Source organism: Patiria miniata, unplaced genomic scaffold, assembly GCF_015706575.1.
Source record: "Patiria miniata isolate m_02_andy unplaced genomic scaffold, ASM1570657v1 HiC_scaffold_5, whole genome shotgun sequence".
Lineage (NCBI taxonomy): Eukaryota > Metazoa > Echinodermata > Asteroidea > Valvatida > Asterinidae > Patiria > Patiria miniata.
Window position 1 is genome coordinate 37,005,733 of NW_024037072.1, and position 114,482 is coordinate 37,120,214.

The 114,482-nt window shown below is 41.2% G+C and overlaps 7 protein-coding genes across 8 annotated transcripts; 3 read left to right on the top strand and 4 right to left on the bottom strand.

Annotated features, from left to right (window-relative positions):
* Positions 1-10,611: 10,611 nt before the first annotated feature.
* On the bottom strand, positions 10,612-14,639 carry LOC119742154 (cystatin-C-like). Its single transcript, XM_038218195.1, has 3 exons — positions 14,320-14,639; positions 11,879-11,989; positions 10,612-10,978 (listed from the first exon to the last, which is right to left on the bottom strand). Exons 1-3 carry the CDS (start codon positions 14,524-14,526, stop codon positions 10,895-10,897), a joined length of 402 nt encoding a protein of 133 aa, XP_038074123.1. The 5' UTR covers positions 14,527-14,639; the 3' UTR covers positions 10,612-10,894.
* A 2,497-nt stretch (positions 14,640-17,136) lies between these two features.
* LOC119741584 (crossover junction endonuclease MUS81-like) lies at positions 17,137-38,441 on the bottom strand. Its single transcript, XM_038217394.1, has 17 exons — positions 38,254-38,441; positions 36,279-36,408; positions 34,908-35,050; positions 34,209-34,307; positions 33,657-33,737; positions 32,474-32,562; positions 31,188-31,355; positions 30,895-31,079; positions 29,961-30,134; positions 27,917-28,445; positions 25,331-25,571; positions 23,959-24,075; positions 22,083-22,178; positions 21,351-21,476; positions 19,931-20,034; positions 18,892-18,975; positions 17,137-18,041 (listed from the first exon to the last, which is right to left on the bottom strand). The coding sequence occupies exons 1-17, from the start codon at positions 38,392-38,394 to the stop codon at positions 17,975-17,977; spliced, it is 2,574 nt and encodes an 857-aa protein (XP_038073322.1). The 5' UTR covers positions 38,395-38,441; the 3' UTR covers positions 17,137-17,974.
* Positions 38,442-40,481: 2,040 nt separating this feature from the next.
* On the bottom strand, positions 40,482-45,809 carry LOC119741533. The gene is made up of 4 exons (XM_038217325.1): positions 45,444-45,809; positions 44,103-44,187; positions 42,560-42,695; positions 40,482-42,181 (listed from the first exon to the last, which is right to left on the bottom strand). The coding sequence occupies exons 1-4, from the start codon at positions 45,792-45,794 to the stop codon at positions 41,233-41,235; spliced, it is 1,521 nt and encodes a 506-aa protein (XP_038073253.1). The 5' UTR covers positions 45,795-45,809; the 3' UTR covers positions 40,482-41,232.
* Positions 45,810-48,855: 3,046 nt separating this feature from the next.
* LOC119742148 (synaptotagmin-10-like) lies at positions 48,856-61,885 on the top strand. Its single transcript, XM_038218188.1, has 11 exons — positions 48,856-49,460; positions 50,536-50,688; positions 51,813-52,340; positions 52,813-52,925; positions 54,717-54,852; positions 56,573-56,649; positions 57,386-57,514; positions 58,649-58,855; positions 59,506-59,620; positions 60,218-60,423; positions 61,375-61,885. The coding sequence occupies exons 1-11, from the start codon at positions 49,454-49,456 to the stop codon at positions 61,483-61,485; spliced, it is 1,782 nt and encodes a 593-aa protein (XP_038074116.1). The 5' UTR covers positions 48,856-49,453; the 3' UTR covers positions 61,486-61,885.
* Positions 61,886-68,086: 6,201 nt separating this feature from the next.
* On the top strand, positions 68,087-72,126 carry LOC119741862. The gene is made up of 2 exons (XM_038217783.1): positions 68,087-68,156; positions 70,735-72,126. Exon 2 carries the CDS (start codon positions 70,799-70,801, stop codon positions 71,828-71,830), a length of 1,032 nt encoding a protein of 343 aa, XP_038073711.1. The 5' UTR covers positions 68,087-68,156; positions 70,735-70,798; the 3' UTR covers positions 71,831-72,126.
* Positions 72,127-75,663: 3,537 nt separating this feature from the next.
* Positions 75,664-95,533, bottom strand: LOC119741909 (heterogeneous nuclear ribonucleoprotein U-like). Its single transcript, XM_038217854.1, has 15 exons — positions 95,390-95,533; positions 91,072-91,790; positions 90,563-90,698; positions 88,846-88,913; positions 88,534-88,673; positions 88,283-88,382; positions 87,569-87,681; positions 86,870-87,022; positions 85,963-86,070; positions 85,096-85,218; positions 83,084-83,212; positions 81,405-81,573; positions 80,828-81,181; positions 79,837-80,129; positions 75,664-78,751 (listed from the first exon to the last, which is right to left on the bottom strand). Exons 2-15 carry the CDS (start codon positions 91,745-91,747, stop codon positions 78,392-78,394), a joined length of 2,922 nt encoding a protein of 973 aa, XP_038073782.1. The 5' UTR covers positions 91,748-91,790; positions 95,390-95,533; the 3' UTR covers positions 75,664-78,391.
* LOC119741910 (trichohyalin-like) lies at positions 95,039-107,427 on the top strand. Of its 2 annotated transcripts, none has more exons than XM_038217856.1 (11): positions 95,039-95,242; positions 97,081-97,811; positions 99,185-99,333; positions 100,447-100,729; positions 100,921-101,047; positions 101,544-101,800; positions 102,508-102,660; positions 103,634-103,791; positions 104,419-104,607; positions 105,428-105,784; positions 106,976-107,427. In XM_038217856.1, the coding sequence occupies exons 2-11, from the start codon at positions 97,087-97,089 to the stop codon at positions 107,038-107,040; spliced, it is 2,463 nt and encodes an 820-aa protein (XP_038073784.1). In that variant the 5' UTR covers positions 95,039-95,242; positions 97,081-97,086; the 3' UTR covers positions 107,041-107,427. The 2 variants fall into 2 exon arrangements, with proteins under 2 accessions (XP_038073784.1, XP_038073783.1); XM_038217855.1 differs by lacking the exon at positions 95,039-95,242 and adding an exon at positions 95,780-96,060 and having other exon boundaries at positions 106,976-107,426.
* Positions 107,428-114,482: the final 7,055 nt, after the last annotated feature.

Here is a 114,482-nt window from a genome sequence, read left to right on the forward strand (position 1 = left end):
GACTCTAAAGTTTGGAGGGGCAATTAGGGGGCAAGGAAATATTTTGGGGGCAGTCAAAATCAAATCTGATGATATCCAAAATGTAAGGGGAAAGTAAGGAAATTGACGTTGGTTGCACACTATCTATGGCTGTATAAATGCATGTGTGGCGTGTTTTGTCTACCAACTTGTTTATAAAGCTTTCATTGGCCCAAAATGTGCCACAGAAAAGATGATTCACTCTATATCTTCAACTTGGTATGAATCTTAAAGCTATAGTCCATCATTTGTAATTAGTGAATTTTGTTCGTTTGAAGCAACAAAAGTGTTCAAAATCTAATGAAGGATACTGAACAACTTACTTGATGAAGTTTCAGCTCAGCTTCAGCTTCATATTCCGAGAAAAACAGCATTCTAGGATCTCAATTTAAAATCAAAAGTTGCTAAATCATGTTTCGAATTGTTTTGAATTGCAACTTTACGCGAGGTTGCGCACTGATCCAACGAATTGTAGCAACCGAGGGCGCCTGTGCGTCGTTCCCAATTTAAATTTTCCTACGGTGTGTATAAATAAGCACCGTTGGAAATGCCTTCTTTCGTTGATTTCTTCAAAATGAGAGCTTGCCAGAAAGGATAATTTCACAGGGAGTTTAGTCCCCTTACTATCTTTCAATCAGTATGTTTTTCAACAATAATTACACCGGTTACTTTTTTGAATAGCTGCAAATGATGGACTTGGGCTTTAACAGAGAAGAAAATAAATAAAAATAATTGATCTATTAGATAAAGTGTTATTTTTTTTAAGTATATTCAACACTGAGTATTAAAAAAGTATGGAGAAAAAAAATTGGGCGCACGCAAAGATTATCCGACTGAAGGTATTACGTAGTCTTGGCAACCAGTTCTTCAGATTAGAGATAAGAATGGGGAAAATATGATTCAATACAGGACAGTCGCATCCTCGATCCTGCAATCCTGCCCCGGGGCGGACTAAGGAGATTAGCGGTCACTTTATAAAGATCTACGACACCAGATGGAGGTACGGGAAGGAGGATTATGAGGCGTCCATTATGTGAGAGGATTGAATGGGGAGATTTGAGAGAAGTTTGACAGACGATCTTTTTGAGACTTGTGGGAACCAGTACGGTCACCTTGGCTTATGGAGTGAGGCAAATGATCAAGATGTATTTCATCAATACCTTTTATTCTATTGATGTTCAGAGCAAAGAGAAGCTCTCCGCGTTTACCTTTACTATACTTTTGTACCTGTTCATCTGAATTCCTTTTCAGGGGTTCATTACGTCAATTTTACACTGGATATATATCTTGTGCACACATCCATTTCTCTGACATTATATGCAGCATCTCTTAGTAGTAAAAATGTTGTAAGTCCTGCTTTTAATTAAATATGTTCTCAGGGGCGGATTCAGGGATTTTTGCGGGGGGGGGGGGGTCATCAGCAAATCAGTGGTGAAATGTAGACAGGGTTTTTTTTCTCCGGACACTTTGCCTCCATGAAATAAATAAGTGGGTGAGGAGGGGAGTCTCGTACCAAACTTTCAGTGGGGGCGCTGTTCGAATCCGACGATCATGCACACTCAAATAGTGTACAAAATTCCCCCTTACCACAGCTGGCTACGACTCTGGCCGTCTGACGGACATATAGGTAACTGTTATCAAGGGCGGATCCAGAACACAATTTGGGGGGGGGGGAGGCCAAAAAAAATGGGACCCCCGAAAAAGTGGGTCCAAAAAATTACGGCGTGGGGTTCGGGGCCCGCTTAAGGGCCCCGAGATTTTTTTTGATTCTAGATGCTCTGTGGTGCGATCTGAGGCAATTTCTGACCACTTTAACCAATTTCTTTTGAGGAAAAGATGGTGGTGTACTCATTGCCTGCCTTTATTGCGATGTCACATAAAACAAAAACTGGTTTCGTTTTTTTTGGGGGGGGGCATGGCCCCCTTTGCCCCCCCCCCCCCCCCGGATCCGCCCTTGATTGTTATCAGCATAATTGTCATAACTTTTTTGTCGTGTCAGAGCAGGGGTGGGGGTTACATTATTCTATACTTTAATTTCATTTTTGTTATTTAGTCAGAGCCGCGCCATTTCTGGATCCGCGCCATTTCCGTTTTGCTCCTGACAACTGGGGCGCTGTTGCAGTCCTTGAAGGCGAACACTCTAAGGTTTGGGGTTTTCTGTTCAAATGGGTGAACGTTTTTGCATAATTTTTGCTCATTACCTTACTGTCACGTACTGAAACGGCAATGAATTGCCAAGAATAGAAAAATCTGACAACTTTTGGAACTGAAGCAGCTAAAATACTGATGATTTTGCCTGGAATGACATCACTCTTTTGCTCATGAATTAAACTACGGCATTTCAAAAAAGCATAAAAAAGCACCAAAAACAACCTTAAATATGAAAATTGAAAATGAAGTTAAGTGGGAAACAAGTGTACAAGATTGCTGAAAAAAAGATAATTTTGCGCTTGTAGTTATGAAAAGACATAACTTCTCATTTGATATACATTTCATCGATACACGGAAGTAATAGTATTGAGAACAACCATTCAATTCAAACTCAGCGTGAATTTTAATGTGTATAATACAACAAAAATATAGCATACACTATTATTTCATCAAAGTGGCGTGTTTATAATACTGTGCTCCCCTAACCAAGACAATTTATCAAATATATGAAAATAAAATATCTAATCAAAATAAAATACTATATCTATGGAAACAATTATGTCTATTAACAAAACAATTTTTAAGTAAGTGTATCTAAAAATTCTGATGATAAAGAATTTGTAAACGAAAACATGCGGTCTTTCCTGAGGTGGATACTTCCGAGTGCTGCGCTAAGTAGTCTTCTTCTTTTTTTCATTATTTCAATCAGTTGATTATCAATTTTAGTAATTGCCTAAAACAGAAATATTTGTAAATAAATAGAACAGAAAACCGCGTTAATTTCCTCATGCACCATGCGTGTGGAGTGCCGTGACCAAGTGGTCTGGGGCATTGAATTCGTAGTCTGCGGGTAAGTCTGCAGGTTATGGGTTCGAGTCCAGCCTGGGGTCATATAGTGCCCTTGGGCAAGGCACTTTGTCATTCATTGCTTCTCTCCACACAGGGGTAAATAGGTCAAAGTAAGGGCAGAGATATGGTTATTGTGATGGATTTTAGCTGCTTTGCGCCGAAATGGCAGCAATGGTCTTTTGAATGTTTCATTGGCCCAATGAGCAGGGGTAATAATGATGTAGCGCCGTCAGGGGCATTGTACTGTTTAATGCTTAAAGGTATAGGAGCAACGCCATCTTGATCTCATGATATCCGAGTATTTATCAGTTTAAAAACAATTCTTATTATGTGCTGTACTCCATATTTCGGAAAAGCACTGATTTCAGTCTGTGATAATGTCAGCTTTTCAAATGCTTAGAGTGATAGGCCTACGGATAAATTTGTCCTACGATCTACTGCCATCATGTCAAATTTCACTTGATTGTACTGTAAGCACAATGGAGTCAATCCATGAGGAATCTACAAGCTCCATCGGGCCGAGTTTCTCTTTTTGATCTGTACATCCACCCTCTCCCCGAAGTCATACGAGTTACCATTTTGCCTGGCCCGCACTCTCTGCCTCTGCACCAGGCGGTGCTGGGCTCGGGCCAGGTCCTCGAAAACCTTGGGGTCCGTGCCGGCCGTCGGTATGGAATTGCGGCCCCGGTAGATTTTACAGGTGTGGTAGGACTGCATGGACTTGCTGATCACTCCCAGGTCGGTAGCGGTGACTGTGCTGAGTCTCCGCGTGGCGGTGACGACGGGGACTTTGCCGGTCGAATCGCGGCGCGACGAGAGGGCCTTGGAGCTCTTCCACGGACTTCCCGGCGTTGAGGGTTGCATTCGTGCGGAGGGAATTTCGTCTCTGTCCAGGTTGGATGGAGTGGATGGTACATCTTTTGATGTATTTCTGAGAAAGAAATGCGACTTGACGAGAGGTTGGTGTGGAGAAACAGGTGCAGTCTTGTTATTGTTGTTAATGGATACACTGTCCATCGCTGGCAATGCGTTGGTATCAGTGACGGTAATCTTTGGTGGATTCGCGGCGTTGTCACTCTGGCGAGTGCTTGCCTGTCCATCAGCGCCCTCGGACGATTCTGTGTTCTGTTGCTTTTCACTCTCAGCAAAAGGGAAAAACTCCACGGAAATATTCTCGCACCATCTCTGGATTCGTTTCCTTACGTCCGAGGTCCCCGTCTGCAGGTTTGCCAGCGTGGATATCGTCAGTGTCGGCCGGTCCACGTCGGGGTATTTGCCCTCCTCCGTGACCGTGTTCGATTTCCCAGTTTGGACTGGATTGATTGTAGGACAGTGAGCGTGGGGCGACAAACTCGGCACACTTGTTGAGTTTGCTGGAACATTCTTTGATGAAGGAGCTTTTATCAGCGGCAGTCGTCCGAGGTGTGAGCTGGACTCGGGGAATCTCCATACGGAGGTTTTACGCGTCCTCCCCTGCCCCTTGTTTTCAGATGTTAGTTTAGGGTTAGGATCGGGGATGACTTCCGGAACCTTCATGCCGCTATACACGGTTGCAACGTCGCTGCTATCATCGGAATCGTCACCATCGTCGCCGACCCACGCAAACGGATCGCGCAACGTAAAGTCCGGAAAGTGGTTGACCGGAGTGACGGGTTCAGACATCCGTCTAGCGGGCTCACTGTTCGGTTTGCGACTGATCATTGGAGAGGTCGGCCAGCCGGTACCACGTCCCCCACCGCGTCCCATGCTGTGCTTCCTGGTCCGGACGACTCGAGGGCCTAGCGGACCGCGTAGCTCCGCTAGAAAGTCGTGCAGCTCTATTTTCTCCCGGTGGTGTGCGAGGAGGCTGGTCTGGAGTTCCTTCTGAAGCTTCTCCGTCTTCCTCTTCAGGTCCGCCTCGGCCTTCAGGCTGGCTGAGACGCGAGACTCCACTTCCTGGAACGAGACGGAGTAAGGGTCCTTTGCGAATCGGGAAGTCATCTTGCACGGTGGCTCTCACGCACAAGCCAGCTCAAATCATGACTCCCAATTAGTACGCTCTTCCTTTACCACACTTGATCATCATAAAGTCATGATTTCACAAGTTTGGTTCTTGTGTTCGTCGAAATCACAGTCGATTATGCATCAAGCGGCATGGCATCGTCGAAACGTGTCTTAACAAAGTAAACACTCAGCACTACTACAGCGTATGATATCCAGTTATCTGCCTACTTTCACCAGAGTGCTAGGCTAGTCCACGTCGCTTACGGCTCGGCGAATTTTCTTTGTCCGTGCCGGCCATGTACACGATCCTCTAAACAAAATCTGGACCTGGCTTAGGTGAATGGAGATTATAATATAACGGGTTTTGGCAGGTGCCGTTATATCAGGATTAAGGGGACGGGACAGTTACGAAATAAAAGTTCTTGTTTCCCCATAAGTAAATGTTACCAAAGACCATGTAGCGGCGGCGAGGTTCTCACCGTACCATAGGGGCAAGTAAAGGCGGGGCTGGATGTTACAGTTTGGGGTGCCCAATTTCTGTTCAACCCGTTAACCATGGTCACTATAGGACTACCAAATTACCAGGGGGGGACTGATGGGCGACGATTGTTTTATGGGGGCGTGCGCCCCGCCCCCCACGGCCCCTCCCCCCTTGGCTACGCCGTTGTGTCAAATATCATTTCAAACTCAAAGCAATCAATACGAGCAGACGAATCTTTCCTCCAAATTAATCTGTTGAATGACGTTTCTAACTGGATAGCCAACTTAATGGTGTTCAAATTCATGAAACTTACAAAAAATACATCATTAATAAGAAAAAGTAAACCGATAACATTTTTTTATTTTACTACTGTCGGGAATGAAGACGGGAGCTCATCCTTATCCAACAGGGAACACGTGTTATCCTATGTAATCCTCTTGTAATCCCTGCCCAAGGCTAATCCATTCATTTTCCTTTCCCTTGAGAAGATTTGTGCCACTTCACGGTCGGTTAATGAGATTCGATTTGCATAGTCCTACTTTAAGCTCGTTTTCTTGCAGAAGTTGAAAGCAGCATACAACAGTATAGTGATATTACATCATTGCTGGAAAGCAGAAATGCCCCTGAAATGCATAATAGGATCATTTGCATGTATCCCAAAAGTAGCCTTCCGAATTACAAAAAGCTATACTTGGATTAAAGATCGTACTGGTACTATTAAAACCGTACTAAACATCCCATGAAATTATTCCGTCTGGCTTGCTGTCATTTTGAGCAAATCAAGAATGAAGGTGATTTCCATCGATCAGTCAATTTTTGGAATGATTTTCGGAAATAAAAGAGTGCCACATAGACGAAAACGTGTTTCGTGATCAAAAGGCTATATGCGTGGTTTTTCACTGTTTTCTGAAAAAAAGTGTAATATCCACTTAGCTGAATCTTCAACAGTTAATATGTTTCGATGATTATTCTTTGGCTCTTTAGTGGTGTTATTATTGGAAACAAACAAAATGCAAGAAAAGCGAATGATCTTATGCCTTTCAATATGCTTTCAACCCAGCGTTCTTTTATGGGGAGGCTTTCTTTCGTTTATCGTCCGAAAGTTTCCCTTGTCCCATGGTTCATCTGAGGACTTGGTGTGCTGAGCATGGGCGTCAATCCAGGGGGAGAACAGGAGGACATGTGTCCCCCCCCCCCCCACACTTTTTGAAGGATGGGGGACACAATATCAAATGTCCCCCCCCCCAGATTTTTGAACTCGTGTGTCTCATTTACAGGGCCCTTTTATGTACTACAATATCTTTTGCTATAAAGAAAATATTGGTTACAGTTGTCAGAAATTGCCTCAGATCGCACCACAGAGCATCTAGAATCCATCTTTTCTGCCATCAAGTGATGTTATTTACCTTAATACGCATACGTGAAACATATCACGTGATGGATATAATATTTTATGTGATTTGAGATAAATTTATTTAGATTAGATTCCGCATGATGGAGCGTCAATGCGGCGTTGTGGTGCACCCGGTGGCGAAATTGGAGTTCAAGTTTTGATTATAGGCCCTACATAAGCCTATACTGAGTGCCGGTGAATGCCCCCCCCCCCCCCCCCCCCCAGTGAATTTTCTTTCCATAGTTGTGTTTAATCAAGTCCTATAGTTATCAATGACAAAAGTCACTTCTTTCATATTTTTTCTGGAGACTTTTCAATCAGAGGGAAGCAGGCCTAAAGTCCGAGTACCATTCCGTTAACAACTGCTGAGTGAATGATCGTGGTGACAGCGCCCTCTATTTGATTTGATTTTTTTTTGCAATGAGCTAGCCGGATGCATGACCAACATCTTGTAGCAAAAGCGGTAATTTCTTGTCAACATGTATAAGTCTGCATATGATCAAACTGCGACACACATAGCGAAAAAAGACCTTCCAAAAACGCATCTGCCCAGAGTCTGCGCCACTCAGTCTTAGGATCAAAGTCATCCAGGGATTCGACTGAAGACAAGAAGGGCTTGCGGGACTTCAGGCGCATGTTGGGCAGGTTTTCCAAATCAGCATGAATGAGAAGCTACAATCCTGGCTAAATCTCGCTGGGCCCCCGCCCCCCGTTCAATGTTGTCTCTCATTGCGCGGTGTGTGCTCCATCAGCTGGAGAGAACAACATTGACCGGAAGAGCGGAGGAGTGGTTGACCGTTGCTAGGCTCAGGAAGTGTCCCAACCATTTTGGCCAGGATTGTAGGTCAGGGTTAGCCTCGATGTGTGTATGTTCTATGGTACATCCATACAGGATTTACAACGAGGTAACAAGAATCAAGGTCCTTGCATTCAATTCAGCCGCCTACAGTAAGGAACCAGCGCGATAACGTTGATATTCTACATTTAAATGCCTTTCCAACTAATATCTTTTCATAAATAACGTATTTTATACAGGAACTGGGCCCTTCCCTGGATGCTATGTCCCTTGAATAACTACTTTAAATATAATAATGCCCATTTCATTATTGTAATAATATCATCTTTATTGCAAAGCTATCAAAATAGCATACACATACATACATCCCTTTGAAAATAAATATCCTTATTTCTCAAGTTAATATCACCGCAGATATTCTTTAATGGGACTTTATACAAGTTATAGTTATAATACGATTTAAAAATGTCCTTTTTTTGCTGGAAATCACTTCTATTTTAAAATAGAAATTTAATTTCAAGTTTTGATTTTTGTAGTAAAATAAGTATACATGTGTGTTGTCCCTCATTGTATAACAAGTCTGCGTTCAAAAAGTCACTACATGTACATTATGTTGTGTCAGGATAATGTTTCTCATACCTGGTGGACATACAATTATATTCATAGAATCGCAGCTACAAAGAAAGCAAGAAACCAATTAAATAAGATAAATAAAACTTATACCAGATTTCCCTTGACAGAATGATTGCAGACCATCAGATTTTTTAATCAGATTGCCCAAGTGTCTCCAAAATAAAACTGGGGAACAAAAGCAAATTGAAAGAGAGCAATGACCACTTCAATAAGCTGGCATGTACAGAAATATGCCAAGTGTTATCAGTCGACTCTCGTTAGTGCAAACTCTGTTAATACAAAATCCTGGTTATAACAAACATTAAGCCTAGGTCCCGACTGTGCATTTATGTGCACAATGAATGGGACTGATGTTCCTCTTAATACAAAATTCTGATATAACAAACAATTTGGCTAGGTCCGAGCGAGTTTGTTATAACGAGACTCGACTGTATGCTAAAATTGGTGAACAAAAAAACGGGTTACTAACCAGAGAGTCATGCAATGAATATTGCTTGTCACTGATCGTCAAATGATTTTTTGTTGTTGTTGCAAACCACATTGGAAGCAGCATTCTACTGAGCATCCTCACGAAATAGGATCCAAATCATGATCTACAATTCAATGTCAATGGCTGCAATTAGCACAAGTCTCATTACTCAAATTCTGCTAAATGCACATCAAAAATCTGTCAGATTTATCAAAAATCTGCCAAATTTCCCAGAATTACTCGAAATACACTATAAACACTTAAAAATCACATGCAGATTGGTAGTATTACCTTAATTAAGATTCAGATTACATAATAAGCAATCTAGTCACATAAAGATGTTGTGAAATTATTGGTAAATTTCGGGCAAAACGCGGATCCGCACCGGCCACGACCAAGTCCGTTTCCCATTGAACCTCGGCATCTAGACCAGCCAACCTGTCCCATTATGCAAGGGTTTGTTTGAAAGGGTTGAAGCTTTTTAAAAACAAATGTACAATTGTTTTGTTCAACTTTGCTGTTTTTCTGTCAAATACCCATTTTTGAAGAATGCTGCCAAAAATCTGCAAAAAAATCCATTCTGTCAAATTTTCTGTCAAACTCGTTTTCTAAAAATAATTCTGTCAAAGTTAGCAGAAAATCGGCTAAAACGGTCACTCTGTATACAAGGGCGGATCCAGAACACAATTTTTTTGGGGGGGCCAAACATTTTTTGGTCCCCCCAAAAAAGTGGGTCAAAAAATTACGGCGTGGGGTTTGGGACCCGCTTAAGGGCCCCGAAAAATGTTTGGATTCTAGATGCTCTGTGGTGCGATCTGAGGCAATTTCTGACCACTTCAACCAATGTTTTTTTTAGGAAAAGATCGTGGCGTACTCATGCCTTTATTGCGACGTACCGGTAACATAAAAAAAAATTGGTTTCGTTGGGGGGGGGGGGGCATGTCCCCCTTTGGCCCCCCCCCCTGGATCCGCCCTTGTCTGTAATACATGTATGTGTATCATATTTGTGACCTTTAACATATACTGCATATGTCCCTTACAAATCTAAATTTTTTTTAATAATGTATTGCTATGGAATTCATGCAAAAAACCTCAACGGTAACAGAAGGAGGGAGAATAAGGCATGATTCTTGAATGCATTGCCATCAAAACAGGTTTTTCTTTACATTCAGAATTAAATAATTTGTGTTTACTTTGCGCTATTCGATCACAAATGTGCAAGCGCCCTCTACTGTTCTTGTATGGAGTCCATAGCAAGGTATGCTTTACACAATAAAAATTTGGGACATACTGCTCCAAATATAAAACTTTTGAGAAAACACTCTTTACAATTAAGTCTTTTTTTTTTTTTAAAGAATGTAGGGATTTATTTCCAAAATAGTTGGCACTTTTTATCAGCAAATTTTACCAAGTCTACCTTAAAAGGAATGTACAACATTTGCTTTTGCTGCAATTTTCAGAAATAAATGGATTTGGAGGATTAGTATGTTATAGCAAATATTGCTACACGGACTTGTTTCACATTTTTGGTTCATAGATGCTGCCAAAATCCAAGAAAACCAAACATATATTCTTGTAGTCTGGTTCCCAGACCCCACTTAAGATGAAACAGAGCAATTTGTAGACTTTGGGGAATTGTAAGGTCAAAGAATCAGTCTAGCAGGCTTGTACCTCTTCACAGGTGTGTAATCAATTGCAAAGAAAATGCAGACAAACTAAACATGAAAAAAATGAGCACTTTTTGAAAAAAAGCCAGTTTTCTCCAACGCTGGTCAGCCATTGGAAAAATACAGGTTTGTCAGCAAACCAGGAGCCATGGTTTTACAGGATGCTTTAGACTGCCAATCCCTAACAATCCAGTAAGGTATTTTGTGATATTTGACCATTTCATTTTTTGATGTTCGCAAATGTTGTATCTTCCCTTTAATATGGTAATTATTTCACTGCACAACTTTTGCACTGTAATAGCTATCCCTAACAGTCCTGAATCCTCCAATTTCAATATGATTTTGCATACCCCCTAGGGAGTTAGGGTTAAGTATATGTATTTTTTCTTTGTACTTTTTTGCATCCAAGTTTCTGATCTCCATCTCTCTTATGGATCCTGTTCCCTTCTCTGCCTCATTGGCAGGAGGAATCAAGGAGCTTTCTTGGGTTCTCTTTCATCCATAACTCCTCATTCACAACGACTTCGCAGATCTGCTTCTACAAGAATTGAAAAATAAAAAAAACAAACCGCACAATTTAATGTTTAAAAGGCCCTTGAAGTGTTTTCTTTTTACATATGTTCGAATGGAATCCCTGCATTAATTATCTCGGACTCTTATTTTAATTATTCTTTTAACTTTTATTTCTAGCATAAGAATATTGCCATTTCTGTTGATAAAATATATATAAAAAATATAAAATATATTTCATATTTAAAAAAATATGTAACACCAAAAAATAATAATGACTGGAAAGCCAATTTTATAAGCTACTTTTAGATTAAAAAAAACCCTGAAATTGCTCAGGCCATTCAAAGAATATCAACATTTAAACACAATGACCCTAAAAACTGTCTCGTCCAAAAACGGCAATTCATTGTGTGTTTTGACTGAGATTTTATCGCAGGTGATGTTTGAAAACAATTGCGACGACGATTCTTGAAATCACATTTTTTTGGACGAAACAGGTTTTAGGGTCATTGTGTTTAAATGGTGATATTTTCTGAACGGATTGACCAATTTCAGTCATTTTTTTCATCTAAAAGTACCGTATGAAATTTGGCTTTCCAGTCATTACTTTTTATTGTGCTACGTGTTTTTTTTAAACATGAAATATAATTTTAGGGGTTTGGTTTCCGCTTTTTTTTTTACTCACCCTGTAGACTGTAAATAACATAGCGACAAAACTGCACTTTTGAAATATCAGAAATTTGTTTTTTGTACAAAGACATGGATTTTCTCACAATGCTTTAGCGTGAAATTCATAGCACGGTCCTTTTCTGGTTAGACCTTAAGGTATGGTTTAGATTACCAGTTATTTAACATAAGACGATTTCATGTGATTCACTTAAAAAAAAAACCAAAAGAAAGATGTATCCTCCATTGTTTTCGTCTTTACCTTTGGTTTGTCCAAGAGTTCACAGGAGTCCAGATCATCAATGGGGCCTGTGTTTTTGCACTCGGTCTCAGTTGTTTCTATCGTCAGATAGTAGTTCATTCCTGACACAACCTGATGAACACAAACTGATTTGTATTAGTACTATTCCATGTCTCAAGAATTTATGAGATGAGTGTAGTTTGAATCTAGGCTTGCCTTTCAGCAACTTCAATGTTGTCAATCTCTCCCCCCCCCCCAATTTTTTTTTTCTTCTGATTATTAAACTAACGAGGTAGGTACATGTAGCTTGTATAGTGAATATGAAGTAAAAAACAAACTCTAGATTTGTTTTTGATGTCATTGAAAATTGCAATGTTGTTTCAAATGGAACACAATAGCAGCAAGACACGCTACACCTGTCTTGAAAGTTGGAATTCCTTTTATATTTGAGGTGGCATATTTGGAAGTAGCCCGACTGCGTCTGGCCGTACAGTACTATCGCAAGCTCTGTAGTACGGCCAGACGCTCAATGCTTCCCCACAGACTGAATTTTTTTCTCACTCTCATGTAGCGATTTTGCTACAGATTTTGATCGAGATTATCTTCTCGTCATGGACAGAAATATCCAAAGTTAAGAATCCTAGTCGTAGAGGAACTCATACCTTTTTGAAAAAACGTTCTTTGGTTCCAATATTTTCATCCATCTGGGCAAAAGACGAATTTCAGTCATCATCTTCCACAAATATCGTCCTGAAAATGTCCTCCATGCGATTTCAAAATGGCGGCCGCGTTGTAATGTATGCATTATGCGGGCGTGCTTGGGCAAGATAATGAATATGCATCATAGTTTATGACGTTTGTCGGGCGCGCGGTGCGGCTGGCCATACAAACACGAGGTCATGAACTAAATAATGCAGGCCGCCATTTTGAAATCGCATGGAGGATATTTTCGGGATGATATTTGTGGAAGATGATGACTGAAAGTCGTCTTTTGGCCAGATGGATGAAAATATTGAGACCAAAGAACGTTTTTTCGAAAAGGTATGACTATGAGTTGCTCTACGACTAAGAACCTTAACTTTGGAAATTTTTGTCCTGGATGAAAAGATGATCTCGATCAAAATCTGTAGCAAAATCGCTACATCAGAGTGAAAAAAAAATTCAGTCTGTGGGGAAGCATTGAGCGTCTGGCCGTACTACAGAGCTTGCGATAGTACTGTCATGACTGTAGGCCTACGGCCAGACGCAGTCGGGCTAGTCTGGAGCAAGTAAGATGACAGGTTTTCTTTTTAATTTTCTTTAAGTTTAGGCCTACTTCTGATTCAATGCACTTTCTCAAGGCAATTTCAATGCACTTTCAATGTGTAAGTTTTTTAATAATAGTATTGTCACGCCCCAACTATCGCATCGGTCCCAATTATAGTTGGGACTGTCCCAACTATAGTGCGGCAGTTGGGTCGGCCCAACTATAGTTAGGTCTGGAGTTGCGCCGGATGCTTCATGCTTGATAGATCTTGTTGGATTAAATGTTCCGCGGCGCTGGCACCGTGTATTCGTCGTGCATGCATGCCGCAAGGCTGGCCGGTCACGTGGTACTGCCTAGTTGGATGAGTTGTCCAGCTGCTGCTGGGTTTTATTGTACAGCAACATTTTGCAAAATTCAAAGATTGCCATGGCCGGCCAACTATAGATGGGCCCCACCCATAGCTAATGTCAAAGGTCCCAAGTAAAGTCGGACAGTATGTAAGAGCTGTAGGGAATGTTTTATAGTCGTACATCAATGTAAACTATAGTTGGGACCGCCAAATAAAAATATTGCGGTGGCCCAACTACAGATGGTCCCCACCCATAGATAATTTCATTGGTCCCAAGTAAAGTCAGATGTGTATTAGAGTTGTAGGGAATGTTTTATAATCGTACAGCAATGTACACTATAGTTGGGACCGCAAAATAAAAAGATTGGAGTGGCCCAACTATAGATTCGCCCCATCAATAACTAATTTCAGTTGTCCCCAGTAAAGTAAGACGTGTATCAGAGCTGTAGGGAACGTTTTACAGTTGTACATCAATGTCAACTATAGTTGGGACACCGCAAAATAAAAAGATCGGAGTGGCCCAACTATAGATGGGCCAGCCCAACAGTGGAACTTACAGTTGGGACAGGCCCAACTATAGTTGGGACAGGCCCAACTATAGTTGGGCCAGCCCAACTGTGGAACGACAGTTGGGACAGGCCCGACTATAGTTGGGACAGGCCCAACTATAGTTGGGACCAATGCGATAGTTGGGGCGTGACAGTATTATTAGATTACGCAAAGTGTGAAAATCAACGGCAGACAATGAGACAGCAGACTTATAATTTACGTATTAAAACTAGTATTATGCACAATCTGAGGAGTGTAGTTTTATTTGTTTTGTTTTTTTATTAATTGCAAACACAGTTTACACACAAATAAGCCTACCTGTTTCTGTGCGTTGATAATTTTGGTCATTTTACTTGCATACAAAGCGTTCGACTTCTTGTTTATTTGGCCCATCGCGAAATGGGCCGAGCGAAGGACTCCAGCTTCGTCAACTTTTGCCGGCTCTAACCCCCCAAGTCCACTTGAAGCTGATAAGGTGACTAAACTAACAAGGAATACTCCTGTCAGGAGTAGCAGGGAAGACATTTTAACCGCTTCTTTGAACCTTTGATTAACGATTTGAAGACTAGTTTTATACGAATGCAAAACTAGCTACTGCATACTGAATGTCATGTCAGCTCCATACGTACCGCGTATATAGGGTCCTACTAAAGCGCGTCAACAAGCGTCAACAAGCGTCAACAAGCGTCAACAAGATTTAGTAATCGTTAAGTGCGCGTCAACAAATTTTGTATAGGCCTTTGAACAATAAAAACAGCTTTGTATGGTAGAAAAAGCAATAATGAACATCTTCTGCATATCAATTAAAGTTAAAATTATTTTAAAACTTGGTTTTTTTGAACGCGAAATGTACGACGAATTTGTCGATAAAAGTTGGCCGCCATCTTGTTTATGTGTAGCTAGCCGTACTACGCATGCGTGAAGTGTAAAGAGCCATACTACGCATGCGTGAAGTCTACAGCGCCATCCAAACAAGATGGCGGCCTACTTTTATCGACAAATTCGTCGTACATTTCGCGTTCAAAAAACCAAGTTTTAAAATAATTTTAACTTTAATTGATATGCATAAGATGTTCATTATTGCTTTTCTACCATATCAAGCTGTTTTTATTGTTCAAAGGCCTATACAAAATTTGTTGACGCGCACTTAACGATTACTAAAACTTGTTGACGCTTGTTGACGCTTGTTGACGCTTGTTGACGCTTGTTGACGCGCTTTAGTAGGACCGCGTATATATTATCAGTACAGTTTCTAACATGCCCCCGTCTATATTTTTGTTGGTTCATATACCGGGCAACTGTTCTGGGTACCAGACGAATTGCATTTTGTGTTTACGTTGTAAAAGTTTGACGACCCGCGTGACGTCATTAGTATGTGCTGATGTTCAGGTCATTCCTAACAATTAGTACAAAAGATATCAAGGTCAAGGTACCGTGAATAGGGTTCATTTTAAATCAATATAGAGAGGAATTTTTAAATTTTGTGCTGTCTTTTGTTAAGACTAAGAGGATTAAAAAAAAAGGTCATGAATTCATACAATGGCTTAGCACTGAGAGCGATCGTTTTCAGTGCTCATTTTGGGCGCTGGTTCCCAAGGTTTTTCTGTTTTTGTGATATTCTGTATACATAGGCCTACCTATTTTGATAGGGTTAGGGGGAACTACGAAAAAAAATGAATTTACAAGCGTTCACAAATTCCATCAGTTAAAGGGGTGTGATGGGTGGGAGATGGGGAGGGGGGTGTCTACACATATATATTTTTTTTCAGTTAAAAGTGGTTAAATTCAGTTAAATTAACGTCAAAACTCTCTGCTTTCCCGTTTTCCTTTTCTCATTATCATATTTTGTGTTTGTTATTATTTACATACATTCATTTTGCTTTTTAGTTTGAGGGGGCGGGACAGGGGTGCATGAAGGTCAACCCCAATTTGATAATTTTATTCAGGCTATGACAGTGACACTCCAAAATACGTTTGATTTATTGAATTAAATCCCCTTTTGGGGATGTGAGATGAGGTTTGAACATGTTGAAGAGAAACGCGTTCTCAAACTAGCAGCTTAGCAATTTTGTAAATTTGTAATAGTGGGAGTGGAGGCCCCCCCCCCCCCTTCCCCTTTTTTAAATATACATGTACATTCTTAATAGTTGTTGCCTAAAATGAACAGACGCAAAGAAATACACATATTATAAACGAAAGGTTCAGTTCACTTTCTGTATTTCATTCCAATCTCCACAATAAATAAACAACATCAGTACTGTATCCAGTCTCTAGCACCACAGCACAATGATGGGCAAAAATAAGGCCACACAAACGAAAGCAATCCGAGATATGTACTTTTCTCAACAGCAGCTGGCTAAATGTTCACTTTCAGATTTTAGGGGCAACCAAATCTTACTCTGAAAGCATTTTTTTTCTTACTGATGTCAGTTGATCACAGTTTAGTTTAATCTGGACTAAAGACCATCCTTTTAGGCACTTTCAAAGTTTCAATAAGTTAATACACATGAATGATGCACATGTCTGAATTAAATGAATATAATGTGACCTGTCCCCACAAAAGAAGCTTAAAATTGGAAATTGTCATTTTGCAGTGCGGCGGGGCAAAGCCAAAATTTGAAGGGGTGGTCAAAAGTTTATTTTCGGGTGAACCTTAATCTGTAAGTCCTGTTTTACCATTTTACCATTAAAGGTCAAACATCTTCAAAATCCATTTTCATCCCGTTTTTATGAGTTGACTCTGCATCCACTGTAACGCAACTGCTGGATTTTATAAATGCCATTTTCTCAAGAATCCGTCTTACAACTTCAAGAAAGTTAGTGGTCATTATTTCCATTAGTGTACTTAGTATCCCTAAATGTTGTACAGAGTAGTTAAAAAAAAAGAAAGGACATCCACTTTTGACTGCAATTTTCACCTACGTAATGAACTTATTTTAATTTATTTTTTACACATAGTAGCAAAGTATAGGCCTTTAAACATGAATGTTGAAAAAAGCTTAGTAAAAGTCGCAAAAATAGTGATATTATGCTAATTTGAATACAAGTTACCAAAATCAGTCTTGTCCACTGGTTATTTTATGTAAATAGGACGTTTTCGTAGTTCATAAAAATTTAAAAACCTTCCCACCAAAATATAATTTGCCCTGGTAACTTTTATTGAAGCTGTCCAACTATTCATGTCGGTGTTAAGATCATCTACTCAATGAGCTGTTGGCTTAAGTTCATTGCTCCATAACATGACCTAACATAACTATCAAATGTCATGCCCTTTCAAATAAAGCTCCGATAGCTGAGCTAAGTCAAGCCAAGGGAATGTATACCTTCGTGGACAAACAGGTTTCGCACATGAAATGTTCAAATTAGCATAGCTCAACGACAAAATGTGCAAATGCAACGATTTTTTCGTCACATTTGCTTCAAGGTCAGTACTTTATTAGCTACTAATCAACAGTTTAAAATAATATTTAAAAATAGGTGAAAATTGCTGTCAAATGTGGGTGTCCTTTTTTTTTAACCACCCTGTATACCATTGGAAAGCTCTTGTTCTGCTGAACCCAGATATATAAATACTCAATTCTTAAAAAGTCAGACTTTAAGCTCATTTTGTGATGACACGTCACATATCTGTGCTGGACTGAGTGTTGCAATAAGCAGATTATTCTGGTTTGTTTCTAAAACTCATTTCTTGTTCTTATTTAAAACCCTGTAGGTAGTTGGACTCCAGGTTTTACTCTGTTATCAATTAAAAACTCTAAAATGTTCTCATCTCTTGAAGATAAAGTCAAAAGCTACTGATGCACAATGACAATTTCAGGAATGGGGTACAATTCTGGGATTGAGTAAAGCAAGCATGTGCCCAACAATACAGTTGTTTTATCCAATCGGAAGCCTGTATGCTGATGATATCACAATTTTTGCTAGGTGATGACCTGGGCACATCATTGAGTCTTGCTTTGTCCATTTTCTGAGATCACGACAGTGGTCGGTCGGTGCAATAGAACATGTGAATCAGCTTGCTGAGAACTGGGCCAACATTCCTACAACAGAAAAACAATCACAGTATAAACTAGAAAGCACTCAGAGAGCGCAAACCTCTGGCACGTTTGGCGTTGGGTTTCTTTAAGACCCCCCCAAAAATCTCCGGTTTCTGGTATGCGCGCGCATCGCCGTAGCCATGCGCATCGGCAAAATGAATTTTTTTCTTTCAATGTAAGATGATGTCTCAAAACCTCCAAACTCACTGGTTTGACTGGAATTCTGCTGCTGCACAATTTTAACGTGTTTTTAGATGGGATGATTACGATCGAGTATAAGCTTTATGTGGCCTCTCTGGACTCCCATATATTTTGCACTAAATTTAGTCTGGCACCATTTGCAGTCATCAGCCGACATTTGAAGCCAAAAAGAAAAAAGAAAAAAAGAAAGCCGCGTCGCCGCACCACTTTTGGGGCAAGCTCCATACCAGAAACCGGAGACTTTTTTTTTGTGGTCTAACAGGTACCCTTTTTTTTTTCAATCAGGTAACTGGTTCCTGTACTATCCATAAATGCACACCACTTTGATTGACTTTTTTTCACACAAAAATGTAAAAAGGTCATAGCACTCTCTGCAACAAAACAATCCCCCAAAGAGGAGATGAGGGGGCGGAAACCACCCCCCCCACCTTGGTTTTCTTCTTTAGCGCCTCTACCCCCCCCCCCCCCCCCCATGGTGTTTTAAGAATGCAGACCTGAATTGATCTCTGTTAAGTCCTCCATCCCCCTGCCCCCCACCACCAAACCCCCTATGATTTTCTGGATCAGCCTCTACAAACTTTTTTTATGTGCACTTTTCTTTTTCCCCGGAGAGATCAATCAAATACCAACAAGCACGGAAACATCAACTTACCTCTGTAGTTTTCCATATTTGATAAGAGACAGCAACTTTTCCCGGTCCTTGTCTATAGCACAAGTATCGTACGCATCAAGCAAACTGCGCAAACGAAAGAGGTGGGAAGGATTTTTAAAGTTAAAAAAAAACCCTGAAATACATATGCATTATTTTCTCCAACTTGTGAAAAAAAATGGAGGGCGAATTTCCCATCACTTCCCCTGCTATACTTTTAACACAGGCTAGTCACCAACAGTCAGATCGTATGTCAAGCAATTCAGTCAACAGACCATGAACAGACAAAGCAGGCAAGTTGTCGGCACAGCTGGCTTATCAATCACCCCCAGTCAAAGCAAAGCTGTATCAAGTTACATAAACAGTCACGGCCAGTCAATCCTGCTTTTATGTAGGCTGGGCATTCTTAACTGTTGAAAAGAGTCACTTGATTGATTTTGACTGAAAGGACAGCTTGGCACAGAATGTATATTTGCAGACGAGGGATAATATAACCAAATCTGGTTGGTTAGTGTGACGTCAGTTCAGTTGAAACCACACCCACTGGTCATTAAGTAGCATTGGAACCATTGGAACCGGAAGCTAACGCAACTTGAGTGTTTATCCAATGGGCGCTCGTAATCAGCGGTGCGCGCGCGTGTGTGACGTTTTCACAAACGAACCGGGTAAAGACTGGGACTAACTTCATGGAGCTGTTAAACACAGAAACTTGCTTAGCACGATAAGAACAGGTTACCAGCCAAAATCTCATCTGTTGTATACGGTTGTGACTGGCTCTCAGCTAAATCATGCTCAGCGCATAAATTTGTTGAGCAAAACTTTCTGCTCGACAGGTGCGTGAATGGAGCTGCTGCTGCTGAGCGGACATTTTCGAATAGCAGTTTCAGCTGCTAAGCGTGAAAAGGCTGAGAACCAGTTAAAAGCAACATACATTGCATGACATTTCGGCTGGTAAGCTGTTTTCACTGAGCAATTATTTTCTGGGCTCAGCAACTTTAGGCTCTGATCCAGCAAGCTAGAGGGAGATGGTCATGATTCTTACTGGGAGGGTGTTGGGTAGAGTCTCGTGATGGCCAAGGCTTTCTCGGCAGTCAGTCCACTGAACTGCAGGAGTTGCTTGGCAAATGTCTCTGTCACGGTTGTGTTCTGCGAGAAACAACAGGATTTTAGAACACGGACTTACAGAGGTAAAAAAACACCCCACCCCCCAAAAAAACCACCAAATACATTTGCAAATCCTTACTTACATTGGTGGCAAAGAAAACTAAAAGAGATATTTCACCACAATCAAAGCCGATAATGTAATTTTACACATCAACGCATAACCCCCAGTTTCTTTCTTTGTAGCCTGAAAACTGTAGCAGATTCCAACAAACCTGCTGTATCCACCAGAATCCAAAGGCATCAACAAGAGGCTGTTTAAAGTGACCATTCACTAACTACCCTCAACTAAAGGTTGGTTCAAACTCGGCAAACGTGAACACGAATTTGTGACGTCGATGGCAAGTATTCGCGCTGCGAATCCACAGAAGTTGAAACATTTCAGATTTGGAGAATTTTGCAGTGAATGTTTCATGACATCAAGTTTGCTTTGCATTTGCATGAAGTATATATGAACCGGCCTGAAAGCAACAAAATACTACCAGTAATTTGTAGCATGCAGTACTCTAGCCTATTAGTGTCCAGTACTTGTGGTAGTTTTTAAGCTTATGGTACTTCACCCCAACTTAATTCTGTGGGGGTTAGAATAATTAAATTACTATAAGTTGTAGGATTTTATACCATAAGGGATAAAGTAAAAATTCATCACAAAAAAACCCAGGAGATTTGCAAAGACAACGTTGTAATATAGGTTTCCCGGCCAATTTCCTGAAATGTTTATTCACTTCTACAAATCGATCATTCAGTTTCGTCTGAATTTGAATGCACGTCTTGAATCCCATTTCAATTCAACGACAGTTCAATCGTTTTCATTGTTCAGGCATTCGGTTTTAAGAAACAGACGGCCAATTACGATACCGGCGCATTCATTTACGCAAGCATACCTTTTCTAAATTGATTTCAGGCACAGCTAATTTGACTGACGGTTAATGAAAAAGAAACCCCTAATTGCATCTAGTGCCGATGGCATTAAATGAAAGTAAAATAGAATGATTAATATTTGAAATCTCTCTCTAAAAGCAAAAAAGAAGTCTTGTAAACGAATCTGAATGGACATAAACGAAAGGTGCTGCTCAATCACTTAATTGATTGAACTGAAATGGAATCGAATGCTCTGGTAGTGAAAATGAAACGCGTGTTCAGAGCGATTCTCAAATTCAGTCGAAAATGAATGACCAATTTTCAGAAGTGAATGAACATTTTAGGAAATTAGCCGGGAAAACCTATAAAAGGAAACCCAACATTAGCCACAGGACATTTCTACCACATTTTGGTGTCTTCAGATTTTCCACTGAACTCACTTTATTTTTCACAGATGAGTCATTGACTTCCGAGAACGTCATCAGTTTCTGCACCCTGTCCGTCAGGCTGGGGTTGCTAGGGAGCCTATCCAGGTCGTCACGGCGAAAAGCTTTCAGGGTCTTGTTCTACGACCAACAAATTTACAAATACTTTTCAAAGTTTCTAGATTGGTTTCAACTGCAGCTTATTTTATTCTCTCTCATTCTTACAAACACAAGTTCAAGTTTAGGTTTTGTGTTGTTTTTGTGACAAACGCAGGGTGATGGGGTAGTGGTGTGCATTTGCAGGTAGTACCGGAACCGGGTACCCTATTGAAGTAAAACACAGGTATCCAGGTGATCCTTGATGATGTCATCATGATGTCACAGTAATATCCACACCTCGGGATCAGGGTCGATGTTTGTTACAAGTTTATGCTGTGTACCGTTTGAAGAAAACTTGTGGAGAATTATTGTACGTAAAAAAAGCCAAAAAACCACAAACCCATCACCCAAAATTTGTAAAAACTTTACGTTAAAACTTTTTTTTTATATCAAGCCCTCTCTACCAATTTCATAGAGCTTCCAAGACAAGAAATCATGACGAAGTTTGACCGAAGTTGCCCGGATGGTGGTACCCTAATATTAAGTGGAAAGTCAGCTGTTGACTAACGGTCCTTAATCAAAATTTGCTCCATGTTTCAACTCCTCACACATTCTTGGTATATTCTGGCTCATCTGGTTCAAACGTACCGAGTAATGCCCATTGAGGTATCTGGTCATGATGGTCAGATAGGCGGCCGACTCTTTGATGTCGCGAGTGTGCTTCACAAAGAAACCATCGATGACCTGTACACATGGACAAATACAAAACGAATCATGTTTGTCATTAAAAATTACACAAAAGTGGACCAAAAAATGCAGAGATACAGTCTTATAACTCATTGCCTACGACGTGTCAGGTCGAAAAAGTGAGCTGATATCAATCTAATTAAAGCCGGAGTCCATCATTTGCAGCTATTCAAAAAAGTTACTCGAGTAATTATTGTTGAATAACATACTGGTTGAAAGATAGTAAGGGGACTAAACTCTCTGTGAAATTATCCTTTCTGGCAAGCTCTCATTTTGAAGAGATCAACGAAAGAAGGCATTTCCAACGGTGCGTCTTAAGAAGCACAGTAGGAAAATTTTAATTAGTAGTTCATTTTGTTATTCGATGCGTGCGCAGTTGCTATAATTCGTCGGATCAGTGCGCGACATCGCGTAAAGCTGCAATTCAAAACAATTCGAAACATGATTTAGCAACTTTTGATTTGAAATTGAGATCCTAGAATGCTGTTTTTCTCGGAATATAAAGCTGAAGCTGAGCTGAAACTTCATCAAGTAAGTTGTTCAGTATCCTTCATTAAATGTTGAACACTTTTGTTGCTTCAAACGAACAAAATGCACTAATTACAAATGATGGACTATAGCTTTAAGGTAATTATCCACAGTCAAAGATTGATATTTTGTCATATACTCTGAAAAATATTATGATCTCAAAAAGAAATTCACTTAAAGTTAGAGTACGAAGACTGTGTAAAGATGGTTTTATCATCACCACCAAAAGGAAAACTTCCAGTAAGTCTCTACCAGGAAAAAACCACACATGGCTCCGCATGCTCTCGCCTGAAACATATACAGACAGAACCTTTTTTGATGAAAAAAAGCATCAGAGCTAGGGTACACAATCCAACAGTTTCCCATATTTGTTTTCAAATAACAATGGATGTGTTTGGTCAAATGTTTGTACTGTAAGTGCATTAAAAGTCAGGGGACGAATTTGACACTTTGTGCGTGACAGCTCAAGATGAATCAAGCCTCAGCATATTTTTGTTTAAATAATTTCACCCTCTGCAATAGCGACGATGGTCGACTGAGATCAAAATGATGACAGTGATTGTGATGTGGAGCACTCTGTCAACATTTTCATTGCAAATGTTGATTCTGCTTCTGCTGGATACTATGCAAGCACCACCAGATGGTGGTTATAACGCATAGGTCAGTGTGGTGGAGGTGATTCAATTTTGTAATGAGCTTTTTTGACCAGCTCATCCATGTTTATTTGATCCAGTTTCTCTTTGAAAGATTTGATGTCAGGTCGAGCTCTAACGTCTGGTGGGAGGATGTTCCATTCGCGAGTTGTCCGGGGGTAGAATGAGTACTGGTAACAGTTTTTGTTGAATGGTGGGGTTTCTAAGATGTGAGTCCCGGTTTGCAGTCTGGTGGATTTTATGATGTTCTGGCGACAGTTGACGTTTGGTGCGCTGTCTTTGGAGAGGTTCCCATCGGAGGTTTGCCAGCATGTTTGTGACACTTGAGTTCCTGCTGTAGTCATTTTGAACAAAGCAAGCAGCTCGGCGTTGGATTTTCTCAAGAGATTCCTTGGTGTTGTTGTGATGAGGATCCCATATTGATGCACAGTACTCAAGCTTTGGTCTGATGAGGGTTTTGTAGGCTATTTCCTTGACTGATTTGCTGCACGAGTGGATGTTTCTCTTCAGGAGACCCAGGGCTTTATTTTATTACTAACAGCAATCTTAAACTTCGCTGCAACGGTTTGTTTTCAATGAAAGGCACAGTGACTGACCTGTGTGTTGATGGTTGCTTGTTTCAGCGTGGAGGCTGGAATACTCAGATGATCGATGGAACCAAAGTCCTCAATGAGATAGATCGGTTTACGTAGACCAGACTGCTTGAGACGAAACTGAATCAGAAAATGTCAAATACGGAAAAAATCTCTAGTTAACAAAAATCTATAGAAAGTAGATCAGTAAAGCTTTGATAATCTTAAAAGCAATATTACACAAATAGTAAGAAATTAAAAATGCTTTGAGAAGTCCACTGTTCCTTCATGACTTTTACTGTGCATGCTGCTTTTTGTCTTGATGAAAAGGTTTTTTAGTGACAAATTATTGGCAAAGCAGGACCATAAAGTTGAGGCCCAATTTGATCTTATGCAATGCTACAATTTTTACCAAAAAACTCTAAGCCTCTTGTTTATTTACACAATTTATTGAACAGCACTGTTGTATCTAGCTGTGCGTTGTTGGCTCTGTGCGTTTACAAGAGAGGGCTTTTTTTCCACTTTCGAGTGCCCATTGAATGGGACACATCAGGTGCACGCACTGGTTCGCGTGCGTATAGTGTGAAGTACGCACAACATTCATAAGATGGAATTTTGCGTCGGGGTGATGTAAATCAAATTAGGTTTTGCCCTTCACCGACGTATATAAACACTGTATACTCATATGAATAGTTAACGCGGTACCCCCTGCTATGTACATTAGATTCAAACCAGCCAACCGAACGAGCCAACCGATCCCATTAGCTCAGTGGTCGAGTGGTAAGACATCTGCACTAGAAAGCAGGAGGTCGTGGGTTCAAGTCCCACCCGAGTGATTTTTTCCAACTTTCACACGGGAGGAAACACACCGAGTATACAGTGTTTATATACGTCGGTGAAGGGCACTACCCACTTTGATTTACGCACAACATATTTTATTCCGAATGTGCAAAAAGCCATAGCATCGTGTGAGCGTTAGGCATCATCGGCAATGCGTTCAAATGTCTCTCCCAGTGGTCTCCCCCTACTCTCCCTTTCTTACCACTAAGGGGGTACTTGTGCAAATAAACTGAGAAAAATGCCTTCAAAATTTCAATTTTTTCGGTAGTTTGAAAATGAAAGACGCTAATTGTTTTTCAATAAAAAAAACGCTGCAATTCAATGATTTTTATACTGTTTCTTAAAAATATGCATTGAAGACAAATGTCAATACTCTAAATATTGAAGACAAAAATTAACCCAATTTCTTTTTGTCCACTATGGCCTGTGCCTAGTTCCGTGTCATTTTGCCAGAGCGCCTCACATATATTTACCATGTGCCAGCTGGCAAGATTTTCCTCACGCACTTCTAGCAACAAACAGACAGTTCCACTGGAAAGGAATGACAATCCCTCACCTTCTGCTCTTTGAAGCGACCGTCCGTGATGCTACCGCACAGGTCGTCCATTCTCTTCCTCTCCACCACGTAGTCTAGTGCCACTTCTCTGGCGGTGGGCATCTGTAGCATGCCGGGGACGGGCACCCGTTTCTCCCTGGCTATCCACAGGAAGTCGCCCACTTGGAGCTTGCGGACGTCCAACATCACGCCGTTCTTCTGGAGTTCCGGCAGGAGCAGTTGTTTTCTGCTTTTGGCTGAACTGCACAAGTCCAGCAAATTCAATTTGAAAACGAAATTCAATGAAAATGATATGCAAGTAGATTGATGTTCAAATGAACTTACACACAATGGACAATGTAACAATATGTCGGGTACACCACGAAGTAACGTATATCGTCTATGGACTTTGTGCACATCATATGTGGGTCATTCCATCGGGTTGGGAAGCAGTGCCTGTTACATCCATATATTTGGTTATATTATTAAAAGTATCAATGCATTCTAAACAATTGCTATAATAATATGTGTCTTAGGGTGTTTCAATACTTGAGAAAGTTTGAAATCATTTTGAAAGTACTTTGACAAGAATATGAGCAAAAATGTATTAATTCGGACGTAACATCGACACATGGCAATGTTACATGCAAGTATTCTTATTTTGCCTTTTTTTACACATATGTAAAATATTACCCAAACTGACATTGCATATTTACAACTGGACACCTAAGCACCAAGAAAAGCTTTTGATTTGGTATATTCAGGGTTCAAATATAGCAGAAATAATACCTCAAGTGTGGATGTAACGGTGTAAAACTCACTCAATGGAAGTGTGACATTTGGGTTTTACACCGTGTCAATGTTACATCCACACAACCAAGCTATCATTTCTGCTCCATTTGATACCCGACTACCGTAACAAAAGCTTTTCTTATTGTGTTGCATGTATAGTAAGAAGTACGTAAAGTGAATTTGGGTAATGTTTCACAGAAATTTTAAAAAAAAAAAGTACAAATGTCATATTTGGACGTAACACTTACACGGTGTCAAGTTACTTCCAAAATGACATTTTTTGCTAATATTTTTGGCAAACTACATGGAAATGATTTCAAAGTTTCTGCAGCAGTGAAACACCCAACAACAAATATTATGTAGAGCAACTGCTAGCAAGGCATTTATGCTTTTCCTAATATGGTCATATGTCACACATTGTTCCCCAACGCGGTGGAATGACCCATGTCACTTCGTGCCGCATGCGACGAGTAGAAGGTTTAACTAGACACAAACAATACTCAGAGTCAGACAACAATCAACTATGAGCTGCAACAACTTAGAATGCACTTACAGTACAAATTATGTTCTGACAAAAACTGTAATTTCTGTCTTTGTTGAGGGTGACCAAAGCCGGTGGAATATGTAACATTTGTTTTCTTTCAATATTGAGTTTTCCTTTAACCCTGCTATGCCCAGTGCAGTTGGCAGACTGGCAGAGAATTATCAGACCTTTCAAAACATTTTAAATTTGGCTGACTAAAAGGGTTTTGAAAGGTGAAATAGTGCTGGAACTTTGAAATGTTTCGAAAGGTTTCGGAAGGTGAAGCAACTCTGTGGGCAAATTCAGTAAGTTGCCTTTCAATACCTTTCGAAAGGAATTGAAAGGTGTGGTAGTGCAGTAACAATAAATTCTGGACGATTTTAAAAGGTCCTGCATTTTTTGTCCTCCAATTTGCCAGAACCCAGATTTTGAGGTGTTTTGAATGGTCAAACCACAGGAGAGTTAATGAACATTGCCTTTAAAGTTTTGCCTTTAATTTTACGTGCACCGCTCACTGCTGTCTTAGAGCTTCCTAAGCCAGCGCTGGTGGGTCTTGAACCCACACTTTAATAGCATGGATCTCTTTATGATCACATAGTCATGTCAGTACACATAGCAGTGGGAGTGAGTGCTCAAATCAATATCTTGTCATGGGCGTCTTTTATGGACCAAGTGTCTGGCTTTTGATCATGGGTAGGAATCTGGGTATTTAGACAAAAAGTTACGCAGAATATCCACAAAATCGTAAAAAAGATGCTCAATAAAGCCCCCCAAAACAATTGTTCTTTACTAGTATTTGTACATTTCTTGCATGCCTGTGTCTCAATCAAAGTAATCAGCCAGCATCAACTCAGTAGTTAGGTTTCATTCCTGCTATGGGCTCCGTGCGCCAACAACAGAGGGCGCGTTTTTACCACTTTTGAGAGCCCTGTGGACGGAACTCACAGTGTGAGCGTACTGTACTGTACTGTTTTGCGTGCGAATTACGCACAACTTCCTGATTGTGCCAAAGCTATTAGCCACAGTGTTATCATGTGCAGCATCAGGTGTCGTCGACACGCGAATATGTTCAAATTTAACTTGCGATGGTCTCCCAGACTAATCCCCGCCCCCAATAACTTTGGATCATTTCAAAGACGCAGTGGACGGACCGGGAACCAGTCTAGGTCTCCCCAACTCTCCTTTTCTGGCTGTTGAAGGGGTACTTGTGCACGGAGCCCATACAACCTTAAATTTCAGTCTACCTGGGACCCAAAAAGGAAATTGACCAAAACAATATCCCAAATTCTTACCCTCCTGATGTCTCGCAGTTATCCACACACAACACTATGTCAAAGGTCCCTGGTTCCAACACGTACAATGGCACTGGGGGTTCCTTGGAGCTTGCCGAGCTCCTCCCATGACTGTCTTGGCTGCTTGAGCCTTGCAAAGACCCTAGTCTATCAGAGATACTCGATGCGGTTGAGAAGGCAGACACGGAGCTAGTCTGTGAGTCAAGTTCACTGGACTGAGAATGTCTGAATGCCTGATGCGCAACGTCTGAGGCAAACTTAAGTCCATTTGATGCGGACGGAGGGATCGCATCAGAAGATGCACGGCTAAGTTGGCTGGCTGTTTTTGTCGTCGAACGGTTACTCGATGTTGAGACAGAGGATGCAGTGCTGAGCTGAGAGTCTGTCTGTTTATCCACATGTCGTTGCTGAGGTTTCTTCTTTTTGGGTTGCACTTTCGGCAGGCTGGTGGTCTTGGATGTGGTAAGGGAGGGGAGGTTGGGGAGAGGGTCTTTGGCAGGTGGGGGGTCGTTCCTTGACCCTGATCCAACTTTAAGAAATTGCAATAAAAAAAAAGAGAAGAGATGAGATTCGTTCTGCCCTAAAAACGTTTTTGTTTTTAATTTGTATAATCCAGGTCAATACAGTCAGTAAGCAGTTTGCAGCAAATTTATTCATTCTCAGTACATTGTTCTAATAATCACTCTAAAGCCTGCCTCCGGTCGACCTTGCGACGACACAGATCAGTGGGCGACTGACTTTTCAGGATCAAGCTGTGCCTGAGCTACAACCGTCGGGAACATTTCAGTCGCCGATTTTTTGCGACCTGAGCGTAACTGCCATGATATTAAGACGATCGGAATTAGTCGGCGCTAAAAAAAATCAACAGTTGCAAGAGTAGAAAAATTTCAACTTCTACGACGACGCCGTGATCGTGCACGCATCAAGATCATCCTTTTCAATTGTGTAGCTAATCAGCACACTACACCGGCGCTCCGCGTTCCACACGTTCAACATCACGTAGTAAGCACCACGCGCGCGTCAATCACCATATAAGGAGATTGTTTACTACTACTGCTCGCGAGAGGATATTCCATACCATAGCTAGAGGGATGTTTTAAAAAACAACGAAGTAAAACTGTTCGACAAAATCGTTGGAAATGTATAATTTTTGACTTGTGTTGACTTTTTGACTCAAAAAGTATTTGTGAATGGGAATACAAGTACATTTAAGACCGTATCAGGGGAATGCGCGCTGATAAAGGCTCGAGTTGAACCAGCCAAGCACATAATTATTCCCTTATTGTCAAAGAAGCCACACGACCGTCTATGCTGTGGAATCGTGGTGGATCGTCGCGTCTTGGGTGACATGAGCATGGTTGCGATTATTTTGCGTCGGGATGCCGCTTGTTGCAAGAGAATCACATGATTTCTCAGTTTTGTGACCTGCGTATTATTTTTCTGCTTGATGCCGACGGTTCCGTCGTGGCGCAAGAAAATCGCAGGTCGACCTGAGGCCGGCTTAAGAGTTAGGCGTACATGTAGCTGCAACAGAATCACATATATCAATTCCAAACTCAGAACCAAGGTCATGACTCTCCCGTTTTTAGCTGAATCTATTTCCCTACAATTTGATTCCAGGCAGTAGCCAACAATTCAAGAAGAGCCGTTTCCTAAAGTTAGAACAGTTGTATGGATGTAACTTATTCATAAGATGGAATTTGCGTCACGATGATGTAAATCAATATTAGGTATTGCCCTTTACCGACGTATAAACACTGTGTAATCAGTGTGTTAACTCACGAGTGAAAGTGAGAAAAAAATCACTCAGGTGGGACTCGAACCCATGACCTTCTTCTTTCTAGTGCAGATGTCTTACCACTCGACCAACGAGCTTGCGGATCAGTTGGCTGGTTGGAAACTGATGTAGCAGCTATACTGCTATAAAATATGGCAACTAAATGAATATGTAGAATTGTTCATATGAATAACAAAACAAAAAATAAGAAAATAGTTCTGCCAATTCAGAGAGAAAACACAAGAGGATGCTTCTAATTATATTTACCTTTATTGACAGATAATGTTGGAATAGGGCAATATTCAATGGCATCATCATTGTGTAGATAGGCAAAGATCATGCATCCCTCTGCTGGTATGGAGTAGTCACGCTTGTATCGCACTCCAGACTTCTTCAATGCAGTCTCGTTAGCTTTGATTAGAAACCCTATGGATATTTCATCTGTGTGTGGAGTAAGAAAGTATCTATGTGATAGGTGCACTACTTTCAATATCAGGAATGTTATATTTTATCTCGATTATCATTGTCATTGGTATCACAATAACCAATGTCTTTAGTTTCATCATCAACATCATCATCATCATCATCAAGATCATATCATCAATATCAGCATCAATATCAGCATCATTTACATCAGCCACGTACCCCAGGGGTAAGATTAGAGGAAAATTAAAAATTGAAGAAATATTGTGCCCATCACCCTCCTTTTTTTTACGAAGACAAACACAAACCTCTAATTTATTTGAATCTTTTGGTCTTCTAAACTTCCTTCTTAGAGAATAGACTGAAAACCCTGCCCAATTGTAATTTGACAAATCACAGCTTCGATTAATGTCCGACATGCATGCTCAAAAAGTCTGACATGCAAGCACCGATATATGACGCGCACAGCTGCAGCATGCATTGTGGTACGTGTACGTGTTCTACATAACCCCGAGGACCGACACACAAAGGGAGAACAACCGATCCTCTCAGTCCTCGGGAGTTGGGTCTTTTGTTGGAAACGGTCCTCTGTGGTAGATTTGTGTGCTTAGTCTATGGAAGTGTTATATTAAAAGGACAAAGGGAAACACAAAGCATTGTCCTCGAGAGTATAGTAAAACGCGACTGTATGCACTAAAGATGTGCAAGTGTTCGGTTGCCCACGTACGCAGTGGGCGGGGCTTAATGGATTGGCCTATTGAATCAATGATAGACATACCATCAACAGTGACTGCAGCATCATCCTTAGTGATCACCTTGTTCCCATGGTCATCGATGTACCAATACTCCAGCTTATCACCCTGTGTGGGTGGGGGTGCGTCGCGGGATAGTGGTGCGTCATGGCGTGTGGCAAGGGATGTGGCAGTATGTGGAAGTGCAGTGGGGTGGAGAGTGGGATCAGATCTGGCAAACGAAAAAAAACCAACAGAACTAGAAGAGTTTCACAACACATGTTGTAATGACCTGATGATGAACCTTTTTAGTCTTAACTATATCAAATAATCAAGTTACCTTGTCGCCTCTTTCCTCTTCCTTGATTGGCCAGTTGGAGCAGTGGGCTTATTATTTACAGGCACTGCTCCACCAATCGGAGGGCTTCTACTTGTGTGTTGTCCAAACTGTGCTTCTACTGTTTCTAGCTTATTGGCGAGTTGGCAGCCAGCATCAGTGACACTATATCTGAAAACAAAAGGCAAATAATATCATCAAACTGTATGCTCATGTAATTACAGTAGATGGATTTCAATCTCAAAATGTAATCACGGTCTAAAATAGTTTTTTAATAAAAAAAAGTGTGAATTAATGGAGAAATTACTTAATTGACAAAAGGGTTTCATTTTCAGAAGAAAATGATGGATTTATGTTTCAGTAATTTTCTACTTAACATTGCTCCTTGGCAAAATATCCATACTATTTCAAAATGGGTCATTCAATAAATTTGTGGTCCACTTTTTTCCTGTCCCTGTTACATCTGCCATCTTTGATTTTATAATTCTGATGCACTCCTTAATGCAGTCATCCTCCAAGAGTGATTATGAATAGCAAACTACCTACCCAACAAATAAACAATCATTTGAAGTCATTCTTGATGACACTTAAATGGCAAATTAAAAAGTACCATGGTAACAGGGACAGGAAAAATTGTCACACTTCGTACCCTAACTTTATAGAATGGTCCATATCAGATTGCAAGCTTAGTGGTCGCATGGGTTGGACATCTGCACTAGTAGAAAGGAGGTCGTGGGTTCGAATCCCACCCTGGAGTATTTGTAAATTTGGAAGGACATCCGTACCTGGACATCGCTTGTCACCCTGTGCACAAACCCTATGAGGCTGGTCTGAAAATTTCTAAGTGTTTTCTCAGTAAATGCTTCAATATTTGTCCCTGCTAAATTTGACTTTTTAGGACCTATTATCATTTTCTGATGGCTGATAGGTCACTGCAGGGAAAAATTAGTGATGACCAGGTAGGGTAATCTTTCCGTAAATTTCATCTCATAACAAAGGCAACAGGGACAAACAAACATGTCACACGTTTGGCCCTAAATTTATCAGAGTCTGGATCAATAAGACATCAGTTTTGAAATCAAGTCAATCATGAGTCGATCACATGTCGATCACACGTCAATCACAAGTAAAATCATAACTGACTTCATAAGTAACAGGGGATGAACAATGGCAAAGGTTGTTTTTGTCATTACTCATTTTTATAGCTTGCCACTTCACTTGCGATTGAAAAACTGACTCGTGATGTGACTCGTAAACCTGGCTCATGTAACAAAATAAGCATTACTTACCTGGCTGGGTTGCCTTCCTTGGACACATAGCCTTTGGTTATCAGCGTGCTCATTGATGACCATGCCGTGTAGTGAGAACCAGGATCGGGCTGTGCAAAGACAACGTCAATAGCAGACATCATTGACCTTCATCACTCACTACGCACTTTTCACCGCCCTCTATTGTACAATCCTTAAGGCCCGTTCTAGACACCGTGCTACCCGCGTGCCAAACTTAATTAAACCTAGTGAGGTTATAGATCATCTACAGCACTGCAGTTGCTTAAATGCCAAACTTAATAGTCGAACCTTATAACTGGCCAGGTTGAAGCAGTTCAAGCAATTCAATGAACTTGCAGCACGATCAAATTACAGTCAAACCCTGATTAGAGCACTGTTAATACAACATCCTGCTTATAACAAGGACAATTTTATGTCCCAAGCCTTTGTTTTTCTTTGTTTTCCATTACTGATAATACAAGGTACCTGTTATAACAAGGTGATTGATTTGTAAAGTCCCAAGGACCTTGTCTTACAGGTGTTCCACTGAATTCGCACCAATTTCTCTCCCTGAGATGCGGATGCGAGAGAGGGTATTGTGAGCATGTGCATTCCTAAACTGTTTGCCCCGACTTCGAATTACATTGAGTTCGGCACGGCAATGGCATGACGTTTAAAACAGTGCCGTGCTACTGCCATTAGGAACGGCGATAGCATGGCAGCCCCGTCGAGGGCCAAATGGTTCTAAACACCATGCTATCGCCGTGCCAAATTTTAAAGAAATCAAAGTAATTAAGTTTGGCACAGCAGTAGCATGGCGTCTAGAATGGGCCTTATTTGGGACAAGATACTCCTTCAGGCTGTTAGTGTCAAAGATTCAAGATCAAAGTGGATGGGTAATCCTTGCAGAATAACAATTAGTATCAAATGTTAAAAAAATGTGTCCACAGGCACACTTTTTAGAGACCACCTTCAGTGATTGGTTTTTTTTCCCCAATGATACCGTTTCAGGTGGAATAATTTCACAGGGTAATCGGTACAATTCTTTTCTTCTCTTTGAGCAGGGCTTTCCTCGATTAATCAGTGGGTTCGTGTCTGGGTAATGACCAACGTTTGTACGTGCCTTTAAAGGCCAATACTTGGCAGGGCACTGCATTGTGAATTTACAAAACTATGGATATTAAAAAAAGGGGCAACTTCTTACAATTGTGAAGGATTTCTCGCTCAGCGGCTGGGCCTGCCTCTGGAGTTCAGTCTTCAGCATGAAGCCTCTACTTGTAGGTTTCTGGAATAAATGAAAATTCAAAATTTTAACTTCAATTTTTAATTTCAGAATTGAGAATCATCACAAAATGACCAGTTTTTATTTTTCCTGTATTTTCTTTTTTTTATGTATTATTTTTAACAAATCATTTATGAATTGTAACAATTGTCACAAACAGATGTGCCCGACTAGGCTGGTTCCCAGTTATTATCCAGGCTGATAGGGGGCGGGAACCAGTCTTCCCAATGAGATCTGAATTATTGTCTGACCGATGAAGTAATTATTATTTCAACACTGGACGACTAGTTCTTTCGATTTCTCATTGAAAAGTCAATAACGTTTGTTTTGCTAAGAAAATTGCAATTCAAAAATATATTCTTCGGGATGAAACTCATAAAGAGTGCTGACAGTAGATCGTTGACATCAAGTTCTTCAACAGCAAAACATCATCAACATAAATTAAAAAATTACTCACTGTTATTTGCAGCTTACCTTATATTCCCTGTAGAGTGTAAGGATCAATGCATATGGGCCTGATCTATAGACGGGCACGTACTCCCTCGGACCCCGGTTTGATGGCCGTCTCTTCCTCTGGAAATAAGACAACATGTTTTAATGAAAATTTGTGTATTAAAGGTACATCTATAGATTCACTTGCTTTTATGAGCATATTGTGAACTGAACTCTCTCCTGTAAATGTATGGAGCACCGTGGTCACAATGGATGATGCTTGAACTGGTTCCTGTGAAATCTTCTGTTGTTTCTTGAATGTGGTCCTTGGAAGGGTGACCGCTGCCTCAATCCTGCAAAATCCTCCAGCAATCACTGTCAATGTGTTGAGGTAGAGCCAGTGACATCGTGGGGCAGTGCGGAGGATTTCAAGTATAATCTGGGCCTAAATTTATGCACAGCTGAGCATAAACAACACAAGGTCTGGCCTAAGACCTTGAAAAAGTGCATACACAGTTTTGCCATATAGCCTCAATCCTGCAAAATCCTCCATTTTGCAAAGAGGAGTTTGGAGGATTTGGGAAGTTAAGGTTAAAGGTTCCCTAAAGTAAACAAAGTAAGAATAAAGGACCAACACACAAATCAAAACGCAAGTAAAAAAAAATATTTTCCTAACTACAGTACCTGCATTGATAATTTTTAGGGTGTTACTGAAATCACACTAATTGTTTTTGGCCTTACCGTTTTATCTACGAGAGCACCGTCATCTGGGGCTGGAGGAATTGTAAGTATGTCATCATCTCTCGACAATGCAGATGGAGGTGGTGATGATGCCGATGAGGATCCAGTGTGATTTAACGCCAAGGAGGAAAGTGATGGATCTCCTAACAAAGACAACATGAACCTTCTATAAATATCATTTCAATCAGGGGTTGAGAACCCATGGGTGCATTTCAACGAATTTGTTTGTTTTCTAAAGCCCTTCACATCCAACCATAATTTTTGACTCAGATATTCTGCTGGCTATTGATTAGGGCTTCACTGAATATGCTACTTGAACATTCAATCATTAACCCAATAGCTTATTAACATTTTTTTTAATTAAAAATATTTGAAAAATGTGCGCGGTCTCAAGGAGATGATGAGAAATGTGCACTACATGTATGTTCTTGTAATTAAGTTGCGTGGTTTTATCGTTTGTCAATTTTCACTCTTTTGTTGAAAGCCACTTTCGTGCATGATTTGAGAGCTTCCACGATGATTTAAGCTGAATTTTCTTTTTGAAATCCGTCAAATATTAGCCATTCTGCTACCTGTTCTGTATTTTGGTATAGTATGCTCTTTGTGAATTTCTGACAAGTGCAGGCACACACAAATTTCCTGTGATTTGACCTGTGATGGACTTGTGATTTGACTATGGATGGACTTGTGCTTTGACTTGTGATGGACTTGGGATGGACTTGTGATGGACTTTTGATGGACTTGGGATGGACTTGGGATGGACTTGGGATGGACTTGTGATTTGACTTGTGATTTGACTTGTGATGGGCTTGGGATGGACTTGTGATTTGACTTGTGATGGACTTGTGATTTGACTTGTGATGGACATGTGATTTGACTTGTGATGGACTTGTGATTTGACTTGGGATGGACTTGTGATGGACTTGTTATGGACTTGTGCTTTGACTTGGGATGGACTTGTGATGGACTTGTTATGGACTTGTGATTTGACTTGGGATGGACTTGTGATGGACTTGTGCTTTGACTTGTGACGGACTTGTGATGAACTTGTGTTTTGACTTGTGATTTGACTTGTGACTTGACTTGTGCTGGACTTGTGATTTGACTTGTGATGGACTTGTGATTTGACTTGTGCTGGACTTGTGATTTGACTTGTGATGGACTTGTGATTTGACTTGTGCTGGACTTGTGATATGACTCGTGATGGACTTGTGCTTTGACTTGTGATGGACTTGGGCTTTGACTTGTGATAGGCTTATGATCTGACTTGTGATGGACTTGTGATTTGACTTGTGATTTGACTTGTGACTGATTAAGTTGCAGCTCTGCAGGTTTAGATTCTGTTGGAATAAGCAAGTATTACTGCCTTACCATTTTCTTCAATATGCTTAGCCAGTTTGTGATCCAGCATGTTGCAGATCTTGTCGCCAAAATTATCCAATATCTTGGCTTCCCTTCCCGTCTTCAACAGCATAGGGTACTTCTTGAGTGCATACAGTGCCTGAAAAAAAAAAGGTGCATTTGAGAAAAATATAACCGATCATTAAAAAAATACATGTAACATGCAGAATTGTGTCGTCTGGTCGTGCAATGGAAGCGCTTTTGCTTTGGACCCTACTATCTCCAGACCATGTCCGAATGTTAAAAAGGCGATAAGTTGGGTCCAAGTTACTCGGACTATACTTGTATACGCGTCAAAGAGGGCGCTGTACAATCTAGCTGGCTAAACATGCTAAGTATCGTTTATTGAAACAAAGCCGGCGGATAGAGTTCCATACCTGGACATCACTTGGCACCCTGTGCACAAACGCTATCTATGAGACCGGTCAGAAAGTTCCAAGTGTTTTTTTCAAATGCTTCAATATTTTCAGATTTTCCCTGCTAAATTGGACTTTTTAGGACATGATATCACTTTCTGATGGCCGATCGCTGCAGGGAAAAATAAGGCAATCGTGTCGTGTACGGCCAACAAAATCCACTTTAAAATCATTATAAATAGACCGACCAAACTAGTTGGCGACATTCTCAATAATAAACACGTATGTCGTAGATAGAGGCCAGGGTTTTGATTTTTTGAGGGAAATTTGGGGTAAAATGACGATGACAGCGCGGCGACAACACGCAACCTCCGCTCACGCGGAGCCTCATAGTTCTAGGAGTACACGCAACCCGAAAATAAAGATGGCGATCACTGCGTGATGTACCGTGAGCATGCACGGCGCGCTGAAAATTGTGATTTCTACCCCAAGAAACTGTTCAAAATTGCAAAACGGGTGTCATTAGAAAATTAATTATGAAAACATGGAAAAGTCTGCTTTTGACATTGAAAAGGTGATATTTGAGCAATACAAAAAAAAATGGTAATCCTTACCTTTAGGACCCCATTCCTATATAAGGTTAAAAGACTCACCAAAACAGCTGACTAAATGACACTCAAAAGTGACATTCTGATATTTCTTGGCACGTTTGAACATTTGGCAATGACACCTCTTGAATATCAGCAGGTTTAATTTTGTAGAAAGAGGGCAGGGCTTTGATTTATGAGGGGTAAAAGACGGCAATGACAAACAGAAAATATATTAAAAAACAAGATGGCGAACTGCAAAAAAAGGTAGGAAAGTCACATTTTCTTTGAAAGTGCTTTTAAAATTACAACTAACATGAGTTTATCTGAAGTAAAAAGACTGCTCTAGCCTGCAAAAGTCACTTTGGTACTGGACAGTCATCTGCAAAAGTCAGTTTTGAACAGAACTCGTAAAAATAGAGGTGTCCTAAAAGTAAGGATTACCAAAAAAATTTTTACTCTAATTTGATCAAAACAAAACAGGGGTCCTACACTACACGATCGCCACAATAAGTGATGTCCATGCATGGAATTCTTCCCAAGCCGAACTCTTTAGTAAATTAGTTTAGACGCAGGGGGAAGTTGTCCGGAAACTGGGCAAGGTAAACAACACTTTAAAAAATTCGCAGTGGCTATTGTTACGGTAGACTGCAACTTTTATAATAACATGACAAGAAAATATAAAATTAGAAGGAAAAAAGTGAATTTGAACGTTATGAAATTCGGACTTTATTTCCCTTTTAAAAAAAATCCTCCAAAGCCTCAGGTTAGAAAAGGAAAAAAAATTCGAGTGCAAAACTGAGTTTCGAACCCGCAACCTCGCGGTGCAAAATCCTACCATCTATCGCCTGAGCTGCCGCGCTGCTTGCTAAAACGTGTGGAAACAAATAATTATATACCTGCGTGCGTATCAAAAAAGTATCGTAGAGGGCGCTAAACAACGACTGCCGTAACGATAGCCACTTCGTAAAAAATTAAACATGTTATTTTAAATTTTCCTACCTTTCCGAAGGCGTATTGAGTTTTCTTCCCTTGGCTGGCGGCTTCATCACGCCACTCCGTCAGCCATTTGACAAACAGTGGGTTTGGACATGGCTCCAGTTTCTTCTTCCTCTTTTTGGGTGCAGGTTCAAAACTCGACATTTTCGTGCCTGAATTTTGTAAAATGGCGCTCTATGTCTGATCCCCATAGTCGCTATGCCTTTCATAGTACGTGAAGTAGTGAACGTCGGGCGAACCAGACTAAAATTCGCTCGCCCCTAAATTAAGGCGAGGGGCGTGTCTATCAAGAACATTATACATTTTGTATGTGACAAGTTAAAATTAACCTGTGATTTTTTTTCTCGCTTTTTTTGGGTCTTTTCTTGCCTCCATCATAATCGGCAGACTTTGTTCATATTCTTGATGGAATTATGCAGCATTTCAAAAACATAAAAGCAAATAATGAACTCTTTAACTTGTTGGTCCAGATCCAGGGAAGATGCGTGCAATCCAAATGGGGGGGGGGGGGGGGGGGGGCTGTCAAAATCATGTCAAATTGATTAAAGATAATCAGGGTCTACGAAGGAGGGGATATTTAAATGTGGCACCCTCAATTCACACTTCTTGATGAAAAATCCATCGCCTTGTCGGCAACGTTGTATTGCAAAAGAGGCCGCTGGATTAGCTCCCGCGCCTCTTGCTGATGAGAGCCCCCCCCCCCCCCCCACCCACCCACCGCTTCCAATCTCCGAAGGAAGAGGATGAGAGAAACATGTACCTGTGGTCTGTCGGCTTCCAGTCGAAGTTGGCAATAAATGAAAGCCTTCGTCTCTTTTTTTTTTCCTTTCCCTGGAAAAAAAAAATGTTGGAACATGATGCCACTTCTGTTTTATCTCCATATATAATCTCAATGAAGGTCATTCAGTGCCAAAATGATGATAAAACATGAATCTGGGATTGAGAAACATTTTCAATTTTGTTAGGAAATACTTAGAAAATTGTCTTGACTCTTCACAGACTTTGTACAACCGCTGAAGTTGCGTCAGGTTTGCAACATTTTTTTCCTTTCCTATTTATTGCAGGAGGAGGGGTCATTTTTTCTTAGTATGTACAAAGGCGGGTCCGATTTTTTATATTTAAAAAAAAATTGATTTCAACATTTTATAAATGAGAAAATATTATGCCTACCACCCTGTCCTCTGTAGACAGACTTCTCCGCAATGCTTGCGTTTCACTGGCAGTCAGTGAAATAAATTCGGGCGATAAAGATGATTACACTTTAATCCAATGTAAGGCTATCAAAAGGACCAGGGTTTACTTTTAATAAAATATCCCGACTCACTGCCCCTTTCCGGTACCCCCATCCGTCTGACAAGAAAATGTGTCTCGTGTTTTGATATAACATGCGAGATTCGTATAGCGAGATGCGAGATGGCAGATATAGAACACCATAATATAACAGTGTTACCAGATGAAAGGGTAAATTAATTATTGTGGGCGGGGTACAGTGTGCCTCCACCACGCAATGGTTTCCCGAAAATGTACCGTCTGTCCATCGGGTGCGTTTAGGCAGGATCTATTCAGGGAGACGGGAGGGGGAGGGGACGGCAAGGGGGGTACCAGCCCTTTATGGAGGGAGGGGGGATAGGGACAGGGGGAACCAGACTTTTATGGGGGGCACCAGACATTTATGGGGGGGGGGGCACACCTATTGAGGGTGGATCCACTACAAAATGTTAAGGGGCCGACAGACCAGCCAGTTGCTGCATATTCTTAAAGGGGGGGGGGGGGGCTAACTGGACCTCATTGTATATTTATAATTCATACATCCATAGTGAAGGGAATTGGCGTCCCATTTCTTTGGCGAGGGGCAAATTTCGCTTCTGCTGGTTGGGATATCTTGGGGGTTCTGCGATTTTTTTTATTTTTATTTTTATTTTTTTTTGGGGGGGGGGGGGGGGGAGAGAAGGGGGAAGAATGTTTACCATCATCGATATGTCCCCATAGGGATAACTGCCTAAATAGTGGACATATTTGCGGGTCGATTGGGGTAACTGTTGCTTTACGACATGTTAGCTTTTCCGTTGTGGGCTCTAATTCCAATTTGAAATTTGAAAACTTATCCAACGCACTCACAATTACTTTTCCCATTTTAACCGCCCTGTAATTTAAGAGGCAGCTAATAAGGCCATGAATGTCCAAACCATAATATTTTTGTCTCGTTTCACTGACAAATTTACACACTCAAATGAGTTTTGCATACTCCACACTGCACCAGTGCGCTGTACGCACTTTTTAATTCTGAAAACAACGGAAGTTCGTATAGCAATCTAAATATTAACCAATTTTGGAAATCAGACACAATTAATGCCCCAATAAGATGTCAATCAGAACAGGAACGTTATGCCAGCCTAACCAATGAATTATGGTTTTAATGAGAATACAAAACCTTTGTGAAATCGGATAGCTTATTAAATGAAACTTTTCCAGTGGAAAATGGAGTGAAAATGACTGTAGAATTTACTGGTTACGCTGGTGACAAAAATATATAGGCCTAGATCGAATGAAGATTTACATACATGTATGCGTTTTAGATGAAGATTGGTGCGACATTAGGCCAAAAAAGTGACATATGATTTTCCACATCATCCCTAAATAGTTCAAATGCCATGTATACATGTATCAGGACAATTTTGTTGCACTATTAACGTAAATTTTACAAGAATAAGGAATTTATAAAATAATGTACTTAATATTCATAACCATTGATTTTATATGTAAACTAGATTGATATCCTATAAATATATATGTTTGCTAAATCAGATAATCGTAAAATAATTTTGTACAAATCTACCCACGAAAGCTCAATGTGGACTGACAAAACGACTGCATGATGGAAGAACACAACCAAAATGTACAGCTTTTTTTCTGAGCGGTAACTTTGCATCCGTAGATCATTGGTCACGATGGATCATGAAGCATTGATAATAAAGTTGCCCTTTACATGAATGGATATTTTTGGTTTCTCTCAGTCACCTCGGATCCCTGGCACTCCGATTCAGCTTCCTTCCTCGATTTCTTCTTCTCGATCATCACGCGAAGGATGCATGCAATCTGATCTTCTCTCTCAGTCACCTCGGATCCCTGGCACTCCGATTCAGCTTCCTCCCTCGATTTCTTCTCCTGGATCACCAAGCGAAGGATGCATCCAGTCTGATCTTCTCTCTCAGTCACCTCGGATCCCTGGCACTCCGATTCAGCTTCCTCCCTCGATTTCTTCTCCTGGATCACCAAGCGAAGGATGCATCCAGTCTGATCTTCTCTCTCAGGCACCTCGGAGTCCTGGCACTCCGATTCAGCTTCCTCCCTCGATTTCTTCTCCTGGATCACCAAGCGAAGGATGCATCCAGTCTGATCTTCTCTCTCAGGCACCTCGGAGTCCTGGCACTCCGATTCAGCTTCCTCCCTCGATTTCTTCTCCTGGATCACCAAGCGAAGGATGCATCCAGTCTGATCTTCTTTCTCAGTCACCTCGGATCCCTGGCACTCCGATTCAGCATCCTCCCTCGATTTCTTCTTCTGGGTCACCAAGCGAAGGATGCATCCAGTCTGATCTTCTCTCTCAGGCACCTCGGAGTCCTGGCACTCCGATTCAGCTTCCTCCCTCGATTTCTTCTCCTGGATCACCAAGCGAAGGATGCATCCAGTCTGATCTTCTTTCTCAGTCACCTCGGATCCCTGGCACTCCGATTCAGCATCCTCCCTCGATTTCTTCTTCTGGGTCATCACGCGAAGGATGCATCCAATCTGATCTTCTCTCTCAGTCACCTCGGATCCCTGGCACTCCGATTCAGCATCCTCCCTCGATTTCTTCTTCTCGATCATCACGCGAAGGATGCATGCAATGTCATTTTCCTCTTTGGGAGACTCTTGCACTTGGCTTTTTGTTCTGGAAACAAAAAACAGAAAAGAATTTAAAAAAAAAAATACTTCACAAGCATTATGAAAGCTGGACAAATCATTTGATGTCCAAGAGGATCAACCATCGGACCATTCGGGTTTACTAGATTTTTGGCATATTCCTACGAAACAGGAATATCTCTGCCTGCAGGCAGACTTGTGGGTTAGGTTTTCAGTTACTGTCCGATTCCATAGCTGTTCGTTTGAAATCATTCCCGGTTTCATGTTTCTCCGTGTGTCTTATCTGTTATTTATTTGTTTTTGGATTGTTTTAGGCTATATCTTCTGTTTCCGAGATACAGTGCTCGTGCAACACTGAATGAACCTTTGTATTTCAAGAGTTATTGTGTTTAGTCCCTGATCTTACTGGTGTGATCGTGAAGCAGAGTTTGAGGACGAGTCTTCGTCAGAGTCTGGGGTGGAGTGCGGGACACCCTCGTTCACAATGTCGCGGAGCCGCTCGTGCAGCGAAAGGATTTCTACTCCAATCTGATAAACGATCGCTGTAAGAAAACGGGGGTACAAGTACAATTATAAAACAGGGTTTGTATGGTTATCATTGGAAAGGGTTGCACATGAACAGAAGGAAAGGATGGGGGTTCAACCACTGACAAAAAATCCAACATTGTGTTTTAATTCTGGAAATGAAAATGTTTCTCTTCAAGCTTCCATCGTTTTCTTGCATGAAAAAGTCATGGAAAAGGTTTTACTTCAACAATTCAGCAATCATAAAGAGTCGTGGTTAAACAAGAAAAACCATTAACTAAAGACACGTTGCAGTATTTCCGAAAATTGTTATACAATATTGGCATTGCTAATGTCCGTGTGGGAGGGAGTCGCAACTCACCATGTCTCGTTACAATGCCATTTCGTATTCTTTTTTTCAATAAATAGAACAAAGACAGAACAAAGTTTCCCCCAAAAAAGACTTCAAGAAACCTTTAGGGACAAGTTTTGTCATTTTTATGAAGTTTCGTTCCCTAGAATCCTTATATATGTGTGGCCCGTCCTATTAAAGCAAACTTTTTTTTCTCCTAACAAATGTTCAATTTGTATGTTTTAACGAGAAAAAAAATCCTATTATGTTGGGCGTCGGCAACCCTTTGAAAAGGGGTTTTCATTTTGTGCAGGAAAGCGAGAGCAGAATCCTTGTCGGGCGTTTTTTTTTCGTTCGATATCTATATTGCTTGGAAAATAGCAATTGAAAAAAGCGAATATATTTTTCGAGGTTAAACCCGAAACAGCACGGGGATTCATCTTTAAGGACAGTGAAGAGTGAGATTTTTTTCGACCATTGTTTTAGTGAATTTCTGCATGTAGCACTCAAAATCTAGGGTATCAATGCCCAATTCAAAATTTCCTTTTCCAATTTCTTTTACCACAAGAACCATTCAAATCACCTCATGTACTCTTCAAGTTATGGAATTTTAAACAGAACCACCGTTTTAAAGTTCTGTCCACGGATCACAGGAAAGGTGTGCGTTCTTTCAGCAAAACGAAATCAACTCACATAGGGATGTGTGTGAATTGTTTTCGTTTTGCTGAAAGAAGGCACACCTTTTCTGTGATCCGTGGACAGAACTTTAGAAAGGTGGTTCTGTTTCAGATTTCATAACTTAAAAAGTACATGAGTGATTTAAATGATTCTTGTACTAAAAGAAAGCATATGAATTAGGATTTTATATCCTAGATTTTGAAAGTGCTACAAGATCGAGGTTAAACCCGAAACATACAGAACTTCATTAAAACAATAGTCCCGATATTTCGGTTCTTTTTTTTTTTTTACTCACCATGTGTATAAATATAAAAGGGAGAACTGACGAGCCGTATTCGAGGCAGACCTTGCTCTTATCGTTACTAAAAACGACCGGAGACGAGCAAGAAAAGGAAAACTTTCGATACAGACTTACGTTTGATATCCTCGTCAGGACATTGAAAGATCAGGCCGCCAAACTGGAAGAATTCTCGTAAGACATTCACAGTGGAGTCCTTCAACTGAGGAAAAGAAAAATACCAATACATATTTTCAGATCAAAAGCAGACAGATGGCCTTTTTAATTAAAAAAAAACGACAAACGTTCAAATATAAACGAATAAATGCAATGGTGAAGAGATTAAGCCTTACAACAACGCTACATGGGAGGTTTTATAATATTTTGCAGATTACAATACTTCAGCAAAATGCATTTCCGTTTGGAAAGTTTAGAACTTTGCAGTAAGCATAAGGGATTACAAGCCACTTTTATTATTCTTTTTTTCTCAATATCCATACAATTACTTTATAAAGCACGTAAAAGCAGTGCGTGGTGCCCTTTGGGCATTTTCACGGTGTCGGATGTACTTTTTGAACAATTCAACAGTGTGCATAAGCAATTTATAAAGTATTTGGACAAACAAAATGAATTTATATATAGTTAAATTTCTGTAAATGTATCCTTAGGGGGACAGTTATCATCAAAAGTTACATCTTAAAGAGACAGGGTAGATTAGGGAGATATTTCAATGTCTCCCTAATGTTTCTAGGCATCATTTTCCTGTCGCAAATATTGCTCGTGATTGCTCGAATGCTCGTGATGCAAAACCCAAATTTGGTGGGGTAAGATAAGGTTAGGTTATAGGGGTCATTAAAGTTATAAATAGGACTACTTGTGCAAGTCTATTGGAATCTCGAGGTACCATTTCCCTTAATAATAATAATGATTTTGTTATCTCTAACTTTACAAGTACTACCTTATGAGATGTTCTGTAGTTCATGACACTATTCATAATTTGGTGACAACAAAATAACAACTTTGATTCAAATGTTGTCCGACTCCAAAAATATTACTCTTATTCGTGAATATGGAAAACAGCAATAGCACATATAAATGGCCTCAAAACGAATTCGATAATTACGATACAAAGACCGAAGATTGGGTAAAACTGGAACACAATCCGGCTGTTCATTTTATTGATGCTATATATAAAACCTATGGCATGGGATTTAACATTTGGGAAAATTGGGTAGTATGATGCCACTTTTTGGGTTGTGTACAGAGTCTAATATAGGCCCTAGAGAGTTGAGCGCAAATATTTTCTAACAAAATTGGAAATGTTTCTCAGTCCCAGATTCATGTCTTTTCAACGTTTTTGTTATAACCCACCATAAGAAAATATAATGATGGAAAAAGTGGCTCAGGATGCAACATTCTTTCCCCTCATTTTGTTTGCCAAAATGTAATTACAGAATGGGATATGCAAGCGGCACGTACCTGACTTGCCCGGTCCTCACGATCCTCCTGGGACGCCAACTCTCCAAGTTTCTCCAGTTTCTTGTCCAGCTGGTAGCGAGTGTCTTCGAGGGCGTCCAGGGCGTTGGCGGACCTCGTCTTCCATTCCTGGAATCTCTGCTGAGTGCACGGCACCGGGGGCTGAGCCGGCACCGCCCTGTCGATGGAGTCCGTGGGCGCGGTCCGACCCAGCGCGACCATAAACGCCAAGAGCAGCACGGGGGTACGCACGGGTGAGGTCATGGTGTTGCGGCCGGTCCGATCCTTGACACTATGCTGCAGAACACCAACTCCCACGACACACAAGCGAAGAGTGAACGCCCGGCCAGGCATTCCTGCAGCTTTTATTCCGAAATGTCGAGGCGCAAACACTTCCCCTCGGTCATTTTTGCAGTTTCCATGCCGTTGAAGATCGTTCCAGGTGTTTTTCTGTTTAATATCGCAAGCCTTTTGTTTTTAGGTCTCGGTCCGCTACTCCTCTGCGTTGCAGTCACGTTGAGGATTTCAACTATTCAATTCTTACATTTTTCAAGCTACTGTCTTGTGAATTCCATGCTCTGTATAAAAGCAAAGGCTATGTGCCTGAAAGTTGGTTGGTATGTTCGTATCCTGTTGAAAATGTCTTCATGAAATTCCTCCGATAACAAACAAAAACTCTCTTCAATCTCCACTCTATTCGGTTTTCCAATATATATTGTTTTCAGAATTGCGCTACGGGCCTTGGAATTAAAATGTACAAGAACCGACACACCTCTTTTTCAAAAACATAAACAAAAAAGGATAATAAACTACTTTAATTTATTTTGGGTATACTGTATAGATTTGTAATGTCCCATTTGAAAGCTGATAGATAGCCTTTCTGATACTTTTTAAAGATGTTTTACAATTCATTCAATTTGAAAACTTAATTTTCACGAAAATATATTTTTCGTGATGTCTCTACCAACATGATAGTCCAAGTGAACATAAGTTTAATTGTTCTCGCGTAATTGTTTTGGCTTTTATTTCTTTTATATTTTTTTCTATAAATCAGGTCAAAACCATGCATGCACGGGGCCGGGGTGGAGTTGAGGCCGGCTAACCAAAATCTGTCGGGAAACCGCCGGTCTGCGACCGGCGTTGGAAAAGTCGTCAAATGAGGGGTTGGAAAGGGCTAGACTTCCCTTGACGCTTGAGGCGCCGTTCATTGTACACGTTTTGTTGTTTGAACTGTACATAGCTTGCTGCGTAGCCGGGCAGTGTTTGAAATTTATCAACACATGGGGGTGCATACCGGTAAATCGATCCGCCAAGCTCATGAATAAAAGTTATACCCTCAAAATATTCTATATTAGAGAGTTCTGAGCGCCGTAAAATTGGGGAATTGAAGAGATATGGTAGTGAACCTCTGGCCCGGACTTGGGGCTTCCAATTCTGAGCATTTTGGATGCTATTGGGCTCGAAAGTGGCGCTATTTTGCCATGTTGTGGAGGGATCGTTTTTCAAGATGGCTACTTTTCCGCTTTGGGGAAAATAGGGGTCGTCTTCTTTGCGTGAAAATATCTCGAAAAGTCAATGGTCAACCCACCATAAATTGAAAAGAAAATGAAAGATGACACATTGATCATCATTTTTCTGTGCAGCTTGAATACATGTGAGAGTTTTGAGTATTTTTAAAAGAATTTTGAAGTATGGGCATTTAGCACTAGTGTCTATGGGAGTTTATTTGCAGGTATGCACCCATGGGGCCCTGGTCGCAACATTTTCTCGAACTAGCGTCCTTGCACTTCTCAGGCGCGGATTGGGGGGGGGGGTGTTCAACCCCAAGCTATGTCAATTTTTTTTCGTAGCAATTCATTGAAAATAATGCGAACCCCCCCCCTTGCTCTGACACCCACAACAATAATGTCCGCCTGTGTAAAAAATACAGATAGAGCCAAAAAACTGTCTATACCTTTCAGAATTATTTTCTGATGAAACCCCCCCCCCCTGCAAAAATTACTGGATCCGCCCCCGCTTTTGTGATGAGGTAGGTTATACACACCTATGTTCCGACACCCCTATGGTCCCACCCACCTATGTTCCGATATTCCTATCCCTAACCCGGGAGTAACACAGTCTTATGTGCGGGTTGTCGGAACATAGGGGTGTCGGAACATAGAGCAGTGACCATAAAGGTTATGGCAGTAGCGTAGGATCCATTGTCGGATACGCATTTTACACTTTTCACCCATTAAGGACTGTTCTTCCTTTAATTGTGTTTATGAAGTCCTACTGATTGATGAAATACATTTCTCTTGTTTTCTGTTTCATTGCTGTGGAGGATTTTTAAGGGAAATAAAGTCTGAAAATATTCCGTTACCACCTGATGCATGCGCATTATGTCCATTGACTAAAGGCGTAATATATACTTGGTTGCAGGATAAAAATGCTACTGATCAATGAAATACATTTCTCTTGTTTTCTGTTTCATGGCTGTGGAAGATTTTTTAAGGGAAATAAAGTCTGAAAATATTCCGTTACCACCTGATGCATGCGCATTATGTCCATTGACTAAAGGCGTAATATATACTTGGTTGCAGGATAAAAATGCTACTGATCAATGAAATACATTTCTCTTGTTTTCTGTTTCATGGCTGTGGAAGATTTTTTTAAGGGAAATAAAGTCTGAAAATATTCCGTTACCACCTGATGCATGCGCATTATGTCCATTGACTAAAGGCGTAATATATACTTGGTTGCAGGATAAAAATGCTACTGATCAATGAAATACATTTCTCTTGTTTTCTGTTTCATGGCTGTGGAAGATTTTTTTAAGGGAAATAAAGTCTGAAAATATTCCGTTACCACCTGACGCATGCGCTTTATGGTAATTGACTAAAGGCGTTATACTTGGTTGCAGAAAAAAAAAACCAATTGCGTCCCTGTTCTTTCCTGTTCGCCAAGCGCATGTATTTGTTTCTATATAGGCCTTACGGCTTTAATAAAATACATATACAGTAAATACAGTCGCTTTGGAAATGTCAATTATCTCACAAGATTACGGTTCCAAGACCTTTGATTTTAAGGGCATCATATCTAAAGTGATCGCCACGAATCGCATCTCCAGTCGCATCTCGGGTACTTTCTGTTATGAGATCGCAAGTGTCAACCAGACTGGATTAAAATGCTTTAAACCCAGCCTTTTGACCAACAAACACAATATCAGTGTTAATGCCATTATTATCTATACGATCACTCCTACACAATACAGATACCAAAAGTTATAGACCTACGTTGTTCCGGTGACGTATATGTAAACACATCACATTGTTGACTTTATGATTATTGTTCGCGGTCCCAGCCAACAATCTCGAGATAAATCGGTCCAGATTTCTGAGGGTTTTTTTCCCAACCCGCACTGGTATACCAGGGCTTTTGGGTAAGCGTTTGTGTGGGCCAACATAGTACATGCACGTGTGATGATAGTTTGACAAAGTCTGTTGGGCCGACTCGAAAATGGCAAAGGTGAGGACCGGGTTCGTTTGGGCTCTGTTGGGGTGCGGTTGGGAGTTCTATGCGGTCCTCAACGGTCGCCGGGTGCGTGTTCAATGAGGTTCCCTCTCGATGTCGTGGATTTTCTGACGTTTTATTTACCAGACGACTAGTCCTGTACAATCCCTCCTTTATAATTTACACTGATGTTCACACGAAGCAAAGTCAACATGGTGGATATTGTGCTGGGTATTTGGTCGTCTCCGCCCGAACCTGGAATTTGCAGTGAACTGAATCAGAAATTGAAAACAATTTGACTGGTTTTTATTGTTGGTAATGTGATGAGTTGCTAATGCTGTTGGTATTGCTCGGCCATTAACTGGGAGTTTCAGAGTGATTGGAAGTTTATAGTCCTGTGCAGAGAATAGGTGAAGAAGAAGAATAGGTGATGTTCATGGAAGTATTGCCGTGCGAAATCTACAAAGATAAGAACAGGAAGATAACTTATTAACGTCGTATCAAAGGTGACGGTATACGCCATGGCTAGTAAGTATAATCAGTTTTGGTTATTTTTTTACAACTGAAAACATCATTGTTCCGAAGTAAACAAACGTATGCATAATGAAATTAATTTCTCTTAGGCACGAAAGACATGTATTTCAAATAACATCCGAGGGTTATCAGTAGAAAAGATGCATTATTCACACAGATTGTTAACAATTTGTGATTGTTTAACAATCAAAGACGTTACGCTGTATAGAATTGTTTCTCTAATGTGATGGGCCGGGGCAGTGGCGCGCCTGGGTCCAATTTGCAGGAGGGTGGGCACTTACGGGGTCTCATATTCTGGAGGGGGCACTCAATGGATATATAATAATTTAAAATTTGATTTTTTTTTCTGGCTTTCCAACAATTCTACATGGGGAGGGGGTGCTCCCCTATTTCCCCAGGCTCCGAGATCGTTCGTCGTAACAACAAGGAAGAGGGCCTGAAGGTTCTAGTGTGTTTGATGAGGGGTTAGAGCCTCACCCAACGCTCTAAAATAGCGAAATTAAAGAAGATTAGTAAAAATAGAAAACTACATGTTGACATGAATAGCGCCCCTAACGTCAGGTGAAGGCAGATTTAAGTTATTATTAAAGACGTTGGACTAGTACGGGGCCGCATCGTAAGTCCGACGCCTCATAATCCGAAATTGCGGGAAAGTATGAAGCGTCGGATTTATGAGGCATTGGACTCTGGGATTTGTCCACATAGCTCCGACACAAGTCCGACGCCTCATACTTCCGACAACGGACAATCTATGTTTGGGACTTATGAGGCGTCAGATAATTATGAGGCGTCGGAGTATGAGGCGCGGGGTCGGACCTATGAGGCGCCGGACTTAATTCGCGTACCTGTACTTACTTTTGGAAACGGTTCGGTATGTAACTAACCACGGCTTGAACCCCTGGCTTGAATGAGTATTTCATATTAGTAATGAAATGGAGGCCCAAAGATCTAGCTCTTTTGAGGCGAGAATTTAAAAAAAAAATGAAAAGGTTGCAATGACATAGAATATTGTTTAGCACCAAGAGCCTCGACTTGGTTGCTAATTTGTTATGGTGAATCATCTTTGCAGTGTCTGCGGGTGGGACCGTGGTATTGGTCCTCCTCGTCGTGCTAATCCTCGTAGTGGCTGCGGTGCTAGTGTTCATCAAGTGCAGGAACCAGACCCCCAAATACAAAGCCTGGAAACCTACCAAGGAATCGGGAGGGAACTTCAAGAAACTCGGTGAGATTTTTTTCTCAACGACGATGACTTTTTTCTTTTTGGTGCAAGAGGTCTCTGAGTTTCTGCGTGGCAAGCTGAACGGGCTTCTTTAGACAAACATTATGTCGCCTTTAAATCAATGCAACTTCTGCTCTTGCTATTATTTCCATCTTTTTCGACTTCTTTCCTTTTCGCAGAACAACAAATCCAATTTTAACCGGCTAAGGTATCTGAAACATAGGCAAATTAAACAATATCGACTGGAGATAAAATGCTATAGGTATTAATGATGAGTTGGGCTGGAATTATAAGCTCTGTATGGTCGCAGTGAGATGATTGAGATCAATAACTAATTATGTTCAGACTTCAAATAAAATATATATTTGGGTCCACTTGGTCTTTCCGCTGTCCGGCCGCCATATTTGTCCGTTTGTTGGAATGAACAACGCATGCGTGTGTCGTGACGTCAGAGCTAATCGAACTTGCAGGGGGCTAACCCGAGCGATCCGGGTGAGCTACTCGAACGCACCCACTGGTTGACAATGACATCACTGACAGACTCGGGATCGAGGCAATCACCGCAAGTTATTACGGAAGAACCATATAAAGTTAGCAATGAATGAGTCTTAATTACGGACGAACCGTACGTCGTTTTATATTCGTTTTGTGAACGGTCAGTGGCAAACTATTTTTTTCATTAGGCAAACACTGCATCGCGGCAAAATACACTAGTGTAATACAATAGAGTCCTTTTTTTTAAGGGACATCAATTTCTGGAGAGGGGCACACGTTGGGTTTGGTAATTCGCTCTTTTCACACTCCGCCATTTGAGCATGCACAGCCTCGATCTGGCAACTTTACACAATAAAAATAGCCGGTTCCGTGATCTGAACCCCGACACGGGAATCACTGAACCGGCTATATTTATTGTGTAAAGTTGCCAAATCGAGGCTCTGCATGCCCATGGCGGAAGTGTGAAAAGAGCGAATAGTTTCAAACGTTACAAGGAGGGGGTACTAGTGGTGGGGAACAGGTCTCGAGTGGGAGGGGGCGTGCCTCCCCCTTTTGTTACACCACTGGTAAAAGTGTCTGGCAAGCTCCTTTTTTTTTCATCCTAACTTTTTTTGTCGTTATCCACGTTTCAGAACCCACATCGGCAGAAACTCGACCTCGCTCCTACTCCAGCAGGAGTCCTCTATTCGATCGCAGGGAGACCCCCACCCGTCTCGTCATCCCCTTCACCTCGTCCACACCCAATGTCACCACCATCCACATACCGATCAGCGGTACCCGCCGCCTCTCGGACACGGACTCGGACACCTCCGAGTCCTGCTCCGAGAATGTCGCCGAGGACCGGCCGCTGAGCGATGACGCGCCGGCTGTCAGCGGCGTCTACACCGCGGGGGCCTCCGATGACGCGCTAGATCGGGAGGACGAGTATCCATTTCCCCGTGCTGGCGGTGAGTCCTCCTCGGACGAGCAGGCGGAGAGGGACGCGGACGGGGAGGACAGCGCTGCTTCCTGGACCCTGTCCCCGGCGCACAGTGTCCCCGAGGTCAACGTCGTGCATGTCTCGAGTGCCCCCGAGATGGGTGGTGGACGGTCCCGCAACAAGTCCATCCTGGAAAGTGACTACGAAGAGACGGCCTACTCGGTCTACCGACAAGAAAAAGGTGTATTAATAATGTTCATTTAACTCTCAAGTGATCTCGCATCGTCAAGTGTTTTGAATTAAAAGAATCTCCACAGAGTAAACAGTCAGGGGACAGTTTCAGGTGTATGTCAATTCTCAAGTGATACTGCATGGTCATGGTCAGGCCAGTTTTGTTTTTAACAGAAATATATAGTAAGAGCAAGCCTTGCACTTTTGTTTGGAAATAATGATATTTATTGCCATTTAGGATCTCAAATATGACTTGGGATGAGACAGGAATGCCTTTGTCACATTAGATTTGAATGTCGTGTCACCGACTTGAGACGTGGTATAACTACCTTGTAATGACTTGGGTTATGCAGTGTGTGACGCAGAAGTTTCTCTTGCTCTTCGATTTAAGTGTGGGACGGTGAGGAGTCAACTGAAGTAGAAATCGGCTTTTTTTTTCATTGTTAAACGTGATCATGTCGGCATTGCTTTCCCAATTCCAGAGGTTCTGCAGACACAGAGTACTGCCATGCCTCACGAACAGGAGCATACAACAGTCGTCGATAATCACTTGCTTCAAGACGCGATAGAGAAGAAAAAGAAGAAGAAGAGACGGGTAAGATGTGCTACTCGGGAGTCCAGATACTTTCCCAAATACTTGTCATATGTACAATTATGGACTCCTGCGAAACCCAGTTTCGTATACCAGTTTCTCACTCTCGCCCGTACCTGTGCCACTTCTCATTGTTCTGTGAAGAGGTTTGTGTTCTGTTTAAAGGCACACATGATCATTTGCATTTATCCCAAAACTAACCAGTGTTGTAGTCGAGTACTTTTTTCCGAGTACCGTGTACTGGTTGCCGAGTACGAGTACTTGTACCTCCGAGTACAAGAACGGGTCTCCGAGTACGAGTACTTGTACTTCCGAGTACGAGTACGAGTACGAGTACTTCCGAGTACGAGTACGAGTACGAGTACGAATACTCGCATTTCCGAATACGGCCATACGGCAAATGGTTCATTGTGCGTAATTGGCCCAGGCCCTGTCAAACCGATATACAGACCCACTCACGGCTAGCTGTTAAATGTGTTTGTCCGGACTTGCACAGAGGAAAATCAGGAAATCTCGATTTCCCCACGAGCCAATGAACCATTTCAAACTGAAAGTATGGATAAAATATGGCCATGGTAAGTGGAGCTATAACATCCCCCCCCCCCCCAGGACTGCTATTCGAGTACGAGTACTTTAATGATCGAGTACAATTTCGACATTTCGAGTACGAGTACTTTGCTGCCCGAGTACGAGTACCGTCATTTTGAGTACGAGTACTTTGACATTCGAGTACGAGTACGAGTACGAGTACTCAAAAAAAAGTACTCGAGTAGTACTCGAGTACGAGTACCGAGTACGAGTACTACAACACTGAAACTAACCCATCATCAAAAAGTTTACTTGGATTAAAGATCGTACTGGTACTGAACACCTCGTGAAATAGTTCCGTCTGGCTTGCTGTCATTAAGAAGAAATCAAGAAATGTATGTCATATGCAACGATTAGTCAAATGACAGATTTTTCAAAAGTGCAATTGACGAAATCGTTTTTCGTGATCAAAAATATGTAGGCCTATACTATCATTATGGTTTTTGCCGTTTTCTCGAAAAATGTAATATCCACTGAGCGGAAACTTCAACAGGTTTGGCTTTCAACGTTCTTGTTTGGATTTTGATTGGTGTTATTATTGGAAACGAACAACATGCGTTTAAAGCAAATTGTCTTATTACGCCTTTAGGAGGTTAAAAAGGTCGTCTCCTTCCAGTGCAATGCTTAGTATGGGCTAGGGAACAATCGCATCGAGTCCCCACACTTGTGATAAGGAGCAACAAATAAATTAATGTTGGTATCTGCATAGTTATAATTATGTTGAACAAGCAGTGGTTGAAAGTAGAGAGGCATACAGGGGGTTAGGGAGGCTAGTTAATTATTTGTATGTTATTGGACAAAGCCTTTATTCCCTCTCTGTGTGTTGGCATTACCACCTCGGGGCGCTCGCCTGAAAAATCCTGCTGTTCCAAATCTTTATCACTAGAGTGTCACAGTAAATTTAAGTTTGGCAATTGTGGCACTATAAACGTGAAGGTTCTTTATGCGCAACTTTCTAAAGCCCTGAAACATGACCCCCAAAAGTCATGTAGGCTACTTGAGCTTAGCGTCCGGGATAGAGAAGTGGTAATGTCGGGCTTGCTTCTTGCGTATTGCAGGTTTACAAAATTGACCTGGTAATATTGTTGGAGAAGATCCCACATCCTTGATTTTTCAAGTTGTATATAAGATGTATTGTTGTCGCCGTCTGGTTTCATATTACAATAATTCGATTTCGTTATAAATAAAGCAACTTGTCTTTGACAGAGAGGTATCAGTGTACCACACATGCCTTATCGACACCACGCCAAGGGAGAGAGGCGGGGCAGCGCGCATCTGCTGCATGAGCCGTTAGGTATTCACAAGGGGCGAGCTGGATCGGAAGGCAGTATCGTGGATTTAGGTAGGACTAATGTCAATGTGTATAGAAGATATGGGCTTGGTGGAACCAGTGGCGTATCCAGGGGGGGGAGGGCACTTTGCCCCCCTGGCGGATTTTTTTGAAAAATTTTTTTTGTCAGCAATGATTTTAAGTGTTTATAGAGTTCTTCTGGCATCAATCCCACCAAAGAAAACCCGCTCAACAACCATTACAATGCGCCGTGAAATTGTCCATATAATAATATAGTAAACATAATAATGGTAAGTTTTGAAGAGCGCCCCCATTTGGAAGATGGAGAAAAAAACATGTCTACATTTCGGCGCGGATGTGCGGTTGCCCCCCTGACATCAAAAGCTGAATACGCTGCTGGGTGGAACGGGACAGTAAGGGGAACAAAGAGATGACATAGCCAGGCACAAAGTAGTAGCGTGGGAAGGGTGGGACGGCACGGTACAAGAAAATGACATCATTTGAATGGGTGGGAGGTGACGGTACATGAAATGACGGTATGGAAAGGAGGGGATTTTACAGACCAAGATGACAGCATGGGACCGAAGGAGTAATGAAATGACAACGCGGAAAGGGATGCGACGGCACGGCACAAGAAATGACATCATTGGAATGGGTGGGAGGTGACGGTACATGAAATGACGGGTATGGAAAGGATGGGATTGCACGGACCAAGATAATTATGACAGCATGGGACCGAAGGGGAAAATGAAACAACAACGCGGAAAGGGATGCGACGCGACGGCACGGCACGGCACAAGATATGACAACATGTAAAGAGATGAGACGAAACGGCTCAGGAAATTATTGTAAGAAAATAGATTGGACGGAACGGGATATGAAATGGCAGACTATGAAGTGACTGTAAGCACAGGAAATGAAAGCAGTGGAGAGGATGGAACGGAAAGGGACAAGAACAGATGGGAATGGAATGGAAGGGACGGCACGGCCCGAAACAAGAGATGACAAAATGGGAAGCAAAGGGGTAGCACGGCACAAGAAAATGACAGCACGAAACGGCTCGGCAGAGTCAGCACTAAAAATTACAGAACTGGAAGGCACGGCACGGCACAAGAAATGACAGTACATGCATGTGAAGGGATGGATAGGGATTTGATAATGCCGGGCGGTATGAGGCGGCATGACAAGGGATGGTACGGAAAAAAAGACGGCACGACAAGACACAAATAATCAGTGGACATCATGACACCGGATAAATGAACGGGACAGAAAAGGACGGTCGGTATTGGTTGGTGACGATGAACGACATTTGCTGCAAGATGGGAATGGGCCCCTCGATACACGGTTCACCAAAGAGTTCAATTTGGTGTTCGGATGGGAAATGCGGGTTTGGATCGGGTGGGATTTCCATGACAATAATGGCAGTACCTGTACGTACAGATATGAACCTGAGAAATACATTTTGATGATACTTGTTTAGGCGAGACTGGCGGCGTAAACCAACAACTGGTTCGATTGTTTAAATTTGTTTTATATTGAGCACATTGACGACTTCGGTTCTGCAGTAATCACGCATAATTTCTGCACATTCGAAGTCCAAAATGCTCCATCAGCTATCAAAACTTGAAAACAACCGAACCAGTTGTTGGTTACGACCGCCAAACGCGCATTTTGTGTCACATAATAAATAAAGAAACTTCCGTGGAGAACTTTCATCGCTTCGTCGGGATATCATATTGAAATTAAAGCAAGATTTTTTTTTGTATTTCAGTCGAACAGATGGGGAAGTTATTCATCCGTATCCAGCACAGAGCCAACGAAGAGCAGCTGCTGCTGTTCATAAACAAGGTACTGGAGAAAAAAAAACATGTAACCGTCGAACTAAATTGCGGAGGAAATGCTGGTAAAAACAACAACACACGCTTGACAGTTTTGCAGTGATCTTGATTTCGGAAAGGTTAATGTAAAACAGGGGCGTTTCTAGCTTTCAGGAAGTGGGGGGGGGGGGTTGATGTGAAGGTGGAGGGGGATTAGTGAGGGCGTGCCAACGCCTTGCTATGGTGTCCTGGGGTCCGGGGACTTCCCCCCAGAAAAACAATTCTCCTGCCTTGAAAGGCAATTTGAGCACACATTTAGAAACCTTAACATTCCATTTAGGCCTACTTTAGTATTTTCGCCCCAGTTAACTATAGTTCATAACATTAGTCAGCAGCTGAATGGGGATTGCAACCCCCCCCCCCCCCATCCCCCATCCCCCACCCCCTTCAGCCCCTTTCCGCAGCTGTAGAAAATATTTCTTCAAGAGGGACGGCTGAAGTTTAGCATTTTGGTTGAAAGATTAAGTCATTTTTACGTGAATGTCATAAGCAGAAACAAAGAAAAGAAAAATATGACATCCAACCGTCTCACCGTATATGACCATATACTTCATGTGAATTAAAATGTTCGGCTGAGGCAGATTTTGTGTTAGTCCTCCTAATTTTAGAAGGGCATTGGTCTATTTATCTCTCGTGAAAAACATCGAAGACTTATAACACAAATGTACATTATAACAATAACGTGTAGTTGATGTCACCATTTACAGGTAACAGATCTGGATCTGCCTGAGCGTTTGAAGTACAAGAAATTCTTGAACCCGATGCTGTACATCAAGGGTGGTTTTCTGCCCTCTATGAGCCAAAGATTTATGACCAAATTTGCTGCCTTGGCAGAGGTACGTAATACCCTTTTGAATGCGAATTTTCCAAATACAGTGGAACGCCGCTTTACTGAACACCGCTATACCGAACATTCGGCTATACCGAACATCATCCTTGCCTCCCGGTTTTAATGTACAAAACGTACCGAACATCGTTGTTGAAAAAAGTCAACAGATTAACCAAAAAACTTACCGGTTCTACATGTATTAAACACTGTTTGGGCCAGTTTTTAATTCCCGAACATCAAGCCACCCATGGGTACATCGTGTGTTTGAATGTTGAACTGAGCGATAGATGGCTAAATTATTTCCCCAAGGAATACAAGGGAAAACCACCCGTTGCTAAAGTTTTGTGACAACTCCTCAAGCGGCGGCGGGATGTGAGAAATGCCAGTTCAGTGACTTCACTATTGGTCAAAAGAGGGTACCGGCGGTTCAAAATCGCTATACCGAACGATCGTTATTACGAACACTTTCTGAGGATCCCACGATGTTCGTTATAGCGGCGTTCCACTATACATGTAGCTTCCAATTGTCTATAAAAAGAAAGAAAGAAATAATATAAAAAACTCAAGCAATTTTGTTCGAGCAGATCACTGAAGGCGTATATTATAATTGATGAAGTAAAATCCATACAAGGAAGAGGGCGAGGAAGATACAAGATTGAATGCATCAACAAGGGAGGTGGTAAATAGAGAGGTGGGGCGAAGACTTATCTGCATCAAAACGACTTTGAAGGAAAATTAAATGTTGGACGATCCCTACCTGTATGTTGAGGGCATCTGGTTGAATGGTCAGAAGAGAGTTTCATTCACAGTTTTCCCCTTGCTGAGGCAAACAATTCTCACTCGCCAGGTGGATTCTATGCCCAACCAATTCTTATTAAAACAGGGATGTTGTCGAGTCTATCACAAGTCCATCACAAGTCCAGTCACAAGAAAATTCACAAGTCCAGTCACACGTAACAGTGGACGAACAATTGTCAAAGCCCATTTGAACAATTTGTGGTTTGAATGGGGACTATTTATGGGGACTGGGGGACTTGGATGGACTTGTGATGGACTTGCAGGGACTTGTGATTGACTGGACTACATCTCTGCTTCAAAATGACGAAAGTTCAAAAGTGAAACTGTTATTCGTTGCCATCAGAACGCAACTTGGGGTAACGAGTTTGCCATCATGGGCGTGTCGAAGTCGGCCGCCTGGCAGCTGACGCTACGGCTGTACCTGTGCTTCCGAGAGAGCAGCATCAGCAGACCTCAGTTCATCGGGGTCTCGGACGTCGTACTCGGCCAGATGAACCTGGAAAACTCGCAAGAGTTCATCCTCAACTTCTTCACGAGCGAGCGGTACTACGTAAGTTATTCGACAATATTGGTCCATGACGATGACGAGGTGGCGAAGACAATGACGGCGACAATGATGATGACAAAGACAGTGACACAGTGACTGTAATACAGTCTCTCGACTATAAGGTTGAAGGGACCGTGACGAGACCCGAGTAGACCCGAACCACACCAGCCGTGGTGTATGTCTGAGCGCCAAAGTGTTACCGAGAGTTCGAATTTGGATCCATTTTAAAAAGTGGTTTGCTTGAGCCTTATTGATGCTGCAATTGTGTAGTTTTCATTATTTTTTGTTTATACGGTGTGTTGACTAGCCCAAGGGTTAGCCTATAGCTACAGTCCCGGCCAAAATGGTTGGGACACTTGGAAATAACCTTAGCCTCCAACGGTCACCAACTCCCCCGCTCCCCCGGTCAATGTTGTTCTCTCCTGCTGATGGAGCACACACCGCGCAATGAGAGACAACATTGACTGGCTGGGGGGTTGGGGCCCAGCGAGATTTGGCCAGGATTGTAGCTTGAGAAAAGCTAGCTTGAGACAAACCCAACGAGCGTGTTTTGGGTAATCCTCTGAAACAAACTTTACGCGTTTCAATTTAGAACAGTTCAATAAAAATTCAAGATCTTGATACCATCGATCCGAATGTTTCTACTCCTATAGTCCGATCTTGGCGATCTTCATCTATCCATCTGCTACCAGCCTGGTCAACAAAGAATGGTCTTCCTCGTCTTAGAAGCACGAGATCTTCCGCGCAGTGCTCTATTTGGAAGCATACGTAAGTTTGTCCTCCAGAAATATAAATTATATAGCAATCAAGGCTACACATTAATAAAGCATGTATGATCACTGGTATTTATCCCAAAAGTAACATACCGAATTATTATCAAAAAAGCTTACTTGGATTAAAGATCGTACTGCACTAAACATCCCGTGAAATTATTCTGTCTGGCTTGCTGTCATTTAAAAGAAATCAACAAATTTATGTCGGTGATTTCCAACGACTGTCAGTGGACTGATTTTAGGAAGTAAGAGTGTTATTATGCATGGACGAAATCACATTTCGTGATCCAAAGGCTGTTTCACTGTTTTCTCGAAAGTATAATATCCAAATGATATCAACAGGTTAGGTTTTGAACATTTTTCTTTGGATTTTGAGTGGTAGAAACGAACAAAATGCGCGAAAAGCAAATGATCTGATATGCCTTTAAAATGGCAAAAGACTCCGAGCGTCGTCGCTTTGGAGGTCGCTGTAAGCCATCAGGGGAGAATCTATACAAGACATTAGTGGCCAAGGATTTCCAGCGCAGGGTCCGTGCGATTTTCCCAAAGCTCAGTCCTCATCTCGGTTCATCTCTTGACAATTCCTACACAGATTCGGTTGTTAAAATCGAGATGATATGCGAGAGGAAGCGAGTGGAGAAGCAGAAATCCAAGGTGGTCCGAGAGACGCACAGCCCGGTGTGGAATGACCAGATCGTGTTTACCATTCCGCCGACTAACATCAAGCTGCAGGATATACAGTTCGAGTTGACTGTCACGCACGTTGATATGGTCAAAGGAGCTCACGTTATCGGCAGGGTAAAATCATTCCTTTAAAACATCCCCCTTTTTTAGCACAATAAACAAGACGAATAAGTAGAGAGTCATTTCTTGTAGTTTTGTTAACGGGGATATGAGCGTATATAGCTTAACCCTAAAAGGGCCGGGGCGGAATACGCCCCCCCCCCCCAAGTTTTTCGGCGATAGCGTTGATTTTCTTTTAAGACCCAAGCTGTTATGACTTCTTAGCCTCGAGCCTTGCGCATTTTTTGGTACCAAAAACATACAAATCGGACCACGGGTTGCCGCGTAGCGAAACATTTTCGCCGTGAAAACTGAATTTTGCCATATACGTCGTGTGCACAGAGCAGAATTGCCATTCGTACATATGAATAATTAATTAGCCATAATTCCACAACCCTTTGACCTATAGTCATGACATTTCTTGGATATGTTTATGAAGAGTTGCATGTATGTACCGAGTTTCAAATTTTTTTTCGTCACTCGATGCCCGAGATCTTGGGAGGGGAGCGGAATCCGCCGCCCCCCCCCCCCCCCCCCCCGGCTGAGAGATGGTCAAAATAACCCGGCCCTTTTAGGGTTAAGTAAGCGCTTTGTTTCTCAAGAAGCTTTTAGATTGTAAAAAGTTGCTTGCTTGTCGAGCCCACGACCTCCTGCTTACAGATGGAGTCGTGTGGTCAAGAAGCGACAGTTCAGTTTTGGGTCAATACTCGGCATGAGTACTGGGACAAAGATTCCACGCACGCATGAGCATAGTCATGTACTCGTCATTATAGGAACCTCCAAAATCGACTATGTCCTCCCAACCTTATGAGGTTGAAATTCATACCATGCAGGAGCGGTGATTTGTTGTCAACATGTGGGGGGGGGGTAGAGGCCCAACATTTTGGTAAATTCGAAAACGGGGATGGGGGTTGACGCCATCTGCCATCTGCCATCTGAGTTTAATTATCTTCTGTGTTCTTTTAGTGTGAGCTGGGATGGACGTCAACCTGCGAAGAACTGCAACATTGGAATGACGTCATGCAGAATCCCAACCGACCAATACCAATGTGGCTCAGCCTACAGTGTCCGGATTGAACTCATTGCCGCCCCTACTCCCTCATCCCAAATCCATTCCTGTGCGGTCCCCGGTGACCAGATATGAAAAAAACCACTATAACTAATGAACACTATCACGTCTTAGACGGTAAAGTAAAGTAGTAAAGTCTGACACGAGCTAATATGGCCCATCGGGCTGGCGTTTACCTCTGGTTTCATGAAACGACTGAGAATGTATACCAGCGATTTTTTTTTTCTTGTTTCATACCATGTACATCGTACCAAATTTCTGCAATACGTTAAGATTACACCGAATTGTAATGTAAGTAACTTGCACATTGTATATACCTTCCATATTAATGTAGATACTTGTATCATAATACCGGTTTCGACAACCGTCAAGAGTTTGGAACTTGCTGTTTATATTTCTTTGTTCCAAGACAAGCTTAGTAAATGCATAACGTTTAAGAGTCAATTTTAGTTAGGATGATTCTACAGCTATTCTGCATTGGGCCCTCAATGTACAAAATGTGTATATTTCAGAGCTTATTTGAGGTACAAGAACACACAGGGGTGGCAGAGCCGGGGGTGGGGATGCCGATGGTGCCGGGCAGAGGGGGCCAGTCTCATTCCCCTCCCCCAACCCACCTTGGAAAATGTCACGATTTTGCAGCCCCCTCCCCTCCCCCATATTTACCAAGCTTTTGAAACCAAACAATAAAAGGGTTAGAGTTGCACAATGGACCAGATTTCGCAACATTTTCATTTTGTTAGATTAATCGTTTACTTAGCTTTATATGATCTGGGTCACATTAAATAAACATAATGTATACATTTATACGGAGTAACCATATGTCTTTAACTTCTTATTGGTTAGTAGCCTTTTTTCTAAATAAACCAAAACGGAACGGAACGAAACCAAACCCAGCCCAAACCAACCCAACCCAACCCAACCTAAACCAGCCCAGCCCAACCCAACCCAGCCCAGCCCAACCCAGCCCAACCCAACCCAACCCAACCCAACCCAACCCAACCCAACCAAACCAAACCAACCCAACCCAACCCAACCTAAACCAGCCCAGCCCAGCCCAACCCAACCCAGCCCAGCCCAACCCAGCCCAACCCAGCCCAACCAAACCAAACCCAACCCAACCAAACGCAACTCAACCCAACCCAATCCAATCCAACCCAACCCAACTCAACCCAACCCAACCCAACCCAACCCAATCCAATCCAACCCAACCCAACTCAACCCAACCCAACCCAACCCAATCCAACCCAACCCAACCCACCCCAGCCCAGCCCAACCCAACCCAACTCAACCCACCCCAACCCAACCCAATCCAACCCAACCCACCCCAACCCAACCCAGCCCAGCCCAGCCCAACCCAACCCAACCCAACCCAACCCGACCCGACCCAACCCAACCCAACCCAACCCAACCCAACCCAACCCAACCCAACTAAACGCAACTCGACTCAAGTTAATAATCTTTGTTGTTGATATCTTTAAAACAAATTCTCAAGTATCAGCGTTTATTATCTCTAGCTCTTCCTGGAGAAGTTAAAGTTAGATAACATTCAGTACTGTATTATAAAGCTTTGCAGAATTCAATGATGTTTAAAGAAATGTGTATAATGAACGAGAATTTAAATGAACAGACTATTTGACTACTTCTTGTACTTTTAAAATAACGCTGGGGGGGGGGGCTGGAACATTTCATGGGGGGCGTCATGTAGATCAATGATAATTTTTTTAGAAACTCAAAATGGGGTGGGGGCGACTGGGGGGGGGGGGGGCGACAAGGTTTCATGGGGGGAGGCTGTCGCCCCCCCCCCCCCCACGCCCCCCCCCCTTGGCTACGCCACTGGTTTGCTGTGTCTGTGCTTTATGCGTTACGTTAACACTCATAGGACTTTTGTTGCAAACTTGTCGAAAGTTGCCATTTTAGAATTTCACTTTGAATGGGGCCGACAGTTGGGGTAAATACAAAAATTTAAGCAATTTTATTTTCTTCTGCAGGCATGCAAGTATTAGGGTTTAAAGAGTTGCTTGGAAACTTTAAGGCAACATTGTGTGGGTTTTCAGTTGACCCGAACCTTCGAAATATGGCAAACACAACATTGTCAAACACGTCATTTTGATAAGATAGAAGAAAATTGAGGGACTGGGTATCCCATGGTTTATTTTACCGTTAGTATGAATTTCACCTCCATGGTAAAGCGAAAGTAACTGGACCCACTCCTCGTCCGGCCAAAAAGTTCACTTTGTGGGGGAGGGCGGGGGCGCTGCACTTCAAACTGTTCATTTTCCGTCGAAACAAGAAACCAGGATTTACAACTGAAGCAGAGCAGAACGAATCCCCATCTTTTGCTTCTCCGTTCAAGCCTGGTATATTGGATTCTTTCATTCTTTGTAACTACGTACGTTCCTAGGCTCCGCTTTCACTTCTCCGCTGCATTGCGTGGGACAATAATTGTCAATTGTTCTGCGTTGGAAGTTTTGAAAGTGCGCTCAAAAAAAATAGTTCTCGGAATTAGACAACAATGTTTTTTCCGTACCCGGATTGATGGCATATTTGCGTCGGAGAGATGTAGGGCCTACTGGAGCAATTTTTGGTTTTGGATTTAGCCCCAACTGCAGTGGCTGTGAGGGGGAAATGAGCTTAATTTATCTAAAGTGTGTGTGTGTTGGGGGGGGGGGTGGCAACAGCTATCTTTTCCAAGATATTTTGCCATGCAAGACGCCTGCGCCAATATAATCAGAAGGTCGTGGGTGCAAGTCCCTACTGAACAAGCCAAGTTGGCTAGTCGGTCTATAATCTGTCGGTGACGTGCAAAACCCAACAATAAAATGAAACCTTCCTGGCTTCGAAAAAAAATTGGAGCAGGGAAAACGAACAACCAGGGACAGAGATTGCGGAAAATTCTTACCGTTGACACCGAAGAGCAGGGGAGGCGACGTACGTCTTGGAAGCACAGTTATTGGCCAAGACATTTCTATCTTTCATATTTCTATGGTTTAGCTTTATTCTCAGAATTTCTCAATTTGAAGTTATTATGTTAGTGGGTGTGTGTGGATCAGACAATGAACTGTTCTTTGAGGGGAAAACCTACGAATACTAGAACGAAAACCTACGAATACTCAAGAGAGCGCAAACCTCCGCCAAGGCTAAACAATTCCCCGCCATATTGTCAGTACACCCAAAAGAAATACTCTCATAAATGGTGAAAAATCCTTTAAAAAAATTCTGCATCCACACGCCCAGATCCGGATCACTTCCAAAATATAATCGAGTTGTACTTGTACTAAGGACAGGGTGACCGTAAGGTCATGCCCAAATTCTGCTAAATGCACTTCAAAAAATCTGTCAGATTAATCCCAAAAATGTCAAATTCCCCAGAATCACTCGAAATACACTATAAACACTTAAATCACATGCAGATGTTGTAGTATTGCCTTAATTAAGGTTCAAATTACATTATAAACAATCTGTAGTTACATAAAGAGGTTATGAAGTTGCGAAAAACTCCGGCAAAATCCGGTTCCCAGTGAACCTCAGCAGCTAGACCAGGCAACCTGTCCCATTATGCAAGGGTTTGCTTGAATAGATTGGCAACATTTTTCTTTTTCAAACAAAATGTATCATTTTTTTTCAAATTTGCTATGTTTTACTGTTAAATGACCATTTTTGGAGAATTCTGCCAGAAATCTGCCAAAAAAATCCATTCTGTCAAATTTTCTGTCAAACTCGTTTTCGAAGAAAAATTCTGCCAAATTTAGCCGAAATTCGGCTAAAACGGTCACCCTGACTAAGGACTACCCGTGATTTTTTTTTTTCATGCAAATCCGTCCATAACTTTTTTTCAGTTATCTTGTTAACAGACAAACAACCAACCAACCAACAAACAAACGCTGCCGATGAAACATAACCTCCTTCGTTGAGGTAATAAGGGCAACACTTCGAATATGTGGGAATTGGCAGTACACTTTAAAGGACAGTGGATGTAGGTGTTAAGATCCTATTGCACAAAAAGAAATATGGGGAGGCGTGTAATCTGTGTTGAAATGGAATGTTAAAGTTCTAAACTTTATTCTCAAATTGCCTTATACAATGCAGGAGAAAGCACTTTAGAGTTCAAATTTTTCCGGGGGGGGGGGATGCCCCCGGATCCCCTAGCAGGGCGAGCTTTAGACACGCCTTCACTCCCCCCCCCCCCCCTCCCTTCATACCCCCCTTCCTGAAAGGCAGACCCGCCCCTGTACGTTTCGTTCTCAGATGCATTCGTACGGTGGGAGCTTGACTGCACTTTTGAATGGAACGATTCTCGAAACGGAGCGCAGAAAGACGCGTACAGCGTCCGGCAATTGGCTCCATGTCATATGCGAAATTTACAGAGGTTTTTTATGTTATTTTAACCCGATATTTTGCATTATGAGGTAAGCCGTCAAGTTAGGCCCACTTTTCCCAAAAAATTGGGGCTGGAGATATTTCAACAATGGCGAACGTTTTCCGGTTAAAATTGTAATAAAGAACGAAATAAATGGAAGTTCTTAGTAGCGCAAAATCGGACTCACGCAGTCTGCAATTTTCGCTCGTACCCCCCCCCCCCCCCCCCCCCCCCCCCCCGCCCTGCAAACAGGGCGCTGGTAAGGGCTGATGAGCTTCACAGAATCTTGTGAAGGAAGTACAGATTGACCTTCGCATGCAGCTCGCGCGCGCTACGCATGATGGGCACCGGAAGCTAGTTTGTGTGACGCGTTCTACGTCACAGGTAACGCGAATCTATCCAATGAGAGCTCAAATGACGTCAGCCCTGACCAGCGTCCTGTTTGCAGGGCGGGGGGTACGAGCGAATCTGCAATTATTTGTCGCCTCAGATTCACGCATGCGCTGTGAGAACTTTGGCATACGTGCAAATATGCTGGAACGATCTTCGCTCTGCTTGTGCCACATATTTTGCCACATGAGTGCCACAAAAGGCGTTTTATTTCTCCTTTCAAGCTAGCATGGTGAATTCCATTGACCAACACTGGGTACCGTAGCTACATCCGCGTTCCCATGTGTCAAATCTGCTTTCACTTTTATTCCTCAAAAATTGAATAAAATCAAAGCCAAAAATCAATAATATTCGGAACAATTTATCAATTGTTATGAGGTGCATAACCTAAATGTTGAATTCAAGGAAAAATAGCCTCGGAACCAATTCTTGGGATTTTCCCCCAAAAGCGTACCAGGGTAACGAAATGCCAGAAACAAAAAAAATAGAAAAACCTTGAAAGTGTTGTTCAACCAGGATGGTGAACAACTAAAGCTGCAAAGTTCACGACGGCCCTGAATGCAGTTCACTTAAACTTTAAATTCGAAGTTGGCCAATCACCGTCATCTTCCACCCTCAGTAGACCTTCAAAAACTACTGCTGTTAGAGCAATTCTGAGTCTCTGACAAAATTGTAGATATTTATTAACTAACTTCCGGTATCACTGAGATGTATAACTGATTACTTAGAGAAACGTTACATCTTATTGTTAATCTTAAAAGCTCATGGATTCTCAGTGCAAATACTCCTCAGTGGTGAGGAGTGTCCTACATTGTTCATGCAAGGTGTCCGGAATAAGGGCCGATCCAAGGGGTGGTGGTTGGGATGGTTTAACGACCCCCCCCCCCCCCCCCCCGCCGACTGATAATTAAACGTCATCACTGATTACTAAAAGCTTTTAGAGTTGCCGCACGATTCCGAAGAAAGTCAGACAAAGTAATTTTCAAAATGGCGGGCTGAGGTGATTCAACGACTGTTTCGTGTTCGAACAAAATCATACACAAACAGCCGTCGTAAATGCTATTGTTATCCTCGTCCAAGATATTTAGATTAGGGCCTATTTAAAACGTTGCGCAGATACGCCCAGTGTCGTGAAATTGACCGTAAGTGGTCACATTTGCGTTGAATGCAACTTCTAAGCACCCCTTCTCCCCCGGAATGCCAACACCCGAGCCACCCCCTTTGGAAAATCCAGGATCCACCTCTGAGAGCATCACTGAATGCTGCAAACGCTTAGAAGAGATGGATGGTAATATCCTTGAAAGGGCAAACTTTGAAAAGGAGTCCCCCCGAAGTTAAAACAGGAGGAAAATTATGGCTTTTCAAACCCATGGTAACAGTTTAAAATTCGAACTATTCAATTAAGAAAGAAGGATATGTACCGTCCAACAAGTAGCCAAATTTTTTTTCACTTTGTTGGAGATTTCGGTGGCGTGTTGCATTCAAAAAAGAAAGTGGAAAAAAAAGAAAGCAAAGCAAATTCTCGAAAAGTTTCAGTCCGAAAATTGTTCTCTCGAAAGGTGTCCAGCGGGGTTTAGTATAATACACATTCGAGATCCGGTTCCACAAACATTGAAAAAGAAACTGACAAACAATCACGGTTGAGTGATGTTCCTTCCTTTTGCTGCACTTTTTTCATTTATTCAGTTTCAAGCTTCACTGTGTATATCCGCATTCCAACAGTTTTTTTAATCCGCTTTGAACAATAACCATTATTGTTATGCGTTTCTTTGTACTCCCTGACCATGACCTTGTATTAAAGGGGGGACCTAGAACTTTAACAATAGGTTATAGAGGGCAACCGTCTATAAAAACGGTCCGCAACTTCCACTAGTGTCCATTCGCAACCTCGGCATCTTGACGTCAAGAAAGGATCCCAAGTGAAACTTGGTAAGTTTTGTCAGACTTTACGTTTACTTTAGAAATGCGTTCCACGTTATCACTTCCACTTACCTTCGGTTTGTTTGGCCACTGTGCACATTCGCGTCGATGCGCTGGAGTTTTGGGATTAATGTTTGATCGACTTTGTCCAGTCGCTGATTAATTAACAATGATTTATTTCTTCGACTTGGCACCGACACAGCAAATGTCTGACTGCGCGCAGCTGAGTAGTTTTTTGAAGGAGGTTGATCACATTCAGTATAGCGTATCCAGGTTGGGTGTCAGGAGGGGAGCAAAATGGGTAATTAATTTGTAAAAAAAAAAAAAAGTGGCCCATTTATTTTTTGTGTGCGTAGAATAGTAAAAAGCGGGTGGCGAATCTTTTTTCCCAAACAAGATCAGACAATATCAAAAGAGGGCACTCTCTCTCTGCGTTATGCATATTCATGATGTCCAGGGCTTTAGACAATAACTTATACAACAAGGAATAATGGTGTTTAAATCACCGACGATTGGCAGCTGATTCGTGGACTGGTTAGAAGTAGGTCCTGACTTCGAATCAGGTGATCCGAGTTCGAATCGCAGTGAACGTTTTTTTCACTTCTTCTCATTTTACCTTTTAAATAACTAAGGCCAAAAAAAAGTCTCCGGTTTCTGGTATGCGCGCGCGTCGCCGTAGCCATGCGCGTCGGCAAAATGAAAACGTTTTTTTTTTTTCAATGAAAGATGATGTCTCAAAACCGCCAAACTCACTGGTTTGACTGGAATCCTGCTGCTGCACAATTTTAACGTGTTTTTGGATTGGGTTATGGTCGAGAATAAGCTTTATGTGGCCTCTCTGGACTCCCATATATTTGCACTAAGTTTAGTCGGGCACCATTTGCAGTCATCAGCCGACATTTGAAGCAAAAAAAAGCCGCGTCGCCGCACCACTTTTTGGGCAAGCTCCATACCAGAAACCGGAGACTTTTTTTTTTTGGCCTAAAGTGAGGAAGGAACATATTTTCTCACAAGACATAAAGCCTATCTTGGGTTTGTGCTGTGGAAAACAAGGCATTAGATGTAATGGGCCAATCAGAAGATGGGAAACGGATGTCGTTTGGGGAAAAATCGCGGGCGAGGGTTTTACCACTGCATTATATATTGCGGTTAGGAGGTGCTGACGCTTCCTTTTTTCTTAATAAAAAAAAGGACTCTAAATGTCACCTGCACCCCTCCCTCCCCACCTCGATGGATACACCATTGATCACATTCGGTTTCAAACATGTATACTGTCCATACTTATAAGCAGTGTTTTATTTTAACGGAAGACGTTTATCTTTCTATTTTGGGCGTCTGCAACCCTCTGAAGGAGGAAATGTTCGTTTGCTTTTGCATACAAACAGATCCGCCCTGCGCATTAGGGACCAGTTCCAGGCTCTCACATATATTTTTCTACAGCTTTGATAAAGTATATGGATAGCAATTACAATCACATTGGCAATATAATCGATTCTAATAAGGGACAACTGCAACCTAACCCACATGAATTTGTTTATTGTGGGGCCGCAAATAATTGTTTTCTCGGTGCATGCCTCATTTCAAAGTAACCCGAAAATACACTCAATCAAAAAAGATAGTCCCCCCCCCCTTTCCAATACTATTTTGTCTAACGCAAAAACCACTGAGCACCTCTTGCTCAAATAACAACTAATCAGTGCAGAAATTCCTTAGCAATCCAGCCATATTCTGTATTTGGCCCAAAACAGTGATAATGTGCACGAATTGATGCAGTGTATGACAAATGATACCGAAAACAGTTGCACTTTGGTATACGTGCAAGTTGTCACACTCACCTCGCACGAACACAAAAGTGCAACGCTTTTGCGGTGCCTCTTGTCATAAATTGCATAATTGTGTTCACATTACACTGTTTTCTGCCAAACAAAGAGTATAGCTGGATTGCTAAGGAATTTCTGTACTGATTAATCATAGTTTGAACAAGATGCGCCCAGTCGTTTTTGAGTTAAACACATAAGTATTAAGGGGGACTTTCTTTTTTTGGTTGAGTTTGCCACAGGCATTGCTTTATTATCTAACATATTACACACAATCAAAAATCTCTCCTTCGATGTTCGTAGGCCAGTCTTTAATTGCCTCACTTTGTCAGACGACTCCTTCGATGATCGTGAGGCGGTCTTTGCCTCACTTCGTCAAACTTCTCCGTTGATGATCGTGGGCCATGCATGCAGTCTTTAACTCACGTCGCCAGATTTATGCCTGATGATTGTTTAAAGTGAATATTTACCTCATTTCGCCAGACCTCTCCCACGGTTGTGAGCCACTCTTTACCCCCAATCACCTCATATTAAAATCTTTACTTCAGTGACATCAATGCTAACCAGTTTTCGCTGCTTAGTTCCTATTTCATTATCTTAATATTACAATTGAATATGTTTTATTTAAAATCACCAACCAATGTTGATACAATTTAATTTATTGAACTCAGTGATTTAATTACAACCATAATTTCTTGTTGTGTACATTTTGTTTTATGGGATTGCAATTTTCACCGACTGTTTTCCCCCTTTGTGTTCTTTACTTACAGCTTGTTGACAAACGACTACATTCGTTCATTTCGTTTTTGACTGCGACTTAGCTTGCCTCACAAAATGTCGGGGGAAGGAGCAGTTTGCACATGTGTTTCTGTCGTTGTCGGCATTTTGATCTTTGGTGTCGTGTTTGGACTGTGGGTTGATCAGTGCCAACTTGGCCATGGTTCTTCCCTGAACGTCCGAGTGAATAACGTCACCTTGACCACCCATCCCACCGATAATGTCTTCTTGGGCTGGGAGTCTCTGTTTGGGATGCCTGCCGATGAAATCGCCGTCAATATCCACTCGGCAGCTCTCTGTAGCGCCAGCACCAAACCACGAGATATTTACGAGGGTCAGACTCTCCAGTTCGGAGATTCGTTGTCCATAAACTCTTTCTACACCGCCGGCGTCTCTTTCTGGTTGACAGAGGCGGACTCTTTCTTTGAGGGAGCAGATGATCTTTCGCAAGTGATCGAGATTCCTAGCAGCCAGATGGATAGCATGAGGGAAACTCTGGACAACGGGGCCGCAGACTACATCAGACTGGATTACGCAGTCGTGGTCGAGGGCAGAAACATCTTCCAGGAGAATTCCTGGTTTGGGTTCCTTGCGGAAAACCTCTGCGTCAGCGCGTTGGACTTTGTGTTCGGACCCTGGACGAGCAAAGCGGTGGGGAAGGCAGCCCTACTCAAGTCTGGTGACATGGCAAAACTTTATAAGACCGTCAAACTCGAGCACAAGGCTGGGACGCTTACCAAAAAGAGCCTGTACAAAGCTTTGATTACCTATCAATTCCGCGCGGGAGCTAAGAGTGCAGTTATAAATCCCGCCATCAGTAACGGCAATGAAATGGTGAAGGAGTGGGCCATGGACCAGACCATGCTTGACGAGCAGATCAGGGACACCGTCACATACCTGAAGGAAAAAGCTGTTTTCACCGCGACTGGCCAGGAAGGGTTGGACATCTACCGCGCAGTCAATGAAGAAATAGATAAATGGGCCGGCTATCTCGACACTCTCACGGATTCCCTAGAGTTCTGCCTCGCAGAAGTTTTGCCGCCCTCCCAGGATGCACTGTACCACGTCAGTCTCACCGTCACGCGCTAGGTATGGCCGGCCGGCCCTGTGTCAAAGTTTACAAATGTAGGCCCTACTGCTGTCATTGTGGCCACAGTAAGTGTACGCTATTTGGTTTGAATCCAACTTGAACCACATAGCCTTCTCCTTTTGTGGCTACCTTATCTCAAAAAAGCTAAATGAATACGGTATCATATTTTTCAGCATTACATCAAGCGCATACAAGCGGGCCATTCAGTTCGATCTTGTCCGTTCAGATTATTTTTCTTTCGTCATTTTAGTATTGGTATTAGAATCTATATCCATCCAATCATAATGAAGACGAACATTAAAGGGAATATACATCATTTGCTTTTGCTGTAAATTTCAGAAATGGATGGAATTGGGGGGTTGGAAATACATAGCAAATATAGTTACACTGACTTTTTTGAGGTTTTGGGTTCGAAAATGCTATAAAAACCAAGAAAAACAATCATTTTCCTGTAGTCTGGTTCCCTGACTCCATATAAGAAGAAACAGAGCAGTTTACATACATTGGGGAATTGTAAGGTCAGGGAACCAGTCTAGCTGGCTTGTACCCGTTCATAGGTGTGTAATCGATTGCAAACAAGTGCGATGGTCAATAAGGGCCAGTATTTGAAAAAAAGACAGTTTTTTCGGCCGATCAGCGTTGGAAATTGATACAAAAATAGCACTTTTCTTGAAAATGACAGTATACCAGGTGCCATGATTTTACAGGATGCTTTACACTGTCATTCACTAACAGTCCAGCAAGGTATTTCAAAATGATTTGGTAGTTTTATTTTTTGATGTTTGCAAATGTTGTATTTTCCCTTTAACTGTACTCAGAGTTGAAGCTAATTTCATATATAAAACTTATTAGTGAATATTATCTAGAAGTAGGCCTAGATTTATAGCAATGTCATTGGTCTTAATGTTAATCTGGAACTTTTTACTCAAATTTATCATGTTTATCAAGTTTTAAAAGAAATGTACAATGAAAATCAGACTGAAACACAATCGAGAAAGCTCTTGGTTTGTGATACTTCTAAATTAGAATGTGCAAATTTGGTAACTGTTAAAAGTGATGTTTATGTATAATCTCAATTAGGTATCGAAACTAGCCTTGGATTATCATGATGGTTGATTAAATTCAAATATGAGATTAGGCCCCTCCTTAGATGCATCAGTGGACAGACAGATACACAGTCTTGTTAAGTTACCATTTATAAAATTTGTGTAATCAATAACCATAATAGACCTTTTTCACACTCAGACCATTTTCGAGAGGTATACTTTTGTTATTTTTAATATTTTGTTATCATATATTATTATTACTCAGTAAAAATGAATGTATAAATGTTTCCAGTGGGACAAAAGAAATTCACCATCAAAATGGTTGCCATGCAAAGGCACTATAATATATAGACATCATGCATTTCTAAATTTCACTATACAAAAAAAACCCAGTTGATCTAGTGTAATCTTAACATTTGTACCTGAAAGCATTAGCATATTATCGGTGAATCTCGAATTATTTCGTTTCGAGTGCAAATCACATCAAAATTTTACTTTACGGTGTTTTTTTAAACGAAGTACTTTTGGGAGAGATACAGCATGACGTTTCGCATGTAAACCTTTTTATAACACTTCGCGCTACATTTTGCATACCTATTGATATTTTGTTTGGTATTGTTATGTTGTACATTATTAATACCGTGATCTACTTGTCGCTGAACGCAGAATATAATGATGTTATGTCATATCTTAGAAGTATAATGTAATTTTAGTTTTATATCATATGTATCAAGCGGTGAGGGGCCAATCATTTCATATATCGGAACAGCGTATTTTAACCAATGAATATTGCTTTATAAAAGTTTATAGTTATAGCAAATATTATTTTTTAATATGTACTGTGAATGTATTAGCAAAATGACAGCTCTAGTCACGCATTAGTTATTAATTAGAGGCAAGTATAGGAACATTTGAAATTAGCCGGAAACGAATACCTATATCGATTTAAAGAGAAAGTCCTTGCTCAAAGTGAATATAGGTCTGGTGAAATTAATCCACCTAATATGGTATCATTGAGAAGAAAACCTTTATTGAAGGTGGTCATTGACGGCCCACAGCCACAGTTTTGTACGTGCCATAGCAATGCAAATCAGTTACGAGACCCACAAATTGTGCGTACATCTTCTCTGTTTTCTCAAAATGTATAAAGTAAATGTATCCACTGAGCTGAGATGAAACTTCAATAAGTTGTTTATTAAGCTCCCTTTTTCAGATTTTTGAGCAAGTTTTGCTTCAGACGAAAAAGGGTAAAAAGCAAATGGTCCTTTACCTTTGTTTTCCTAAATTCTGTGTGGTTTTGGTCTTCACTTGAAAAAAACCCACATACACCGGGATAGACCTGAGACATATGATGACGTCACTGCTTGATTACAGATGTACTTTTTTCAACCCATAAGAAGCACAAAACGTGACGCCATTACGTCTGTTACCGCCAGAAAAAGCACGTCTTTAAAGGAAATATACAACATTTGCTTTTGCTGTAATTTTTAGACATGGATGGATTTGGGGGTTAGTAATTTTTTAGCAAATATTTTTATATACTGACCTGTTTGAAATTTTGTGTTCATAGATGCTGGAAAAGCCAAGAACAATATGCTGTTCTTGTAGTCTGGTTCCCTGACCCTACTTCAGACGAAACGGAGCAATTTATAGGCGTCGGGAAAATGGCAGGTCAGGGAACCAGACTATAGCTAGTTTGCACCCGTTCATCACGGATGTGTAACCGATTGCAACAAAATGTGGACTTGGTAAATTCGGGTGCAGTCTTTGAAACAGTCATGTTTCTCCCCAACGATAGTGCAGCTGAACATATTTGTATTGGAAATTGATACAAAATCGGCACCTTTATTGAAAATCAGAGTACACCAGGTGCCATGATTTCACACGATGCCTAAGACATTACAGTCAAGTAAGGTATTTCGTAATACTGTTAATGTTGTTTCTTGATGTTTGGCAAATGTAAATTACCTCTTATCTTGTTAATGAACACAACAAAAGCATAAGCTATACTTATGTGAAATCATTACAAATGTTTGCTCTGAGCATAATTAAGCAGATATACCCGAACGTATACTATTGGTTTACAAGTTAAATGGCTTTATGGTTTACCTTTATATCGAGTTCAGTAATTAAGAAAATATGTAATATGTGGCGGGAAAAAAAAAAACATGATGTTGTAATGCCATTTCGTGTTTGTGTGTCAGTTGTAAACTTGAGCCGTCTCTGACTATGCTTTCCTCTGATTTTTTTAAGTTCACTTTATTCTGTGTTTACAACCACTTTATTTCTTAGCGAGATGTAGGGCCTACACGCATGCGTCAATATTATTTGTTTACTCTTGAAATAGACCGGGGACAAATTTCGTAGAGCTGTTTACCAAAAAGAAAATTTAAGGGAGGTAAACCTTTGTTCGTAGCAACAGCCGGTTACCAGCCGAATCGGTATGCAATGTATTATTGTCTGCGACTGGTTTCCACCGGATTTTTGGGGCACATTTTAAAGTGCTAAATATTTACATTGGGGGCAGTATTTGCAAAAAACAGTGTGGCTTTTCTCCAACGATAAAATGACAGCACACAAGTAACTATGATCTCACAGGATGCTTGAGATTATCATTCACTTACAGTCAAGCAAGGCATTTCTTGATAATTTGGCAGTTAAATTTCTTTTTATGTTTTGCAAATGCTGTATTTTACCTTTAACATCCTATCATAAAAGACATGAACCCTGGGAGTAGCACGGATGAAGTGAAACGGGAAAGTGAATAACACATTCAGACGCTTGACTTGATTGAGGATGCATCTCAAAATGATCGTTCTTTTATTCCTCAATTTTCTCCTTTTCGTCATTTAAAAAAAGGCTGCATTATAGTTATGATATCAGAAATAAACACTTTACAGGACTGACTGTTTTTGTTACGTCTCTCTCTGCTCTTTACAAAAACCAGAATCAGAACTTGTTGGTGTCCCTGAGTTCTACATGTTTTTTTTTCTTCTTCTAAACATCAAAGTCTTTGAACCAAATGATGGTCTGAAAAGCAATGTACACTTAATTGCATAACCAAGTCAAGAAAGCAAGAGATGGAGAAAACAATGCTGAAAACCATTTATGGCACAGAATAGACTCAAGTTCCAGAAAATGTGCAAATGCTTGAAAGTACATGTACAAGCAACATGCAGATTTTCAGCACTGTTTAAACCATTCCACGCGTGTGTGTTCTTTAAAGGTATTCCTCTGTTATTTTCAATTTCACATAATTATAAACCTAACATCAATCTTTGTAAAGGTTAAATTTTCCGAATATCACTTCACTCTTAAAATAAACCTATAAAACAACCTCACAACATGTCAATCACGGAACACAAAAAAAATTAAGAAATTCTTATCTACTTCACATTTACATATTCCAATGAAACCTAGTGTTGAAATTATCCGAGAGATATACAAAAGGTCTTGCATGAGAGGAACAAATCGTCACTGTTTTAACAAAATAAATGTCATATTTTCTAGGTGTGCTTTAGCAGCTGTTAGGCAGAAATTGTACAGCTTTATATATTTAATAAGTTTAAAGGCAGAGCAGACCATTTGTAATTTTGTTTTCATTTGAACCAAAAGGTGTTTGACCTGATGAAGTTTTAGCACTATGAATGCTGTATATTTGCTAGAAAACAGAACAAACATTAACACAATATTCTGGATCTTGATTTCAATTTCAAAGTTGCCGAGTCAAATTTTTGAATTGCGCCCTCTTGTGACACAATCCCCAAATCCGCATTCGGGACATGATTCTCAATCAGCCGGTTGTCGCCCATTCACGGATTCGCCCAATTGCAAACACGCTACAAATCTGAACGCATGGGGGCCAATTCACAGAAATTTCCAAAAATGTGTCACTTGAAACATCTTTGCAAATGACCTTTTATTGTTTTCTTCAAAATGACAGCACGCCAGAAGGAATGATTTCACAGGGAGTTCAGCGTCATTACTATCAATTTTTTCACACTAATTTGGGCAGTTACTTTTTGGATAGCTGTAAATGGTCTTCTCTACCTTTAAAGAACAATTCGTTGCGTCAGTGCAACAAGGTCGTATCTCCTAAAATGGCATAAATGCAAAACGCGAGTTTCAGAATGTCATAAGGTCGTATGTGGCTTAAAATAACCCGGATGTACAGGCAAAGTCAATGGACGTCGAGATACGACGTTGATGCACGGAGCGTATACGCGCGAGATACGACTTTGTTGCAGAATGGACATGCAACCTTGTTGCACTGACACGACGAATTGATCTGCCTATGGACTAAAAGCCGTGAAAATTCAGTTGTACAAAGCAACACTTTCACAACATATTTCCAGAAAGAACACATCAATAGATTGTACAGCATCCATGCAAATGATGCTAGAGCAAAGCAACTTGCCTGTAGAATAACTAGACTGCTCTATTTGTATAAACCTGCCACTCGCCGCCATATTCCCAAATATCTAAAGAATAAAGCCAAAAACAGCAAATGAAAAAGCAGGCCTTTTAATAAAAAGTCGACGGTTGCAGTTTCCAAAGACATGCCTGTATAGAAATAATAGAAAATATTTAGGGAACAATGCAAAATTACACAGGGGGTAGCTCGAGGTTTTACCCCGAGGTAACCCACAAAACCCTGGTAAACCGAGGTAAACCTTGAGTTACCGCCTGTTTAATTTTGCATTCTCCCGTTATGATTTCAGCACAAATTTTACATTTAACAAAATGGCACAAGTCTACATCGCAAACGCGCAAGTGATACTTCACATGTTTTTTACCTCGATGCCTTAAATTTCTGGCTTTTTTCTTTTTTTTCCCTCTCGATGTCTATAAAATTTGGTTACCTAAAGAAAAAAAAATTACTTAATCTACATTAACTGGTAAGAAATAACGTACATGTGCTAGACACAGTTCAGGAATCACAGTCAAGTTGATTGTGACACACTCAATCTAAAACAAGACTTTTCCTGATGAATATATCGACCTGAATCACACAAGGGTGCAATCAAGAACAGGGAATCAAAATTTTAAAAATATATTTACATTTTTTAAAACGACGTGTCCCCCTCTCTCTCCGGCAAATTCTACCACAATTGGAACTTACACCAGCTTACACTACGAAAACGCTACATTTATACCCAATTAAAAAGGTTCCTTCTTTATTATTTCTTTCAAAGCATTTGTAGGTTTTTAAAAAAAGAAGTCTGTCTTAAGGCTGATTCATACTTGGTGCAAAAGGCAAACAGAAACATGAATTTTACACGGCGAGAAAACACGGTATGAAATTTTGCTAACATGGCATTCACGATGAATATGAACGAAAACTCAATTTCATGCAAAAGCCATGGAAGAGAATTTTTATGTAAGAATTTCTTTAGTTCATTGTGCCAAATTCATTTGCCTTTGCTCTAAAAAATTCACCAAGCACAAACCAGTGTTTACACAGCCGACCTGAAAGGTTTTTGTTTTGTTTGTGGTTTTGTCAGCGGATTGGATTTACTGAGACGTACCCCCAGAGCCCTGCCCGTACCCACCGTAGTTCCCATACTGCTGGGCGTACTGGGCGTATTGCTGGGCATACTGCGGGTTGCTCTGGTAATACTGCTGGTACTGTTGGTACTGCTGGGCGTACTGCTGGTACTGCTGATTGGTGTAGCCCTGCTGCTGGCCGGCCGGTGCGGCTGCCTGGCTGGCCGTGCCAGTTCCATAGTTGCCGTATCCCGTCGCTGCCGTGCCGGTGCTGCTGTAGGGAGTGGTGCTGGTGTTGCCGCTGCCGTAACCGCCGCTGCCGCTGGACGAGCCATAGCCGCTGGATTGGTTGCCGTAACCACCCTGGGAACTACCGTAGCCACCACTCTGTACAGTACCAAAAGAAACAACGTCGACTTGTGAAGTTTGTTTCAGGGGATAAAAGGCCGACAGATATGTGATGCGATTAAGTTAAATGAGTCGTTTGTGTTTTTTTATTACAGATTTGAAAAGAGCACAATCTCAGCATAACTGCTGTGAAAACCGCATGTTGATACCATCTTTAGTAAAAAAATTATGGAAGTCCGAACACCAAGAGATGTGATGAAGTGATGTGATGAAGTGGCCCTTTTATGGCCTGTATCTCCAAATGAAAATTCCCGACAAACGACTCATGTAGCTTGATCGCATCACATGTGATGACTGAATATTTCGTGTGTAAGTCAAGAGGGTAGACTTACAGGCGGAGATCAGATCTTTTTGCCACTGTTTATAATATTTGTTCCAACATACGGTATGCTCAGTAAATTTTTGCACTGCAAATCCACTCCAAGGTTCTAAAAGAATTTGAACTCTGCACATGAAATCTCAAAGATTGACTCAGCTAGTTCAGTTTATCTTAGCAGTTTGTGTGTCTATTTGTACCTACTGCAGTCATGCACATGGTCTTCAGTTTTAAGCCTGGCACAGTGAGAAAGATCCCGTTTTTACTAAAATTGCATTGATTCTTATTACCTTTTGCCTTTGAAAAAAGGTCTTGTTAAGCCGAAACGTCAGGCCCTCTAACATTTTTGGGGAAATTCTATTGACTCAGTTTCGGCAGTATTAGATATTTTATGCGTTTTTAAAGCCAAAGGGAGAGTGCAGCCCAATCGTTAGGGTTTGTGACTCATGATCAGAGTGTCAGGGGTTCATATCCAGCTGCTGGTCATATGTTGTGTCCTTGTGTAAGCCATTTCACCCCACTAGCCTCTCTCCACCCAGGAGTTTCAAAGGGTACCAGCATTAGCTGGGGAGTAACCCACGATGGATTTGCATCCCATCCCGGGAGAATAGAAATATTCTCGGTCATTTCATGCCACTGAAACTGGAGATAAACGCCGGCCTGATACGTTTACTTGACTTGTAACAGCAAAGTACCTCGTTGGGCACAGTTGGCATCAAATCTCCGTGAGCAGGCAGAAATGTCTCACCTGTTTGTTGTAGTCGGATCCCTGATCGCGCCTGTTGTAGCTACCACTGCCGTAGTTACCCCCGCCTCCCCCACCACCGTAGCCGCTGCCTCCGTGACTGCCGTACCCACCGGAATCCCTCCGGCCGTAACCGCCGCTGTCTCTGTTACCATAGCCGCCGCTGCCTCCACCACCTCGCCCACCGTAGCCGCCCCCACCGCTGCGGTTGTCCCTGTAGTTGCCGCCGCTGCTGCCACCGCGGTGACCGCCGCCATAGCCACCGCCTCCGTAACCACCACCGCCACCACCGTACCCTGTCAAAACACAAGGCAAGGGATGCAATAGTAGTTGACAGCCGGTATGTCACACAAATGTATTTTCGGCTTGGACAACTTTTCCCCTGTATCCACTGCCGATCGAAGAGAATCGATTCAAAGCTAGGAATGACGACTCCACTTTTCCTGAGGCATCAACTCTCTACAGCAGCCGAATCTACTTGTTTTCGTTCATTAGCCCTAACCTCACCTAAAGCTACAAAATACTACTCAGTAGTAACCTGTAGTATGCATTTCTTTCCATTTAAGTGTGCACAACACATGTAGTATTCTGTGGTATTTGGTCCTTGACCCCCAAAGAGCCCTTAGGGCGTTAGGGTTAAAGATGGAATGACTCCATCATGAGTTCGAAGATCGGGCACATTTTGGAAACAAGCAGATATTCTACGTCTTTTTTTAATGGCATTGGACACGTTACGGATTAATCTGATCTGCTTCGTTAGTGAAAATTGTAATAGAAATTGCAACGGCAAATACATGTAATCATGAAGACAGTATCGAAGTTCCTGGTTCATTTCAACATTTTAACTTTTTCCTTTAAAAGTTGGGATTTTTTTTGTGGAGAAACTTCATTTTGACTGCCATCATGTAAATCTTCATAATGTACCTTGAGCATAAATTTTAAGACACGCTTTTGGCACTCTAGAAAATTTTGTATCATTTCCGTCTCCACTAACCTCCACGGTTCTGTCTCTGGTCGCGATATCCACCCCGGTGGCTGTCCCGGTCGTATCCTCCCCGGCTGTACCCACGATCATATCCACCACCCCCACGGTTGAATCCACCGCCACCACCGCGGTTGAAACCACCGCCGCGATTGAACCCACCGCCGCCGCCACCACCACCGCGGAAGTCACGGTTCCAATTGCCGCCGCGGTCCCGATCATCCCGGAAGCGCTTGGGCTGGGATCCGACCGCAGCGCGCCCTTCCTTCTTGTACTTCTCCACCAGTGGCTTGCAGTCCTCCCGGCTCAGCTCGGTGAAGGTGAACTCCTCGAACAGCTGGCCTTCCTCCGGGAGCTCAAAGTTGGCTAGAAATTGTAATCGTAACATGGAGGGGGGAAAAAACAAAACATGGAGCGTGAGCGAAGGTAATGGCGTGGGGTTTTTGTTACTGACTAGGCCCTAGAGCTATACCCCTAACGAGCAGGTGCCCTACACAAAGCCTAAGCTACGAGAGTCCCTCTGGTTCTCTCTCTCACTCCCTGGTTTTGAGCGGAGTTTGTGTTTTTCTCTCCGGGTGATCAATCCTACCTTTCATTTCCATAACGGCACTCTCGGGTACATCCTTGCCTTCGTCCTTTGTGCGTTTTTCAATTCGCTTCAGAAATTCCTCATCAGTGGGGACTACTACGATTGCTTTGCTGGTGAAACCTTCAAATGGTCGCATTTTTCGTCGGCGGGCAGAGGGATAGACATTGGTCTGACGGCCCCAGGTTGTGTATAGGGGGGGAAGTAATAAATGAGAAAGGTTGAAGCTCTCAATTAAAGAAAAATACGGGCAGGATATGACGACTTCGGCTCTCTCTGCAATGATCAAGTCCACAACATGGATTACAAACATCAGTTTTTGTGAAGTACAACTTATTTATGCAGTGCTCTGAATCCAACTATGATTACTAGCTTCCTGAACTCACCTTACGCTGGAAGGAAAAACAATCATGTCAAATTTGGTTAGATCACACTAAGACAAATTCATTACAATCATTACTTTAAAACATTTTCAAGTAGCAGAAATATAATAATTACACCAAAGTACCAAACTGTACAAATCCATTTGAAGTATTAAGTAGAATCAACTTGAATAACCTGAGCAAAACTCTACACGGATTAATACAACATACGTACAATGAAAACTTCAAGATTCAAGATTCTCGATATTGAACCATTATTATATCCATGAGGACAATCCAAAGAACTACTTGGCCTTAGCAATACATACCAGTATATATATCATATTGATCTTGGGGTAAGACTATAAAAACCTTCAGTAATACTATGCTGACTTTCAGGAGTTTCAAAACGAGTACATGCATGAACGTACACCAAGACCATTTGTGAAGACGTAACGACAGAGAATTCCTGGTTCTGGTTCTGCTTTAATTTTACATGGAGGATGATGATATGGTCCGCAATAAACTTGATTCAGCTGGCACTGCCTAGCTTCAGAATTTCTTGTAGAAACAGTACGACAATCAAATAACATTTCAAAGATGAAGACGAAACAAACGACGATGATTCCTCAATATTCGTTGTCAGCTCAGCATTAACTTTCATACATGTATATTCTTTATTCCTTTTGCCACTAATTCCTTCACCAACTTTTGCTACTAGCACCTGTGTCTGTGTCTATTTCTGAAATTCTGCCTCCAAAGTATAAGCTCCATATTTCATTCAATCTTTTTTGTGTCAATTGACTTCTCACAGATATTCCTTGCTTTGGTGACTGGCACTTTCTTCCCAAACGTTTTTTTTTTTTCTTTCTTAGCATTATAATACATATGGCTCCTGGCTTTCAATTTTTGTGCTCTTCAGTTGACAAAATTTGTAGGCCTTACTTTATCTTAAGATATACACGTACATTCCAAGATAAAAGACAACTCTCTGTAAAGATGGTTTTCTTGGACAATACATTCAGAACCCAGTTCTTAAGTAACAATGGTGTAAAATAAAGAAGTACAGTATAAATTACATCCACAACACAATATACAAAAATATCCTGTAACTTGCAAATTTCCTTCTGAAGAGCTACAATCTACACCCTACGATACAGGGTAAGTCGGTTCAAGTATCTCTACAGCAGAATCAGTCTTCAGGAAAACCTAATGATACTACAATACTGAGTGCATCACCAACATTAGCAGAACACGAGGCAATGTTAAATCAAGTATCAAAACAGACAAAAAAGCAAGGATTTGGTTTCTGCCACTCACCTGATCCAAGATGAAGTTACGTTTCTTACGTGGCGCCATCTCAAAGAACCGGTTCAGGCATTTGGTGGCCTTGTCCATCAGACTGTCCCAGCGGCCGTGGTAGTTGCGCTTGCGGGACAGGCCCATCACCTACAGATCATTTTTCGGGGGTTGAACTCATTAGATACACAAAAACCCCAGAACCCTACAAAGTGTGTATCAATTACACACTAGCTACACCTGCAAGGGAATGGGTTATGCACATGCTAAACTGACTACAAGAGGAGCTTTTCTTGAAAAGTCGTAGAGACTAACTTACAGCACCTTGCTGAGTTTGACGATGCCCTTCGGCGACTTTCTCGAGGGCCTTCTCTGAAAATCTACTTACATTATCTCATTGCTTTGTTTGTGCTTTGTTTCCTATGTAACTCTTGTCATAATCTGTGCTGGCCCCACTCAACGTAACATCTAGCAGCGTGGAGGGTTATATCACTGCTGTGGTACAGCGACCGGTATCTGTGTAGGATAAAGGCTGAACAGCCTGTACATTATGTCATTTGCTTTATAAGTCATAATACATCTTAACAGACAACCTGCGTTCTTTACGGTTCTTCGTTACAGTGCTTTTACGACAAAAGGGTTCATCCAACGTGAGACTGAAAGCAAGGCGTTGGGGCTTACACTAAGGCTGCAATTCACATCCAAATGAGTTTATTACCTACATGAACAACTGTGCGAGTTATATCTAAACTAAACAATTATATCAATATCATTGCATTTCTATACCATCAGTTGAAAATGAATACTAAAGTCTGACAAACTAAAATAACACATTCATTTTGAACAAAGTGTAACATGACAGTGTTGTTGATGTGCATGTACATGTGTACCTTCAAAATCTGCACAGCCAATTTTCCGAAACTGGGCTCACGGTTTTTTTTATGAAAGTAAAAACTTTAGTTCCTTCCAAATGCCACTTGTAGTTGATTTTCAGTATAGAATGGAAACTTCGTTTTGCAAACGGGGAAAAAAAGGAGGACTGTCGGAGGATTGATCAATACATACTGAGACTTGCAAATAGCTTCTTGAATTCTCTGAGGTACTCCAGCGTCTGCTGTAAGGTATAATTCCAACGTTTTCAAGGATTGGGATTTTTTAAAATTTACTGTCAATAACCGGGACCTAGTTGCTTCAAATTTGATAGAAATTGATGCTCCGTTCTCATTCTGTAATGCTCATTACAAAGTCTCCCGACATGCAGAAGCTGTACTCTGATTCGTTCATAGTTGCCCAATCAGGCCGAGTAAAAATTTTCTGCACACCTAAAGTTGACTGGAATTTCAGCTTTTTATTTTAAAGAATATTAACTTTTTTCGCGTTGCTGGTCTTGAAGGGCAACGATTTCTTCCTCTTGTTTGAATATTAACTTGTTCAAATGTGCGACATCATGGGCAGAAACTGCCTCAGCAATAAGTAGCAAACTTGAAGTGCTTCGCAAAATAATGAATAACCCAATGGGTGAAAATTTGTTGAAATCAGGACGGATCAGTTCGCTTATCCACTTCTAACATTTCTGACGCATCCACTGAGATCGTCACAATGTAGGGAGAACCATTATAAAGACTGGCTGATAAAATGAATTTCTGTGATGCAAAAACTTTGAATATTTAAAGCAGCGAAACGCAACTACTTCTTTCCCTACTTTTTCCACTGTTAATTCACAACAGTCTACAAACTATTTATGTACTCACTACATACACACTATCATCCCCTAATCTATAAGTTGATGAAGACTTAAACTGCTGACATTGCATCGTTCTAAAAAGTGACTTATCAAGGCATGAAAACAGTTATAAATCTATGCAGTTGAAATATACAATTACATTAAGGGTGTTACTTAATTAACAAGCTACTACTTAAAAAAGAAATGTACTGCAGCCTTAAGAGTAAGCCCCGTCAACTATTGCTCAGTCTGGGTTTTTGTTTTTTGTTTCACCCAAGTTTCTTGTCTTTGTTTTGCAAATGCTCATTACCTTCATCTTATCCATGATCAGGTTGGTGCCCAGGATGTAGTATTTCTTCTCGGGGTGTTCCACGCAATATTTCTCCACCCAGGTGGACTTGCCGGCGCCTGGCAGGCCTATCATCATCAGAATCTGATCAGTCAGGAAAAAGAGGAAGGAGTGCGTCTAAGAAATTCGGTTTAAGAATGACTAGTTATAATATTCATTGTCCACGGGCATTAGTGACATGTTCAAGCAAATTCAGATGTAGTTGGGTTCGATTGGGGGGGGGGGAGAGATTGAAGATGACTAATTAGTAAATTTTGATAACAATTAAAAAAAAAATTGATAACATGTAATTTGGGGTTTGTTTCTGTTTTCGGGTTTTTTGGGGCCTTGTCCCAATATAAAAATACACGGAATATATGAAAAAGACACCACCCATCCCAACAAGATTTGTTAGCATTTTTTTTTTTAGGAAACAATTGTTGGTGTTTTTGTACGAACACATTACAGTTCGGAAAGAAACTGTTCTGAAGCCACAAGAATAAAAAAAATATTGGCCTTGAACAAAAACACTGACAAAATTGGGAACCGTCAACATAAGGCTGGATAGCTCAGTTGGTAGAGCACCGTAATGGTAATCCAGAGGTCACAGGTTCAAGCCCCGCTCCAGTCAATTTCTTTGATCAACTTTCTTTGTTCAACCTATAATTTAAAATGAATCACACAAGAATGACACACCAAGTCCCAGGCCAAAGAAACGCGGACTGGGTCAAAAATTGCTGCACTCGTCAAAATCAGGTGGAAAAAATCCGAAAATATTGCTTAATATTTATTTGTATTGGGGGAAAAAATTCCAAAATATGCTAAATATTTATTTGTATTGTGTCCTACCTCGCAGTCCTTCTTGGTCGCTGGAGGGAGAGGCCCACGGGCACGGTCTTCAACGGGGACATTACCAATTAGAGTGAAGCCTTCCGGTGTGGGAAAGTAAGGCTCCTCCTGCACATGAAAGGTTAGACAAATCCATCACAGAGGGTTGCAATAAGCCTGTCCTGTTTAAGGAGGGGTGCTAGTGAAAGAGAATACTTCAAGTATATGCATATCACAAACGCTCCTATTTTTTGAAGTGTCACGGACAACTAAAATGTCTTCCACTTCCCCTGTCATGCATTTGTACACAGACTAGTAAACAAAAAACCAGTCGGATCACATTCATGTGAACACTGTGACTAGTCAAATCCCCTCAACTGACAAAAGAGGTAACTGGTAGGTACATATCAATCACCTCCAGTCAAAGCATGGCTCCATCAAATTAACACGGCGGAGTCAGGTTGGCGTAGCGGTACTTTCCTCGCCTTCCACCGCTGTGTCCCGGGTTCGAATCCTGGGCCAATATGCGGATTGGGTTTTCAGTCCCTGCCTGATTCCGTGGGTTTTCCCCAGAATGTTCTTCTGGGCTTTTCCTCCCACGTCTTAAACTGTAATTTCTTCCCTTTAGTCTGTTCTCCACAGGTTTCTTCAGGCTTGCTAGCTACAGTGCCTAAGGCGTTTTTGAGGAATCCTTGGTATTTTATTGCCAGAAATAATTAAAAATAATAATAATAATAATAAAAACAAAGGAATTCTGAACTGTTTTAAACAGTCACTTGATTAATTTTGACTGCTGTGATGGTTTAGCTGAGTTTGTCAACCAGAGACGGACACAACCACAATTTATAGCTTATTTTTGTATGTGTGTGGCTGGGGTTTTTTTTAGAAGGGAGTGGGACTTCCGGTTGCGTTCCCTCGAGTTATTTACCTTCTGTCCAAAGTTGACCGATATGGATGTGTTCTTGAGCAGCAAGTGAGGGAACAGTGCTTTGCCTTCCAGGTCATCATCGATGGTGAAGGCCACTCCCAGATCGGTACCATTCTTGCTGTAGGAGATGGTGGGCTTCTCTCCCTCAAAGTCCTGGGCAAGAAAGAAACAAAGAAGTAATACTCCGTTAGATTCAATGAAAGCCCCAGGACAAGAAAAATGAAGAAGTTACTCCAGATGCAACATAGTGCATCAGGTGTAAAGGTCTGTGGGACCTTGCACTGAGCCATCAACACCACTGCATAAACTTCCAATTCTGAAACATTGAGAGCTAGTCCCATTGAACAATGCCACAGTTGTATCCTGCTGCAGTTGGTGACCACAGGCTCAGTTTGGCCTTGAGATTTTCGACCTGATGGATCCTGCTACACTGAGCAGGCTTGTCATTTTGACAAGTGTTGCATGTTGCTGCGTTCAGCAGGGTTTCTATCCAAGATACCCTAAGGGGTTAGGGTTAATTCTCCAAATATTCACGACTGAAAACAAGACAAATGGGCACATTCGATCAAACAAATGGTGGCTGGGCGTACCGTCCTAAATCCTACAAAACTGCTCCAAACACTTCCTAGTGGATTTTGAGGGGATTCAAGAGGGTTAGGGATAATCAGGGGTTGACTATTAAATCTCTCATGATCTTACCAGGCATGTTGTGATCACGTCTCCGGCTTCAAACTTCTCACCGTAGTTACTGAACTTGCACTTGACGGATATCTTGGCCGTGCCACCGTATCCGTATGAGAATGCTTCCTCACCTGAACACAGGAAAACAAAAGGGAACAAATTAAACCATCATCGTCACATCAAGCGACCACACTGCAGTCAGTCACAATCTGTGTCCATTTTGCTTTATCTTTAGCGGCAGCGGCGATCTCTCTTGGTGATGAGCCATGCTGATGAGCCTGGTAATACACTGGATATAAGACATTTGAGAAAGACCTCTTTTATCCATTTCCAATGCGCTGGTTGCTTGAATGTGGACTGAGGGCTCAACTCATCAGATTTATACAAAACATGTCCAAGCCATCCCAGTTGTCGTTGATGAAAAATGGTGGAGGATACGAGTGTCCAGGCATTCCAATTATTGCCTCATTTGTGTCATGAACCAACCCTCTGTGTATCATGTCCATAACTCCTTTTTTGTGTTACATTTCCTTTAAGTATTGGAGTGTGGATGTGCTAACATATGAATACATCTGGATGATTGATAATCAAATGGCAGTTCGAAGTCACATCAATGACAACTTAGACCGAAAGTAACAGAGCAATAGCAATGGAATGCCATTGTCGCAGTTACATGTGAGGACTTCACATCAAGTTGCAAACAGTGTATGGAGGCCGACACAGCCTACTTACCCAGCTGAAGGGAGGTTTCATCGGTGGACCAGCCCACACGAATGACGTGCCTGTTGACCTCTTCCGAGGGAAGATGGTTCACATCCAAATGCTCCTCCAGCTGAAAACAATAATGACATGTAATAAATTAGAGACTGGGTCAAGGAGAAAGTTGTCCATTGAAGAGCAATATTACATCACAGCAGTCTGGAACTGTTCGAAAATTGTATTTGTTTTGTTGTTGCTGACTATGGCCTCAGTGTGACATGTACCTTGACTTCATAGCACACTTTTCCCTTGTTGAAGCCGTGCGTTGCTTTGACACCGCCCCAAAGGAACGCAAAGCCGTCCGTGTGGAGAGGCTGGGCTGAGGTTCCATCCTTTGCAATCTTGATGTTCAAGTCGGAAATGTCTACAGAAAACAGGCAGGGAAAACAAAGGCTTGTATAATTTGTTCCATAAAAATTCAGGCAAAAGGAGTTGGTTTTTTTTATAATGGGTTTATATTGTTAATTTACAATTACTTTACTGCAGTATTAAAGTTGAAAGTTCCGACTCAGTAGTGTATGTCAAGAGTGACTTACATTTGCTAAGAACGCAGGTAGTTTCAGGAATGTCGTCATCTTCTTCCATGACAGGTGGTGAAGGCGTCCTAAAAATGAATGGAACAAATCAGCCAAGGTGAATATAAACTGTGAACTTAATTTCATTCTGGAAACAAATATGCAAGACAGGACACTCGGGCATTAATGACAGAAATAACTGTGAGATTTAGATATTAAAATTGAGGCAGGGTAAACATGGTTAACTTTAAAGGGAAGGTACAACATCTGCTTTTGCTGCAATTTTCAGAAATAAATAGATTTGGAGGATTAGTATGTTATATAAAATTATGTTTAACTGACTTGTTTCATGTTTTGGGCTTGTAGATGCTGGAAAAACCAAGAAAACCTATCATGTTCTTGTAGTCTGGTTCCCTGACCCCACTTAAGATGAAACGAAGCAATTAATACACTTTGGGGAATTGTAAGGTCAGAGAATGTATGTACCCCTTCACAGGTATGTGATCAATTGCAAAGAAAAGTCAGAATAACTAAATATGAAAAATTAAAACAGTTTTTGAAAAAAGCCAGTTTTCTCCAACGCTGGTCGGCTGACCAGCGTTGGAAAAATACAAGTTTTCTTGAAAATGTCAGAACACCAGGAGCCACGATTTTACAGGATGCTTTTGACTGTCATTCCCTAACAATCCAGTAAGATATTTTGTGATAATTTGATCATTTCGTTTTTTGATGTTTGCAAATGTTGTATTTTCCCTTTAATTAAATACAAAACACAATAAGTTGAGCTTTAACTAGCTGTTCATGGGGTCTCTACTTGATGTTGTGGACCTCCACTTCGTCATCGCAAGCTCCTACCATAAACTGCAACAAAGAGTTGACCCTAACTCCCCAGGCATTTTTACTAAGATGCAACCTCAATCCTGCAAAATCCTCCAACTGCTTCCATATGTAAAAATTGCATACGGACTCCAGCGTTTCCCTTGCCCAATCAAATGTGAGGCGGCCCACCTCGCTACTTTCAGTGACCACCTTGCTCAATTTTTGCCAATATCACCACCTCACTGTGAAAATTTGCAATAAAAGGAAATACTAATAAAAAAAAAAAAAATTTTGTGTAATTTATGAGTGTTTAGAACTCACAAGTTGGATGTGTAGATGGATCATCGCACTTTTTCATGAGTGCTGCATTCTTTTCAGTTTGCAGACTTCGTAACTTTTGTTTCAATCATCAATTTGTATTTGTAGGCCTACCACCTCGCTCAGTTCATTAGCCAGGGGAAACACTGACTGACTCAATCCTCCAAAATCCTCCACCACCAATCACTTTCAATGTGTTGAGGCAGAGCCAGTGACATCTTGGAGCAGTACAGAGGAGTTCAGTGTAATCTAGGTCTAAATTAATCACGGCTGAGCATACACAACACAGGGTCCAGCCTAAGACCTTGACACAGTGCATCCTCCAAAATCAGCCAAACATTTTTGCCATATAGCCTCAATTCTGTGAAATCGTCCATTTTGCAAAGAGGATTTCGGAGCATTTGGAAAGGTTAGGGTTAACAGTGTCTTTGTTCATCCCCGTTATTCGGATAAGACTTTTGACTTGACTTATGATTGGCTTGCAACTGATGAAAATGTACAACTCTTCGCTCAATAGATGACAAACAAAACAACACAAGCACAACAGTATACTTGGAATGTTGCGCTGGCTGACACAAATATTACAGCGAACTGAATATACCTTCTTCTGGGCGAGCGATCTCTATAGCGGTCATGGCGGCCTCTGTCTCGGTAATCGTGTTCCCGGTCTCGCTTTCTGTCACGAGAGTCCCTCTCCCTCTCTCTGTCATCAGTCTTGGCTGGGCTTTCTTTTTTGTCTGGGAAAATTACAACGGCAGGTTAAAAAAATAAAAATATTAGCAATTTCCTCAATGTTTAAACATCTGGGATATTTCACCAAGCTTTATGCACATTAGCCCCGACTTCCAACACTGTAGGCATCCTTGCTACAGACCGCCTTGAATTTCTTCAAAACCAGCTCCAGTCTGGAATAGAAACTGCAAAAAATACTTTTCATTTTCAAAGTTGAACAAAGCAATTGACTGGAGCGGGGTTTGAACCGGAAACCTCAAGATTGCCGTTCAGGTGTTCTGCCAATTGAGCTATCTAGCCCAATGGTGGCGGTTCCCCAATGAGTAAAATACTTGTGACATCACTCCCAGATAGTGGGCAAGATCTGAAACAACCTACCTTCTTTCGTCTCAGCTTGAGCACCAGCCTCCCCACTTTCCTCCTTGACTTCCGGTTTGGTCTCCTCGCCACTTTCCTCCTTGACCTCTGGTTTGGCCTCCTCTGCCTCCATCTTGACATCCGCAGTCTCCTGTTTGACATCTGACTCAGCTGCTTCAACTTTCACCTCGGGAGGTGGTTCCTTCTCCTCCACGGGGGGTGGAGCCTCCTCCTTCAACTCCTGCTGCTCAAGTCCTTGCTCTTGCTCCATGGGAGTCTCAGCTTCTGGCTCCACTGGTTGTTCTACTTCTTGTGGCAAGTCTTCCTGAATCTCTGGAGCCTCTTCTGCCAAAGCGGCAGCAGCATCTGCTTCGGTGAGCTCTTCTTGGCCCTCTTGCTCAATGTCCGATTTGCCACCCAACAGTTCGTCCTCATTGGCTTCTTGTGCCATTTCTACCCCATTATCCTCGTACCCGCCTTCCAGCTGCTCGCCCTCTACATCGTCCTCTAGTTCCTCCTCCTCCTCCTCGGGCGCAGGGGAGACATCGGTGGAGGCATCGTCATTCTCTGCAAGGAGGGCTTCCTCCAGTCGTTGGACAAGCACTGCTTTCACCCCCTTCGTATCAAGTCCTCGTAACTGCAGCTCACTTCGGAGCTCAGCAACTTTCAGTTTGGAAGGGGTGACTATTTCACTCATCTTGACTCACTGGCTGATTGAGAACTTGATGTATAATGAGCTTCTGCAAAAGTCCAAGTGAAAAAAGGCCAAGTAAAAAAATTACCAAATTTCTCATCCCTGCCCGTTTCCTTTTCACCAACCGCCTCCTTTTTAAACGAATTTTAATTCTGTACATTTGCAAATATAGTATCAATATGTAGATAGGCCTATTGTTTTTCTATTTATTTCCAACAAAATTGTAGCTATAATGTAGACAGGCTCACAACTTCTTTGGACACAATTTTATCGACGATCGTGTAGTGTTGGCCCCTATAAAGTTTCAATCAAATTAGAATCAAGGGTGTGTTTTCTTTACTCGAAAATGACCTTTTCAACCTAAAACAGACTTCTCTCAATATAATGACACCTTTTGTGTAATTTTTGAACAGTTTCTTGGGGTAGAAATTACAATTTTCCTACCAGGTTTACGGTTGGTGCTGTGCAATTCAACACGCCTCGCTATCTTTATTTTCTTGTTGCGTTTTGTCATTTTTACCCCAAATTTCTCTCAAAAATTCATTAACTCTGCCCTTTTTCTATGACATACCTGCATGTTCTTGATGTCGCCAACTCGTTTAGGTCAAATAATTTTTAAGAGGGTTTTGTTATAAAGGAACCGGGCCCGTAGGTAGATACACAATCATCATTTCATTAGCAAGTGTCAAGAAAATGAAAAGACCATCCACTGCAGGCCTTCATTTTTAAGGAGCGCGAGCGCGATCGCGCTCCTTCGCGCTCCTTAACACGGTTTCTGGCGCGCGAATAATAGCGCTCCTGGGTAAATTTGTAAGCTCATTAATTGTCGACTCCAGTTTTTGTCTACATAAAGCCAACAGTAAAATCTTGTCAATCCAAATTTTATATACTTGATTTCTTAACTTGTCATCCCGATGTTTGAACGATTTTGTTGCAAAAAAAATCAACAAAAGTAAGTCGAATACCTTCGTAAAATCCACCCATATTATCATAATCATCGCAAGGATTTTGTAAACATCGCAGTTACTCGAGCCATCCCATACATCACGTACATATGGACACATTAGCCATTTTCTTTTCATCAACGACATGTAGCATGTTCCATTATGATCAAGGGTACTGGCAGGATCGTCATTTAGACGTGCACCGCCATTAAGTGAATAAAATGAAATAATAATTTCGGTTGAGATCAGTTTATAAATATTTATAATGTTAAACTAAATAAATAAACCTCCGATGAAGTGAAAACACAAAACAATTATGAAATGGATGGGCTGTGCAATTGAAACCACCTACTTTTTAATACCAACACCCCTATTTTTCGATAAAATGGACGTGGCCCAAGCACACGTGTTGAGTGTGGTGCCGGGCGATCGCGAAACCGACCCGTCCCCCGATCCCACGCATATACGCGTAGGCCTACATGTACTTGTGCGCGATCTAATACTGTGCAGCCAGACAATTAACAGTGAAATTACACCGTTTTTCTGGAAGTTGTGATGTTCCAAAGGGAGCCAGAGTTTTTGAACGGCATTTTGAATGATCTCAGGTACATCCACAAGAAACTAGCGTTCATTTTTGACAAGTTTGGGTTGGAAATACCTTACGAAAGGTTGAGCTCATTTGTCCCACAACGATAGAGTGCAGAGCGATTTTCCGTGTGTCGACTACCGGGCTATGTGCCGCTAGCGCGGCCGGTCAACTGGCCACCCGTGCACGGTGACATTGTTTGTGCGTAGTACCATTCGACATTTTGTAATGGCGTTTAATACTTGTACATTTCTGTGACCTTACTTTCGATCCTTTTATTTTTTGTGCCCAAAACCAAATATTCATATAATTATTTTCCTTTTCTATTGCGTTTCCCGAACATGCACATTTTAGACGGGCACTGCACTAGTTTTACTAATTTTGAGTAAAATTAATTTCTTTGACAGATGTATGACCGGACTTAAATTAATTGGATTTTTGGGGGGGGGGGGGGGGGGGAGGGGGCTCTATTCATCAATTTGGATATAATTTTAGAACCCCTCAAAAACACGGTTACACCACATCATACATATGCAAATTTAAACAAAAACAGGTTTTTAGTAAAGTTAGTAAACCAAAACAAACTATTTGATAAAAAAAAATCAATAAATAAAAACTGAAATAAACAGTAAATAAAACAAAATATAAAAATAAAATAAAGTGAATATAATAAAAACGAGGTAAAATAGAACAAAAAAGAAACACTAAAGAACCACAAGTCAACTCCAATTTGTTTTTCATTTTTATTTCCAATTCCACATCAGGATGATTCACAAACAAGTAAAACTTAAACCTATTAAATTGACATGAATTAAGCACTCAATTTGTAGTGAACAGTCGCATCTGTTTCTCAGTTCTGATGCAAGTGTGTGTGCATGATATGAAAGGCTTCAGGAAATGATTTGGATTCATTTTTTACTTTGAGCACAAAACATGCAAATCGAGCTCCTCGGACTTTTCTAGGAGAGCAATTTTGGGTGCTCAAATTGAGCTCCTCGGATTTCCCAGGAGAGCGATTAACTGAGCTCCACGAATTTCTAAAAATGAAGGCCTGCACTGTCTTGGAAAATTAACCATCAGGGGGGGGGGGGGGGGCATATTTAAAGCCCACATGAGAAACAACTTTTCTCACTAGTCTCAGCCTAATGCACGTGATTTTGAGGAAGGGCAACCTCTGTGTTCGTAAATTAACTGATTTACTCCTCACTAAACTCTAAAGGTGACTGATTGATTTATTCATACACAAAAAAAAAAAAATCAGTTTCAAAATTCTTTTCAACTTTCAAGGCAGAAACATTTGTAGTACACAGCGCCCTCTATAGACGAAACTGCTTCCAAAATAAAATTTAAGTACTAGGCCAAAAAAAAAAGTCTCCGGTTTCTGGTATGCGCGCGCGTCGCCGTAGCCATGCGCATCGGCAAAATGAAAAAGTTTTTTTTTCAATACAAGATGATTTCTCAAAATCGCCAAACTCACTGGTTTGACTGGAATCCTGCTGCTGCACAATTTTTACGTGTTTTTAGATGGGGTTATGATCGAGAATAAGCTTTATGTGGCCTCTCTGGACTCCCATATATTTGCACTAAGTTTAGTCGGGCACCATTTGCAGTCATTAGCCGACATTTGAAGCCAAAAAAAAAAAAAAAAAACAGGTAAAAAAAAAAAAAGCCGCGTCGCCGCACCACTTTTGGGGCAAGCTCCATTACCAGAAACCGGAGACTTTTTTTTTTGGCCTAAGTAGTCTATTTTTTTAATCAAAGATAAAGCCTAGGCTTAGAATTCAGGAGAAGCCAATGGAAAGTTAATGAGCGAGTTTGTATCATTCATAGCGGACGAGTTTGAACAGGTGAAATTCAGGCGTGTCTGGTCTCGCCGGCCACGCCATGGCGCCAGCGAGACGGCGAACAGACACCGCGCCGCACCGCCAAGCAAAATCGTGAAAACGTTTTGCACTAACGTTGCATCTGGTCAGCATTTTTTCGCATAACTGAACCCTTAACTGAAATCGTGAAATATATATGATAAATCTATTGACATACGAGTACCTATTAAAAATGAGTTATGAAACAAAACTTGTTTTCTAACGAAAATATTTGAAAATACTAGCAACATACCTCTTCACAACACGGACAATTCAGCTCACACACGCCGCATGCGTAATCCGCGTACTTGTACTGCTATTGCCGCTTCTCTTTCGTAGACATGTTCTCATTGGTCAGATTATTTAAAGGCAACTATTTTACCTCTCATAATTTTTCAGTTAAACTTGCAAGAATTATAAAATTATTTAGCTGAAAAATTATGTATTAATAATTTATACCTTTTCGTATTTAATGCTTTCATATATCTTGATAATATAACAGCTATAGTGGGGAAGAATCGACACGCGGTTTGTTCCCCTTGACCAATAGACAGACGTCTAATAAACTATTGTAGTGAAAGAAAGCCTGGTACCCGGTGCCATGATTTCAAAGGCGAAATATTTTGTTTGACACCAACGCTATTTAATCAACGCGCGAAGTGCTAGCCTTCTTTCAAGCGGCAATGTTTATGTTTGTGAATCACACGTACAAAAAATAATGTTGTGTCTTGCTTTCTGACTTCACTTTTTTAGCTTTCTGCTTTGTACATATTTGTTGAGCAAGGAGCACCAAGGAGTGTTGTCCAACTTCTTCACGTGTTCAAAATTGTTGTGTTGGTTGTGAAATCAGTGCCAATCCTGTGTACAAACAAAACAGTAGAAATCCTCTCCAAAATTTAACTGAGTAAAATAGAATTAGAAAAGGTGAACATTTTATTTGTACCTAAACAAATTGGGGGGGGGGGGGAGGGGGGCACTTACCAGTCAGAGTGTTACTCTAGCCCAATCATGCCTAGAAGTATATCTGGTAAACATTTTCAGACTTGTCTGCAGGTTGAGTCTGAGAGAAAGTATGATCAAACCGGGAATGCCTGCTTTAACATTGCAGTTAATTGCCATGGCAATGGCATGCCCTAGGTGGTGGGGGGGGGGGGGGGGTGGGAGTAACATATCATTATCAACGAATGAGGTCCAGCCCCTCCTCCTGTGAAAGCAACGTTCTGCAAGTAATCAGGTACCGGTACTTCCTCTGCTAATCATCAGTCTCCTGATGACTGGCAGAGCATACCGTCTGAAGCGTTGAGTTTCCCCAGTTCTTTCCAGAATTACCATATACATGTAAACTCAAAAAATGTGTGTCATGAACTCGTGATCGAGCAGAATAAGACTGCCTATTGAGAGCACCAGGCTCAAGCTCTGGTTTTTCAGATCAGTAGAGACTAGAGTGTGGCTTCAAGTCTCGGTCTCAACACTTGTGTCCTTAAAGGCTAAGCAAGACACTTGACCATTATTGCTTCATCCTTGGGATTGGACACAAAGCCGTACGAGGTCCCGTAGAACCCAGTAACACGTATCGCTAAGATAAGAGAAGAGGTTTGCCCCTGGCAGTGCTTTTATCTTCAACCATTTGAAGGCAGTACTTGCAAGGAAGAAGAAGACCAGAATGCTTAATCTTGCAACCTGCATCTTCATCTATAAAAAGTTGTTTGTAATTGTAAACTTCTCTGCCCATCATCAGTTTCCTGATGACTGGCAGAGCATACTTTCCAAAATTTTGTGTTTCGGGTTCTTTTCACAACCTCATAAATTAACTCACAAAAGAGATTTGCTACATAGTGCAACCGCAAACTTAGTCTAATATTGCTATCTTCTAAATGCAATCCCTCAAATCTGAAATGACTTGTTTTCTTATCGATTAAAATTATGTCATTTTTTCCTACCCAGGAGAAGATGTCACTCTTCAGTGGCATGAAGTTGGCTAGCTCTAGCCCTGACAAGCATCCCACAGACAGTGCTCCTCGAACGACGGAACCAAAGATCTACAAAAGCCCTTCAACTGAAACAGAGAAGAGTACCAGTAATTCACAAGAAACCAGGGATTCCAGTCAATTCTCTTTTATACTGGACACAGCGAATGGAAAACGGCCAACAAGTACTGCTCTTGAAACAGAACATACATGTACTGGAGAGTCAAGTAGTAAAGTGGACCGACAATTGTGTAAAGACCGTTCACCAAAGTCACAGCCACCCGAATCAGCCATAGATGACCTAAACTTCGACCTCGACCCCATAAAGGTCATTAGGGATGCCCACACGCAGGGCCAAGAACATCGCCCCGCAGGTTTCGACCTACGGGATGTGGATTTCAGTGCGCCATCAGAGCAAGAAAATCAAGAAGACGAACATTCAGCGTTGGATGCGAAATCAACAAGCAGTTTTAGTTTTATTACAAAAGAATCCTTGGTGAGCACCGAAGAGAGTTGTGATGTAGAAGAAGACAGTCAAGCTGCAACTGGCAATGAGTCGGTTGAGGAGGTTTCGGAGGATTCGCAAACTCCAGGGAGAAGGAAATTGGAAATTGGGAAGATCACAAGAAGAGACGATGGAGAAACGGGCTCACTGGATCGACGGAGAGTTTATATGGAAGAACATGTGAAGCAGCTGCTTATCATTAAGTAAATACAAATGTTGTCAGGGAAAGATTTTAAATGTGGCACGGAAAGATTTCACCTTCAAACCCCTAACCCCCTATATACCCCCTCCCACCCCCACCCCCCTCCACCCCATTCTCCCCATCAGCAAAAACATCCCTCATCAGTTCAATGTCACATCAGTTTTAATTATGGTCAAATTTGTTTATTCTTCTTGCCACCAAAACTTTGGAAGGAATAACCAAGAATTATAATCAATACATCGCATTCTAGACAAGTCAGGACAAGTCAGCACAATAGGCCTAAGAGTAAGACCTATATGACGTCATGCTTTGTTTACATGTGTGTTTTCCTAAGTGGGACGCATCTCATCTGGCTCTCATAGGGAAGCACACACGCATGAGGTCATTAGGTCTCGGGACTGTTAAATCACATTTTATCTAGTCTTGCAACAAGTAACTAGAGGAGTTAATTTAGCGGGAAGCTGACTCTAGCTAGGAACTGGCACAGTTATTGCAGCAAGGAGCTGACAAACTTACTTTTCAGCTAGGAACTGGCTGCATTATTGCCCGAAGGTACTGTCAAGTTAGTTCCAGCAATTACATGTAGCTAGGTCCTGGCAGAGTTATTTCAGCAGGGAGCAGACAAGTGCTTTCTAGATAGTAACTGTCAAAGTTATCGCACCAGGTGGCAGTCAGGTTTTTCCAGCTAGCAGCTGGTGTAGTTAGTTTGATAGAACCTTCAAGATATTTCTAGCTAGGAACTGGTGCACTTATTGCAGCAGGGAGACAAACTTACTTTTCAGCTAGGAACTAGGGGCATTATTGCCCAAAGGTACTGTCAAGTTAGTTCCAGCAGGGACCTGGCAGTGTTATTTCAGCAGGGAGCAGACGAGTACTTTATTTCCAGATAGTAATTGTCAACATTATCGCACCAGGTGGCAGTCAGGTTTTTCCAGCTAGCAGCTGGCGTAGTTAGCTTTATAGAACCTTAAAGGTATTTCTAGCTAGGAACTGGCACGGTTATTGCAGCAGGGAGCTGACAAATTTACTTTTCAGCTAGGAACTTGCGGCATTATTGCCCGAAGTTACTGTCAAGTTTGTTCCAGCAATTAGTTAGGACCTGGCAGAGTTATTTCAGCAGGGAGCAGACGAGTACTTTATTTCCAGATAGTAACTGTCAACGTTATCGCACCAGGTGGCAGTCAGGTTTTTCCAGCTAGCAGCTGGCGTAGGTAGTTTTATAGAACCTTCAAGGTATTTCTAGCTAGGAACTGGTAGAGGTATTTTGGCAGGGAGCCGACGAGTGTTTTCAGCTAGAGTCCTTTTTTGCTAACTGGCAAAGTTATTTCGGCATGACAATGACTGCATAACACTGACTGAGTTTTGATACTTCAGGAAATCTACTTGTGACGTAGCAGACCGGGTTGTGCAACTTGCCAAGGACTGTGTGCTATCAGGATTCTCTCTACTGGAGAAGCAGCATCAGCTGCAGGCATTGCAGCAGCAACAACAGCAGGCTGTCAACGAAGAAGACTATGAAAAAGGTAGTTCAATGGCATACATTTCTATTTCACTGCAAACATCATCAGAATACCCGCCAAAGCGACCAACCCTATCCTGCCGAACCGACCTACCCGGGTATTTTTCATACCAGATTCTAAAGCTCAGGATATAAAGTAGAGATTTAGTGAGATTTTGTTTTCTAATTTGTGGGTCATTCTATAAATTTAGGGTTGTGACACTTTTCCTGTCCATGTTAACTTGGTACTTTGTAATTTTCTAATATTATTAATGACTTCAAATTATATTTTATTTTTTAGGTAGGTACATGTAGTTTGCTATTTTAATCACTCTTGGAGGATGACTGCATTAAGGAGTGCATCATTATTATTGAATCATGGATATCAGATGTAACAGGGACGGGGAAAAAAGTGGACCCCAAATTTATAGAATGTATGACCCACATGTATGATTTAGGCATAAAAACTGAGAAATTGGTGCATGATGGAAAAGGGCCTAAAAAGTTTCTGCTATTATTGTATTTCTTTCCAAATCACGCCATTTCTCACGCTCACAGCATTACTTTATCATACACTTAAAGGGAATATACATCATTGGCTTTTGCTGTAATTTTCAGAAATGAACTATTTGAGAGGTTAGTATAATAGATCAAATATTGTTACACTGACATTTTTGAAGTTCTGTGTTCTAAAAGGTTGGAAAAACCCCCAAAAAACCCCAAAAATGTTCAAGTAGTCTGGTTCCCTGACTCCACAAATGATAAAATGGATCAATTTATAGATGATGGAAAATTGTAAGGCAAGGGAACCAGTCTAGCTGGCCTGCACCCGTTCATGAACATGTAACCAATAGCAAACAAAATTTGGACTGAAAACATTGTAAATTTGGAGCAGAAGTTGAAAAAAAGTTAGGTTTTTCCAACGCTGGTCGGCCGACCACCGTTGGAAATGTTTACAAAAACACTATTTTCTTGAAAATGACTTCACGCCAGGTGCCATAATTTTACAAGATGCTTGAGACTGTCATTTACCAACATCCTAGTAAGGTATTTCGTAAAAACTTGGTAGTTTTATTTTTCGATGTTTGCAAATGTTGTATATTCCCTTTAACCATTCAATTACATGACTCTTGTTCAGCTGAAGAGCTCCACCTCCAGTGTCAAACCATGGAAGATGACATCGGGCAATCTGGCAGCCTGCTACCACGTGACCACCCAGCCCTACGCAATCTCCTCACAGACCTCCAGACCCTGCATGAGCAAGAAAAGGCCGCACGGCAGAGCATGACAAAGAAGTACCGGACGCTGATCTCGGAGCAGGAGGAAGCCGTGGCCGACGCTAGAGGGCGCCATGCGCAGTGGGAGAGCGACCGTTTGCGCAAGGTCCAGGAAGAGAGGAACAAGCTGGACAGAGACCTGGGGTGAGTTTGTCAAAGGGGGAGATCGAGTTTTTAGATTCAAGTTTCCAGTGGGTCTTTGGTTTAATACACACTTTGGGGATTTTAACAAAAAATTTAATCAAAAGGCAGACATGACATCGCAAATTTGCGTGTTTTCCCTATCTGCACAAAGTGTGAACCAATATCTTATGGGGTTACATTTCACTTTTCAGGCATTTACATCTGGACAAAGAGCACTTGAGCAAGCGGGACATTAGCCTAGCAGACCAGATTGCTGAAGGGACGGCTCCTTTACGCCAGTCCAGGGATTCGCTGATAGATGACAGGGCAAAAGTGCAGGTACGTGGACAGAAAAAGCAACTCTTCTTTAGAAATTTACTCATTATAGACTAATCAGCGAAAACATTGCAAGAAATTTTTGAGATGGAATCACATTTGCGCGCATGCTGCACACTTTCTTAAAAACAGGGCATAAACACATTTTTGTAACCGTATTGGTTGAAGGAGTCGCCACCTCAGAAATTGGTTGTTGCCGAAATAGTCCAGACACCCCTACTGACCATTTCCAACATCCCAAACTTAAAACCAGCCAAACAAAACAATTTGCCTTGTCTTCAAAGTTTACATTTCTTTATCTTGATAAGCAATGTAAAAAGCTTATGTTTTCTAATGCTTGCCTTGCATCATTTATTTACCAAGAGTTTTATGGAAGCCTATGGAAGCAGGAATACATGTTTGCCTCTGTGGGAATCGAACCTGGGTCACTGAATTGGAAGGCAAAGGAAACAACAACACTGTTCCTTAATGACTACGCTTCACACTTTGATCACTCCAGGATGAAATTCAGATCTTAGAGGCCAAGTTATCCGCCCTGCGTCTCCAGGAGAACGTCATCTCCGAAGCGATCCTGAAGAAAGACCGCGAGATCGCAACGGTTACAGCAGACTTTGAGGACGAGAGATCAGCATTAGAGAGAGAGAAAGGGGTACTGGAGGGGGCGGAGCTTGATCTGAAAAGGAGGGGAGAGGAGTTGAAGGAGGAGGAACAGAGGTTGGCTGATGGGATGGAGGAAGTGAAGATGACGGAAGAACGGTGAGAATTTCACAAGAAGATGTTATACAAATATTGAGTGGCTCAGCGTTGAATGGGAGGAATATTATCGCAAGGTAAAATCTGGACTTTTTCATTTCACGACGCGAAGCCGAGTGAACTGGAAAAGTCCAGATTTAACCGAGCGATAATATATCCCTCCCATTTCACAATTTACAGGCACTCAATATATGTTTTCAATACAAAATTGTTGGAAAATGTATTTCTCCAGGCTTCCAAACCACCCCTTCACGAAAATGTTTGAACCCAGCTCTGTAGCTCTGTCTCTTTGGAACAATACGCGCTACGCGCAACGCTGATCGCACACACCAGCATGCATTTGCACACAAATATCGCGTCATGGAACAAGAATGATCCTAACTGTTCAATAGTATTTCCCATCCCCCATGGGCAAATGGGACTTTTTGAGCCCCGGCGTGAATGGGAGCAATAATGAATGTCACGTGATGTGAGTTCCACCAATCAAATGACAAGGATATGTATGTTGGTTATATAAATTGGAATATTGCACTGATAGGGATTAGTTACAATTGTGCATAGATTTTTTTTGTCAATTGTTATCACTCACATAGCTCCAGAAAAGTTAGAATGCTAGGACCTACCTGTATGGATCTGAGATAGAAACCAGGGGAGTTTAAGCAATGAAGTTTGTTGATGGCTAAATTGTTTCTTATTTGTTCACTTGTTAGTGAAAGCAGACTTCTAACAGACTTGCAGGAGGATCTTGCCAAAGAGGAAGATGCAATTGACAACCTCAAGGACAAGAACTGTTGTGCTCTCCCTAAGATGTGGCAAGACGAAAAGTCAGCAACACTCTCCAAGACTAGAGAAAGTTTTCTGAAGTAAGTTTTGTTTGAAACTGTGTTTTCAGTTGTCACCTCTCTCATCTTTGTGTACATATAAACCAGAAAATCAATCTGTTAATTCTGTTTACAAAAACTCATAACAATGAATCAAAAGTACAAGTTGATTCCAAACTCCCGAGTTTGGCCCATTGGTGATATGACTTCATATTTTTTGTTTCTTTGGGAGGAAACATGTTTAGCTTGAATTTCCTTTTGTTTCATATATTTTGCTTTGAAAATATAAAAGAGGTCAGCAGAAGAAAAGCTAGATCAAGATACCCGATCAAAATAAATTGTAACACTAGGATATGCGAGGATAGATACAAGTGTTAAGAAAGATGACCTTTCCACGAAAGTTAACTTTTCGTGGGGAATTTTGATTCTTGAAATTCATGGTGTTTTTTTCTACCATTGTGCATGATATCAACGCTGAACTTTCCACCTAGCAGGCAGGACATTTTAAGTTGTATTCTCTCCTTCCATGAGTTCAGCATATCCAAGTTTCAGCCAAACTTGATGAGGTCCAAAGATAGTTAAATGTAATATTCTGCATACTGACTAAAACTATGAAGGAGTCTATCATGTAGCCGTCCATTGTAAAAAAAAAAGTAATGATGCCGAACCTGTGTTAACAAGAACGGAGAGCCCATCTCTCTTTCATTAGCGATTGGGCCAGACTCATATGCTGCTGTGGGGGAATCGCCACACCTCCTCCACAGCGAGTCTGTTACCTTCCCAGCATTGAATAATGCTGGTACCCATTTAATACTTGGGTTGAGAGGACTAGTAATAGAGGTAAAGCACCTTACTCAAGGGCACAACACGCATGGCCACGGCGGGGCTCAAACCCACAATCTTACGATCATGCATGAATCCTGTGCTCTACTGCTAGACCACACGTGCCTACTCGTGTCCATTGTAAAGTAATCTCAAAAACTATTTTTTTATCATAAATTTTTTCAATTGACAGGAAAAAGGAGGCAGTTAAACTGAGGGTGCAAGAAGTTCGAAAGGCAACCTCTAGCTTACTCCAGAGCCAAACCAGAGTGGTATCCTTGAGAAAGAGAGTCAGTGATACCGAGGGTCACATAGCCTCACTGAATGAGAGCAAGCAACTGGCTGTGTCAGGTGGGTTGAGATGGCATTCACTGGCCATGTACAAAACAGAAATATGTTAGTAAGAGTCGGACCAATAACTTTAAGCTCCAGCAGAAAACATACAAAGTCAGCTTTTGGTGGAAACCCAGTGAACAGGTGAATGGTTAAACGGCACCGTGAAATTGGGCCGAGCTCCCTTTGGCAGCTCTGCAAGGGTGTCAATCGCTTCTGAAAAGTGGGGGGGGGGGCATACCTTGATCAGCACTAATGCGAGTGTGAAGTGCGGAGCCGTAACGGCGTGGGGTTCGGGGCCTGCTCAAGGGCCCTGAAAAATGTTGGATTCTAGATGCTCTGTGGTGTGATCTGAGGTAATTTTTTTTACCACTAAAACAAATAGTTTTTAAATAAAATATCATCTTTGAAACATCGTTTTCGAGTTTAGAGACTTTATTTTCTGAGCTAAAGAATCATTATAGTAGACTATAGTTTTTATTCAGGGAAGAAAAAGTGGGGGGACAAACGATATGATATCCCCCTACTTGTCCCTCCAGTCCCCCACCGATTGATGCCAATGGCAGCCTGCCTCTTTCTCTGTAATTCATAAAAGTATTTTGCGTATCTTCTTGAGTCTTCTTTTCCATCGGTCTTCCTTTCCAGGGAGGAATTTTGCAGAGGCCAAGAAGCTGACTGAGGAAATCAAGAGACTGACGGCAGAGGGGCAGTGCATCCAGGTAGAGATGGAGGCACTGAGCAAGAGCAACGATGAGAGAAGCGAGACAGTCAAGACGATGATGGAGGATGCGGAGAGGTTACAGGAGGAGGTGAAGGAGGAAGAGAGACAGGCAGGTCAGTAAGGGAGGCTCCCTGCCAAGTCTTCAGCCCACATTTTTTTCTCATCAACTGCCCTGAACCTTCCCTGATTCCTGACAAATTGTAAAAGCTGTTACCAGTGTTGTTAACAAGTCCATCACAAGTCGGTCACAAGTCCTTTCTCAAGTAACATTGGATGAACAAAAACAAAGAAGTGCCTTTGTCATAGTTCATTTGAATAGCTTCTGACTTGACCCCTCTCATAGACAGCAATCTTTGTAGGAACATTACAACTGCGTATTCAACGCCATCATGTGCGTGTACAAGCAGTGTGCAAAATGTTCTAAACACTTGCGGATGTTGCTGGAAATTCCTTCGAAATGCCCCACAGCCGATGCGCGTCACAAAAACTTGACTCCTAAAATGTCAATACACGTGGCAATCTGTAGGTAGTGCTGTAATTTGAGAGAGATCTATTGGGACTGGAGGACTTGTGATGGACTTGTGAGGACTGGGACCTTGTGAATTTGTGACTCGCTTGTTACGGACTCGGCTGCATTTGTGTTCCTAGCTAATTTGCTGAGGGAGCTAATTTACCTTGAATCCTCTTGAATCAAGCACCGTGCAGGAATGCAACAGCTACAATTGGCTCGCTCTCTGCTCTTCAGTTTTCAAAGATCATCATGATCAAGCCCCAAGTATTAAAAGTAATAGTGGCTGGCCTCGTCCTTCCTCAATCATGCAAAATCCTCCAACACCTCAAAAACATCGAGAAGGGTAACGGTTAAAAGAAATCAATGTTGTTTTGTTTACCTCTGCTTATTAGCGTTCGTTTTTATTTGTCTCATTTTGTCAGAGTTAACAGTTAAAGATGAACTCCTGGAGCACATTGCAGACTTGAGAGAACAGCTTCAGAGCGTTTCCCAGAGCCCCTTGGCTCAGGCACTACAAAAAGCCGAGCTGGTGTCAAGCTCCTTGCAGGTAAAACTGCTATGCCTGAGACATCAACAGCCATTCCCAGCCGAACTTGAAGACCTGGCAGAGGGTTTTCCGGTGGAAGAAACCGAGAAGCTTTCAGAGTTGACACAGGAAGAGAGCAAGGTTGGCGAGGAAAGATTGAGCGGCACGTCGGAGAAGACATCGGAGCTGGAATTGGAGAGGCTTGAGGGTCAGTTAAAAGAAGCAGTTGAAAAGGAGGACTACGACAATGCTGATATCCTTTTGGTTTGAAAATTAAAAGCAATTACATGTAATAATTGTTAAAGTTGAAAAATGAAATTGACTGAAGCGACCTCCAGATTACCGTTCCGGTGCTGTACCAACTGAGCTATCCAGCCCTATGTTGGCGATTCCCCATTGTGTCAATGTCTTTGTTCAAGGAGCGCTAGTCAGAAGCCATAAACCTGTATATGGGTCATACCACTGGGTTGGGAAGCAGTGCATGTAACATCCATATATTTGGTTATATTATTAAAAGTATCAATGCATTCTAACCAATTGCTCAGCATAATATTTGTCTTAAGGTGTTTCAATACTTGAGAAAGTTGGAAATCATTTGAAAGTATTTTGACAAAAATATGAGCAAAAGTGTATTAATTCGGACGTAACATTGACACCGTGTCAATGTTACATCCAAATATTATTTTTTTGCCATTTTTTACACGTATGTAAAATATTACCCAAACTGACATTGCATATTTACAACTGGACACCTAAGGACCAAGAAAAGCTTTTGTTTTGGTATAGTCAAGGTTCAAATATAGCAGAAACAATACCTCAAGTGTGGATGTAACGGTGTAAAACTCACTCAATGGAAGTGTGACATTTGATTTTACACCGTGTAAATGTTACATCCACACAACCAACTCAAAGTGAATTTGAGTAATGTTTGCAGAATTTTTTTTAAAAGGTACAAATGTGATATTTGGACGTAACACTGACACGGTGTCAATGTTACGTCCAAAATGACATTTTTTGCTCATATTTTTGGCAAAATACATTGAAATGATTTCAAACTTTCTGCAGTAGTGAAACACGCAACAACAAATATCATGTAGAGCAAATGCTAGCAAGGCATTCATGTTTTTCTTAATATAGTCATATGTCACACATTGTTCTTCAACCCGGTGGAATGACCCATATGCCATGTAGCCAGGGATCATGCCACAAGACACGATGCTAAAAACGTTAGCAATGCTGCAAACCTGGGAAAGAGGAAACAGGGATCACACAGAGAGGATATAGCTATTTTTTATTACAAACTTTCAACTAAATCTCAAAGGGACTAGTGATTTATTTGTGACTTGTCTTGTCATAGACTTTTCATCGAGCTTTTTCTCAACTTTTCATCGAACTTTTTCTCCAAATAAATAATACGAAACCTTCCTTAACCGCTGTCTTATACAGCTCCTTCAAAGACACATTGACGCCATCCAGCAGCAAAACAAACACCTAGAGAGTGACAGCTGACACGCATGTTCTTAGCTCCGATGCATCATTATTTGGGGTAACTACTAATTGTAGTTAATTATTTGGGATAAGCCGTGTGTACCAATTCCATCAAAATCTACCGGCACCAGTGGTGGACATTTGGTCCTGAAGCATTATATGAAGCAGAATGAGTGATGGATTTTGACAGACATGGTCTTCCACTAAAAACTACCTATAAGTAGGGAGTTAGGATTAATACCTCAAACGACGGATGTTCCTGAGTGTGGTTTTATGATTTTAGAGTTTAATGATTTTTAAAGTTAGCCAAACCTTGGCTTAAGCCCGGTTCATACCCGGCGCGAAAGCGAAAGCGAACGCGAATTTGTGACGTCGTGGCAAGTATTCGCGCTGCGAATTCATAAAAGTGTAACATAATTAAACTCGGGCGAATTTCGCAGCGAATGTTTCATGACGTCAAATTCTCTTCCCTTTCGCATTCGCATGAAGTATGAACCGGGCTTTTAACCCGGTTCGTACTCTGCGCGAAAGCGTAAGCGAACACGAATTTGTGACGTCGTGGCAAGTATTCGCGCTGCGAATTCATAAAAGTTGAACATAATTCAACTCGGGCGAATTTCGCAGCCAATGTTTCATGACGTCAAATTCGCTTCGCATTCGCTTTCGCATGAAGTATGAACCGGGCTTTAGTTTCAGACTTCAGAATGATTACTTAACTTTTCAACCATACTAGAACCAAGGGCGGATCCAGGGGGGGGGGGGGGCCAAAGGGGGCCATGCCCCCCCCCCCAAAAAAATGAAACCAATTTTTTTTTTTTTTATGTGACATCGCAATAAAGGCAGGCAATGAGTACACCACCATCTTTTCCTCAAAAAACATTGGTTTAAGTGGTCAGAAATTGCCTCAGATCGCACCACAGAGCATCTAGATTCCAAAAAAAATATTGGGGCCCTTAAGCAGGCCCCGAACCCCACGCCATAATTTTTTTGACCCACTTTTTGGGGGGACCAAAAATGTTTTTGGCCCCCCAAAAAAATTGTGTTCTGGATCCGCCCTTGACTAGAACTACATGTATACTTGCCAGAAAACGGGTTGCTATTGTATGTACATCTCCTTGTGTTTTTCTTGTGTGATATTGTGTGCTTGCCATTTTATATTTTAGTGCAATATTTCACTTTATAGTGTACATGTACTAGAGAGAAGGACTGTGGAAGTCTTGGTGCTGTTTTATGGCTTTGCAAACCATGTGATTGTAATTTGCGTGTTTACTCTGTGAGTAGAGAATCGCTAGTTAAATTTCATTAATCTGTGAGTGTTTATTTGAAGCACATAATTTGCTGTGTGACAGTGACAGTGAAATATTTTTGGTTATGGTAATTGAAGCCACGAACATTGGGCAAAAGTTTCGGAAGAATCTAAATACTTTTAAGTATTGTGATGGTTGTAGTCAAACTATGTAATAGTTTTCATTCAATTTGTTTTGTTTGTTTTAATAGTATCATTAAGGATGTTGCCTGTTATAAGTTTGTGCTATTTCACAATTAATGCTTTCATGGGATTAGTCAGTGTTGAAATATTACAAAAATCTTGAAGGTGAATTTGGCAACATGTGTTCCCTGCTTTCTTAAAAAAATACAGTGGTCTGGAAAAAAATGTCTTTGGTTGCAAATCTCATACATGTACAAACTAATGTTATTGTAAATTAACAAACAGCTTGCTTTATTAAAAAAAAAAAAAACCTTTTAAAGACAGACCTTTAACACTTGCTTTGAATTATTATGATGCAATAAATGTCAAAGTAGTTATTATCTTTAGATATTATTTTTAGGCTTATTTAAGTGTTTGTGCAATGTCTCATTGGAAAGCTCATAAGTTATCTAAATTTAAAATTGAAGCAATCCAACTGAAAAAAGTATTGAGTTGAGTGCCACCCCCCCCCAAAAAAAAGAAATATGCCACAGCAATATTGCCAATGTCAAAGAAAATATAAATTTGCCTTGCATCATTTAATTAAGCTAATTATTTAATGTTTGATCTCATATCTATATAAATTAACAAATGTGCAAAAATCCTTCTCTCTGTAATTGACACCATATAGAAATAAATAAAACAAGACATAAATATATATGCTGGCTACAAAATGTCATTTTTATTTACGATCCCAACTCAACAGTATTAAACAAACTGTACAAGCATTATAAATATATTGTTACAAAGCTCAAAAACCCTAACGAATATTACTTTGTACATAATTCAATTTTCGAAAAACCAACTTTCAAACCTTGGAATTGATACAAACTGGAATAACACAAACACTTTGTGAACAATTTGTGAAAAATGTAGCGTATGTAGCGTTTCCACCAATATCATTTTCAGTGGGAATTTTTATTTCAACATTTTGTTATCCGAGTACTGTCAGAAGTACATGTGCCTTTGCGTTTCATGGATTGAATTTTTGCCTTGTAAGTTACACCAGGACTTCCGTGATCAATGGAAGTTCCACTCATTCTCAAGAAAACTTTATGCACAACCAAAACAAGTGAACTGTCAACTTCTTGTAACTTGTAAACACAGGTAGGAAAACATCATTTACAACTTTTCCAATTTTTTTTGTCCCTGGCCAACAAATCACGGAAAATTTATAATGGAAATATGTAGTGCTCTGTGTGTTCTTAAGGGTGCAGACCTGCAAATTGACTCCAATAGACCTCAATGGTAATTGCGTGTACTTTCAAAAAATGATTTAGAATACAACTCTCCCAGGTGTTTGAGACACCTATCACATTAAAGCTTATTTAATCATCTCTCACTTTCTGTCAATTTTTTTTTTTGGGGGGGGGGGGAGGGGGTTAACTGATGACTTTTGGGAGAAAATTCCATCCAAAGATGATTACTCCTAAAAGCAGTCCTGAAGCCCATCACCATTTTGGAAATGGACGACTACACTTCATTGCAAAATACCGGTAGAGCCATTGAAGGGCCTATAATTTTTATCAAAATTTCACAGAAATCCTCTGCATGGCTTCCACCCTTCTTTTTTACACATCCTCAAGTTCACGGCCCTCAAAATGCTCTGATTCCTGAGAATTTGAGGGCATGCAAATTGCGATTTGGCTCGCGTCGGCAATTCTGGGCCTATTTACAGATCTGCACCCTTGTACCCTTACTATGAACATTCCTGAATGCTCTCCCCATCACTGTGCAGAATCCCAACTCTATAGAGGGGGCATCCACCCCATACACGGTGAAAGAGGCTGAACTCTGTGTTTCCAAGGTGTGTAGCTAGGTCAACCATGATTACCCCATCACCCACACTGTACATTATATAAAGTACTGTTAATATTGAATACATTAACATAATTTTAATGGCACCTCTCATTTCTATCCTTACAAATAGACCTACTTCCCTGCTCTGAAGTTTTTCAATTACATCAACTCATTTTGTTTTGTTTGAAAAAAAAAAAATCTCCTTGCTATTACAAAATGGTTAAGACAAGTTAGCCTTTTTATACAAAATCCAAGTTTTTGCATCAAAAGGGGCACTTTCTTCATATAGTACACAGGAAAAAATCTCATGTTCAGAAATTTGCTTTCAGATCCGGTATTCCCAATCGCATCAAAACTTCTCAAACTTAAAGGGGAAACCTTTACGTACGTAATCCACCGGCTGGCCTGTGTAGCTCAAGAAAAATACAGTCGTTATAGACTAACGCGGCGAAAGCCATGTTCTGAGGTGGCACTGTACTGGCACCAGGCTTGCGCTAGTTACGCTCAGGTTTAAATGTTTCCACACCTTAGCATGCGCGTACATTACAGCATGGCATATCAATTCACCCATAACTTGTGTTGCTTACACTTACACACTGTACTCTGTAAATTTAGTTAGTGAATACGTAGTGAATTTTTCAAGTCTAAACATTTGCTATTTTGTTTCGATGCCTTTTTTTTTATAGTTGAGTTATGCTGTTAAACACTCCAAAACAAAACCAGAAAATCTAATATCTGCAAAAAAACCTTAGCATGCCTCTACCAATGTATGATCTCAAAAGTTTGTTTATAAGTTTGAAATTAATGTCATGTAAATTTCCCATTTTTTATTTATTTTAAACGCTAACTAGTTAATTTGAATACTGTGTTTACTCTTCACTGACATTATTTAGAAAAAAATATATATTATCAATCAGTGAGGGGCTGAACCCAAAATCCAAATCCACATCTCCAACACACCAAAAGTCCAATTCTAGCTTGTACATATAAATCAAAATAAACACAATTACTGTTTCAAAATCATTACTAATGTTTTTACAATGTATTGTAAATATTAGTGAAAATACAATATCTTGAATGGTTCACCAAATGTTGAATACTTTTGTGAAGTATTTTTACAAAACGGGAAATTCATTTCAGCAAAATCATCAACAAATTCTTTTTTATGAGGCACAGGTTTTTTTTGTTTTCACAAAAAAGGGAAAAATTCATAGGAACATTTTACAAAAAACTGATCAACAGCTGATAGTTAACATAATTCATTCTCATGTACCTCCTTTCACACACAAAAATCTAAAATGTGTGCAATTCCAGGAGACAATTACGTAAAACGAATACCTTATCGTGTTAAATTTTTCATCAAATGTTAAGCAAACTAGGCACTGCCAAACACCATTATCATTGTATTTTTTCCTAAAAAAAAAAAGTTTCAGTAAAACTTTCGAGAAAAACGGAGTTGGAAAAGAGACAAGACATTTCATACAAAACAATTTTCAATTTTAAGAAAAATATTTTATAAAGTGTGAGGCATGCGAGACATCACTAAGTTTTTTTTACTTTGAATGACCCAATTTATCACAGAAAGCAGTACTCCAAATTCATCCAATCGTAATTTACATCACTTAAATATGTATGATACATGTTCAGCCTTCTTTCTCTCCATAAAAACTATTAACATTTTGCTTCTTTACAGTGTTTCAATAATGCTCACAAAATGTGGTTGGTCACTCTCAAACAGATTCATCTGCAACACACACTAAAATGTTCCTGTCCAACTGCTTGCTACTGTTATGACCCAACTAGAATATGGTCCCAACTTCAGTTGGGACCATCCCTACTGAAGTGTTCTAAGTGGAACAGATAAGTTGGGATGGTACCAGCTTAACTTGGGACCATAGTCTAGTTGGGGTGTAACATTAATATGAGCACCTACAATTTGTTGGAACAAAACTGCAGAAACCAACTTGGGCTGCTGAAAGAACATAAACTTGCTTAGCTTAAATTAGTTTTACTCAGCAATAACTGGGCCCAATTTCATAGCGCTGTTAGGCACACACATTTTCTGCTAACAGAGCCTCTGTCTAATTCATGGAGACCGTGAGCAGTAAGCACAGCAGCAGGCACGCTTACCTCAGAGGATTGCTAAAATCAGTGACGAAACAACAGAATTTCAATGCGCGTGTAACCATTAGCACATCCACGCCATGAAGTAGTGCTTAAGGTTACCACAATGTTCTGCTTTACATGTAGTTAACACAACTATTCTGCTTACTGGTAACATGGTTAAGTAGTGCTATGGGATTGAGCCTGGGATTCCGGGGGCCAACATGGTAAATATGGCATGCAATGCATACTGCCTGTTAATTATTGTTAAGCAGCTTCTGTTTTCTGTTAAGCGGCTCAACATAGCCATGATTCTACTGAGCTCCCGATACACATAGACTTGTCCAAGTACTACATTCATCACCATTGTGCCAACATGTAACAGCACTAAACTGCTTAACCGCAAGAAGGATGAGCCATCCAACAAAAGAGGCTAGTCTATGTTTTCCTTTCTAGATCCGTCGAAGCCTGCATTAAAGGATTTAATAGTTGTACAAAGGCAACAGTTTTTATGGCACATATGGCCAGTGGTAAAACAAAAATATGCAGATGGCGAAAGATAGATTTATGAACTGCCCCCCCCCCTCCCCTAAAAAAAGTAAAGGATAAATGATTTTGAACTGAATTTGATACTGATATGATAAGGAACTCCATTTTACAACCCCCCCCCCTAAAAAATAAAATTAAAATAAATGTACGTGTATAGACGTGCACCTGGATAGATGGAAGAACAAAGGTGAAACAAAATAGTTTAGTAAACATGATTGGTATGACTGACAAAACCTAAGGAATATTAAAATAAAATCAGCATAAAAAGAAATTAATAGTTACTGATTTTGTTAGTTAAAACATAATAAACCAAGATTAAACACCGAAATAATGAAATTAAAATGAGGTGTACAAAAAGCCCTACATGGCAAGATTAAATTAATTCTATGAAATAAGTATTGAAAATACATGTACATGAAATAAAAAAAAAAAAAAGATTAGATTTTAAATTTGAAACCAAAATGATTAAATAAACAGCTCATACCTTTGCAACTCAAAGTTCAATGGATTTTTTTGACTTCTGTTGGGCTAAAAAAAACCTACATTCTCTGTAATTGTTAAATGTTCCGTAACTGTTTGATGTCTCTGTAGTTTAGTAGCATGAAAAGATGGTTTACGTCCCAAACCATGACCAAATTCTGGTTGAGGGAGGGCGTTGGATTACATGTAAACCCTAACCACCGCCGACCCCCCCCCCCCTTCACATTCACACACACACACCTCCTTTTCAATTCTCCACGCCCCACTTACTAAATGTTACCCTGTTTGAGTTGGTGTCTACACACCAATAGGCTAGTTCATACTCGGCGCGAAGGCCAACGGGAATGCTAATTTGTGACGACAGAGCAAGTATTTGCGCTGCGAATTCACAAAAGTTGAGCTCATTTCAACTCTGGCAAATTTCGCTGCGAATGTTTCGGGACGTCATATTCCATTCGCATTCTCGCAAAGTATGAACAGGCATTTAGATTTAAAGACTCCATTACAATGTACATTAAAGATTACACTTAACCAGACAATCAGTAATAAAAATGTGCACAATGGAAGAACGTGGACAGACAGTGATTCGAGTACGTGTACATGCTCTGGTATTTACAAAATGCCCCTGAATCATAATGTACAGATCAAATGCAATCTTTTTGCTGTTTCTAGAGAGGGCCAGCCTACTGACTCACTGACTCCCTCATTGAAAGTGCCACTGGGCAGTGCTCTCGTATAGGATTACCCCATAGCATCAATGGGTTAATCCAACCCATTATGTACACAAATGCATGAAAAGACTTCAAGCAAGTAGCCATTCTGAATCAATTACATAGAATTGTGTGCAGTCTGGGACCACTTTTACTAGGATTACCTTGTTTTGTTTCAAGAAAATTTGACAGAGCCAGGACCTGAACCCAAGACATATTTTTTATCAAAGCACAAATCATTGGTTACCAGCCAAAATGTAGTCTTATGTTGACTACATTGTATTTGTGACAGGGGACCAGCAGATTTTTGCTGATTAAGCCTGGCTTCAATATTGAGGTAAGAAACGCAGAGA

Excerpts from the sequence above, each read along its gene's own strand:
- LOC119741909 (XM_038217854.1), bottom strand. The coding sequence starts at position 91,747 with ATGAGTGAAATAGTCACCCCTTCCAAACTGAAAGTTGCTGAGCTCCGA. Across the intron at positions 90,699-91,071 it reads TCAAGCTGAGACGAAAGAAG|ACAAAAAAGAAAGCCCAGCC; the intron begins GTAGGTTGTTTC and ends TAATTTTCCCAG. Across the intron at positions 83,213-85,095 it reads TGATCATGGATAAGATGAAG|GTGATGGGCCTGTCCCGCAA; the intron begins GTAATGAGCATT and ends AATGATCTGTAG.
- LOC119742148 (XM_038218188.1), top strand. Across the intron at positions 54,853-56,572 it reads AGGCAGTATCGTGGATTTAG|TCGAACAGATGGGGAAGTTA; the intron begins GTAGGACTAATG and ends TTTGTATTTCAG. Across the intron at positions 60,424-61,374 it reads GAGCTCACGTTATCGGCAGG|TGTGAGCTGGGATGGACGTC; the intron begins GTAAAATCATTC and ends GTGTTCTTTTAG.
- LOC119742154 (XM_038218195.1), bottom strand. The coding sequence starts at position 14,526 with ATGTCTTCCCTGCTACTCCTGACAGGAGTATTCCTTGTTAGTTTAGTC. Across the intron at positions 11,990-14,319 it reads TTATCAACGCACAGAAACAG|GTTGTGTCAGGAATGAACTA; the intron begins GTAGGCTTATTT and ends TGTGTTCATCAG. Across the intron at positions 10,979-11,878 it reads AACTCTTGGACAAACCAAAG|AAGCAGATCTGCGAAGTCGT; the intron begins GTAAAGACGAAA and ends CAATTCTTGTAG.
- LOC119741533 (XM_038217325.1), bottom strand. The coding sequence starts at position 45,794 with ATGCCTGGCCGGGCGTTCACTCTTCGCTTGTGTGTCGTGGGAGTTGGT. Across the intron at positions 44,188-45,443 it reads GTGAGGACCGGGCAAGTCAG|TTGAAGGACTCCACTGTGAA; the intron begins GTACGTGCCGCT and ends TCTTTTCCTCAG. Across the intron at positions 42,182-42,559 it reads TCTGCTTCACGATCACACCA|AACAAAAAGCCAAGTGCAAG; the intron begins GTAAGATCAGGG and ends TTTTGTTTCCAG.
- LOC119741910 (XM_038217856.1), top strand. The coding sequence starts at position 97,087 with ATGTCACTCTTCAGTGGCATGAAGTTGGCTAGCTCTAGCCCTGACAAG. Across the intron at positions 100,730-100,920 it reads AAGCTGGACAGAGACCTGGG|GCATTTACATCTGGACAAAG; the intron begins GTGAGTTTGTCA and ends TTCACTTTTCAG. Across the intron at positions 105,785-106,975 it reads GGAGGACTACGACAATGCTG|AGCTCCTTCAAAGACACATT; the intron begins ATATCCTTTTGG and ends GCTGTCTTATAC.
- LOC119741862 (XM_038217783.1), top strand. The coding sequence starts at position 70,799 with ATGTCGGGGGAAGGAGCAGTTTGCACATGTGTTTCTGTCGTTGTCGGC.
- LOC119741584 (XM_038217394.1), bottom strand. The coding sequence starts at position 38,394 with ATGTCGAGTTTTGAACCTGCACCCAAAAAGAGGAAGAAGAAACTGGAG. Across the intron at positions 31,356-32,473 it reads AAGGAAGGCAACCCAGCCAG|ATATAGTGTCACTGATGCTG; the intron begins GTAAGTAATGCT and ends TTTTGTTTTCAG. Across the intron at positions 30,135-30,894 it reads TGCTGCAGTCACTGTTGATG|ATGAAATATCCATAGGGTTT; the intron begins GTATGTCTATCA and ends CTCCACACACAG.